Raw genomic sequence first — 144,179 nt, 5'->3', positions numbered from 1 at the left:
CTCCCACCTGCCAGATATGATTTGAACGAGTTGCTATAGAGTGGCTGCTTTAATTCTCACTCTTCCCATTTTGCAGACTAAACAAGTCACACAAAGCACTGGCAATATATCCATGCTTGTAAAGCTTCTTGCTGCCTTCTTCACCAAGAGAAAGCCCCACATGGAGTTAGGTACACTGGCCAGCACTCTGCCAAGAGAAGTCTGAGGGTGACCATGCCCAGGCAGAAAAGCCTCGGGCCCAGGGTGCTGAGGCCTGGGAAAAGGAAGAGCAGCTACAGAAGGAATAACGTGGCTCCTCTGGATGGTGACAAGGGCTGCTCTCCCAACCAAGCTTCAGAGCATCTGCCTCACAGTGTCAGTAGCCAAGAGTCCCCAGCTCTCTCGACTGCACAGGGCAGGACAGATTGAATTCTTGGGCTCTGCTGAAGCCCCTGGCAACATGGTGATGTTTCCCCCTGGGAACCACCCAGATGCTGGGTGATGAGGGAAGAAAGAGGAGTGTCCTCTCATAGGCTACTCCTGCCTGGGTAGGAGGGAGACTCGGGTCAGAAGGGTGACCTGATGGTGAGGGGATGGAAAGATAAGGGAATCTGTGGCCACAGCCTCCAGGCTCCAGGGATCCTGAGTCCTGACCCTTTCATCTGTTCAAGAACAAAAGCTCTCCAACAAGCAGCATGGTACCAGGCTTCATCCTGGTAGGATGCCAGCAAAGCCCGGATGGAGAGTGGAAACCAGTGGGAAGACAGGAAGAGCTGGGAAACTGTCCCCTCCAGGAACACAGGCAGAGCAGAACACTGCCGGGGGCTGAGAGCAGAGACAGAGGGACAATGCCTGTCACCATCATTGAAACTTCCAGGATAACAGACAGCTATCTCAGGGACACGTAACCATAAACCTCACCCTGTCCAGCCTTCTTATACATGAGGACACACCACCTACCCTGGCCTTATCTCTCTCTTTCACACACACACACACACACACTCACTTACGTTGGCACACTCTAAGCCCCGATGAGTGCATAGCCATATTCAGACAACTGCTCCCCCCAACATATGCTAGTGGGCAGACGTGACGATATAATGGTGAAAGCCACCTGGTGAGACATACATTTATCCCTCAAAGTCATCAGACGGATGCATCCTCAGGCCATGGATTTGGAATCTGTCTGCAGCAGCACTGTGCCGCCCGGTGCTCCTGGGAGGTCCTTGTCCTGTTTAGTATCGGCTGTCAATCCCGCACAACCCAAAAATCATCTGGAAAAAAATAAAACAATAACAAAAAAAAAAAAAAGAAAAAACCCTTACTTGAATAATTGTCTTTATCAGGTTGGTCTGCATAGATGTTTGTGGGGGGATTTTCTTGATTGTCTTAATTATGTCGGAGGGCCCTGCCCACTGTGGATGGAACCATTTCCTGGGCTTGAGCCTGTGAGTGAGTCAGCTAGCTAGCAGCACCCTCCATGGTTCCTGCTGTCCATCCTTGGCCATGAGGGAGTTTCCTGGCTAGAGGTAATGCTGTGTGAATAGCAAGCATGTCTGCCTTCAGGTTCCTGTCCTGGCTTCCCTCAGAGACGGAGAGTGACCTGGCAGTGTAAGCTGAATAAGCCCTTTCCTCCCCTTAGTTGCTTTTAGTCAGTGTTTTATCAAAGCACCAGAATAAGCACTAGAATATGGTCTCTGTGGCCAGCGGCCACGCTCAGGGAGCTGCCCGGAGCCTGCATGCAGCAGCTGGCACTCCCAGCTCAGTCACTGTCCACAAGGCTGCTTCTGGGGGGCCCTGGCAACGCTGGGAACTTCTCAGGACTTCGTATTTATTTTGTGAATTAAGTTCATGGACAAGAAAGCGAAACAAATGCAAAGTCTATCCGAAGACGCAAAAACCTATAGGTTAAAGTCAGGAGAAGTTTAGACACATTGTGCCAGTCAAGTCATGCATGAGATTTTGCTTCAGCCAGAATAGACATAACAATGGACTCAGAAGTGCCCCGCCCACACAGAACAGCTACAGTCTGTACCGGCAATCCAAAGAAAACGTCAGCTGTCTCCCTTTTCTGTGTGTGTGGAAACTTTCTTTTTATTTAAACTGTTGTTCGGAATGGCATTCATACAAAGCCATACCATGGGGCAAAATTCAACAACCTAAATAGTAATTTGTTCAGAGCCTTAAAAATAAGGTATCTGCTAATTCAATCACACACACACACACACACACACACACACACACACACCTTCCCCCTCCCCCCCACTTTTCTCAATGGCTATCACTTTTTTCAGCTCTAGGAACTCAAGCTTAAAGTTCGGACATTCTCAAAGTTGTTCTAAAGTAGTATTGGAGGGGAGGGGGCATTCCCTTCCCAGTAGGTCTGTTAATGGATGCATGCGAAGAGCTAATGAAGTTTCCCAGTGTCAGGATGTTGTTAACTGTATGTGGAAAGGGCTTCCTTGGGACCACACGGGACAGAAGCAGGCAGGTACAAAATGAGATGACCGAGACCCGAGAAGCTCTGTCTACTCTGTGGGACCCAGAGCTTGCCTGGGGACTCTCCCTCCTACATAGCTGGGGTGCTTATCGGGAGTGCTTCTTGGCGCCACAGCACCCCATGCTCAGGATGCCAAGCGCCAGTGATGCCCACAGTTTGTTCTGCATCTAGACCCGCACAGAGGAAGCCCCAGACTCTGGGGCTGTGAAGCATGGGGTGAGAACCCTCCCGAGCCCTGCTGTGCCACTGGCCAAGTGACTTTAACCACTCCAGGCCCAGCTTTCCTTGTGTGTAAAATTAAAGCAAACTTGGCCTAACCCCTGATTCTGTCATACCAACTGAATGAGGAAATTTGAGCTAAGTGTTTGCACAGTTGCTGGACAGCCCGAACTCTTGCGAGTGGAGGGAAGACAAGTGGGAAGGCACCTGGCCTGAGGAGCCAACAGCCGAGGCCAGAGGAGGTTGAGGCAGGACCAGATAGGTGACCTGGAAATGACCAGAGGCCTGAGTCTGGGCTGTCAACTTTGATATCCTGGAGGGAAGATACAGAAGAGCATAATTCCTGTAACTACGCTTCCTCGCAGAGTACACTGTGCTCTGCCAGAAAGCGTTGCCACAGGAACATTTTCTCATTACTATATAATAACATCAGTGCTAATGTCCTCCTTCTCAAAGGAGTCCAGAGCACTTAGAGATTGCATACTCAGTGCCCAACTCGCAGGCCTTGGGCTGGTGGCTGAAGCTGCCAGAACCCCCACCAGGCTTCCACTGCAGTAGAGAAAGCAGAAGCCAAGGCTGTCAGTGAGTCATGGCACCCAGCATCTTTAGTGCTCTGGGACCCACTCAGAAAGGTCACTTGCCTTGGAGACACCACTGAAGCCATTTTGAGGGGACTCCAAGAAGGAGTGGGCCTTGCCTGCCCATTGCACTCAATAGGAAAACTGAGGAGGGGGCGGCAGCAGGGCAGGGATGGGAGGACTTTGCAAGCCTGCCTGCTACGAATGGGTGCTTGCTCCCAGCTTCCTTTTCAGGCTGAGTCAGAGGAGGTCATGGGCACTTGCGTAGATCTGCTAGAAGGTGAGAGCGCAGAAAAGGTGTGTGAGCCTTCACCGAATGGTGGATTCGGTTTTCGGAGGGGCTTCTTCTCTGAGCTTGGAACTCACATGCTGGGAGTGACAGATTTCCCCAGACCAAGTGAGACTCCCACGAGAACACCCATTGCTTTGTTCTCCTGTGGGGCCCTGCTATGTATTTTACTTTCAGACAAAAAGGAAAGCGTCCCTAACGGTGTCTTCCAGAGCTCCTGACTTGCTGGCTCTTGGGTCAGATGCCTGCACTAAAGGCCTGAGGGATGAACACCTTCACTGTCCCTGGGCCCCACAGCTCTAGCATGTGGGAAGCCCATGGTCACACTTTTATGTGTGTTTCCACAGGGTGTAGGTCCTACTCAGATGTCACAGGGCAAGGAAGACCACAGTGCCCAAGGTGCTTCTTGTGTATAGCGGTGGGTAGAGGGTACTCAGACTTCCATGACTTCCTGTTGCTGATGACATGGGGTGGGGTGGGGCAGGACAAAGGCAGGACACGGACAGACAGGTATAGGGGGTAATGCAGGAGGCGGGCGGGGTGTTGGACGGGCTAAGGTGGGGATGGGGATAGATGTGGGGCGGGAGAGGGGCTGGACCAGACACGGACAGACACTCTTTGGGTAGACACGGGGCTGGGAGGAGGAAGGCTGATGGGGGGTTGAGGGGCACAGGTGGACAGGACACTAACGGAAGTAGCAACAGACTCCTGGGCTGAGGTGAACTGCAAGGCCTCAACAGTCCCCACACTTCACCTACAGAGAGCCTGGGAGGCAGGGCGTCCTAACCAAATGCTGTGATGAAGAAGGTAATAAGGAAGCTGGGGCCCAGAAGGGGCTAGTCGCACTCCTGAAGCCACACAGCTGAGCTAAGGCCAAGAATCTGCTGTGAGAAGCCTCTGACTCTAACCTTGGCTCCTGGCACCTGCTACCCCACTAACAGTCTTCACAAACCAATCTCTCCCTCTTCCCCCCCTTATCCGGCCCTTCCCCTCCCCTAGCTTCACAGTATCCCTTTCCTAGATAATACCTCCTTCTCTCTCCAGAATCGCTCTCCTATCACCTCCACCAGAGGGATGCCTTGACCTCCCTGCGCCACTGTCATCAGTTTAACAAACAAACAAAACCTTGTGAGCACCAACAAAAGAATTCTGATGCAACTAATTTATTGCATGGGTGTAGGGGGCGGGAGGGGGGTGCTTTATATCCGGAAACTTTTTAAATGAGGGGACAGCCATAGATACGAGTTTTCTGATCATCACAGTGAGAGCCCGGGTTGGAGGGGAGGACCTACCACTTACAATCCAGGGACACTGAACAGTCAACAATGCTCACAGTAGACAGGAGGGAGAGAGAGAGAGAGAGAGAGAGAGAGAGAGAGAGAGGGAATGCATTCATGCTCTGCTCACTTTCTTATACAGTCCGGGCCCCAGCCCTTATCACATCAAAATGCACATAGTCCACACAATCCCCTCCAGATGAGCTCACAGGCGAGGCTATTTAATCGACCCCTCTTAAAGACTCTTTCCTCCAGTGATTCTAGATTATGTTAGGCTGACCATTAAAACCAATAACTACCATGTGTATTAACATGACATTTCACATGCTCTTGACTGCGGACACAGCCAACTTCTTCAACTCCATTTGCCATGACTTCTCACAGTGATGAGCTGTAACCTGGAATCGTGAACCAAATAAACCTATTCTCCCCTGACTGAGTCTGTCAGAGTGTTAGATCACAGCTGCAGGAAATGAAACTAACACACACACACACACACACACACACACACACACACACACACAGCACACGCACATGAATGTACCCAGGCCATGCCACTGCCATAAGAGCGTCTCATTAACTGGCCCTGGCTCTTTGCTTCCCAGCAAGGTTGTGATGGAAGCTGAGATCCTCTGTCAACCAGACGGAGAGTGAACAATTGTGTCCAAGGGAAAACTTGATGGCAAACAGGTATGGCACAAAAAGGCCATGGTGCAAGTAACACAGGAGCTTCCAGGGCCCACCTGCAGCCTACAGGGTTTTATTTGTTTACCTGTTTAGTTCTGTCGCCTAGCAACAGCAAGCTCCGCAAGGGCAGTCAGGACTCATTGCTCTCATTTGCCATTGAATTCCTGGTGCCTGGAAGAGAATGTGGAGTGACATCCACGTGCAATGCCTATTTTTGGCCAAATAAACAAACGAGAATAGGATCCTTAATAGGTACCTCCTGGAAAGTTTGTTTTGTTGGTCTCAGATAGTGAACCTAGGACCCTGCTTGGGGGAAAGGGAGCTTTAGAGCTAGGCCTTCAGGAGAAGGCTGGAGATTTTACGGGCTGACAGGAAGGCCATGCATGTTCCAGAGTGACCATGGAGGAGACGGCAGGAAAGCAGGGCTGTGGGTGAGCATCATGGAGTCTGGCTGCAGTGTGAGAGTGTGCCATTCCATGGAGGACCCCAACGGGTGATTCTTGTTCAGTTGGCAACAGGAAACATTCTAGTTCCTGCCACAGAGAAGAGGCTGGTCAGACCTATGGGTCGGTGGATGGCTCTGGGTGGATTTGGGGAGGGGGGGATGGTAGCAGGAGCCCAGGTAACAGGTGATGTGCAGGAGGAGGAGCTGGTACTATTAATAGGAAGGCACAGGCACAGATCATTTGTTTGGTGTCGGGAACATGGGAGCTGAAAGATGTTGAGACATTGAAGTTCTGAGGCCAAGTGCTGGAAAGAGAAAACAGGAGTGGGAAGAGTCTGGTGGCCAAAGCAATGCTATGTGTTTGCACTGTGCATTGCAGGTTTAAGTGTTTCATGGGAACTGCCTAGTGAAGATCTCCAGCTCAGTGCCAGAATAGCACATATGGGTGTGGTCTTGCCTATCCTTCTCGACCCCTGAGCCCTAAGTAGTCAGGGAGACACAACTGAGCAATGAGGAGGGCGTTGGGTTTGGTTTGGTTGTAAATGGGTCTCTCACTATGTAGACCAGGCTGGCCTTGAATGTACAGAGATCCACCACCTCTGCCTCCTGGGTGCTGAGATTAATGGTGTGCACTTCTGTTCCCAGCTAGGGAGCTTTTTGAGACAGGCTGCAGGATTCTCTGCTGTAGCGTGATGGCCTGGCAGGGGACTGTGAGGCCCATTTTTTCATGTACATACCACACAAGGGGCTCTGAGATTTCTAAACACCTTTGGCTTCTAAAGTCCTGTGGCTTGCTGCATCAGGTAGACATTTTGTACCCTGTGGTTCTTACAAGAGGCCAATGAACATGGAGTGATTTGAAATTCGTCAGGCCTCCTGTTTTAGCAGGAAGATCCTAAGACATGCCTCTCCCCACGTGCACAGCCAGTTAATATGTTATGCCTGCAAATAAATACAAATACAGATCCTCCTCTTCAGTGCACAATACAATAGGTTGGGTTTTACTGTTGCCATTCTTGGATATTTTTGTCTGCTAGGATCTCCACGAGACACAGCCCTAGAAGATCAATTCCTGTCCTCTACTCCGAGTCTTAATGTCATGCACAGTTAGTTACTGAGGAAATATGGCCCTAGAAGCAGAGGGTTGGAAGAAAACCAAGCCTTTTACTGGACCCTCACATTCCTTACTTCCTGGCCTAAGGGTCACTGTTCCGATCATAAACTACAGGACTTTTAAGAAAAGCAAACAAACGCCAAGTGCATTGCAAAGGTCACCAGGCCTGTGGAGAGGGTGAGTGAATGATTAGCTTCTGCAGCAGTAGGCTTTGAGGAGATTTACAGGGTTCAAAGGTGCGACCTGAAAATTTCAGTCCAGGCCAAATCCCAGAAGTCTTCCTCCCCCAGCTGTCACCTCAAGAGCTCCACCCACCTGCCTTCTGGGAGGACGCCCTGCCACTGACAGGGCGTGTGGAGGGCAGGGACCTGCCCTCTGCCCCCCTCAGGCCAGGTACAGTGGAGGCTTCCACTTGGGAAGACATTCTGGTTAGCTTCTCCACGTGACTCTCTTGTCACCTGTGCTGCAGATGACCAGTCATGACATATACCCATGTGCAGGCGGTGACCTTGGATTCCTTTTTGTCTGCGATTCTCAAATGTTCATGGGTAAATTGATAATGCCTACCCTAGTTCACAGGATGGTTGAAGGGATCAAAGCAGAGAAAGCACAAGGAAGCTGGGAGTGTACGGGACACATGTAGGTGCCTGTCCTGTCCTTTTCTGGAATATTCTCAGCCTCCACCCCCCTGTTCTCTGAGTGCGGGTTGCACTTTCCACTGTGCGTCCAGAGTGGGCTGTGCTGTAACTGTCCCCGTGTGATCAACGCTCCCCTTTGCCGGCAGCATCCGGAGCCTGGAAAGCCTGTACATCAGGAGAGCCTGTCTGAGTGGGTGAGGGCCACGGTGTGGCTGGCAGCTCTCTGCCACCGCCACCAACCGCCGTCAGAGGCCAGACAGACAGGAGTCCCGAGCACCCCGCACTCAATGCCTTCACAGGGCAGCAGGGGCCAGGCGGGTTGCCACAGCCAAACAGCGGGTCTCTATCAGCCAGCGGTGACTACCACGGCCGCCCTGAGCATCACCCACCCACTCTGCTGTCCGTCCTTACTCCATTTGAGACAATGTCCTGGTCACAAAAGACAAGCTCCTCACACATGGATCCTACAGGGAGAGAATCAAGGGCAGAGAGCACTTTGTTGTTGTTTTATGATCCTCACCCCGGGTACAAAAAAAAGACTATTCTAGAAGGAGGCAGAAGAGGAAAGAGCAACATAAGAGAAGATTATGGGCTTGGGTGAAGGAGAAAGGAGCCCAGAGCCCGCTGGGCCCCATAGCTCACCAAGTGAGTTCCCCTTCCGAGGCTGTCTCTAGGGCCTGAAACCACAGGCAAGGTTTTGTTGAGAGAGCTAATGATGGCTGCCTCATGGAATATTCCCATCCCCCTTCAGACGGCCGGGCAAAGGCCTCACTCTACACTCTGAGCAAGCTTGGGCTATCACTGGAGAGACGATTTGCTCAGTTACAGCACAGTTCCCTTACACTCAGCACCAGTCCCTTGTTCCTTCGTACCCAAGCACCCGTGAGTTGGGTCTTGACAGGCCAGTCTGTGAGCTACTATCTGAGAACTTAAAATACCAAGCCGGCAAAGGAAAGTGACTCTCTCCGGGAGAAAAGCTGTTGAATGAGAGGAAATGATTGGTCTAGACTCAGAAACAAAGCGATGGGAGGGAGACTTCTGCCTAGACCACTGCTATTTGTTCCCAGGCTCGGCAGGAAGGGAGACAGCCTCTGACACGCATTGTGTACATACAGAGAGTGTGTGTGTTGTCCACACAGCCCTCAGAGTGTTACCCTAAATCCCGGTTAGGGTAACTGAGGGAGCAGACACCGGCTGTAGGGCACTGGCAGGCAGTGCCGGGGTGTGCCTTCTGAGGTCTGCACTGGGCTGGGCTCTGCACAGAGAGAGGAGCCAGGCTGGTCCTGAGAACAAGTCCAGCCCCCCCCCCCCCAACTCCCCTAGCAAAGCAGATGTACGTCATGGAGCAAAATCCGTCTTCCTTCCGTCCATCCTTCCATCCGAGGGCGCGTTCCATCCGTGAAGCATCTGCTCCGTACAAGGCACAGTTCTGGGTGCAGAATACACTAGTGAGTGACACAAAATGAGCCCCATCTGTGTGGAGTCCCTGTCCAACAGGAAAACGAGCCAGCCAGATGGGGACGGTGACAGGGTAGTGGGGAGCTTGCCGAAGTCAGCTGGTCTGGGGAGAGGGAGCCGTAGCAACAGATGGGATAGAAGGCTTGTGAGCCAAGGGACAAATAGGTACAAGGCGTGAGGGAAGGCACTTGCTACATTCAAGGAAGAGCAAGGCAGCCAGTGCTGGGGACTAGCCTACAGGAGCCTGGTGGCAGGAGCCAGACCGTGTGGGCCTTGCAGGCCGTGGAAGGGACTTTTAAATGAAGCGATGAAAGGCTACTGGGAGGATTGGAACAATGAGAGAACGTGATTCAGTGTGCAAGTATTTAAAAGCATCCTAGCTCCTGGGAGCAAGGGGGTGGGGGCTGGAGTGGGAGAGGATGTTGGGCTGGGACTAAGGCAAGACTGGATCTGTAGCAGCCTAACGGGGCAAGGTGATGACTTGGCTCAGCTATGTAAGGAATCACAACATAGGGCCATAGTTAAAAAGCTGGGGCAAGTGTAGGGGTCCAGTTGCCTTGGATCAGGCTGCCGTAGAGCGTGGTTCATTGCCCTCAGCTGCAGTATCACCTTCTCACCTGGCAAGGCTACAATGCGGGGTTGAACATACGGGTTCTGAAACCTTTCTAGATGCATTCTTGATGTAGAAATAGGACTCCACTGGCTCTCGAGATGAAGCAAATCCAAGGACCCTGCAGACGGCTAGGCCGCAGAGCTAGGTCCTAGGGGCCAGGTGTGGCATTCTAGAGGTCTGGAGGCTGTAGTCCTCCAAGGGATGGGGAAGGATGCCTGTGGCTTGCCTGAGAGGGAAATCTAGCAGGTTCTGGATTCTCCTGATTAAGTTTGGGTTGAGAGCTGGAGAGATGGCTCAGCCATTAAAGGCTAGGCTCACAACCATAAATTTAAGTTTGGGTTGAAAGGCGACATTTCCAGAGAATGAGCCTGCTGCCAGGGAGACCTGTACAGCTCGACATTAGCACAGAGCAGGGGGAAAGCATGTAGCTGCCCCCAAGGATCTGTGACCACAAGGTGGCCCTGGATGCGTTCTCTCTGGACTCGTCTATTTGTTGGTTTGAAAACTCGCAAACATCAAATGTAATTTAAATGACCTTGGCTGTGTTTTTCGGATAACTGGCAGATTTAGAAGTAGATCTTTTTATGTAGCTCTGCTTCAATCCAGACCTCAAACAATCCCCACAGATGAAGTTTAAAGGGAAAATAAACAATTCGCATTAAAAATTAACAAAGCACACAAAGAAACGAACACTATCATTGATTGGAAAAAAAAACAACAAGAATGACTCTGGTGATTTCAGATATTAGAATGTTCTTACATCAGATAAAATCATTTAACATATTTAAAGACGTAAAAGAGGAACTTAGAACGTGGGCATGAGCAGGAGACCCTAACGGCAGCGGTTCTTAACTTGTGGGTCACGTAGCTCCCACAGGGATCACATATCAGATATCCTGTATATCAGGTATTTATGTTGTCATTCATAAGAATAGCAAAATTACAGTTATGAAGTAGCAAAGAAATAATTTTACCGTTGGGGGTCACCATAACATGAGGAGCTGCATTAAAGTGTCACAGCTTAGGATGGTTGAGAACCACTGTTCTAAAGTTTAACCAAACAAATTTGAGAAATAACCAAACACATACTTCAAATAACAACCAAAACAGTAGATTCATATTCAGCAGGTACCACCAACACCAAATTAGATGCAGCTTAAGAAGTAATTAGTCGACTGGAAAAACAGTACACATATATATGAAAGCCAGAAGGTAGCAGAAAATGTGTCACACACACACACACACACACACACACATACATATACCCAGAATGTAGTTCTGAGAGATAAAATGGTGTGAATTATTAAAGTTGAAAGTCACAGAGGGTGGAATGTTGAGTTTACTTCACACCCATATTGGATTTTCTATAGGAAAAACGTGTAAAGACAGCTTTAGAGTTAAACGCTAATGATTCCTTAGACTTGTTAGAAATTTAGGAAATCTAATAATCTGAGAAAAGAGGAGAAAGACACACACATGGTGGGGGAGAGAATATTTAAAACAGAAAGAAAAGGCAAATACCCTATAGACAAGTGGTCAAATGGATGACTTATTAATAGTCATAATGGAAGCCAGAAGATGGCAGAAGATGTATTTTTAATGTGCTAAGAACAACTGCGTGACCCAAGAGGAGAAACTTTCTCTGAAGAATGAAAATGAAATTTCCAGCTTGCTTCTCCTGCCGGGTGAGAGCTCTCAACACAGAAAATGCTAGCATGTGCATTTGGGGAGAAAAGGAATGATGCAAAGTTTGAAATTCCAGAGAGTTAAAATAGTGTTAAACATGTGGAACAAATAAAATAGAACTTTATGAAGCAGCAGATAAGAAAAATAGTCATCATTGTTTATGAGCTCGTGTGTTTGGGGTGTCAGATGGGCTAAACCAATAGCTTGATAGACAGAAGCAGACAGAAGTGATGGGAACCCAAGCCTGCTAAGATCCTCCTCAGAGGAGAATGAAGATATTAGCCAATTCTGGATTTCAGTCCACAGCCCAGGTAACTGTTAAGAGAAGCTAGACAGAGGAAGAAACTCCCAAGTAAGCAATGCAGGAAAAGAAAAAAGAAGGGAAGGAAGGAAGGAAGGAAGGAAGGAAAGAAGGAAGGAAGGGAGGGAGGGAGGAAGGAAGGGAGGGAGGGAGAGAGGGACGGAGGGAGGGAGGGAAGGAAGGAAGGAAGGGAGGGAGAGAGAGACAGAGGGAGGGAGGGAAGGAGGAAGGAAGAAGGACAATTATCTTAATTTCACCAGAGACAGGTGGGTCAAGAGGCACAGGGAGAATGAGGTGGGTCAGCTGAAATCCAGGTGACAAGAGAGAAGCAATAAAGCCACATGTGCGTTAATCACGATTCATAAACATATGGCCCCCAAACCACAGGCTAGCGATCCCAGCTTCTACCATTAAAACAAAAGGTTCAGAAACAAAACAATGCTGACCAGAAGGTAGAGCTACATTGAGAGGCACTAACCAGAATAAGATTGAGCCTCTCCAATAAAATCATAGGCAGGCAAAGGGTTTTCAAGGTTAGAAGGACCACTATATAATATTAAATGCCTGTTGTCTAGACAAATAGTAACACTACTGTGCCTACAGGTCCTTAACAGCATAGCTAAAACATCAAGTAAAAGTCAATAAAAATTATAAGAAACTGAAAACTTGTGACATCATAGGAGATTTAAAAACAACGTGTTCAGTTAATGTTGGAAAAATGCAGGGAAAAATTCAGAGATACAGAAAAGTTAAGCAACAGGCGACCAGGTGACCTGACATTTATTGAACTTCAAATTTATATTTGCCTATCTTTTTTGGCATGCACATAAAATAATGAGGAAATGCTGATTTAAAAGCTGGCCTTTTGATGTGAAGGGATTGAGGTTTTTCAGACCACCTCTGTAGTTAAGAATGCGAATATAACCAAGAGCCTGCCTTAGTTACTTTCCAATTGCACGACAAGGCACCATGACCAAGGCAACTTAGAAAATAAAATGTTTAATCTGTGGCTCAGGATTGTAGAAGGCTAGAATCCAGGACCTGATATCATGGTGGGGAACATGGCAGCAGGCAGGCAGACACAGTGCTGGAGCGGTGCTGAGAGTTTACATCCTTATCTGCAAATGGGAGGGAAAGAACTAATTGGGAATGGGTGAGTTTTTGGAACCTTAAAGCTGTCCCCAGTGGCATACCTCCTCCAGCTAAGCCACACCCCCTAATGCTTCCCAAACAGTTCTACCAAATAGGGATCAGCATTCAGACATTTGAGTCTGTTTTTGAGGACACAAGCCAGATTTGATTAAGGACCTGCCAACAGGCAACAGTATTTTAAAGTAATTCTCTCGTTAACAGCTGTCCTGGGAGATACTGGCCATTAGGGTTTCGGTCAGTGAAGTGGGGAGGATGTGATTGAGGCACCAGCAGCTGTTTTGGGAGACAGGGAAGTTGGAGACTCAGAGAAGGCAAGCAAATGGTGGAGACCATGTGCTCAATCAGTACCACAGGCAAGGAGCACACAGCCAGGTTCATCTGAATGCTCAAACTCCTTATACTTCCTGACTGCGCACAGCCCCACACCTGTAGGTGGGTGGGACATGGAAAAGGAAAAGGTCATCAGGAGAATTAAAAAAGAAAGAGAGGAGAGAGAGAAGAGAAGAGAAGAGAAGAGAAGAGAAGAGAAGAGAAGAGAAGAGAAGAGAAGAGAAGAGAAGAGAAGAGAAGAGAAGAGAAGAGAAGAGAAGAGAAGAGAAGAGAAGAGAGGGAGAGATGGGCCAGCATCTAAGAGCCCTTGCTGTTCTCCCCGGAGACCCCAGTTCAGTTCCCAGCACACATGTCAAGTGGCTCATAACCTCCTGTGGCTCCAACTCTAGGAATCCAATGGCCTCCTCTGGAATCCTCAAGCACCTGCAGACACATGGCATGTACACACAGAGACACACAAACTTGTCTTTATGTTTATAGAAATGAAAACAGAAACTGACCAAATCCAAGGAGCGCCGTGTGGTCAGTCCCTCCCTCCTTAGAAACACGGGCTGAACATCCGCAGCATACGGGCGGGGCTGTCCTGCAGGCTCCCCTTTCAGAGCTCACTAGAGCAAAGACTGAAGCTTTAGCTGAGGCACTCTAAGAGGCCAGCAATTCAGCATCAGCAGAAAACCACTGCTTGGGGGAGCCGGGTGTGGCTTTTAGACCAAGACAGTAACATTCACTGAGCTCTGAAAATGAAGGACTTGGCTTTTTTTTTTTATTCATTTGTAAGTGACTTCTGCCCTCTGCTGGCCACATGTGGAAATAGCCAGAACAAACGACTTCCTCCATAGGGCACAGTTCTAACCTAACTAGAAAACACTTGGAATGACAGGCCTGTGGGTCCACCCTCTCTAACCGCCACAGTTTTCAAGTAACAGCACAGCCAGCCTCAGTTTTCGCATAGTGTGACTGCATATCTGTTGTAGTACTCTCAGTGTGATGACCAGAAGGCAAATCGTGGTGATTTAACAAAGTTTTATCACTCCATGCTTCCAAAAACAAACAAACAAACATACAGTTAGTTTAATAAGACAGGTTTTCAAGCTTTTGCAACTATGATTTACTGTGTGATAACCTGGAGCTCCCACCATTTGGTTGAAGTACTTTAAAAAAAAAAAAAATATATATATATATATATATATATATATATATATATATATATATATACTGGTTTTCACCAAAATAGTATCAGAAGTGGTGGACCAGGACTATAATTCTGGCTGCTTGGGACGCTGAGTCAGGAGTGTTACAAGCTCAAAGCCTGCCTGAGTCAGGGTGAGTTCAGAGCCAGCCTAGGCTATAGACATTGCTGTTTGGTTGCCCACTGGAACTGGACAGAAAGATGCGGTTGCGGGACAGAGATAGCAGGCTGGGACTTAGCGGGAGTTCCTTCCCTGACGGCTGATTTACACAATGCCAGACAGCTGCTGGGGACAGTTGCTGTCAAAGGCATTACTCAACTGTCGACCTTGTGTGCTACCTTCCAGGCAGAACATAACCACTGGCGAAACAGTGGCATGACTGATATGGGGGATAATCAATGGCTTTCTGGGTGTGATGCTCCCGTCCTAGGAGGGAATCCATGTCTGGTACTGTAGTCAAGAGCCTGTGGCTAGAGAGATAACAGCTCCGAGTGGGGAAGCTTCTGCTGGGTTTTGTGAAATGTACGTTAGATGTTCATCAAAAATGCCTTCAAAACATTCGTGTTGGGGTCTGTAGATTTGTTCTGGTGTGAGTGGTAGCTGCAGTAGTCAGCAGTGACTGCCTAGACCAGTAACTGGTCCAAGTGCTGAGAATCAGTGACTGCTTAATGTCCAGCCTTAGAGGGGATGTCATTGTCACCCACTGCAAGGCTTGGAAAACGTCATGGAGTTGGAGGGGGGCAGGTGTAAGAGCTGATGGAAGGGGTGGGGTGTTGTGGAGTGCTGTTTTCAGCTCTAACATAGTCATTGTATTCTTGAACTCTCAGAGGCTGCGGTCACTTTTACAAGCCTGGGCTCATCACCATCCCCTCACAGGCAGGGGGCGCCCCAAGTCCCTTCCCTCCCTGACAGTTTATAAGCAGCTGATGGCCACTTCTTCAGTGGTGTGACCACCAGAAGGTGCCCATTCTCCTGTAACATGTTCCCAGGTGGAACCCACATTAAAGCCATTGGTTTGCACACACGCACGTACACTCAGACACACAATGTCACATATGCATGAAAAACGTCACAACGAAACCAATAGTTGTGTATAATTAATATATTCTAATAAAAAACTAATTAAAAAAATAGAGCCATCCTGGGCAACTTAGTGAGATCCAGCCTCAAGATAAAAGGGTGAGTGTGGCTCATTGGCAGGGCACACGCCCAGCATGTCAAAAGGCCTCGGGCTCAGTCCCCGGCACACAGGTTTCTTCAAAGCCCCCCAGTCAGTGGTTTGTGCTTTTAGGAATGTTACTTTGTGAAGAGTATTTGGGGAGAATGCTCAAAATTCACAAAGGATCCCCTGGAGTTGAGAAGCATTAAGAAAATGCCCAAAGAAGCCATGTTCTCTAAGAGCACCTGAAATCCCCAGGCAGCGTGAGGATGTGTGAGGCTGTGGGCCTCAGTGCTCTCGGAATGGAGAAAAGCGGGGGCCTCAGTGCCCCTCCTGGTGCTGTCACCACAGCCGTCATCTGAAATGTGCTTCAGACCACAAAATGTCTTTCTTCTTGTTGGAGGTATATGCTGCACCTTTGATCCCAGAACACAGTGAGACCAGCTCCTCCACAGCTTCACACAGCCAGTCCCATACCCACCCCTCCCAGCCTTCTGAGGCCACCATTCTGGCCTCTTTTAGCTGTCCACTCCTTCGCCCTCAGGATCTTCCTGTGACGCCTTCAAGCATACTTCCTTCTATATGTGAAGACAAGTTTACCCATCTGCTGTTCACTTCCTGTCTTCTCCACGAGAGTCTGTCTTGTTCTCGACTGTGTTCTCAGTCTAGCGAGAACTTATGGGTCAGTGAGTGAGTGACTGAGCGGATCGAGCTAAGGAAGGCATCCAGATGGGAAGGACACGCAGGTGGGTCTGTGCAGGGCCTCAGCACAGAGCTCATTCCAGAAATGGAAGCCTTGACCTTGGCAGAGGGGGCTGTGGTTGGAGTCAGGTGACGGGTGGAATTCCAGCTGCACCCTTCTCTCGTGTTCACACTAACCCTCAGGATGACTCCCTACACTTGAGAGGGGAACACCTGAACAGCTCAGGAGCCTGAACCACTGGCCTCTGCTTGGAGGTGGAGGACAGAGTTGTGAAGGGCACCAGCCACCAGGTGGGGCTGTCTGTCAGTGTGTGGTTCCTGGTTCAGCCGACTGGAGAACTCTCCAGCAGCAGGCTAGCACACATGGCATGCCCTGAGCCCATCTCCATTCTCCTTGGCAGACAAGAAGAGGCTGAGCAAGGAGAATCAGTCACTTGGGGAGCTGGATGAGCGCTGTACCCAGGAGAGGTAGGAAAGGTATTGAAATGCTTTTGTGGCCTGGCCCCTCTCTGGCATAGAAAGGATCCTGGCAGCCCACAGAGGAACCACCCTGAGAATGAGGTCAAGCAGGAAGGAATGAAGCAAGGATTCCTTTGGACCACCTCAGGGCAGGGTGACCTGTGGGTTCTTCAGGAAGAAGGCCACCTTCTGGGCCACAGCATCTAGCTCGCTTGGGTTGGCCGACTGAAGGAGGTTGCTCTTTGGGACGAAATAGTGCTTCAGGAAGTGCTGGCTCACACACCTGTGCAACTTCCGGACCAGGCGCAGGAGCGCTTGGTGGAAGACCTGCCAGTCCTTGAGGTGGGGGTATTTCTCACAAGTCCAAAAGAGCACGGTCTGCGGAAGAGAGATGGTGGGAAGAAGTTGAGTTTTCGCCGCTCTGGGAGGAGGAACAAGGTATCTTAGGAAAACTGGATTCACCAGGAACTCATGACCCATCGCCTCATGGGCCTGAGGCTTACCTGTCTGGCTCCCGCCTCCCAGTTATTCTCTCTCCCTTTCCTCTGACACCCTGATCATCAACACCCTCCCAGGGAATCAAACCTTGCTCCAAGCAGAGACCCTCTGCCTCCTGCAAGCGCTCACCTCCCAAGAACCCTACAGGATCGACTCCCCTCTTAGAAGATGGCTCTTGGCTTGCTCTCCCAGGACAGTCTTCCCCTCTGCAAGTCCAGGCACCTGGCTTAGTTCCGGTCTTAGAACTTCCCTTTATCTACTCCTGCGGGGAGTCTTCTGCCATTGATCCTGAATGCTGCTCTCTCAGCCCAAGCTCTCCAAGCATCAAGCCGAAGGCCTTTTCAGCCTCACCCCTTCTCACCTTTCCGTGGGTCTGACAGTTGGCCCACACCCTCCCTCTCTAACCAGCTGTCCTCCTGGCCTCCAAGACAATGCTCTTCCAGGCTTTCTCCTCACACCGCAGCTACTCCTCTTCACTCCACCCGCCCTTGCCTGCTCTGCCTGGAGGTTCCTGGGGTCCCTCCCTAGCCTCTTCTGCTCTTGTCCCACCCCCACCCCCCACCCCCCACCCCAGCCTGGTGCTCAGTACAGAGCCTCCTTCCCAGTAAGATGGGGGAGTCACATAGGGCAGGTACCTTCTCCAGGCCAGATTCTGCATCTGGCCTCCTTAGGCTTGGGTGTCGGAAAGTTGCCTCCGTTTCAACATGCCCAGACTCAACTCATGGCCTTGGCCACAAACCTGCTCTGCTTCTCAACCTGCTTATCCAGCCAGCTGCGCCAGGCACAACCTGGGGCAGCATCCTCCCTGTCACTCACAGCACAAGTTGCCCATCTTCCTGCTCACTGGTCTCTCAGACCTGCCACTCAGCTTCATCTCCCTCCCCCTGCCCTCCCCACCACCTCTTTGGTAGCCACTTAATCTGTATGTGCCTATTCCAATAATCAGCCAATCTGTCTTTTTTTTTTCAAGTCTAAATCTTCATTGATTTTTGTCCTTTCACAGATCTTCTCGCTGCTGGTTGACTAAGAACACAAGACAGGGTCTCACTATGTAGGCCTGGCTGGCCTGGAGCCGTATAGACCAGTCTGGCCTCATAATCACAGATATTCTTCTGCTTCTGTTTCCTGAGTGCTGGGCTTACAGGTGAGTACCACCACAGCTGGCTAAGGATATGATTGTTAACATGCTCTGTGAGGCCTGGTCCCTGCCTTGCTCGCCAGCCTTACAATCACTACTCATGTCAAGAACAATATGGAATCAGGCTAGCCTAGGTGCCACCATCAGTGAACAGACAGGGAAAACGGCACAAGACACAATGAAGCGCTGTTCATTGAGGAAGAATGAAGCCCTGTCCTCTACAGCAAATGGCTGGAAGCAAAATGGAAGGACATGTGTTGAGTAAAATGAGCCAGAGACAAACACCACGTGTTCCTTTCCACACATGGAACTAAAAGACAAAGCTGATCTGAGTGTGGTACGATAAGGACTAGGGATTGGGGAAGGGGTAGGGTGAAGGGGGCACAAAGCAAAGAGAGGTTGGATATGAGTACTGTACCTTGTACACATGAGTAAAAAATGTCACACCAAACCCAATTATATATGCAATTAAGCATGGCAATCAAAAATAATCAATTTTAAAAGGGCGTGTAGTTGAGTCCCAGATGAATGAAGAACACTTGCTGATCATCCAGGACCTGAGTTCAGTCCCCACTGCCCTGGTCAGTCAGCTCACAAGGCCCGTAACTCCAGCTCCAGGGAATCTGACTCCTTCTGGCTGCCTCAGGCACTTTCACATTCGTGGCACATACTCACACAGACACACGTTGGCAATTAAAAATGATAACATGTTTTTGATATTTGAAAGAGTGGATAATGCCTTCAATTAAAGTGGGAGAGGAGGAGGGAGGGAAGGAGGGGGAGAAGGAGGAAGGGGGGAAAGAGAAAGAAATACCAAAGAATAAAACTGACCACAATCTCACCAGATATAAAACCAGCTCAAAATGGATTGTAGTGCTAAAATATAAGGCCTGAAACTATGGAACTAGAGAGAGCAAGGGTGTTATCATAGGCAAAGATTTTTCTCTGAAAATGTTGAGTGAGACAAGAGAGGAACTGGCAGACACATGCTGCATACTCCCAGTCACAAGAGCCCCAGCACAGTGGGCTCCACAGAAGAGAAAGAAACAGTGATTATGAGGAGTTAGGGAGGGAGGGGAGAAGGGGCAAATGAAGGTTGGATGGAAATACTAAATTCCACAGGAATCTGCTTAAGTGCCTGCCGTCTACAGCAATTCATCCTGCCCGGAATAACTAGAGGAGTTCAAAGGCTTGCAACAGGAGGATTGGATGCACATTCTAAGAGAAGGGAATGCTGATCACCCTGGCTTTACATGTGTCTCAAATCCCTACCTACACCTCAAAACATTATGTGATGCAATGTGTTAAATTTGTACAATGAATCATCCTTAATGTCACATCAAAAAAAAAAAAAAAAAAAAAAAAAAAAAAAAGCAGGGAGTAGGGGAAGGAGAGGGCGGAAATAGGTAGAAAAGGGAGGTCGGGGAGGGAGGGAAGGAAGCAGAGTTGCTATCACCACCGGCACTGAATGACACACAGCTGGGGTTTTATATGCCCCCACGAGCAGAGCTCACCTGCAAGTGTTGGGTAGTGATGACCGGCCTCCTCCCTGGACACCACACGTCCTCCTTCAGCTGCCTCATGACCCGAAAGCACTGCTTGCGGCAGCCCCCGTCCTCATCCAACTGCTCAAACAGCACCTGTTCAGCCTGGGAGAAACTCAGCTGCCAGTGGTAGCTGGACCGGGCCACCAGGCTGAACCCAAATGACTGAAAAGGAGAAAATGGTTGGGAGAATGAGAAGCACGAGGCCGGCTGATGTAGAGAGCAGTTCACATAGCCAGGGGGACCCACAGGCCACAGCATGGGGCATGTCTACACGATGGAATATTACTCAGCCAATAAAAGAGAATGGAATCCAGTCGTTCATAGGAACGTGGGTGGAATTTTAGAATATAATATATAAAGCGCAATAAGCCAGGAAAAGACAACGGGCATACTGAATACTCTCGCTCCTGTGGGGATGTCAAAATATGGAGGCTTCGAGGGCAGCATGGGAAACCTCCTGAGCATCTTGAGTAGGCTCAGGGAGCAGCCAGCAGCGGCTGAGACCCCTCTACAGCATCTGCTTTTACCCATGCCAGAGCTCTTAAGGACTTAACTAGCCTTCACCTAGGCCATGAGCTTCTCCCCCCGCCCATCACCAGCAGAGTAGGGGACACACACACACAAGGAACAGCAGCTCTACGGCAGCCCCCTGCCTCTCGGAAAATGTATGGTTGACAATGCAACTGGCAAAGCTGTGGGCCCTCTCTGGAATGAACCCCCGCCTGGTCCCCCGTACCTTGACGCACTCCACCCTCTCTGCGGAAGGCCATCGCTTCAGACACCGAGGCCACTGGGCTTTCTCAGACCAGGCGGTGGGGATCTCCACCGTGGGGGCCAGCTCCAGCTCCACCTGGCCTGCGGACGTCTCCATGGCAACCCAGACAGCCGTGCGGTTTGCTAGCACACTGACCTTGCCTGGTGGGGAAGAACCAGAGGGACACTTGAGAAGAGAGAGCCTTGCTCTACACAAGCAGCGGGACGCGAATTGGTGAGCGGCCACTCCGGCCAGCAGTTCCACAGGCACCACGCGTTCAGCCACCGTCACGGCGTTACCAGAAAAACTCATGGTCTTCCCTTTTCTCCTCCCTCCTACAGAGCTTTAGGGTTCGAATGCCTGTGTACGTGTGTGCGTTCGTACCTGTGTTGTGGGCCTCACACAAACTGATCACAATACCGCTGAGCTATATAACCCCAGCCCAGCTGCTTCCCATTCAAATTGTAGGTTCTTTTTAGGAGGTTCAACGGAAGTCATAGAATAAGATGGGAGAGGGTCATACTGCTTCCTGTGAGGAGGAATCTAGCACTTCTGCAGCCTGCTTCATTCCACCTGGTTCGGCAGGGAAGGCAGGCGAGGGTAAGGACAGAGCTCTTCACTGTGGCGTCAGAATCTTGCTGACGGGTGGCCCTGACCCGGCCTTTCCTGGGGTGCCTTCCAGGGGAGTCCTACTAACCTGCTTTTCATTGGAATCAGTCTCACAGATGGTGTTTGCCTCTACCATCCGTCCTGAGAGCCGGCTTCACCCAGATGTATTTATTCTCCTAAACCCGCCTGATCATAAACCCCCACAGAGCAAGTCACAGCTGAGCTGGAAGGGGTCAGGTGGATAGGAGGGATTTTCCAAGCAGGCAGAGAGGAGGAAGTGAGTGTGTGTGGCCTTGCCAGCTCTTGAGCCGGCCTGCCCTCATTGCCAAGGCTCTCCTTTTCAAAACAGTGGATTTCTATTTTATTGGATTATTTTATTTACGTGTGCGCCTGCACGAGTTTAGGTGCTCCCTGTGCGTGCAGCAGCCTGCAGAGGCCCGAAGAGAACGCCAGATCCCCTGGAACTGGAATGACCGACCGGATCCTGGGAACTGAACCCGAGTCCTCTGCAAGAGCAGCAGGTGCTCCTAACCACAGAGCCATCTCTTCAGCCCCAAATGGGTGGTATTTGTTTGGGGGTTTGTTTGTTTGTGTTTTGGCTTTGTGACGGAAAAGGATGAGTGTTTTGACCTAGGCTCTGTCATTCCACTCCTTCCTTCTTAGGGAAAGATGGAAGCTTTTAACTGTGTTTGGCTGTCCGGAGCTATATAACAGTAGACAGCCCCCTGGCCTACATCCTACCAGAGAGGCCAGGGTAAGGAAAAATGCTTCAGCTTTGTTCACTGAGAGCTCCTCGCTGGACTGGCCCAGCCTGCCTCTCCCATGCTCTCCTTTCACGACTAGACCGTCTCCAGGAGCCACTGAACTTGGAGCCAGCCTGCCCGGCCCCATAGCCTGCTTCTGCAGATGTGGGTGGCCCTAGAGTGTGACCTCAGCCAGTGACTTAGTCTGCCTCAGACTTTTCATTTGTAAATAGGTACAGAAAAGAATTCTTTCTATTTTGTTTTTTCCCCAGGCTGGCCTTGAAGGATGACCTTGAATTTCTGATTCTCTTCTCTCCACCTCGCAGAGAGCAGCGATCAGAGGTGTGCAGTAGAGCATCTGATGTACGCAGCACTGGGGAACCGGATCCCGGGTGTTCTGCACGCCAGGCAAATATTCTACCAACTAAGCTGCGCGTGACCCGAGTCTCAGAATTAAATAGTCCACACAAGCATCTTCTATAATATCCAGGAACTACGACCAGGGCGGAGACTCTCAGGGCTGTTCCGTTCAGACAAGCAAACGTTTGCACTGTAATTTTCCCAAGATCAGTTTGCCTGCGTATGTCTCTCTGAGCAGAGGCTGCACATGGCCTGCCAGACAATGATGCTATCATTTACTGGACCAATTTTCTTGAATAGTCAATTAGATTTTTTTGTTGTTGTTGTTCTAGTTGGTTAGTATTTCAAACCTAGGGCAGAGGAAACTCTTGGCCATATTTCTTTGTGTGTTTGCAAAAGCTTATTTGTTGAATTGCCAAGTGAGCACATAATAAAAATAAATAACGGCTAAATTGCCCTTTAAAAATGAAACCCTGATTTTTGCTCCCAAGAACAACATGAAAATGCCTGCTTCGCCCAGCCCACCCCACACCCAGCAGGAGCATAATCCTCACGCTTCTCATAGCTCTTAATCTTCCAGGCATTTCAATATGTTTTTATCGTTGTTGGGATCCTTGTGTTTTGTTTCAGATTTGTTACCTTTGTAATCATTGCTGTGCCTGGCTATGTGTATGCATGCACATGCAGGTATCCATGGGGGCCAGCAGAGGGCATCAGAGCCCCGACGCTACAGTTGCTAGTATGAGTCACCTGAGGTGGGTGCTAGGGACGGAACTCAGGTCTTTTGCAAGTGCATCCATTCCTTTTAACCACTGTACATCCCTCTGGCCCCAACAGTTTAATTTTGCAAGACAGGATCTCATTGTGTAACCCAGGCTGGCCTCAAACTTGTAGTAATCCTCCTGTCCCAGCCTTCCCAGCGCTGGGATTATAGGCGTTCACCCCATCACTCCAGATAATCTGCTAGAATTTTAAACTGTTTGTTTGTTTGTTTTGTTTTTCAAGACAGGGTTTCTCTGTGTAGCCTTGGCTTTCCTGGACTCGCTTTGTAGACCAGGCTGGCCTTGAACTCACAGAGATCTGTCTGGTTCTGCTTCCCAATTTTTAACATTTAAAAAAAAAATCTACATTTTTTTCTTTTCCTTTCTTTTCTTTTTAACCATTTCTATTTCCCCCAGGATTCCTGTTTTTGCGTCGTTGGTTTATCTTTTCTTTTTGTTTTGTGCTGCCATTCTGCCATTGTTTCTGTTGATCAGCTCGTCTTCTTCCTTGCTGGTTTATAACTAGTTTTGTAATTAAGGAAATGAGGCAGTTTTTCCACATGCGCATGTGTGTTTATGTGTGTACATACGTCGGTCACCCTGTACTGTGTACTTCAGTGTTTGCAGTCGTCAAGGTCAGTGGGTCCTATGGCTACACAGCCTCTGCTGTGGCCGCTTGGTGCTTTCCGAGCCTGTGGTCTCCCCAACCTGTGTGCAGTCAGATGCTTGCTGCTGCACAGAAATGTGCTGATAACCGAAGTCCGGGTGTGAGTAACTTGCTGCTTTGAATAAGCACGTTGAGGTTTGGGAAGGGCACAAAACCCACAGCCTGAAGTGTGTTTGTCAGGTGGTTAAGTGATTGTGGAGAATGAATCCCTGCCCCGGGGATTTCACTAACATCCCCCCCTCCCAGAAAAGGTGACTGGCTCCCCTCCAACCTCCCTTCATCGGCTCACCTGAGAGGTGGCAGGTTTTCACGGCATTTTCCACCAGCGTCCGGAACACCTGGAGAACTTTGGCTGGCACGATGTCCCCCTCAATGTTCACATCTGCCTGGTGCCACGGCCACAGGGCCTTTGCGAACTGCTCAGTCTCTAGCCACTGTTGCAGGCCTTCAGGGTCCCGCAAAGGGCAGGTGAGCTTGGTGCCCTGCAAGTTGTAGTACCGCCAGCGCTGTGCCCGGGCCCCCCTGTACCCCGCGAGGCCTTTCAGGGGGACTGTGACGTGGAACAGGCTAGGGGCCAAAACCTGAGGTCAGAAAAAGAGAGAGAGGGGAGCTGAGTTCACACCCTGGGGGAGGTGATAGGCAGAGGGGTGCCGACCTGTCCAGCCAGGCAGCTCATGTGAGCACTCCAACCCTCAGCAATGTGGTGAGGTACGCAGAAAAGAGACCCAGGGTGACTGAGAATTACGTGTCTGTTTTGCCACGAACCCATCTGTGGCCGACGGAGTGACTCAAGGAGCTCAGGGGTTTGTGAGGCCACAAGTTAAACACGAAGAAAACCCAGAACTCTGGAGGGACCTGAAGTTTAGCAGAGAAGAAATGGAAGGGAAATAAATCCACTGAGCCCACCACGCAACCCAACTGGCTGTGCCTGTTCCTTCTCTGAAGCTACACCAAGAGGTCGCTTTGATACCGCTTCCCCAGTGAGTGACCTAAGGCTCAGAGGGGCTCGCAGACCACCCCAGGGACACTGACAGTAAGCAGAAGAGCAGAAACTGGGTTCTTGTGCTAGTTTGTTCAGGGGTTCTACTCTTGCCTGGTTCAGGAATGGATGTCTTGGGGTAGCTGAACGTTCTGGTACAAAAGAGAATGAGACAGAACTTGAAAGTGCCACCCTTTCTTTTCACCTGTCACAGTGACCCAGGTCAGTGTGAATGACTAACCCTTTCAGAAGCGCAATGAAAGCCTGTCTGCGGATAATGTGAGCCATTGAGATGATGAGGGAAAATGGAGGTGAAGCCACCCACTCCCACCCTGCAGGAACCAGCTAAGCAGTGGCCGGGAAGAAGCTGGTGGCCACGCAATGCAAACGACACTGTAAGCCGGTTGGCAGTGCGGATCTGTCAGATGGACCCTGAGCTCTGGCTGTGCCCAGACAGCTAACTGGCAGCCTCTTTGTTCATTTTGCTACATCTTCTTTGAAGAGAGTTATTTAAAGTTCAACGGCAGGGAATTTTTGTCCCTGGTCTGGGCAGCGACCAATTCAGCTGCAGCTGATTCCCCCCTTCACTCTCAGAGTACAGGTGATGGTTTAGATAAGGGTACCATGTGACTTCTGCTGTCCAGAGGCTGGGAGCACAAAGGCCTAAACTACAAGTTTCACATGATTCGGACCCACTTGCACATGAGTTCAAGACTACAGCTGTGGCCCTGTCCATACAGTGCTTGCCACACAGGCACGGAAGCTGAGTCCCAATCGTCAGCGCCCACCAAAAAGTGAGGCGTGTAGTTGCATGCCAGGAATCACAGCGCTGGGGAGGCAGAAACAGGCGGATCCCCACAGCTTGTGAACGTCCACCATAAATGAATCACTGAGCTCCAGGCTCAGCGAGAGACCCTGTCTCAACAGGCGAGGTTGACTCTGGCTTCCACAAGGACACTCACACCCACGGAACACATGAACAGGTACACACACATCCACCCCCACCCACGTTTCCCCAACAACGACATCAAGCAAAGACCAAAGCCCCTACACTGCCAGTCACACAAATCGTGTGCAATAAATACGCACCGAATTTAGTCCAGGGTATGGATTAAAGCCACTTTACGTGTTTTGTGTTGTGTTGTGTTGTTTTTTGTTTTTTTTGTTTTGTTTTGTTTTGTTTTGTTTTGTTTTGTTTTTAAACAGGGTCCCGTATCCCCAGCTGGTGTCAGATTTGACAAAGGTATGTGGTGGTTTGGATGAGAATTTCTCCCAGAGGCTCGGGTATTTCACTCTTGGTCCCCAGCTGATGCCTCCGTTCCGGGAGGTAGCGTGGTCTTGCTGGAGGAAGTGTGCCCCTGGGGGCGGGCTCTGAGAGTTCAGACCCTGGCTGCATTTCCAGTTCACCGTTTCGTGTTTGTGGTTGAAGATGCTTTCGGCTCCGGCTGCCACACCTACCGCCTGCTGCCAGGTCTTACCACCACGACAAGCTCAAAGGGACCATCTCCTCCAGAGGCTGCTCTGGTCGCAGTATCCCAACACGGCAACAGGAAAGTAAAACAGCACGCTAACACATGTCAAAGGGGACCGTGCAGGTGTCATGCTCCAGCCTCATCCTCCAGCGACCCTTCCCGAGATCCCGTGTGCTGGGCCTCGTGCGTGCTGGGCAAGCATTTTACCCACTAAGCTGCATCGCTGACCCCACTTCAAAGCCTAATAAGCAGGGCATGATGTTAGTCAGCACAGGATAAGTTTTGAGCTGTCGGTCTGGGGAGAGCGATGCAGTGTTGGTATCTCTAGTCCCGGGGCTGTATTTGCCTGATTGAGACTGGCCTGGGGAGGAAGGGGTGGGCAAGTGTTCTAAAGTGATGGGCTCAGAGCTAGTTTTACAAGCTTCCAGCCTTGAATAAGTTTCCTGAAACTGGACTCTTCCTCAAAATCCACAAGTCTCAGAACCTTGTGAGTGGACCTTGTACCCAGCAGCCCGAGACGTAGCGGGCCAGCCTTGGTTCTTGGTACCATGCTCATACTTCATAGGCTGAAAGTGCGCATATTGGATGCTGGAAGAGAAGCGAGCAGGAAGCACGCTCCTTAGAATCAAGCTCCTGGTGGGAGAACAGGCCACGGAAAACTAAGGCAAGGTGAGAGAGGTTTGTGTACAGAAAGATTGAGACCAAGAATGGCGAAGATCCAGAGCGACACAGAACCCGCCTTCCTGATTCTTGGTGGAGATGAGCCTGCAGCCCTGCCCACGGGCTGGCAGGGCATCTGTGTGAGATTGCTGCTGACTGTCACACACTGGCCCTGGCAGTTAGACTCAGTGGGATCCCTCAGCAGGCAGGGGATACATTCAAAGCACTTCTATAGTCCCTCGGGGCCTCTTGTACTTTCTTCCTTCCCCTCACCTGTACCCCAGAGACTATGGCCTTCAACTGCTTTTCCATCAGTCCCTCCACGACCTCTGCCTAGTTCCTTATCTGGTTATGTTTATCAGTTGTGTTTAATAAATGAGCAGGCTCTTAACTGAGCTTTGACTACGAGGAAGCATGCTTCAGAATCAAAGTCTGTGGAATGAGATCGGGCTTTAGAGCCAAATAGGACTCAACCAAGAGCTTTGGTTTCCTCAGCCCTACCTAGCCTCTGTGGTCTAGGGGTGTGGGAGCTCCCATGAGGAAAAGCTTCCTGTAAATGGTGTCTGGAAGAGCAGCTGTGGAAACCTGGGGCAGCACAATGTCCTCAGAGAGCTAAGATCCTCTCACACCCAGAGGCCCTCCCATCCAAGGGTTTGGGTGCTTCCTGAAGCTCCTCAGACATCCAGAGCCCTGCTTACCTTAATGCCGTCATTGTATGTGTCAGAGGTGGCCACCGCTTGGAACCGACTGTCCTGGTGGCTGACTTCTGCCGTCAGGCGGTGGATGACTTTCTGCACCTCCTCCACAGTCTGAGAAATCTGCTGGTGCCTCAGGTCCACCTGGGTGCAAGGAGATCGAAGAACAGTAATAGGGCCTGAGGCACTGGTACAGGCGATAAGACAAAGGCACAGTTTCAGGGCGAAGATGGTGTCTCCCAGGGCTCCAAAGTTGTTCACCTGCTTTGCTCTGACACTGACCAACGTGACATTTGTTTTCTTCTGAAACAGGTGCAATCCCTCAGTATTTATCCAGGGCTTACTCCTGGGCAGAGGCTGTCCAACAGCAATTAAAGCAACAGTAAATATGGAAGGGTGGGGTTTGGGGGAGGGGGGTATGTCCCATTGTAGCACACACCTGTAATCACAGCACATGGGAGGTCGAGGCAGGAGGATCAGAAATTCAGGACCAGCCTTGGCTCTGTGGTGAGTTCAAGGCCAGCCTGGGTCACATGAGACTCTGTAACAACAGCTCTGTCCCTCTGGTTGGAAACACGTGGTCGTGCATGGGTATGTAACTGTGCATAGAACTGTAGGGTCATATCAGTTTTTAAAAGTGCCAAAAGGAATAAAGACCAGTGGGTAAGGAGTGTGGCCATTTCGGAGAAAGAGGTCAGCGAAGGTGACATTTGAGTGAGTCACGAAAATAGCTCTGGAAAGCAGATTCCTAAAACTACTCAAAACAGCCAGATAAGAAAATCCCAAGTGAAAGACTTTCCATCTAAGCTAAGTCGTCCACCACTCCAGCCACCCGAGAGCTCCTGCAGAGACAGCCCACAGAGAGACAGAACGCGATGCGAGAACACACTTATCTGCACAGGTTTCATGGCCCACACAGAGTCCATCCACTGATAAATATTTAGTTAGCACCAGCGGTATGCGGGGTACAGACTCGACTATGCGCTTACGGCCCTGGAGAAGCCGCCTGAAAGAGAACGCAAGTGTGGGGGCTCCATCATGGGGCATTGTGGGGTGCCGCCTCTGGATAGAAGAGAAGGAACGCCTAATCTGCATGCTGAGATCTCTTTGATAGGTACAACTCCACCTACAAAGCACTGTCTTTGGAAAGCAAACTTGTACTGTTCAATGCTAAACACTCCACTGGACAGCAATTGCCCATTGCAATGTATTCACCAAGAGTCACGGCGCTTTGAATGGCTGTGCCCCGGGGAGGCTCTGCACCTTCCAGACTGCTACTGGAAGAAAGAATGTGATCACAGGAGGTCGGGGAGTTCAGATGTCAAAAATAAAGGAGGGTGCTTTTGGAGACCTTTGGTTAAAGGTCCTCACAGATAAGGCTTCTCCTACATGGCTGATTCAATTCCATCTGGCCAGTTTTCACTGAACTCGCACTTTTTGCCAGACAGATCGTCAAAGTAAGATAGAGTGAGATGGATTAAAATAGTCACAGTCAAGTGCTGGGAAAGACAGCCAAAGCCTGCTGAGGGACAGCAAAGGGACATTTGTCTAATCTGGAGGCCAACAGTCCTTCCTGGAGGCAGAAGGTAAGGTTAGAGGGAGTCAGTCAGGGGCCAGGGATCTGGCTGGTTGGCAGAATGAGTGCTTGCACGATGCCCTGGATGCCACCACCAGAACTCCAGAAACTGGCCATGGTGTGCTTGCGTATAGTCCTGGTGCTTTGGAAGAGGGAGCAGGAAGAGCAGTCTTGGCTTCTCAGAAAGTCCTGGGCTACACGGGACCCTGTCTCAATGTGTGTGTGTGTGTGTGTGTGTGTGTGTGTGTGTGTGTGTGTAAGGCGGCAGGTGCTGAGAGGCCCACAAGTGTCCTTAGAGGTTCCCAAACAGAATAAGATGAGGATCAAATGACCAACTCTTGAAGACAAAGGATCACCACTCCTCAAGAAGCTTGACCACGGAAGCAAACAGATTAGACAAACCAGCAGGACCAGCGGCAGGCTTTCTCAAACTGACACAGAGACTTAGGCATGTTTAAACACGGAGAGAAGTATCACTTCTGGAGGAAGAGACTGCACACTGAGAAGGGATTTCCCAGAAGGAAGGCTCATGCAAATCCCCAGGAACTAACCACTACCTTGCTTCAGAAGGAACTAAGATGGGGAGACAGGGGAAAGAGAAGAGATGCTGGGAACTGGAAAGATTTCCTACTTGGATTCTACTTTCTCCACAGGGTACGAGACAATATGGAAGTGGGAAGCTGGAGGGGGGTGAGGGATGGCTTAGGTACATGTATGTGTACATAGCGAGGGAATAGGGAGTTGCAGCCACGGTGAGGCTCGCTATGAGGTTGTGGGGTATGGGTGGGCTCAGTTGTAAGACAGTCTGAAGTGGAGGTGCTGGGTCTGGGGTGTGTGAGGCCGGAGTTGGAGGGCTGGGAGCGAGGTGGGGTTTCAGTCACCGGCTTTCCAGCCTGAGGAGAAAATGCTGCCAGTCAGGCTGGCAGATTATGGGGCATTGAGCAGGGACTAGTCTGCTAAATGAGTGTGGTGGGGGACATTACACAGGATCGCTACAAGCAGCACAATACAAAGGCCACACAAGATGTTCTGATTAAGTGGAATGCTGCGGTTAGAGCGGCTAAGCTCTCCGAAGGCATGGAGGGCCAAGGCTACTAATAGTAATGACTGATAGCCCCAAACTGCACAAATCTTTAAGTTCATGGTACGGTTCCACAGAACTTGAATGTGAAAAAAAAAACAATAAACACACATACAGTACACACATACACATATGTGTATGCACACACACATGCATGCACACACACATGCATGCACAAAAATGCATGCACACACACACTTATACATACATTCATATGTGCAAACACACACTCTTGCATTCCAAAGCTAAGTGTCCTAGGTAGCTTTCTATTGCTATGGACAAAAGCGTATATTTGGCTTATACATTCATATTCCAACATCAGGGAAGGCAAGGCAGGAACTCGAGCAGGAGACAGAAACTCAAGTGAGACCATACAGGACTGCTGCTTACTGCCTTACTCTCTGTGGCTTGCTCAGCTGTCTTTCTTATGCAACCCTGGACCCCCTGCCCTGGAGTGGTGCGGCCCATGGTGGGTTGGACCCTCCCACGCCAATCATTGATCAAGAAAATACCGCCACAGGCTTGCCTACAAGCCAAACTGATGGAGGCATTTCCTCAGTCAATGTTCTCTCTCCAAAATGACTCTAAGCGAGGCTGGGCATGGTGGTGGCTTCCTCCCGCCATGGGAGGCAGAAGCAGGTAGATCTCAGAATCTGAGGCCAGCCTGGTCTACAGAGTGAGTTCCAGAACTGTCAGGATCACACAGAGCGTCAAAAACCAAACCACATCAAATCAAGCCAAACCAAAACAACCACAACAAAGGCTGGAGCATCTGTCAAGTTGACAAAAAGACGAACCAGCACACTAAGAAAAGGTCCACTGCAGTATTGATATGACCAAGAAGAGGGCAGAGGGCAAAGCGCCCTGGAAAACAGCCCTCCTTGGAGAAAATTCTCCACTGTGAACTTGACCGCTGGGCAGAGCAAGCTTGAACGCATCCTGGAAGGTGCCTATAATCACTCTCATTATCCAGGTGCTTAGCTCATCATCCTGATGTGTTCTGATCTGCAGCTGTGAAAGTCAGACCAGAGGACTCAGCCATCCGGAAGCTAAGACGACAGATTCTTCTCCGCCACTTCTGATGCCTCGAACTTAGCATCTTAGAATCATGTCACCTTCAGAAATCACCTTACCTGGTGTCTCTGAATAGAGGACCAGAGCAGTGGGTGGCTCTCCCATGTCACACTGGCAGTTAGAAGGAGAACTAGCCCGCGTGCACAGGGTTTCCAACGCCATTTTCCAGCACTCTTTACCACACCCTCCAGGACAGGAGTGCTGTGAGTAGAAATCCCCCTCCCCACTCCTCACCACCCCCTTAGCTTCTTCCTGGACCTAGAAAAGGAGTCAGGGCTCATAGAGCATGGAGTCTAGGGCTTCTGTCCTGCGCATGCTACTGACTGTCCTTGCATGCCACAAAAACTCTAGGGTAACACAGCAGGTGCCAGACAGTGGTGTGGGCATAGATCAGAGCCTTAGACAGGTCTGTCCCCACAATGCCTAGGCTGCTGAAGCTGGGTGAAGTTTTCATTAGGTGACGCTCTGCCCGCTCCCCCCACCAGCAGGTTGTATCCTGAGCCTAGACCCTGGCAATCCCCTGAACTATTGCCCTCACTAATCTTGACTGAGCCCAGAGAGACAGAACAAGAGGATCAGACCTCTGGGTAAGAAAATGCACAGATGAGGCGGACGGCAGGGAGTGATTTGGGGAAAAGATGGATGCTTTGCCACAGTGCAAGCCTTTCCAAGCCCCATCCAGAATCCTTTTCCTTTATAGTCTCTCAATTATCAATGAGCCAGCAAAACAGACTCATTGCCAATTGTATTTCAGACAAAGAAAAACTTGAAAATAAATATGGGGGGGGGAATAGGATAATTGAAGAAAATGGACTGGAGACATAATTCAATCCAAGTTTGATCTTGGGGGCCTCTCCAGGTGTGACCTACCTCTTCTGCTGATAAAGTCAACCAAGGAACCAGAAAAGGCCCAGCCTCTCTTTTCAAAGGCTGCATTGTGGGTGTGGCAGAGCCTAGGCAGTCCCAAGCCACACTTAATTACCCAGGCATGGAGGCTGGATGCTCCAAGGTCACCCAGGGCAGCGGATGGGCACGCCACAGCTTTGCCCGGGGCCTCCCGCTCCCCAGGTGCGTCTACGTGCCTGCACAGACGTCCCTGTCTCATCCCAGGCTCCCTCCCCTCCTTCCCGGGCTCTGGCTTATTGTTGACACACAAGTCACTTGCTGCTATTAATAGCTTAGGTTTGTGAATAATTTACTGTTTCAAACATAAATTATTGGGAATTCTAGACTGGTCCTTGGAACAACAGCATGCTGACTCATGAGTGTTGTAACCCTCTTCCTTGAATTCCATGAGAGGGCACGAAAGCAGCATTTGGAAAAAGCTGTTTGGGGCGTGGCTGCACCCAGAACAGGTGGTCTACACGGATCAGCTGGAGGACAGGGAGGGAAAATGGCTGAGCACTTCCTCCCAGACAACAGAAAGTTAGGCTTTTGAATCGTGGAATTGCTCTGAGGCCAGTGATCGTTTAAACAGAATAAACAGGCACTTTCCTTGTACTCTGGAGGCTCCCGGCTTAGAGAGAGACAGACAGACATTTCGTGACAGGAGCAGAGGAGACAATGGGCTAACTCTTAGGCTGGCTCTGGGAGGAATGTCGGGACCACCTGGTTTTCGTAGCTCGGGGCTCAGCAGCGGCACAGCAGAGCTGGGGTTACTCAGTCCTTCCAGGGTACCAGGTACTTTGCAAGAACAGGAGCACCGGAGCCTCCTATACTGTAGCATTCATGATGTTTCCGTACTATAGATGGGGAAATTGAGACTCAAGAGGCCATTTGCACCAGAGTTATAGGCAGGCCGTATTTACTAGCTCAGATTCTGCTTCCCTAAAAGGAAGGGCAGCTGAATACAAAACCCCTGTCAAACAGGGGTGGGGGGTAAACCAGGTTTCCTCCTGGTTTAGGTCTATCAAAACCTAATACATCCTCCAAGCCCCCGTATCCGTTCCTTTCTGTGGACCACTTCTCCCATCAGAGCCAAGGCCCTGCCTTTTGCTCTGCAGGTCTCTCCATCACAGCCTGGGGTCTGCCGCAAGCTGCAGTTGGCCCTCTGACTGTACCCAGAATGCCCCCCTTCCTCCTGGGCATTAAGAACAGACTCTGTGGGTGCACCTGGTCATCCCTCAGGCATGCACAGTTTCTTTCCCATTTAGCAGACCACACCTCAGCTTTTGGGTTTCCACAAACCGCGGAGCAGGATCTGACATGAAGTAGAGGTTCTGTGTGTGTCTGTGCGACAAAGAGCTTGAACAGAGGAGATACGGCCTCTGGGCCCCAGCAGTTGCGCTGACACCTCGGCACCTTTGCCATACAGCCATGCCACTTCAGCCAAGTCCGTTCATCTCGACAAACCTCTTTCTTCCTCTATAGCAATGGAGGGCGGTTAATGGCCACATTGAATCTTAGGGTGCACCTCAACCTGTCAGCACCTCACAGCATCTTCCCTTATCTTCAGTGGACTCTGATGGTATTTCAGACCATATCTGTGCAAGACACTCTGGAAATATGCAACCAAAAGAATGTGTCAGGGATATCGTTGGTCCCTCTGAGAAGGTGGAAGGAACCGCCAAAGTGTAAGTCAGCGGCCACGGAAGTGTTATGAGTCAGTGTACAACCAATCACCAGTGTCGGCTCCACAGTTCCCAACGTGACCCAAGTGTTCTATGCCCCAGCGTTAGAGAACCTTTAAGCCAACTCTGAGCCAACAACCAACCAACCAACCAAACAAACAAACAAACAAAAGATAAGCCTGAGGTTTGTTCCTAGGGGGCAGAATTAAAGGCAAACCCACCTTCAAGAAAAAGAGATGAGCGAGGAGGGTGCTCTCAGACTGGGGGCAAGGGCCTGGGGCCTGCTGAACCCTAGCTGAGATACATTCTAGCAAGCACTCAGCCATGATTTCCAGGCCAGACAACGGACTCAAAGGATCTGATTCGTTTTATCCCCACAGGAGACAGAAATCCAGGTTCCTATGTTTCAAAATGCCTGTAGAAGAAAACTTTAGAATATGCTCTAGAGATCAAACAGACCACGAACCCAGGCTGTATCCCACATGAGGAATACCATGTATGATTTCTGCTACTGGGAATGGCCAGAGACTAGAGGGTCGAAGGACTGGACAGATGAAATCACTTGAATGCCAGGCTAAGAAAACTGGAATGTTCTTGTTTTTCTAGAGAACATAGGACCCCAGGAAGATGCCAGGCAACAGCACTTCTGTAGAGGAGGGATGGGAAATCACCTTGTCCACGATTGTTTTCATACACATAGATTTTCCTTATTCTCCCTTGATGGCTTGGTCTAAAAAGTGTGCTCTTGTCTCATTGTGATAAAATCTTTGCTCTGTTTACATAAAAGGCATGAAAGCCAGAGCCCAGTCCCCGCCTCTCAGCTTAAACCGTTTTGTCTAAACATTAACAACATGCCTTAGAAGTTTCGGGTGTAAGTGGAACAATGGAACAGCTTAAATTTAATAATATTTTAGGTCCCTACAAAGTCTAACATGCAAAGAGCTTAAAATTGAAATTAGCCCTTCTCTTTCTCCTCGTCCCCATCTTTCCTTCCTTCCCTCCTCTCTCTCTGTCTCTCTGTTTCTGTCTCTCTATGTCTCTGTCTCTCTCTTTTTTCTTTTCTTGAGGCAAGATCTCATTATGTAGTCCAGGCTAGTCAGAAACCCACTCTGTAGACCAGGCTGGCCTTGAACTCACAGGTATCTGCATGTCTCTGCCTTCTGAGTGCCAAGGCTAAAGGTGGGTACCACCATGCTCAGCTTATCAAATAATATTTTTTAAAGATTCATCTTTTTATTTTACGTGCATAGGTGCTTTGCCTGCATGCATATGTAAGTACCACAGTGTGCCTGGTGCCCATGGAGGACAGAAGAGGGTGTCAGATACCCTAAACTGTAATTACAGGTGATTGTGAACCACCATGTGGATGCTGGGAAATCTGGCTCCTCTGGAACAGCAGGTAAGGCTCTTAAACGCTGAGACATCTCTCCAGCCCCCAAACAACATTTTAAAACTATCAGTTTTAGAGTTACAAAAAAACAAACAAAAAAACCTTTGTCTTAAGTTCATTTGCTTTCTTTTTTTCTCATGAGGCAATGTCCCATGTAGCCCAGGATACCCTCAACTTCTGATCCTCCTGCCTCCACTTCTCACATGCTGCTGATATCACACGTGTGTGTCATTGTGCCTGTGCCTGGCTACCCATTTCATTTAGACCCACATTTTATGGAAAAGAAGTACGAGGCTCTGGTAATTAACTGGCCACACGAGATTCTGTCCCTAGAACCTCAGAGACAAGATCCGACTGTCTAAACCTCCTCAGCAAGCCGAGGGTAGTGGTGCTGTGTTCCTGAGAACCATCTAAGATCTCCAGAAGTGGGGACTTCTTCTGACCAGTGTCCGTGGGGTGGAGAAGTAGAGGGTGTGCCCAGGAGAGGCCAGCCCTGGCTCACCTTACTCAGCAGGCAATCGTCTGAGCCTCCCTCCGGAGGAGACTTCATGGCTTCTTGGCCGATCCCCAGGATAGCAGCAACCTTCTGTTTCCTGTCCCGGTGGAGGACAAAGCTGGTGGGCAGCTTTCCCAGCAACGTTACTCTCTGGATGAAACTTCTCTGCAGTTGTGAGCAAGGACCAGGCACTTGGCCTCTTCTCGCGTGCTCACTGAAGTTTTCCTTTCCAACCTGGGAGACTCCATCTGCCATCTTTCAGGGAATTACAGAAAGATTAAAAAGGAGACTTGGTGAAAATGAATGGGAGCCTGTCTGTGTTACCTGATGTTGGCTTATCCTGTTTTTTTATACTCCTGTCCTGACACCAGGTGCACCTTGGTGCCTACTATCTTTACATCTCCTTGTCTACATCCTGTTGACAGTAAACATCCCTTGCCCTCCACTCCTAAAAAGTCTGCAATTGATTTACTTCCTTACCGTAAACAAATAAGAAATTGCAAACAAGCCAGCTGTTTCTCACAAGCCTTGTCAATCACGTGAAGGCCAGGACTGGCATTAGAAAAGCATGAACTCACAGAGGCACTCCTGTATACAGAGGAATATACAGGCATGTGCAGTCTTCCCTCTCTCCCTCTCTCCCTCTCTCTCTCTCATATACACACACACAGAGTAGAGACATACACACAGAGAAAGAGAAACAAGCACGCGAGTGCGCGCACATGCGCGCGCACACACACAGAGGCAGGCTTACAAACAGGCAGATACATGCAGAGAAAAGTAGGGCAGAGTCCTACCTCTCACCTGCTGACCTTAGAATGTGATTTCCTTCTCCCACTTCTCCCACTTTGAAGGCTGGCGTTCAAAATAAACTCAGTATGAACAGGCCCCTTAAGAGTCTAGGACACATCTAGTTTTACCAGTAAAACTCATCTTAGAAAACAGCTCAGACAGTAAGTTCCCAGTCTGACTGGCTGGAGCTAGTTTTAGTACAGGGGAGGAATATCCCAGAAGCCTGATATTCCTGAAGCTCTTAAATATCACAGCCTGTGTCAAAGTGAGCCATAGGACTGACAGCAAAGCTGGCTCACCTCTGAGCAAGGCTCACCTCTGAGCAAGGCTTCCAGGCAGGCAGCTCCCCAAACCAACCTCCTTGGTGCTCAACCACAGCCAATCCAGCCTTTCCACTCTCTCCTGTGGCCCCACATTTGCATATCCTCCCAGACAGCTCCCGGGGAGAGCCACCTCAGACCCCACCCACCTCAGACCCCGCCCACCTCCTGCCTTATATGGACTGCCTTCACAGGACTCCGTCTGCCAGTTCAAGGTCTTACACGGGTCTGGAAAAGTTGAGGATCCACAACTGCCTTGATTTTCCATGTTACGCCCTTTTTATGGCACATGATCTCGTATGGTCCAGAATCTTCTTCCTTTGGTTCCCTTTTGTTACCCTGGTCATCATCCCAATCTACCACATCAATTCTTCCCAAATGAAACAAGAAGCAATTCCCCTTAACCTGCCTCTTGGAATTTTCTTTTCGCGTCACTTTCAATGGCACCGACGTCCCCATTTCCCCCACCTGCTTCTGTTTTTGCCCTTGCTTCTGCTTTTGCTGGAATCATTACCTCAGGGTTTCTGTCCTCTGACAGACCCTTTCCTGGTAACAGTAAATGGTCCCGGGTTTCTGGAATCAACTGTCCCAAACCTTCCTATTCTCAGATGACTGAGCTACGGGAGGAAGGCAGAGAAGGAAAGGCATCATGAGCTCAGGGCAGCTGCCTGCAGTTGCATTCCCTGTCATCAGATCTCGGTGTGTTGTGTGAACACAGCTCAGACTCACTGGAGGGCCCGGTTCCTAGTAGGAACCATAGCACAGCACTATGGCACAGACACGGGCTCTGGCAGCTCCTATCAGACAGGCTGAGAAAAACAAGCTTTCCTGGCAGATACCGATCTCTAGATAATTGGACAACAGGGCAGCAAAACTGTTGAGAAAGAGTGTGCCTGGAGCACTGTGCTAGCATCAACAGGGACCCAGTTAATTCAGGCTTTCCTCCTTCCTCTGGAAACAAAGTTTTCATTCTTCATGACTCATAGCAAGGCAGGTTTGAAAATGGAAGCCAGCTTGAGCTCAATCCAGACTGCGAGGAACAGGGCAGGTGAGATGGCTCAGCAGATAGAAGAGTCGGCCACCAAGCCTGAGGAGCTGGGTTAGATCTCTCCTCGCCTCTCAGGTAGAAGGAAAGAGCCAGCTTCCTCAAGCGCACCTCCACACACACACACACCAGTAACAGGTAAATAAATGTAATAGATTGTGAGGACCAACGACACATTCAGTGTCTGCTTAAGAAAGTTTTCGAAATATTGTACTTATTTATAGTTTTGTGTTGGGGTCAGGTGGCGCACAAGTTTAGGTGTCCATCCTCAGGTACCTTCTATCTTTTCCTTGAGATGGAGTCTTTCACTGTCCGGGAACTGCTGTGTTGGTCAGGAGCTGGCTGGCCCAAGGTCGTAGACCCTCTGGCCCTACCTCCCAATCGCTGGATCTCAGGGACATGCCATTGTGCCCAGCTCTTTACATGGATTCTGGGCATCTGAATTCATGTCTTCGTGAGTTCAAGACAAGAACCTTACTCACTGAGCCAGCTCAAGGTTTTCAAAACCTTAAATCAAACCTAAGATTCACTCACTCTCAGATGGCAAGAGAGGCATAGTAATTCCTACCTTACAGCTTAGCACTAGGGAGGCTGAGGCAGAAGGATTGTTGTGAGCTCAAAGCCAGCTTGGGCTGAATGTGAGACCCTGAATGTGAGACCCCCAAAAAACATACAAACAAATAAACAACAACAAAAATGATCCCAGTTTGGGAAGGAGGGAGGGAAAACCTGTGATTCTATAGATGTCCATGCATTCCATCTATTGACAGCTAACAAAATACTTTAAGGTGCAAAACATTCACTTCGTGCATTATAAATTCAATTACATGTATGATCCTGTGATCACTTCAATTATCGTCTCCTTTCATGAAAAGCCGGACATAAGGGAACTTGGGACTGGATGTGGCACAAGGCGGGATCTTACTAAACATTTATTTTCACGATCCACTTTATTCTCTGAGGGCAAAGGGCCTTCTTGTCACGTGTATGGATCATTCTCCCATCTTTCTGTCGGGTCACCTCATGCAATGCGTCCTCATCACAGTTGCAGCAAAACAAAAACAAAAACAAAAACAAAAACAAAAAAACAACAAACAAACAAAAAAAAAACAACAAAAAAAAAAAACTGTCTCTTTTCCTCTTGTACTGAGGCCGTTTGACCTTTGGCTGGGTTCGGAAGCAAGGGTTCCCAAATTTACACACTTATGTGGGCAAGCAGAAGCTAAAATAAATCTAGACGGTGTGGAAATGGAAGAAGATGGGACCTAGGGTGATTTCAGGAGCATTTACTCAGGAAAGGCGAGATGGCTCACTCAGTACAGTATTTGTTGTTCAAGCATGATTCTCCAGCAACCATGCAAAACACCAGGAACAAGTATCCCATGCTAGTGCTGGGGAGAAGGAGCAAGGAGGAGCCTGGGGTTTGCTGGCCAGCCACACTAGCCTACTCAGAGAGCTCTAGAAAAACAAAGTGGACAAAAATCTAAGGGACTATACCTGAGCTGACCTCTGACCTCCACACTCACATGGATACACACACACACACACACACACACACACACACACACACACAGAGCTGACTTCAACCCAGAAAAAGCAAAGCAACAGGAGAAGATGTTTCTGCACCTGAAGGAAGTCATTTTCACAGCCTAATGCTGGCAGGAATGCTGAAAAATAGCCCAATAAGGAGAACAGCCTAGAAGCCCAGAGAAATCACCTTTTTGTGAAAACCACCACTGTTTCTGGCTGTTTGAGGAATGTTATACTGTTTCCTAGCTACTGGGATTATCCCAGCACCCCTCAGAAAAAACAGAAAACAGAGGATAACTTCACAGCAATGGCTCTGCCGGGCACACAGCCTGAGCTCAGTGAGTGTGGGAAAAGCCAGGCTGTGAACTCCAGCCTACGGAAGCAGGGCAAAGACAGTCTGGCTTAGATGCAATAACTCTTAAGAAATATGGCTGGAGAGATTGCCCAGCAGTGGAGAGTACATACTGCTTATGGAGGATCTAGATTTGGTCCTGAGCACCTGTATTCAACAGCTCACAACTGTCTCTAATTGCAGCTCCAGAAGATCTAACGCCCTCTTCTGGCCTCCTCAGGTACCTACATAAACACGGATACATGCCTACAAGCATGAAGAACACACATATTCACATAATTAAAAAAAAATAAAATGTTTAAGAAGAGAGGAAGTATGAGAAATTATTCAGTGTGGGCTGGAGCAGGGACATTTATTTCCCAGGTCTGTGTCCACCCAAGTGCACAAGATCACACTTTTCTGAATCTTCCTCATTCAGTGAACTGAGCCCGGAAATCAGCCCAGAGACCTTGTAGTTGTTGTTTGTTTTGTTTGCTTTAACAGAGGACAATCATCAAGTTCATGAAGCTCTTGATATGGCTTGGATAACATTTTATTTTCAAATCAAATCTCCTTGCTTACTTAGGAAAAAAAAAAAGATTGTATTTTCGTTCAAAACTCTTCCTGAATCCAGGACACCACCCCAGTCATGGGAGGCCAGGCTGTTTATAAGTTGATGTCACTAGAGAAAGTGATGAGGGAAGCAGTACAGGAAGAGGGCAGCGTCTCACTCTTTTTTTTTTTTTTTTAATGTCGTCTGGTAACTGCTGAACCGCTGCTCACCTCAGTTTCTGGGACGTCTGAGTCAGGAGGAAACACCTGGTTGATGGAATTCGTGGTTTTAGCACTTGGTCATACAGAGGAAGGCCCCTTCCACCCCACCCTTTGTGGCTTACGAACCATGACAAATCTGCCTGACTGCTTACTCAAAAGAGACCGACGTGAAGATATAGGTGCCGATAAAGGCTTCCCATCATAGATTTCTGCCTGTGTGGCCATCTGAGCTTTGACGAGGAGTAAGCATGACTGAGGAGGTTTATTCAACAGGTGGTGTGCTCAACGGACCATGAGTGTGATGGGTCTGAGCAGCAGGTCCACCGTAGGAGAGGAAGTCCAAACTTTTTAAAAAGACCAATTGGACATGGCTCACAGACCTCGGTGGAATATGCAAAGCCTAGAGCTAGTAGAAGAACTCTTTGTTTAACCCCTGCCTGTCCTTGTGACTTTGGGTTAAACAAAGAGTTCTTAGACGTGAGAATTACTTCTTCTGTTGCTCTGGCCCAGAGGTGGCATTCTACAGCAGCCCAGGAGGAGCAGCTTTCCTCTGTGAAGAACCCACTTCCGTTTACCAGAGCCAAACAAAGGCGTCTTAGTGGCTCCACTCTTTACTTCATCCTGGACACCAGCCAATTGATCATCTGTTGCCCCTTACACAGACTTCAACCTTTCAGGCAGCATCTTTGGAGACTTGGTGTTTCGCTTTTCTCACCTTGACTCCTAGGTTGGCCCCATCCGTGCTAGGAAAAGCGCTCTTCCACTGAGCTATATGCCCAGCCCACCTCCGCTACCTTGCCTTTTGGAAACATGTTTCTATTTGCCTCATCCCCATAAACATCTGAGGGAAGCTTTATCCTCTCTCTTTGACCACAGGAAAGTGGCTATTACCACCTTCCCCCAGAAGACCCCCTTCCCTCCACCATCGCTCTTCAGAAGACTTAGTCCCACGGTGCTCAGAGTTCCTGTCAGAGACATCAGCTATGGCATTGGAAGGGCAGGTGTGTCTGCTAGGACTTGCCTATTGAAGACCATTCGCAGCATGGTCTCCAGTATGCCAAGGCTGAAAGGAAGTGTGGAGCCCTGAAGAGGTGACACAACCGGGAGGTCATTCAGTCTTGGGCACCGCTGCCCTTGGATGGAATTATGACACTCTCATGGCATCCTGAGTTGGTTCTTATGAATGGATTTTTACAAAAGAGCAAGCCTGGCTCCTCTCCACACTCTGGCTTTGTGTCCCACCTGCGACTGTCAAGATGCCATCTGCCACAGAGTACTCAACCAAAGAATCAGGTCAAATACAATGGAATATTACATTCTGGCACCTCCAGAATCAGAATTTAACAAAGCCTACTTTCTTAAAAAAAAATAAAATAAAAGTCACCCAGTTTCAAGTATTGTGTCATGTTAAGTATCTTAATTAAAATTAAGAATGTAATAAGACAAAAACTTTCCCCCACACTTTCTCTTGGGACTTCAGGAAACCAAGAAGGCCCCAAGGGCTGCCCTGGAATATACTGTGTTCTTCCTGGGAGAGATAACCATCTCTCAAGGCAGTTCTGGGGGGGCCTCACCAGAAGGACAGACGCTCAGCTCTCACCTCTACCACTTCCGAACTTCCGAACTGTGTTTGCTGTTGACACACAAATGAGAAAAATCAAGCACCGAGGAAAGCATGGCTTTTCCCACACAGGCTTATTGGAGCATATACTCTACAACTGATGCAAGAAAACAGAACCTGGCCTTCGGGCAAGTACTTCTTCAATAGATGGGAACAAGTCACCTCATCCACACAAGGACAGTGGCAGGAAGAACGGAGGCAAAAGTGAATGATGCTACCCAGCCTCAGTCAGTCTTCATTATTAAACTACTTGTAAACTATAACCAGGATGGTATCTATGACAGGCGCCAACTGGGATGGCTGTTTCCCAAGATGCTTTAGTTCCTAAACGTGCGGTAAAATAACCTAAAAGTTTTCTTGGACCAGGTCTCTGTTCAAAGCTTCTTGGGGACCGTAGGAGAATGCAGAAGAGAAAGGGACAAGCCTTGCACTGTCTTTATAGAATGTGTCTTCATATACGTCTCACGTCAGAAAGACAACATGACACTTCATGCCCTAGTCAACAAAGTCCTATTAACAAATGATGCGTAGGTGGTTTCCATCTTCCCTAATGCTGCATCCATCACAGTCACTTCTCAGTGCATTTCCCCTATCACTAAGGCAACCCCCATCAATCATAAGCAGCAGTACAACAGAATCCATCAGAAGGAAAAAGGAGGCCCTTATCTCTAGCTCATGTGGTTTCATTTCAAATAATGACCTTGTTTCTTAGTTTGTTCTGGTCATATTATAACCCCTGATAGCCAGTAGCTGACATTGGAAGGCTTTAAGGACTTTGGGCCCTTGGCATGAAAGACTGCTCACATTTCAGTTTTCTCTTCAATGTCCAATTAAGAGCAAGATTACATAAAGCCTTGACTTCCCAGCCCAGGCTCTGCCTTAGTATTAAATGGGAATAAAATAGTGAAAGACAGAAGACATTGCTGACTGACACAGGGCAGCCAAAGGCCCTTCAAAAAAGAAAGCATAGGGGCTGGAGAGCAGGCTCAGTGGTTAAGAGCACTGGTTGCTCTTCCAGAGGAGCCGTGTCCAATTCCCAGCACCCACATGGCAGCTGTCTATAAGTCCTGTTCCAGGGGATGAGACACTGTCACACAGACATGTATGCAGGCAAAACACCAATGCACATATAATAAAAGTAAATAATTAAGAAACAAACAAACAAACAAAACCCAAAAGCATGGGAACAGCATACCGCTCAGCCACATATACAGCTCTGTGCCCAGGCTGGCTCATATAACACCTTTTGATTAACTACTTCTAGAAGCTTCCACAAACAAAATATCTATTAGAACTTCTTCAGATTAATGGAGACAACCAGTTAAAGATACACTGAGGCATGGCTGAAACTACTAAGGAGTTATAATAGCTTTCCACCAGGAGCTGGAAACAGGAATTCTTCATAGAGTTCATAATAACTCAAAGTTAGGGAAGAGCCCAGACCTCCCAGAAAGACCATAGCTAAGGCAGACAGAAGACATAAATAACTCTGCTCGCTGTCTGTACTTATAGGTCTATGATAAATTGGTAAGTGGGTTTCAGCTTTCCCGCTCTAAAGCCTTAATTTCAAGTCTCTCAGGGCAGCAGAGGGCATCTGTGTTCAGCTGTGAGACATCACTGACACTCGGCACTGACCTTGGTGTCACACAGCAGAGTTGTCCTGTAGGACACAGAAAGGATCTGGTCAAGGCTGAGACACTCAACTGCAAGGCAGGATGACAGTTAAACACAAGTGAAATACCCACGTGCTGGGATATGAGCTAGGAAGTCATAGACGGAGAGTTTCCATTGAATCATGAAAGGCAGAAAGATTGGCGAGGTGGTTTAGAAAGAACAAACGTTCCAGATGAAAGCAGGCCGGAAAACAAAAGACAGTGATAGCATGGGAAGGACACTTCACTTCCCAGGCTCAGACAAGTATTGACTGTTTTCCCTCATTGGTGCTTCCTGGATTTCATTGAGCTACATCAAATTGTACACAAACAGATGTGTGACGGTAGAAGAAAAGCTGTCTAGGGGAACAAAAAGGACTGATGAGGGAGTAGGATGAATGGGGGGGGTGTGCTCAAAGCACAGCATGTATCTGTATAGCCATGTCCTTATCCAGTCTGCTACCATGTGCGGTGAGCGCACATCAATGGAAATACATGACAAAGATAAAGAGGAAAAGCACGCTATAAAAACATAGTGAGAAAACTGGCAAAGTGGGACAGAATGCATTCTTTTCTTTTTAAATAGGAAATCAAAGACTTGACAGTCTGGGGGATTACTCAAGAAAAATAGCCAACTCTGGGCAAGGAGGATGAGTTTTGTGTGTCTTGCTGTTTCTTATTTATTCATTAATCTCAATCATATTCCATTACTTAGCTCTGCTGTAGCATTGCAATTTAGTCACATAGATTGATCATAAAAACAAACAAACAAAAACCAAAATCCAGCATCTTGGCAGACCCCAGAGGGGAAAAAAAAGGGACTTGAATTCTTTCAAAGTGTCACCTGTAAGAATCTTACCTGCTGTACCATTCCTACACTTCTGGGACTAGAACATGACCTGCTTCACCATTTCCACACTCCCAGGCCTGGTTCCTGCCACTCAGCACTCCAGAACCAAGCCTAGCCACGCCATCTCCCATTCCTGGGTCTAGGCCTAGATATGCAGTTCATACACTGGCCTTGCTCAACCCTCATTAAAGATTTTTTTTTTCCAGTATATGGAGACCATCACAGAAATCCACAGCTGATCAAAAACGCAGAGAACAATTGTTTGTAGGATGAACAGGAATCTACAATTGAATTCGTATACGTAAGGCTCAGGGAACATTGCAGAAGAGGGTGTTGAAAAATTGTAAGAGCCAGAAGGCCTGGATGATTGCTGTGAGACAAGTATCCTCTGGACAGAGGAGCTGCACCCATGAAATTTCAACAATATGTCACCTAAAAAAGACCTGCACAGCAACACCAACTGGAACGCCAATGCGGATGGGGAAATTGCACAAGGGCCTTCCCCTAGATGAAGAGCTGCAGGCAACAGATGCTGTCGAAAGAGGGCAAATCAGTCTTCCCTATGGTCAAGCCCTCTGACTGACTGCGTTACCCCCACTGGTTAGCCCTAAGCACATACATATGAACAACACTAAATGGACTCAGCAGGTTGTATGTACACACACACACACACACACACACACACACACAATTAAAGATGAGGTCATGAGTTGGAGATGGAGTAGGGGCACATGGAGGAGTTGGAGAGGGGAAAGGGAGGAAGGGTAGACGAAGTCAAAAGCATGAAATTAAAAAACAAACAAAACAAAACAAAAGCACTACAGCCAAACAAAAAACTGTTATAGACTTGACACTAGTTGATGTCCCCCCAAAAGCTTTTCCTTGAGGGGAGTTTTCTAAACAATTACAAGCAATTGTTTAATTTCATATCTGCCCCAACAAATGGAAAGTAAGACAAATGACACATTACCAAAGAACTTAAAAACAAAGGTTAGAGAATGGGATGTCCACAGACACTTCAGCAGCTAAAGTCTGCTTGCTATACAGTTGGGCTGTATAAACCAAACCTATGTTCAAGGCTGAAGAGATCCAAGGAGGCTCCAAGATCTCAATTCTGCTGACCAAAGGCGCTGCACAAACAGGAAAAGATGGAGCCAGAATGGTCAACATCCTCAATGCTCTTAAAGACATGGGCCAAACCACAGCAGAGTTTCTTGGCAACAGCTGGGAACTTACTGGTTCCTGCTGGTATAGAAAATCTGTCCAATTATTAGTTTTGTCAATTAAGCTGCACAAACAGAGACTCCAGTAGTCATACACAGTAAAGAATGATTTTACAGAACTAGTTCAGAAAAGTCATCAAGCAAGCAAGAAATAGCTCTCCTGGCAAACAGTAACAGAAACAAACGTTTCCATAACAGGGGCTACAGAGCACAATAGTGATGTCATAAGTGGGGCAGAACCAACAAGGAAAAGGCCTGACTCCACTCAAGAAGGAAGTATGTGCCATACCACATCAGCACGGAGGTGTGGGATGTCCAGGAAAGCCTCCACCTGACAGAGAATCTACAAGGAGATAAAAATAAAACAAAACAAATGAATACAATGGGTCAAGAATTGGGCAGGCTCCACGGCAACCCACGTGAGCAACCGAGAATGTGGATGAAGGGTGGGAGGGAAGAGCTGTCACCTAACAGGAAGGTGGCAGAAACACTCCCAAGTGTGTCCGACCTGAGGAGGTTTACAAGTGCACAATGTCCTGAAACTGTGCTCCAGTTCCTGCCGCGGAAGCTGAGACGCCTATTTGCAGATGAATGTTGTCTCCCTACCTCACACCACATGGCTTCAAGTGGATGAAAGACCCCGATGTAAACACTGAGACCACAGGACTCAGAGCAGAAAAGAGGAGGAGAGGCTCCTGGCTTTGGATTTGGCAGTGAAAGTGATACTGAAAACCCCTTGGGGGGGAAGGGGGAAGAGGAGAGGGAAAGGCCCAGACAGATAAATGAAATTATATTAAAATCTAAATTCCTCACATCAAAGGTGATGTCAAGAAAGCGAGCGAGATGGCAACAGAAAGAGAGACAGTACCTGCAAATCATGTATTCTGATATGAAGTCGAATGATGGGGTAAATACAGAAACCTGCAGCTCGGCAAGGACAGGAAATGCCAATGTAAAACGGGCAAAGGGCCTCGAGAGCTGTTTCTCATGGAAGACATAAAAATGGCCAGGAAGCACATGGAAAGATGAGGATCATCAGTGCTCACAGGGAAATGTGAATCAAAGCCACAGTAAGACGTCACATCCATCAGGCTGGCTGGAATTCGAGTTATCAGCTGTTGGCAAGGGCATGGACAGATTAGAACACTTGTGTGTTACTGGTAGTAATGTGAAATGGTCTAACACTCTTAGAAACTCATAGAGTGACTCTTCCTCCAAATTAAACACAACTGTGGGCTAATCTAGCCTTTGACTCCTGGGGACATAGTTGAGATCAAAGTAGAGGCTCAAAGACTCATTCCTATGACCACATGCATTCATGGCAGCGTTGTTTACAACAGCTAAAAGGTGGAAGCAATCAACAGCTGAATGAGTAAACAAACATGATGTGCACCTGAGATGGTCTTCCATGGAGCCTGGAAAGGAAAGGGGATTTTGACATACAGAGCATTATGCTAAGTGGAATTAACCAATCAGCAAAGGTCAAACACTATATGGTTTCTCTTATATGAGAGCCACAGGCTAGATCTGCAGCTGCCGAGGGCCACAGAAAGTGAGGACAAGAATTCCGTATCAATGAGTATATATACATGCCCAGTTCTGCAGTGTGCAGTTTCTGGAGATGGAGAGCAATGAGAGTTTCACAGAGACAGGAATGCATTTAACGCCACAGAACTGTTCGCTTAAAATGGCTGAGATGGTAAATGCTATCTCCATCTTTAAAAACCACAATACAAAAAAAAAACAAACAAAAAAACAAAACAAAACAAAAAAAAAAACAGGTGCAGAGCAAGGGAAAACACAAGTTAAGAGACAGAAGAGGACACAGGCCTGGCCACTTGTACCTCTCCACTCAGCTCTTAAAAGGCTTATGCAAGAAGACTGCTGGGAATGTTCAGCCAGCCTGGCTTCAGGTTGAGTCCCAAGCTAGCCCAGATTACAAAGTGAGACCCTGTCTCAGAAAACCAGACCTAGTTCCCCAACAAAACCCAACGACATCGAGACAGCACAAAGGGGCCAGAGCCCCAGACACTGATCGAGACAGTAAATCTCGGTGGGTTGAAGTTCTTTGTGACTTCTAAGGTTTCCCAAATCTTCTGCTGTCTGCTTGGACTGTAAAGATGTACGACTTAAACGAGAATGTTTAGGAGCCATTACTGACATGGTGTGTAATCACACGGGGATCAGACTGTTAGAGCCTCAAAGGGTGACTGCCCAAATTCACTGCCCAAACGCCCATGAGGTTCACATGACACCTTTCAGCCCTCAACAGGTGACAGAAACATCATCAAAATAAAGACATAAACAGTCTAATCAAGTGCTCATAAGCAGCGGAGGTGTGGCTTAGGGGAGTGGCAACCGTAACAAAGATCACCTTAAAATGCCTGAAAAAAAAATTTACACTCGTGTGTCAGTAAAATACAGTAACAAGTAATCATGTACTAAAGAATACTAATAACTAGAAAATTAAAGAAAATAACAAAAATTCCACAGCAGGGCATCCACAGGCACGTTCACTGATCTAAATGAGTAGAAAGGAGAAAACAATATGCACACAGGGTCAGAAAGAGAGAGAGTTAAGGAGGGTTACTCTGTAAAACCTTCCAGCAATCAGCTTAGAACTGGAGTTAAACAGGTGCTGTCCCAGGGGATGATTAAGGAAACTAGCTGGAGAGCAGCAAAAGCTTCCATAAAGGAAACCAGTATAAACTGCACTGCTGTTAGTTCTGTCTCTCCCGACAATGCTCGGCTGGCTATTTTATTCACAGTTCTCTTAAACTTTCAGGAAGTGTGTAATTCACACATGTGTATAATTCATGTGTACATGTATGCATTCTATAACAAAACACTAGGGAAACATGGAAAATATGCAGAAGCTATGTCCAGACTCTATACAGGGAAGTATCTGTAATTTTTGCTGATTTTTTTTTTCTAGAAAGTATGACTGACAAAATAGTTCTAATAGGGTCGAAGTCTCCGGTCTCCTTTTTCTTCCATTTCCTTTGGCCCTTACTCTTCTGCCCAAGCTGCTACAGGCATCCAAGACTTTTGGATCAATAAGGCCTGAGGTTAGGACTCTGAGGTTAGGAGAACTCTGTTCTCCTGGGCTCTATGCTTATTTTATTGGTGGAAACAAAATGAATGATAAGCAACTGGGGGAAAGAAAAATGTTCACACAATTCAGAAAAGTGTAATGCCAGGTAGTCTCATCGCTTTGTTCTATATATCAAAATAAATTCCAGTAAACAAAGAAGTTAAACATAATAATAGAAGCAGGAAAAAAATGAACTGGTATGTATGAAGAACTTTGGTGGACAGTATGGTAAGCTTGTAATAAAAACTTAAAACTTCAAAAGAAAAGATAGAAATACTTAATAAACATTTAAAGGACCATCTCTAGCTAAGGATAATATGCAAAGTAAGTCCTAATCACCATACAGCCCCTTACCTATCACTAGACAGTACTACCACAATTAGTAATTTGAAAAAGTCTAGGTAAAGGTCGCAGTGTTTAAGAGATTGTGAGAGTTTGGCCTTCACATATTACAAATAGCAGTATACTCTTACATAAACGTTTTCATTAACACCTACTAAGTTGGGCATATCATCCCAATAAGCCATCGGAAGGAAAAAATGATTGGATGCTCTCTGCATGCCTCATTTACATGAAGGAAAATCTGACAAGAGCCGAATCAGTAACAGTTGGAAACTGGCTAAATAAACTGCAAGACAGCCAGGTACTAAAACCCTGTAGCCTTTTAAAAGTAACTTAGAGAAAGACAATTTAATTCCAGAAAGCGTTCATGAGAAACAGCACAGACATGCACAAAAGGGTAGGAGTGGCTAGCCTGCTGGTAAGGTTGCACTCAATTTTTTTGTTTTGTTTTGTTGGGACAGGGTCTCCCTTTCAGCTGAGTGAATGGCCTCAAACCAGAGGCTCTCAATGGGTGGGTCGTGACCCCCCAGGGGTTACCTATCAGATATTTACATTATGATTCCTAACAGTAGCAAAATTACAGTTATGAAGTAGCACACAGTTATGAGATATGGTTGGGGGTCAGCACAACATAAGAGACTGTATTAAAGGGTCTTGGCAGTAGGAAGGTTGAGAACCGCTGCTTTAAATTCTTTAAGTATCCCAGGCTGGGCTTGAACTTGTCACCTGCCTGCCGTAGCCTCTCCAGAGGTAGGGCTAGCAGTTTATACCCCCAAGCCTCACTAGTGTTTTCAGTGTTAGCTTTTCTTGTATTACTGAACCAAATATATATATATATATATATATATATATATATATATATATCTTCAACAATTATCATTTTAAGAAACAACAAAAGAAAAGAATATTACTAATCAGAAAACTCAACATTCCAAGATGGTGGTATCAAGCTTGCTTGAAGACATTATATAAAGTAGAAAGGAAAGGGCACATAGGAGAAATATAACTAGAGAGCATATGGAACTAGCTGTGGCAGCCCGCCAATAAATGCTGATGCCCCCTGCCCATCAACTCGCAAGGTGATATTATTCATAGCACGCCAGAGAATTTGTCTCCAGCTCATCACCCAAGACTCCTGTGGACTCCCATAATTTGAACTAGGACAACACTCCTCCTGGGCACACGTGGAAGCAGAGAGAACCTTCGCCTTCTTTTCCTCTGCAGAGACGGTCCCAGCCAGCATGTGGATGCCCAGGTAGATGGGCAGGTGTACACACACACACACACACACACACACACACACACACACACACACCCTCAGTTCCCTCTCATACTCACCCCTTCAACCGGCTTCCGAAGACAAGAGCTCTGTGGTCCTTTGCTGGAGGAAGTGTTTTTGAGCGTGTGTAACCCTCCTACCCCTCCCACCAGAAGGCTGCAGCCAGGCCCGGGATTCCTCAGAGAAGTGGGAGGGGAAGTCAGCTTGTCCCAGAGGGGAGGTGGTTTTACAGACATTGCTTCCCAGAAAATGACTGGTCTTCTAGGACCTTAAAGAAAAGGAAACCAGCTTCATAAATGTCACATTTTTTCAGTTACATTATTAGTTGGCAAAGTATCTTTTTTAATTTTTTTTAATTTCGAGACAGTGTTTCTCTATGTAGCCTTGGCTGTCCTGAACTCACTTTGTAGACCAGGCTGGCCTTGAACTCACAGAGATCTACCTGCCTCTGCCTCCCTGAGTGCTGGGATTACATGTGGCCGTAGAAAGAAAACTTTATAAAAACCACCAAGGCTTTCTCTTAGGATTGCTGGGGATTGATCCCAGGACCTCTTATTCTAAGCACAGAATCTGTCACCCAGCCACACCCTAAGCTTTTATTTTTTTTAATTGTATTTTATTTTATTGAGGTTGGCTTGCAGCTACTAGATTGAACTGAATCTCTTGTCTCAGCTTCCTCCATTAACTGCTGTTGCAGGTGTGACCTGCTGGTCAAAATGAAGAAAAAAAAAACATTAAAAAAACATCACTTTTAAAAAATGTGTGTCTTGGCTGGGCAGTGGTGGCGCATGCTTTAGTCTCAGCACTTGGGAAGCAGAGGCAGGTGGGTCTCTGAGTTCAAACCCTTTAAAAAAAGCTCTTTGGCTTTTTTAAGATACTTTCGTGATTCTAAAGCCAGTATTTATAACAGACCAGCTACGAAGACCTCAGGAGACACTAAGGTGTCTTTAGAGAATAGTTTGAACTATTCCAAGGCTAAAGGATATTGACCACAAAATAAATGGATTTCCTGTGCAATGTGAAAGAAAAAATTGATGGCATTTGGCAGGCCTGTTGTCTGCCCTGGGTTACTAAATGTGCTGATGAGAGGAGAGACATTTCTAAGAGGAACTGTTCTCACATTTCTTCTCTGTAGCAGGGGTTTAGTTATGATTAAAGTACTGGGGAAGGGGTGGTTAGAAAGTACAGATTTCTTCAAAATTCTAGTCACATTTTCTAAGATCTCATTTCTCAAGATATTCTCCTTAGAAAGCAAATGTTGCTGTTGTTAGCCCATTGCCTAGACTCAGATATCTGAGGTCTCCCTGTGATTTCACTTCAGCCTTTCCTTCCTGAAAAACTTCAGATCCACCAGGCACAGTGGCTCATGCCTGTAATCCCAGCACTCGGGGAGAAAGAGGGAGGTGAATCCCTGTGCTTTGGAGGCCAGCCTGGTCTACAAAGTGAGTCCAGGGCAGTCAAGGCTATACAGAGAAACCCTGTCTTGAAAAACCAAAAAGAAAGAGTTTAGCTCATTCTGCAGTTTTCCCCACTCCTTAAACAAATATGTCCCAGGCAAAGACTGGGAAGGCTCACAGCTTGAGACACCTCTCTCACTGATGTTTGACTGTCCCAAAGCCACTATAATGCCCTAGGCCTTAGATTTCTTGAATAGATTCAAATGCAATGCAGGGTCACAGTGTCTCCAAAGCGATTAATGAGAGCAACCCCACAAGATACCCCAAAATTCTGCCATTGCCATTACAATGCAGTACTTGCCATGGCCTAGCTGTGACCCTGGGAGGGTGACTGTCCCTGGCCTCCCTGTTTTCATTCACCTGACAGTTGTCAGAACAACTGTTAAGCCCCTGAATGGTCTTAACACGGTGGCATGGAGTTGGGACCATCTGACCAGCAGTGACAGTATGTCAGATCTCTTCACCAAACAAGCCCAAGGAAAGACGTGCTCAAGGGGAAAATAAGAACATATTATCTAATGAGACCCGGGTTACAGCAGGTAAGCGAGAAGTCACCGAGCCAGCGCCATTCTTCCTGAAAGCGCTTGGCTTCTCAAGCTGCTTGGATCCTCTGATCATTTCTATACATGCATACAGGACTAAGCTTCCAGCTCTGTTGGGGCTGGCAGGAATGCTCTGAAAGGAGACAGAGCTCACAGGACAGCATCACCACATGCCTTTGCTGACTGAGCATTCCCTTCTCCTGGTAACCTCTCTGCTTATTGCACGTGACTCAGTGACCCTTGCCCCTCCTCCCCCCAGCACTCCCCTCCAGCACTCCCTAGGGCAGCTGCTGCCTCAGGCCCCACCTCAGCTTCCAACGTCAGCTGACTCTGGGTGCAGCCCTGCCCTGCCCTGTAAAATGGACTGGGATCATAAATTCCCTCCCCTCGAAAGGGAGTCTGTGACACTGAGTCTCTGCTAGGATCCTGCCGAGTCAACAGCGCAGAATTCCACAGCACAGTGGAACCTGGATGCAATCTTTTTTCTTTTCTTTTCTTTTTTTGGTCTCAGACATGTTTGGAGGCCCATTACTAAGGAATCAATACCTTTTTTCTTGGGGTGTGCCTAGATGGAGAAATAAATACAGGGAGCTTGTCAACTGTCCTCTTAGGTCTCATTTCCAGCTGATTTCATTCCCCTGTCTATTCTACAGTGATGGGTATCTACATGAACCTGTGAGAGCCAGCTTTTGAGTCCTAACAAAGAAATATAACCACCGATTTAGCACAGGTGACTAAAAAGAGTTTTGTTTTTAATGCATTGATCTTGAAATGCCTGGAACCAAACTGACAGCATTCCCGAACTTCCTGATGTGCTGGTTCTATTAAATGAGTTATTTAAGAGACATGAGCATTACAATGATGATTAGACCCAAAATTCCTCCAAAGGTACCTTCACAGTGCAGTGATGGCCTGTGAGGACAGAAGGATAATCAGTTACACACACACTCGTGCACACACACATACATGCACACATCACATGCACCATCCACACAACCACACATACTACATTCCCACTTCCAAACATCACACACAACACATAGACCAATACACATATACATATATTCACACACATACTACACCACCCACACTACACACCCCCATACACATATAACCATACACACACATATACCATGCTCTCACACAGCCCACACACACCATACATAGACAGATGTAGGCAAACACACATTCATCACACATCCCCGTCGGCACATTACATACAACATACTCCCATACTCAGACATGTACCACACTCTCCCACGTCACAACATACTAAGACCAAACACACATACATGTAACATACACGCCACATATAGAGATACACATATACCACACAGATCACATATTGACACATATATACCCCTCCACACCCCACAAATTCATTCATTCTGCACTCAGGAGGCTATATTTCTTCCTTTCTTTTTTGGGTAATAAGTCTGGGCCTACATGGACAAAATAATTAAGTGACTGATCTTTTACTCACTTCTGATTTCAAGGACCTACTAGCTTGCACGAAATGCCGGGGTTGTGTGGTAGGGTCAAGGCGGAATGGGAGTCTCTGTAGTTGCCGATGAATAGCGTTTCTAGAGCTAAATTATCACAGGCATTTTCTCAAACTGATTTGGGAGAAGAGTGGCCCTCTTGAGCAGTGACTAGATAAACCAGTTAGCCAGCTGATGTCTCTACATCCAGTCGCTCAAAAGCCAAATAGAGGTGTAAAGAAGCGAATAAGATAGTTCACTCTCGCCTTTGAGTTCAGTGTGACAATAGAGCTTTATGAAAGAGTGGTGAGAGAGTCACGCATTCCTTCAGAAATCCTCACATGTCTGTCCAGCACTGGATCGGGTTCTCTGGACTAGGCTTTGGTGGGAAAAACTTACGTACTCCGTCTCCACAGAGCCTATGTCTTAGGAATGGAGACAGCACCCTTTATTGACTTACAAAGTCTGCACTAGCACAGAAACATACATGCTGCTTTAAGAGAACCTAAGAAAACACAGCGAACAATAATACTGACCTTGCTGAGGTGACTGCTGAGTATTAAGCGACAAGCAGAGCAGCCCAGGGTTAGACTGGGGCCTAGTTCAGTGGTAGAATGTGTGCATGGCAAGCCAGAGGCCCTGAGTTCAAGCCCCAGCACCCACACAACAAAAAGGACAGCAAAAGAAACTCAGAAATCAAGACTTATGAGCTACAAAGGTGTTTGTAAGCAACTCAACTGATTCTCTCAAACAGCAGCCACCGTAATTTTCGGTGGGGACCCTGGCTTAGCCCCACGGGTAGAGAAGATCAACACACAGACTTCTAGCTGTCATCCATGGTCTTTCTCTGCCTTCTCCGGACAATTAATCATCCATTGAATTTGTAATATATCGAGCTACCGGATCAATAATAGTTGATCCACAGATTCTGTCTGCTTGATGTCTTAATGACATATACTTCAAGAGGCTGAATGAAAGGCTCAAAGTCATTCGCATTCCACTTCCCCAGAAACTACGTTATCTGTTAGTGCAAGAGATACTTCTGAGATGTGATTAAGGTTACGACCTTTAGATGGGCAGATTAGATCGAATTCTCTGGGTGGAATGATGATTACACAGGAGCCCGTCTTCGAGGGAGGCAGGAGATGAGAGGGAGAAAAGGCTCCATCAGTGAACAGGAGTGATGAACTCAGGGCCAAGGAATACTGCCGCCTCGGGAGCTACCAAAAGGAATGAATTCTTCTCTGGTGAATCTGGAAAATAGTCCTGCAGACAGATGTCTTCATTTTAAAGGAGTTTTAGGACTTGTTTTGTATTTTGGCCTCCAAAACCACCACGTCCAAACACAGTGTGCTAACTAGTTCCGGTAGCAATGTGGAAAGGATGCCACCCCCAACCTCCGGGCATGCATACCTCCTCATCGCTCCTGAAAACTAGTTAGTAAGGCCCTTGGAAGTAATCTGTCTGGAGAAGCCAGCTTGATGGCTACTTCCTAACCACTGGGTCTCTTCTGAACCACCCTCTAGGAAAGCAAATATCTTGCTTCCTCTCCTGGACTACAGTATCTACCCCAGGTAAACTATAATGGCAGCACTGGTTTCTGCAATACTGAGAGCACCATTTGAAGAGAAACTGTTGCTGCTCTGCCCGTTTTCTTCCCTGGGGCCTTCAGAATTAAATTTTCTGTTCTAACTGCTGGGTCAGGTCAAGCATATTCTAGACATACCGATCTACTTTAGGTCACTGTTTTGATATTTTGTGTTCTCAAGAAAGATGGAGACCTTGAGGACAGCCTCAGGGGATTAGGATTTTGTGGAAGGGGTTGTCTGGCAGATGGCCAGTAGGAGGCAGTGCCGACCGCCTCTTCTTTTACATTGAGGGGCATGGGCCCCGGTGCCTGCTGCACAGTGGAGGCAAGCTAGCATCCACGTGTGCTGAAGTGTGTCTGTGATACAAGTGGCTCTAGGAAGCAACAGAATCTCAGAAGGATGGAACCCGCCAGGACCATCGCAGCTTCAGCCATTCTGAAGGCTCCCCCTCTGAAGGGACAGCTACTCACCAACTTGTGCGTGTCTGTAGAGGTACCTTTGCACTCATCAGTCTGGACACTGGCCCCTGAGGTGAGCCTCACAGGTCCTGCAGTGTATCCTCTCTGCCCTGCCCACTCCCCTGCCCTCAACTGGGAACTCTTTAAAGTTCTTCTCTGAGTGTATGTGTGTGTGCTTGCACATCCCACACAGTCCTTTAATTCCATTTCTTCATCTTATGCTCTGAAGCAGAGATTCTGAAGAGCCCATTTTATTCAAGACCAATTATTCAACACAGTCTAGACAGAGGCCCTTTTAATGAGTCTCCCTTTACTGTTTCTAATACATAAGCTGTTCTAAGCTTTGTAAGCACTACGAGTGTCCAGATTTTTCTACAGATGCAAGGCTCCCTTACAGGAGAAATTTAGGTTACCATGTGGCCACATGGGCAGACTTCTCTATGGAAAAGAGGGCTGTCTCTTCATCTGGCGGAAATGAGCACAAGACTTTTGTAATTGTGTGACAGAAGAGTAATTATCTGAGTCACTCGCTCTGGAGATCTTCCCACCTCAGTATTTAAACCTCTGTTTTTAATCCATCATGTGCATATGGAATTGAGTGTATGCATTCTCTGAATGGTCCACACACATATTTGTGTAAATATATCAATTCACAGTTTCACAACAACTAGTAATGGCACAATGGGCGCCTTTGCGCATGTATCCTCGCACATATATGCACTAGACGGGAACTCTGGCAGATGAGGACGGCACATCGCTCTACAGCTGCGTGCTCTGACCCCAGAATCACCGCCAGCATGCTTTTCTCTTCAGTGAAACAGAAAGTACGGTGTAGATATGAGGGTATTTTATAAAATTGTTATATACGTGTTCAATATACATGTATTATGTTTATTATTGTTCGAGATTGTTTCTTAAAATGAGTTATGCTAAGAAATTGAAGGAAATTGTATTCCATAATTACAGAATATGCATATTTTCAACCTGATTTGCTAAAAAGCCAATTGAACAATTTTATGCTTCTATCACGATGTCATTAATTTTTTTTTCTTCAGTTTCAGCATTTGATAGTCTGATTCTCTTTTTCTGGAATATTTTTTGGTACTACTTGTCTTTTTTGATCAAGATTACAAATTTCATAATTTTGAAATCTGGGAAGTCTGGTTATTTACTATCTTTTTGGTTGTTTGTTCTTTTTTTTTTTTTTTTTTTTTTGTTCTCAACACAGTGTTTCTCTGTGTAGCCTTGGCTGTCTAGGATTTACTTTGTAAACCAGGCTGGCTTCAAACTCACAGCAATTCACCTGCCTCTGCCTCCTGGAGAGCTGGGAACATAGGCACTACTGAGCTCTCCTCTCTTTGTTTTTTTTTTTTTTTTTTTAATAAGGATCTCTTAACCTTTTGTTATCTTTACTTTCCCATGCAAATTCTGACATTATTTCAGGTCTATGTAAAAACTTATTTTAATTAACATTGCCACTGACTATAAACATCTCTGATAATATTGCCTGAAAAACAAATGGCTTCACCACTATGAAGCACAGTTGTAAAAAGCAGATCTCTGCCTCACTTCCATATTTTAAATTCTGTGATTGATTGGCTGAATCTAAACTGCATCAAGAAGCATAGCTGCAAGAGAGCCCGGGCAGTGTTCATTTCTAGCCTTAAAGCTTCTGCAATGCAAGGAGAAGGGTGTATTTCAAATCAGGTTACAACTTATTACTGTATCATGAGATTGACCTATGTCATAAATGACAATTAAAAATAAAACAAAACTTTAAAATTATATTTTATGAAAGGTACACACATTTATTCCATATTTTATGTACATTCATATTCCTTTAAGGAAACTATATAAAAGTATTTCTTGGGCTAGGGAAACGGCTCTGTATAAAGTGCCTGCTATCAAGTATGGAGGACCTGAATTAGGATCCCAAGCATCCATGTAGCATCTGTAGCCCCAGTGCTCAGGGATGGAAACAGTTGGGTCCTGGAGCCTCACTGGCCGGCCAGTCTGGCCAGAATGGTGAGCTCCAGATTTGGTGGGACTCTGTCTCAAAACATTATGTGAAGAATGACAGAAGATTCTCGGCATCAACCTCTGGTCTTCACACACAGCACCCAAGTGTGTATGTACATGGACACATATACCGTGGTGTGTGATGTGTGTGGAAGTGTGCCCACCACAATGCATGTGTGGAGATCAGGACAACTTTGTGGCGTCAGCTCTTTTTCCCTTTTGTGTGGATTCTGGGGCTCAAACTAAGACGGCACCAGGCTTGTACAGCAAGTGCCTTTACCCACTGAGCCATCCTTTTGTCCCCATAGCAGTTTTGTTGTTAGGTTTGGTTTTGTTTGGTTTGTTGTTTGAAACAGCGTTTCTCTGTGTAAACAGCCTTGCTGTCCTGGACTCGCTTTGTAGACCAGATCCCATAGCAGTTTTTATTGTGGATCAGGAAACCTGAAGAATGAGGTACCAGGAGAGGCAGATGCTATGTGCTACTCACCGTATCAAGTACAATTTCCCTCATTTTGCTAAGGAAGCTTTTGTGCGGGTCCTAGGACAACCTGTAGGAACCAGTTCTCTGCTTCCATTATGTGGGTCCCAGGCACTGATAAGGTTCAGGCTGAGCCGTCTTGCTAGTGCTTCCTGCATTCTTAGTCTGTTGAGAGCTTTAATTTGGAACGTGTATGGAATGCTGTGCCCACTGAAGTGGCCACGAGGAGTCTTTGTCCTCTGATGTACCGCTTCATGCATTTTCCACAATGTGTCATCTTTGTATTCTCCTTTTACGCTGTTCTCCTGGGGGGTCTCTTTTAAGGCCCTGACTTGTTTGTTATCCATCTAATACAGCAGTCATGACTTCTAGCAGGTCCTGTATTTGTCAAAGTACTTACACTGTACTTACAGTGCACTCTGTATGAACAAAAGGCCCGTGTTCTGTGGCACTTTATTAAACTCACAAAAGGTGGCCACTAATACCCAGTTTTATTTCGTTAAGAAAATCCTCACATTTCTGATACCGTTGCAACTCAAGGACCAATGATAAAATATCTGTAGGCAGAAGTCTTTCTGAACAGTGGGATTTCAGTTCCAATGTGTTAATTCCAGTTACCTGAGCTTGTATGTGCTAAGAGTATAAACGATACACTAAACTGAAGTGTGCATGCTCAGGCCTCAGCCACTCGGGCAGTGCTCCGAAAACCTTAGTCTTCTTCTATCTGGCTAATGTGCTCCTTTGAGAACTGAAGAACATCTCCCTTGCTTCAGAGCAGCTAGAAGAAAAGCACCCACCCTCCCGGGGCTGTGGTTTAAATGCAGCACCCAAACTGAAGCATAGTGTCTCTGAACGCATCATGCAGTGTGAAGACTGCACAAGCCACTAGACCTCTGGGCCTGAAATCTGGAGTTTTTCTACTTGGCCTACATTTTCTTTTCGTCACCTTTCAGGAAAAACAAAATCTTCATTTTGATGTTCCCCCCCCCCAAAATTTATAGCGTCATTGTATTGTTACATGTGTGTATCTTATACACACACACACACACACACACACACACACACACACACAATATATAGAGGCCTGTGTTCTTCAGCACACGATGTCTTCAGCAACATGAACTTACCTTTCACTTCTGGGCGGCAGCCAGTAGCAATAGCGATAGCCTATAATGTTTCGGGAATCTCTTGGGCAATCCTGACCAACTCAAAAGAGGGATTCTCAGCCTGGCGTTTGGCTTCAAGTTATAGTCTATGGCTCTTGGTGGAAGCATTGTCAACTCAGATAGGAAATTTTTATTGAAACTCTGTATGTATATTTATACGCTGACTTATATGTATTATAGGTATTTTTGAGTAGATAGCTAATAGTATAATTCCTTATGACTTTTCAGATGTCCTTACTGTTATTTTAAAGATGCTTTTAATGGACTATCAATACAAGCAAAATATGCTACCTACCAAGTAAGATTTCTGTGGCCCTAATATTCACTAACAGCTACCATGGGGAATAAAATCCATCTTTACAAAGGCAGTGGATATAAGTAATAAACTATGCTAGAGGACTACACAGGGATAAGAAAAATTTAATAATATATCCAACAAGAGCAGCCAACAGTCAAGCCAACCTTATTACACAACACATAATTCAATCTAGGGTTTCTCCTTCTCTTAGCTGGGGAAAAACCAAACCCATGCCAGAATTGCCTGGATCTTCACTTCCTTAGCTAGAGACAGCAGGAATCTCAACAGCGCCAGGTAACGGAAAAGGCCACGGCACTGCTTCCTCTGGTGGCTAGGCTGATGGATATGTTTCTAACTTCTAATATCCAATTTTCTATAATGGGTTATATTAGGAGGGATCAAACTGATCAAAATTATATGTATTAATTTACTGCTTTATTTTAAACACTTTATTTGACAAGAATCAGTAGTTTCTGGGAACCCTGTCTTCCTTTCCCAAGTAGAGCTGACCTCTACCAGAGGAGAGAGCAGCAGGCAGGACTTCATAGTTTTTGGGGTGTGGGCACTCTTTGCTGGGATTTGCAGATATGATGCTCCAAGGAGTTCCATAATCTTTCTGACAGCTACACACAGGATCTCCTTTGGGTCTTCACTGCATCTTGGCCAGTGCTTTCTACAGTGGTAGATTATGGCTCCCCCATAATCAAGGACAGGAAGGAAAAAAATGATTTTATAAAGAAACAGATGGGCACAGTGTAAGCCAAGACAGCATGGAGGAGACCAGGAACCATGTGGAAGCAACAGGACAAAGGCCTCCACAAGTTCCAGGAGTATCTACAGAGCACCCTTCCTTCACATCCATGAGCTTTCTCTTCCAGAGCGATTAGCATGAACAGAACTCCTAAACACAGTAATTTCCCTGGCTGGGACAGTGATTAATTGCCACACGTGGACTCCTGGCTCATATGCTTAGTTCAGGGTGTTCAAGTTTTGTGAGAAATGAGAATTAAGCGTGATTCTGATTCATTTGGAAATCCATGGAAGCACTTAATGAAAACTCAACATTTTCTTTAAAAATCACCATGCCTTTTGAATAAACATGTAGAGACTGGTGCAGGGCAGAGTTCAAACCTTGATGTGCTGCCCAAATCCCTCTGTGCACGTTGAAGAGAACAAACACTGTGAAAGACAATCTTCACTCTTATTTAAGTCGTTTAAAGAGTGCTCAGCTCATCGCTTGCAGACTACTTCCAACTTGTAAAGTTTCATTGTAGACTGGGCATGATTTTGAAGTTATTGCCAATACTAGAATCTCACAACAACAGTGACAAAATTCCCAAATGTTTCCAAGTGGGATCTAGAAAAATTGCACAACATACGTGTCAAAGGTAGTTGCCGTGGCATGACCAGTCCTCTAACCTCAGCAAACTGCTTGGTTGGTTCTGGCTTTTGCTAGTGAATGACCTCAGACCAAAAGGCACAAGCTGCACTGCCAACCAATGAGCTGGGAGCCAGCGGAAGACTCATTTCACCAGCCAAGGGAAAGCTGGGGATCTTGCACACACTAGCCTGCATCAGAAGATTCCTGGTGGGGAGTCCCAGGTGACAGGGGCAGACGCCAAGTTTACTAGGAAGACAAAATCTCACGGAAGGCCTAGCTAATCCTAGTAGAAGTTTGAGCAGTTTCACACCCCGGCTTTTGGGTTATGAGGAAGGGAAGCAGCATGAGGTTCAGGTCAGGCACCTAGAAGGTGAACCTGAGCTGTGTGGCTAGAGGCATGGTGCTGATTAGCTCATCCTGAACAAATCAGCAATGCTTCTCTCATGGTGCCAAGGTTCTCTCTTTGGGAATCTCTCCTCCAACCTCACGTGTGGAAGCATCGGTGTGGGCTGAGTGGTCCTGATGCTGAATGGAGCACTAATGATGATGGTGCTTTGCTTCTGGGCAGGATGTAGGGTCTTCACTTGATCATCTGTGTCTCCTCATCTGCATCATAGAACTCTTCCTCCTCGTCATCGCTCTCACTCCCCAAGGCGCTGGCCTTGTCTAGGAGCTGAAATGGCAAAAGAGATCTTGTAGAGGCCATTGCATGATGTCATGAAGGCCTGAATGAGACACCCAGACACTCATAAGACAATTTTGCTGTTGTTTTGAGACAGGGTCTCAAACAGACCAAGTTAGCCTCCAATTTGCTATGCCGCTGAAATTAACTTCTGATTTTCCTGCCTCCACCTCCCAAGTGCTAGGTTTACAGGGGTGCACCGCCACTCCCAGTTTTAGGTGGTTCTGGGGCTCAAATCTCAGGGTACCTGGATGGCTACAGCAAGTGACTCTATACCTGTGGAGGATCCAAGGTCTGTAGAGACAAGGCTTCCTCCCCTAGCATCTTATATGAGTACATTTGAAGGTCAGAAAATGTCTCCAACAAAGGGCTGTTCAGAGTCTCTGGCAATAGCAGGCTTAGGAGGCCTGAGGTCAGGCCGGTGGCTCCAAACACGATGAAGGGCAGAGACCACTGCACGTCCTTCTGTGGAGACAGGAAGTGGAATGAAAACAAACAAACCTATCAGTTTCTTAGCAGGAGACATCAGCAGTCTTGTGACCAAGAACTGCTGGGTTTACTGTCTAATCAGCACCTTCCCACAAGAACACCACATGCTTTGTTTTCTTTGCTCTGAGGCAATTATCAGGGAAGTCACAGAATGTTTCCTCAGGTACACAGGGATGGGTCTAAGTGAGCCAAAGGGCTGTGTTAGACTGTGGACTAGAAGCCTTGGACCAACTATGTCAAGCAAGGCACAGCCATGGCTATCTGTGAGCACAGCAGGCCCACATAGGCACAGTTCACAGGGAACTCTGGAGTCCAGCTTCCACCCAAAAGAAAAGTCTGCTCCACACTGATCTCTACATTCTCTTCATACGGAGGAGACCCTGGACTATTTGCTGATAATAAACTTTGTAGTTGTCAAATGTGTTATACCATCATTGCTGAGAGATCCAAGATTAAAGAAATAGAAACTGAAAGAAAAAAGTCCCACAGAACACAGAACTGTAAACTATTTGAGCCGACTATGGCATTACCAGCAATTGCTCCAGCGATTCAAAAGGTATTCTTAGAGAAATACCTTTCTTTTAGTGTTTTCTTTTAGTGTATGGACTCCCAGCCACAGTAGGCTGATTCTACCTTTTAGGGTATTTTTCTCAAGATCCTCTAAGAAAATCCCCCAAAGGCAGTGTCAAAACCACAGTATAAGTAATATCTTAAAGGTATTTCCTTATGTAATAACACATTGTGATATAATACTTAAAAACAGTTCAGGATCTTTAATTATATGTGTATATGTGCACAGGTGTGCTGGTGCGCGTGTCAGTGCTGGATCCCCTGAATGTATAGGTCACGAGCTGCCTGCTGGGGGTACAGGAATCAAACCAGGGTCCTCTGCAACAACAGATGTGCTCCAAACCATTGAGCCATTTCTCCAGTCTTTTTTATAAACATTTTAGGGGTCAGGGTCCTTATTAGTGGACATGGGGAAACGCCCTGGATGCTTTGATCTTGAGACAGCAGGAAAAGCTATCTGCAGCGCCGAGGGCATTGAATAACAAGGGGCCTTCCGACCCTCAGAAGACACATGCTGCACGGTGCAGCCGCGGTGCTCCTGGTTACCACATGTCTGACTCTAAAGTCAGCGAAAGGCTCCATGACTGATCTCAGGACTATCTAGCAGTGAAGACATTTATTGTCCCAGGGTGAAGACAGTCTGTTTTTTTTTTAAAGTCTTTATCGTGAAAGTTGGGCTCTGTAGTCTCTGGTCAGTTTCACAAACAGCGTCTGGCTATCTGTAGGATTGCTTATATCTGGTAAAATCAAGGAGATCTGTGGGGTCCCCAGGGCTTTCACAGGACTTGAGCATTTTAAGGCCTGGAGGATTTTAAAATGGTCACCTGTTTCTCCTGATCCCCACCCTTGTTTTAGATAATGGAACTTAAAAAAATGTCAGAGAAGACAGGGCATGTAGGGTCTAGGTGTGTTTCTCCTTCAGTTTCTTTCCCAGGGACGAGCAAATAGTCAACCTGCTTCTAAAGCACTTCCTGTCTTTAGAACTGGTGACAATGCCTACCTCTTACAGCTACTGTGAGGGTCACATAACGTATTGACAACCCTTAGCATAGAACCCAGCACACCACAGAAGCCCATACATATTCACTGGCTTCGGGATGTTGATGGGAAGAGGTGTGTTGGTACCACCAGACCCTCCAATGAGTCCAGATGAACAAAAGGTCAGACCCACCAAAGGCAAATGTCCCAGTCCATCCACCCTGACATCGTACTGGACTTCTTATCAGAAAGGCACAAGATTCACATTTGTGCAGCTCCTCCTGGTTGAACCTGTTCATTATTTCTTTCCACACAAAAGCACAAGTGAGTTGCAAAGCAGAGAACCCAGAGGAACAGAACCAGGAGGTACAAACCAACCAGTGAGGGGATGAAGGGAGCAATGATCCCACCAACTCGGGAGAACATGGAACACGTTCCAAGGCCAACATTTCTGGAAGGCGTAAGAAAACAACAAATTAATTAATTAGTTAATTAATCAATTAAAACCACTACATTTCAGGGGGACAATTTAAAGAGTTGGAAGAATACAATGAGCCCAAAATAGCATAATCCTAAGGAGAAGGCACCGCGCTGCCTACTAGAGCTCTCTGTGAGGCTGAAGAGTTCTGCCCACCTCATAGACACATGAGGCTTCCAGTGCTTGAAATGTGACTCTTGAAGAGAAGGAAATGAATTTTTGTTTTAAAAGCAAGTCTTGCTATGGTGACCCTGGCTGGTTTTGAACTGTTGCAAACTGTTTACCTCTGCCCCTAAGCTCTTGGAACTGAAGATATGAGCCACCACACTTAGCAGAAACTAATTTAAAAAAAGCTTTAGTTATGTTCACGTGTATGAATGTTTTGACAGTACATATGTATCCATGCCTAATCCTTTGGCAGCTAGAAGAAGATGTTGGAACCCCTGGGACAGGATTTACAGTTGTGGGCTGCCATGTGGGTGATGGGGATTGGACCTGGGTCAGCTGTAAGAGCAGACAGTGCTCTTTAACCACAGACCTAGCTCTGTAATTTAAATTAAGTTAAATAATCACATGAGGCTAATAGCAGCCATATTAGACAGAAGATGACACAGAACGAGCATCTGAGTATTTCTCGTGGCAAATAATGAACGTTAGCTCATCTATTAGTTAAGATATCCAGCGAACCAGAGCTTTGTGATCCAAAAACTTTGCCCATTTCTTTAAAAAAACAAAACAAAACAACTCAGCTAACTATTGAAAGCCAAGTATATAAATGGGAAATAATGTGTTCACATTGCCTGATAACCCAGAACAGCATGAATAGTTTAGGCAGAAAAGGCAAAGAGGAGTAGAGAGAATGGCACTGTTTCCAGACAGGATGGCCATCCAGTTCTATCGGCAGTATTGTTAGCATGAAAATGTCCGTGTGGTTGGCATCGCACCCAAGTTATAGAAACAATCAAGTTGCAGAAACAATCAAGGAGGAGCAGGCAACTGCAGACCGAGCTGTTTCTGGGAAGAGACTTTAAATCATCAGGTGGAAAGCACCCCTAGGCCTCTTGCTTGAGGAAAGGGAGGGGCTCTTTCAAACAATCCTTAAGGAGACTTGTCAAAGGGCTGGCACAGGGAGGACCAGCCCAGGGCCCAGGGAGCAGAGCTGAGGCTGCAGCCCTACCTTAAATGTGGGTTTGCTCTTATCTTTATGAAGGGATGTTAGGATGAAAGATGCTCTTTCTTATGTAAGCATGCACTCACTGCCCATCTAAAACAATGGACCCTCTGGAACTGCAAGCAAGCCCCAAGTAAATGTTTTCTTTTTAAAGAGTTGCCTTAGTCACGGTATCTCCCACAGCAATAGAACAGTGAGACAATGGGTGATTAAATGGTTTTAGGATTGACATACGCCCGAATAAAGATAGGGAAGGCGGTCTCTGCCCACAAAAGCACAGTCGACAAAGCCTGGGCAGCATGGATGGGGCGCAGCAGCATGAGAGCCGTACCCCACTGAGAGCCGTACCTGATGACAGTGGGGTACAGCTCAGAGGTATAGGTGTAGACGATGTTGAAGGCAGCACTGATCGTCAGCTTCCCCAGCAGGGACAAGGAGTGGCTGTTGACCACTGCAAACACGCCTGTGTCTGAGGAGAGACAACACTTGTGAAGTCCACAGCTGAGCACTGTCAGCACGTGGGGTTTTGTGGGACATCCAAAACCTCAAATACTGAAACAGTCCATTCAACTGCAGGATACTCTTATGAAATTTCAGAAAGAAGATATGACACTGTTCTGTAGAGAACAAAAGCTGAAAAAATTTGGAAAAAAACTTCTAATTTGTTTTTTCTTCTCAGTTTCTTGCTTGGATTATTAATTGGTAATTAGATTTGAACTTCTTAAATCTATTTACATAAAATGCGAAGCTATTTCAATTTTACATCCTTACTAAAATACTATCGATTATCCTGTGATTCTTTTCTTTATTAACTGGGATTCTATAGTAGTTGCCTGTCAAACACACTGAATGTCTCCCCTTCAAAAACTCACACACCCCCACCTTCAAAATAGCAATTTTCTCCTCATGAGAAGAAAACAATTCTCCCATGCTCTGCGTCCTTCTGTCACCATTAAACTTGCCACTGCACTTCCTCCCTAACTCCCAGCATTCCAGTCTGCTGCTTTCTTCTCCCAAAGTCATACTCGTGAAAGCCAGCACCACTGACCTAATCACCAATGTAACTGCCTCTCTCTTCTTGACATTTCTTCTAAATACAAGACCGTGTCCTTTCCTAGGGACTCTCTGGCTCACGGGAGCCTTTCTTCCCATCGTATCTCCTGTGCCTGCCTGCTTCTACTTTCCAGTCCCTAGACAGGCATGCCTCAGGCCCTCTCCTGTCACTACTCACTCTTCATCTTGTTTGCCAAAAGTGTGTTTCAAGGAATTTCATGCTAAGTTTGGTGTCTTATTTAGACCAGCCTGACTCACAGAATTCCCTGTAGGACAGTTTTTCACTAAGTATTTGCTGAGCTAAGAGGCCCTGGGACTGCAACTGGCATGAATGTGGCAGGAAGAATCTGCGTTCATGCTGCCTCAGCTGCCAACAAAGAGGGCATATCACATGCCTTATCCAAAATCATGACCCCCTCCTCCTTGACTGTGGGACTCGGCTTCATCTACTTTAACATGGTGTTGCGAGACCCTGAGTGGGCATCTTAAACATGTCACGTCAGGCTACAGTCAATGCTGCCAAGACATTTTGGGATGACCTTGGCTAGCATAAGCAGTATATATTGAAGCTGCAAGGACTCTCTCTAGAAAGACAACCCATGCCTCTCAGCATTTGCTCCAAGGTATATTTCTAGGACTCTGATCTCACTTCCTCTGGTAACAATTTTATTAGATTATTTACTTCCCCATTTAAGCCAATAAAGAGACTACATTCCCACTATTTTCTAGAAAACTAAATCAGGAAAAGGTATTGGGTAGCATTGACAGAAACAAAAATACGTAACTGTTTGTGTAAACTGAACTCTCTCACGAACGAGCAAACAGAAACCACATGCTGAAGACGCTCCTCATAGGGACCAGCTGATTGCAACTTTGTAATTGTGGCGAGTTATGACGGTACAGCTCGCAGTCCAAATGTCAGGCTCTCTCTAGCGCCCTCACTCCCCACCCCTGTGTTTCAGCTAATATCTTTGACTCTAAAGGAAAGCCTTTGAGATGTACTCTAGTGTACCCTGTCTTCCACCAACTCTAAGGATAAGAATGTCACCAGAGAGTACCGGAAATCCGTAAGAATTGTTATTGATTGGATCACTTTGCTGTAATCATCTGCCTGGGGTTTCCACAAACATAACTGGTAGGCACATTTATTACTTCTTTTCCCAATGACTCCTACAAGTCCATGACTGCTTCCTTAGTATTGTCCTGGGCACCTTGAATATAAACAGGTTCCTGGACCATGGTCCTTCATATTTGATTCAAGAATAAAATATCTCTTATTTCTCTTGAGGTGTGTTGACTTTTTACTTCTCTCCTCTGCTCCTGCCAACACACCTGCAGTCAACTATTCAGGGGAACCCACCTCTCCCCCAAGATGGCTTATGTCAACAGCAGACAGCTTTCTTTGTTAGGGTTCCTGCTATTGCGGCTGCCGGGCTCTGCAGCCACTGACCTACATTCGCAGTCATTCCCAGTGAGTGGTCAAAATGTTGATTGGAAAGGAAAAAAAAAAGTTATCTAAAGAGGAAGTTAAAATGGAATTGTGGTTTTTAAAAAGTGGATTTGCATAATACTTGTGTCTTCCCACACATGGAACACCTCGAGGTCATACTTTAGCTCCAACAATGCAACTTTGAAGGACTGTTTTCAGGCCCTTTGGAGCCATCAGAATAAACGTCTCTTTTGTCCATTTATTATTGAGTTGGGGGATCCCATTCTCTATTTTTTATTCACTCTTTCTTCATGTATATATTCTATGAATAGATTCATGTTCCCCCTGTTACTCAGGTTGGCCCTGAACTCCTGCCTCAAGAATAGTCAGTTGCTTCCAAATAGCAAAACTTCATCTCAGTCATTCTCTGCTTTCACTGGGTGAGGATAAGCAAATTTGTTTTAGTTTGCAGTGTTCTGAGACAGACAGGGTTACAGGTATCCCAGACTGTCCCTGAACTCGCCTGTAGCCAAGGGTGACCTTGAACTCTCCCCCTCCTCCCAAGCTCTGGGATTCCAAGTGAACCAATGCAACCCAGCTCTCCACAGGCAGATTTTCTGTTGTTCATGTTTACAAACAGTGAGATAGCTACATGCCTTGTAGTGTAATAGAACCTTTTACCTTTGCCTTTTCTTTTCTGGTATTGAACACTGAACCCAGGGTCTTAGGCATGCACTCTGTCAAAGTCACACACCAACCCCATTTGTTTTTAGTTGCATTTGTGTGGGGGGGGGGGCATGTATGGAGGTCGGAGGATAACTTTTGGGAGCCTGTTTTCTCCTTCTACAATGTGGGTCTTGGGGACTGAACTTGGCTTATTAGGCTCTGTAGTAAGCACTTTCACCTGCTAAGCCATCTTGCTAGCCCCATCTTCTTTCTTTAAAGGCAAGCAAGCAAGCAAGCAAGCAAGCAAGCAAGCAAGCAAGCAAGCAAGCATAATTCCGTCACCACAGCCTCATTTTCTGTAGAATTCCACCTGAATGAGTTAATAGTTTGTGGCCTCCCATGCTTCACTTGAAGCAAGCGTGTGAGGCACCGTCCACGGTGCCCGGAACTCCGGGCTGGCAGCGCCCCTGTGAGTGAGTTTTCTCTTTTTGGCCGCTCTGTTGTGCAATGTTTACGTCTCAGCACAGAGTCAGCACTTCCCTGGTGTCTGCCGGGTTTCAATATCTTCGTGTGTACTCACTCGCCTTTCTGACAACTTCGTGGAGAATTATCCTCTTAAATATTTTATCGTTCTTTAAACTGAGTTTTAAGATTCCCTTCTCTATTTTGGATTCAATACTCGGTCATGCATTATTTTATAAACACTTCCTCTTGGCCTGTACATGCCGTTCTATCTTTTTAAAGATGCGTCTGCTTTGTTTGAAGAGGCCCTTGTCTCCCTATGCTGCCTTAGTTGGCCCAGAACTCCTAACAGGCACACACCTTACCCCCTGGCAATGGAGATTTTTTTGTTATTGGATCATTTTGTTTGTTTGTGACTTTTCATGTACTCCCTGGCTAACCTTGAATTCTCTGTGTAGTTGAGGATGACCTTGAATTTGTGTTCCTTCTGCCTCCACCTCCCTAGTGCTGGGATTACAGGTATGAGCCATCACACTTATTTTTATGTGGTGCGGGGATTAAACCCAGGGTTTTAGATGTGTCAGGCAAGTGCTCTATCAACTGAGCTATACCCCTAGCCCAATAATCTTTTCCTTTTTTGTTTTGAGAGGGAATCTCAAGATTATGGAGCCCTAGAACTCACTCTGTAGACAAGGCTGGCCTCGTATTCAGAGCTGCCTGCCTCTGCTTCTTGAGTGCTGGGATTAAAGGCGTGCAGCATTATCACTGGTCAGAATCTTTTATAAAGAAATACCCTGTGTTTTGATCAAGTCTAGATTATGCTTCTTTTTTCTTTCAGTGCTTCTTACGCACTAGTTAATCAATCTTTGCCTGGCTGGAGAAGTGGCTCAGTGGTTAAGAGCACTGGTTGCTGTTCCAGAGGGCCCAAGCTCTATTCCCAGCACTACATTTTAGCTCACAACAGTCTGTAGTTCTCCAAAACACACTCCTTGTCTCCTTGGGCACTCGGCATACACAAGCTGCACAGACATACATGCAGACAAAACAGCCATACACATATGTAAGTAAATCCATTCACTTTTTTTAAAAGACTAAAAAAAAAAAAAAATCTTGTTTAAAAAGGGAAAAGAGCTGGGTGTAGTGCACACACCTGTAATCCCAGCACTTGGGAGGCAGAGGCTGGTGGATATCTGTGAGTTCAAGGCCAGCCTAGCCTCCAAAGAGAATCCAGGACAGCCAGGCCTACTCAGAGAAGCCCCATCTCAAAAAGCCAAAACCAACAAACAAACAATAATAAAAATTTAAAAAAGAAATGTTTGACTAACGCAGTCACTACTCTGCTGTCTTGTCTGTTTACTCTTCTAGAAGCTGCACAGTTTCAGCACTGAGGCCTGGCAAACATTTCAAGTTCACGACTGCATATGCTCTGACTTCTGTTGTTCACACATGTGGTTCTTTTTAATATTCAGTTCTTTCCCCTGGTCCGTCCTATCAAATACCACACTGTCTTGATTACTATAACTGCAGAATAGGTTAAACATAGATAAATTCTACAACTTTGTTTTCCTTGATAAAAATTATGTTAGTTAGTCTAGGATCCCTTTAAAAGTCATAATATTTTGTTTGTTTGTTGTACAAATTAGTCCTATCAATAAAAGAATCCTCATGGACATTTGATATTGTACTAAAGATAAATCAGTTTGGTAAGAAGTGATGGCTTAAATAAGTTCTTTCTTTGAACATGGTCATCTTATTTATGATTATTACTATTGCCAGTTCAGTTATTTAGCCCTCTTTAGTTCCTCCTATCAACCTTTTATGGTTTTTATGTTATATATGCTACAGAAAAATTTTTAAAATTTCTAAAATTTAAAAATTGTTTATTACCAGGGCCACTGTTTAATTACATAGTAGACTATTTTGCTAAAAATATATAGAAATAAAACTGTGAATCACGTGTTTCTGACAAGCTCATTTATTAACTATTTTAAAATGTGTGTGTGTGTGTGTGTATGTGTGTGTGTGTGTGAAGCATGGCATGTGTGTGGTAGTCAGAGGATATCTCGTGGGATTGGTTCTCTCCTTTCACCATGTGGGTTCCAGGGACTGAACTCAAGTCGCCAGGCTTGACAGCAAGCGCTTTTACCTGCTGAGTCATTTTGCCAGCCCTCATCTATTAATTCTAGTATATATTTTATTGTTCAGAATTCTCTGTTGTTTCACTCTGGCTCAGCTTGGATCCCTTTCCCTTCTGCCATATTGCAATAACTGGTATGTTTTGACAATATTCCATAGAGAATGAGCAACCTGATGACAGCGAGTATTATTCACTCTTTCAGTGGTAAATGCAGCGTTTGCTAGAGATTTTCCTTCACTTGTGTTTGTCGAGTTAAGGAAATTCCCTTCTGCTTCCAGCTGCTAATATTTCTTATATGTGCTGAACTCCGAAACATGCCTTTTCTACCTGTCCTGAATTATCATGTAACTTCCTTCTTTCTTTCTGGATTTTAAATATGGTGACTGACACTGGTGGGTGCCTGTATTTGAGGGGTAAAGTTTGCTTCTGTCTGACTGAGTCCTCAAGGTAACTGCTGGCCTTAAGTGAACTGCTGGAAAATCAAGTGAATTGGAAATTTCTTCCTATTTACCTGTTTTTTAGAACCGAGGAGCAAAGCCCCGCAATTCTGTGTGGGAATATTTCTACCTGCACATTCAGTTTCTCCGGCAGAGGGCTACAAAGGTCATCTACTGGCTTTCACATAAGTTTTTTAAGTTTGTTTCTCTAAAGACTGTACCTAAATTGGATTTACTATATAAGAATATTCACGTTTTCTCATTAATGCCTAAAGCTTCTTTAGCGATGGTCCCATTTTCATTTCTGATATTTGTGATCTGTGTCTCATTTTCTTTATTAGGCTTATTAATTTTAGTTGGTCTTAAACAACAGGATTTTAGGTTCCTTGCTTTTCTCTGTCATTTTTCTGTTTTCATTCCTTGATATTTTTTCCCCCTCTTATTTTAATTCTTCTGCTTGCCTTCTGTTTAGCTTGGCTTTCCTTTTTAAAGTTCATCTTTTAGAGACAGAAGTTGAGATTACTAATCTGTTCTCTTAATTACTGATAATTATATAAATGTTCATACCTAAGCCTCACTTTTTTTTACATGTCATGAGTTTTGATATTATATATTTGATTTATGGTTTAACTAAAATACCTTCCAACTTCCTTTGTTATTTTACTTGATCTGTGTGTTTTTAAAAGAGTATTGTTTAGTATTCAAATGTTTGAGGCTTTTCCAGATATCTTTTTGCTATTGGTTTCTAGTTTAATTTCCTTCTGGTCAAGTAATACTTTTATAAGTCTTCAATCATTTTAATTCTTTGTGTTTATACTTTGTGGCCCCACTTATGACATCTCTCCAGATGTTCTGTGGCTCTTCAAATGAAAGCCATGTGCCCTTGCACTTGGTAAGGTGTGTACAAATCAGCTGGCTATGCTGATTGTGTCTTGCTTTTCTACTTTTCAATCGATCTCTGAATCAGCTATTGAAGGATCAAGTTTAAGTTTGCACAGTTCCGTTTGGGGAGTCTGAATGTTTTAAGAGGCACACACATTTAGGATCCTTACCTGGCCATTAACTGGCTACTTTTTAACCATGCATTTGAATTTTTATCTATTAATGAAGCCTTTGGTCATCATTTCTGCAAATAATGTTTTTCCCTGAGACCAAAGTTACATGGCAGGCCATTTGATATTTTCCCACAACTCATTGGTGCTCTGTTAGATTTTGCTCAATTTTTAAAATAGTTTTTGCTATGATTATAATTCATGGATCTCTTCTGCTGTGGTGTCCAGTTGGACCCATCACTGTGTTGCTTTTGCACACTGTATTTTTCCTTTCTAGATATTCAGTGCACATCTTCTTTATGGCCTCATTTTCTGCTTATTCCAAGTATGCTTTTGTCTGCTTCAGCACATGAAACATCATTATAACAGCTTCTTGGATTTGTGTGCTTAAACACACAGAATATAGTCACAGTAGCTGCTTGGACATTCTTAGGCACAAGGGAAACAGCTACAGCCACGGCTGTATGTTCTGGCCTCCTCACCAGAAGAGGCCAGAACCTGTACACCTCTGGGTTGTTGCTGCTGATTTCTCCCCTTGTGTGGAGGTTTTCTCCTGCTTATACATACCTGACTGACTGAAAGCCATGTGAGACTGTTCCGTTCCCTGGTTAGATTGCTGGGCGCCCTTAGCATCTTTTAAATGCTGCTTTGACTTTGCTCTGTGAAGCAGCTCAGTTACTTAGAATCAATCGATCCTGCAGTGTTTGTGTTGAATACTTTCAGGACCAACAGCCTTCACTTAGGCCTTTCACTTTTGGTCCAGGCTGTCTCCTCTAATGGGTAATGTCTAGTTAAAGGATGCACAAAGCAGTCATGGCCCCGGGTTCCAGCGATGGCTCTGCCTGCTACTGTTTGATGATCTCTGCCACTCCTATCTCTCCATTCCAAGCTCATAGCCCTCCCTGCTCTTGTCTACTGGTCTTCCCCAGGTCATGATCTTCCCCACTCATGTCTGGGGATTCGTCCTCCCCATCCTGGCCTGGCAGTCCTCCCCACTGCTGTCTGGCAGTCTTCCCCATTTGTGTCACATCTTCTTCCCCCTCTTGTCTAGTTTCCTCCACTGCATACACAGAGCACGGAGGATTTTTCTGAAGATCTCTGGAGGTCTTCCTCTGTGTGTTTTACTCCTCTCAATACTTTTGCCCAGCAACATCTAGCCACCTTAATATCTGTTTCTTCTAGGCACCTTAATATCTATTTCTCAGTATTTTTGCCTAGCAACTTCTAGCCATGCTTAGCATCTATTTTGCTGATTCAGTAAGTTGCCAAGTTTTGCTGCACTTCCCTCTCTGCCCTGTGGCCTGGAGACTCTCTTGGAGCCCACCTTTGCTAGTCTCCTTCTCTCTGGTATCATTGTTATATGCAGGCTGTTATCCAATGGCTGAATATGAACATTTTAATGTACACTTTATAGCTTTTTTAAAAAATGTTTTATAGCTTAAAGCAGGAAGGGAGATGCTCTCTTACTATCATGGCTGAAAGTTCAAGTACTTATCAGTTCTCCTGTGGCACTGCTATTCATTCCTTTTGGATCACTACGTTCCTTCATTAGAGTTCAAGCTGTCTGAGGCCAGGAAGTGGGCTTTGGTCACAGAGAGGACCTTGCGTGCACAGATGTTGGAGAAGCTGGGTCAGAGATGGGAGAGCAGGCCAAGGAAGGGGATGAGACATGCTGGCCGCTGTGGGGAGTTGAAGCACAGACTCCCCATGGTGCTGATCTGGCACGGGCTCTCACCTTCCAGAGGCTGCAGCGGCATGAGCCGTACCCACCGGCGCTCAGAGCTATCCTAACATCCTCTGTTCAGCCCTGGCTAATCCTGCCAGGCCCTAATCACACAGTGCCAGCGCTCAGACACCGCAGCGTCACCGTTTGTAATTACAACGGTCAACGCAATTCAGTGAGAACACTCGCTGCTCTGTGAGTCAAGGGCACCTGAAACTCCAACCCCTCGTCAGAAAGCTGGGCACACTTACCTGACCAGTCTGAACTTTAGTTTCCTTATGTGGTAAGTGACACATAATGACCTTCTGAGTCTGTGGAGAATCCGGTGCTTTGTCAACACGCCAATTGGCAGTCGATACTGTAACATTAATTAGGACCCTCCTCTGAGTAAGAATGCAAACCAAGTAAAATGCCCGCTGGCGATGTGTGTAAAAAGTGAGTAAGTGGCCCCGACACCATTCCTAGAAGAGAACACTCACCCGGAGGCTGACTAGGAAGGAACCACACGGCTATGAAGGGGCTCTTTAACATAGGCCGAGGAGCCTTTTTCTCAAGTGCTTGAGAAAGATGTGTTTCTGATTTGGGGAGATTTGGGAGTGTTGGCGCATACACACGGAGGCGTCTTGGGGAGAGGACCCAGGCCTAAGCAGCAGATTTATTTGTGCTTTATAAACACTGCATAGCCAGGAGGCAATGCCATACAAGACTTTCTGGGCATTTGTGCTGTGGCTCATCACACGAGGTCAAGTGTGGAATCTTCTACATGGGGCGTCAGGTTTGTAAGCGCTCAGGGTTTTCAGTGCAGAAAGTTTTGGTATTTTGGAACATTTTAGGTGTCAGCTTTTTGGAATAGGGGTATTCAACTTATAATTATAAATCCTAGGCTGCAAGATACTCAACATCTGGTTTTTAGCTTATTTTCTGTGTCTCCTAGAGAAATCGTGTCACAGTATCCACAAATGCCCCAGAAACGAAAAACCACAATCATACGCAGATGCTCAAAAGAAGCCAGTGGGTAAAGGGCACCTGAGTGGCAGAAAGGGGAGAGCACAGGTGTGGAATTCTTAATGGAAAAACTTAGGGAAATGAGCAGGAACAGGGTGGAGAAATGAGTGGTCTTCGAGCTAATGTGATGCGAACAGAAACTGCTCGGTCTCTTTCTTAATATATACTTTTCAGAGTGTTTATAACCTATAGTTTAAAACTCTGAAAAAAAAAACAGATTTAAAAGAAACCAAACAAAACATTTTAAGGGGTAAATATGAATAGTTTAAAGAATTTTTTAAAGCTCAGAGAGGATTCTAGAAAGAATAGCAAAGGTTGTGTGCAAAAAAAAGTTGGCCATCTGTTCTCTCTCTTTAGTGATGAGTCAAATGAAGGGAAATGAGCTCAGCCATTGTGGGTGAGGAGCATTCTAGCAGTCACTAATCATTTACTAAGGGGCGTTACAGAATTTCTCTCCTAGGAAATCTTTAGAAAGGCTGTCCACTTTTTCTAAGCACAACAGCCGTGTTATATTCCCCAATCCCATGGAAAATATTGCTTCATTGTGTCTCAAGCTGTGTCCATCAAGGGGCAAAATCTGCAGGGAGTTCCAGCAGCTCTCAGGACAGATGAGGATGAAGAGGGATGGCTGGTTGGATAGGAGATTGCTCTTGGGTGTTCACCTTGGATTTTTGTTTTGCTATTCAGAATAGAGTTACTGTTACAGAAGGGTCACGTGTAGACTCCTAGAGGTGGGCCACCTGAATGTGCATAGGAGCAGGAGGGGAAAAGAGACATCCTTTGGCTTGCCTTCCAGGGGTGCAATGCAGCCAGAAAATGCTTATGGTAATAGGCCAAAGGTTTGCTCTCTGAGATGAGGCCTAAATATCACTGCTGTGGTAGAGAACTACATTCCCAAGTTGCCTACATAAGACAAGCTCTGCTGAGCATGAAGCCACCAAAACTAGAAGTCCATTATTTCCTGCCTTAGACAAACAAAATGAGGATAATGACACCGGCAGAGGAGGAAAAAATGGGCAAACATCCTGAATTCTCTCTATTCCGTGAGTTGATAAAAATCCCTAACCAGCTGTGGAACAATCCCAACCCGAATCACTACTAAAGCTGAGGAACAGTCTGTGTTCTGGTTCACAGTACAGAACTTCGGGTTGTGGCTGACAGTGGAGCAGGTACGCAGCGGGGTCAGGAAATAAATATGGGCATCCTGGAAGGTTCTGCATAAGAACCTAGAACAACTGAACCTTGAGGAGAAGCACCTTAGCTGAGGGACACTTAACATGCAGGCTGCTCTGACACGTAATGAACACGTTATGCTGCCCAGAAGTTATCAAATTTCAGCCCGACCATCTCCATGAGCACTTCCAGAGCACAAGAGCCATATGACAGAGATCAGAATCCCAAAACTCATCGCAGGCTGTTCTTAGCCCACGTGCCCTCATAGCAAGGCTTTTCGGACCTTCCTCACTGGAAACCACATCACCTTGTGGAGGAATGTTAACTCACAACATGGCTGCTCTGGCAAGAGGTCACATCCAGAGACCTTCGAGGTCCGTGTGATCTGGTGGGAATACAAACACACCTTTTATCCAGGAAACAGAGGCGAGAAGACCTGAGTTTAAGGCCAGCCTGGTATAGAGTAAGTTTCAGGTAAAGGAAAGCTTAGGTCCAGGTATGGTGGTACACACCTTTAATCTAGAACAATGAAGGTAAAGTTAGTTTGTAGAAAAAGTGCCCATGTTTGAAAATGATGTTTAATTGAGTAGCAGAAAAAGTGAAGATCTGACAGAATATTATACACTCAGCTTTCATGAAAAGAGAGAGGAAAGGGAAGCTACTTAAGGGGCAATGCAGAGAGAGAGGAGGCAGTTTTACCAGAAGTGTTTTACAGAAAGAGGGTGAATGAGAGAGCAAGGTAGACACAGGTGAAGTTGAGGCCAAGCAGAGCATTTCAGGGGCTGAGAGAGAAGCCAAATTGAATAAGTTAGCTGGGAGAGGAGTTTGAGCCAGAACAGCTGAGCTGAACCAGCCAGCCCAGAGCTCAGTAAGAACAAGTAAGGGTGAGCTTATTCAGCAGTAAGTGTCAGAGTCTGAAAACATTTTAGGCCCAAGTTAGATTGTACAGAGGCCAGAAGGTTCCAGGACTAGGCCTGGGTTAGCAGGAGGCAGCAGTAAGTTGAGCTAGGCAAATGAAAGTTCCTTTCACATCTCCCTCTGCAGGATCTGTCACACCTCTAATGTGCAAGTACCAAAAAAGGAACACAAAACAAAAAATCTTGGGAACTGGCAAGTACCTCTGTATCTACAGAATCTCTTCCTTCTTTATTGTCTTGCTATGTAGTCCAGGCCTGCCTCCAATTTGCTACATAGCCCAGGTTGGCCTCAAACGTGGGATCCTACTGCTTCAGTCTCCTGGGCGCTAGAATTGCAAGCACACACTGCCACATCCGGCTCACAGAATTTTTATGTAGGGTAACAATGTTACACGGGGTGTTGAGGAGACATTTATTTTTAGATAGGGTCTCGTGTATCTTACCTCAAGCCTGTTATGTAGCCAAGAATGACCATGAACTTCTGATACTCCTGCCTTCATCTCTAGAATGCTTGGTTACAGATTTGCAAACATGACCAGATGTCACGTAGTCCTAGGGACCGAACCTAGGGTTTCAGGCAATACAAGCACTCTACCAGCTGAGCTACATCCCCACTCCAAAGGGAGAGCTTAGTAAAGCTGAAGAATTATAAAAACACCAAAGCCTCCTACAAATGTACTTTATTTGCGTTTGTTTGTTTTGGTTTTTCGAGACAGGGTTTCTCTGTGTATCCCTGGCTGTCCTGGACTTCAATCTATAGACGAGTCTGGCCTTGAACTCAGAGATATGCCTGCCTCTACCTCCCAAGTGCTGCTGAGATTAAAGGTATGTGCTCACAGCCAAACTTTGGGCAGAGCACAGGGAGTCTTATGGAAGAGGTGGGGGAAGGGAAGAAAGAAGAACCCAGAGGGGACAGGAGCTCCACAAGAAGACCAACAAAGCCAAAAAATCTGGACCCCAGATGGGCCAGATGTACCAACCAAGGACCAGGTATGGAGAGGACCTAGACCCCCTGCTCAGATGTAGACCATAGGCAGCTCAGTCTCCATGTGGGTTGCTTACAAAAGGGAGCAGGGGCTGTCTCTGATATGGACTCAGTTGCTTGCTCTTTGATCACTTCCCCCTGGTGGGGCAACTTTGCCAGGCCACAGAGGAAGAGGATCCAGGCAATCCTAATGAGACTTGATAAGCTAGGATCAGATAGTAGGGGAGGAGGACTTCGCCTTTCAGTGGACTAGGGGAGGGGGATAGGGTGAGCAGGAGAGAGGGTAGGACTGGGAGGAGATGAGGGAGGGGGCTACAATCAGGATCTTGAGTGAATAAATTGTAAAAGATAAAAAAAAATCAAGTAAAAAAAAAAGGTGTGTACCACCACCTTTATTTTAAATTTTATTTTTTAAAATTATGTTTATCCATTTGTGTGTGCGTGTGTGTGTAAGTGTGTGTGTCCATGTGATACCACAGCATGTGTGTGGAAGTCAGAGAGCAACCTGTGGGAGTTGTTCACCTCCATCCTGTAACTGTGATCAAACTCACGTCATGAGGCTTTGTGCAAAGGCCCTTACCAGCCGAGTCATCTCAGCAGTCCTTAGTCACACTATAAAATGACCCAGAGCATAAGCATTGTGACGGACATTGAGTGTTACTCTTACGGTGTTGCTGTTATTGTTATTAACCTTGGGGTACCAGCTGCAGACATTTGGGGGGTCCTAAGCTGCCTTTAAGAACTAGTTTCCAATCTCCAGTCTTGAGATTGGCCAGAGTGTACAGCTTCATTTGCAGCCTGGAAGGAGTTTCTTTCACTGCGGAACGGACCTTGGCCTCCCACATCATCAAGTAAACAACCCTGACATCCTGAGTGCTGCATCCCAGACACCCCAGATGGTAGCTTAATAGCCTGAAAGAATTAATAGCACACCTCTGAGCACAGTGTTCACCCAAAGAATAGTTCAGGCAATGCAAAGAATCTGGCCCATTATAGCCCGCACAATCACTAAAGAACATGCAATCACAGAAATGAATATGGCATATGGTGATCTCTTTACTATATTGAGATTCATTGTAATAAAAGTGCTGTTCAGAATCCTCACAGAGATTTGAAAGGCATACCTTTTTTTTCTGGAAGAAACATCACAATGAGACAGGCTAGTCCTCCAAGGCACAGAAACGCTGCTAGCGTCCGCTTCCGACCAAACCTAAACAATAGGAGGAAATCACATGTCTCTCTAAAAGATCTTACAAAGTTGTTTTCCCTTTCCTGCAACTTTCCTACTTAACTGTCCTCAATTTAATTTTGGTGTGTGGCAAGTGTATCTGGTCAGGAGACAGATCAGGATATAAGCAAGCATGAACACGGGAACCCGCTGGTGGGAAGATCGTGAACACAGGACCTCCCTCAGTCCTCATGACAAACACGCAGGCATGTGCTGTAACCCTCTCCATCTTTTCCAGTCTGAAGCTGATAGAGAGAATGGAGTCCTCTAGTTCGTTTTACTCTCTGGTTACCCTCCTCTTAGGGTGTTGACATGTTTAAATACAAGGGATGGTGGCGCTTTTTTATTTGTTTATCTTTGTCTCCATCTTTTAGAAATATAAACAAGAAATATTCTTGTTAGTGGTTTCAATACCAGTAAAATGTATTACACAGTTTAATTTCAAAGTAAGAAGTCTATTCTTGGAAAAAAGAAGCCCCATTAATCTCCATTCTCCAGGAGCCAGCAATAGGCTGTGAACTTCAGTATTTTTATTATGTATATAATGTTCTTTGTGTGTGTGTGTGTGTGTGTGTGCCTTTTTCTTTTTTTTTTTTTTAACATTCTACCATTTTGGTTATTTTATTTAAAAATTTTTTTAATTTATTACAATTTATTCATTTTGTATCCTAGCTGTAGTCCCCTCCCTAGACCCCTCCCTACCCTCCTCCCTCCCTCCCTCTTCCAATGTTCTGTCTGCATGTACACCTGCACGCAGGACACCAGATCTCATTATAGATGGTAGTGAGCCACCATATGGTTGCTGGGAATTGAACTCATGACCTCTGGAAGAGCAGCCAGTGCTCTTAACCTCTGAGCCATCCCTCCAACACCATGAACTTCAGTGTTTACTTGTAATTCTGATAACTAATTTGCCAGGGTAATTTTAAGATTGTTGGTTTTAGACTAAGTACAAACGGAAGCTTAGCGGGGGAAGTTACTGAAGTCAGGAAGCTAACACACAGGTCAGACTAGAAGGAAACCCAGGTCTGCTTGATCCCAAAGCCCCTGTTCTTCTCCCCTTTAGATCTCAGTCCCCCCTTAAGCCAGTAGCTTCTGAAAAGCAGGAAGGGTCTGATGTCTTTTTGACAGCTATTTTCCAGGTTATTTTTAACAGCTAGCATGGAATGGCTTTTGAATGACATTGACCTAGGCAAGCCCTAAGCATAGGCTACCTTCATGAATAGCCTCCTGGTGATGCTAGAAATGGCCATCAGAGGCTTAACTGTAAAAGAGGAGGATGTGTCCTTACAGCGATGCTGCGTGTGATGGCTGGGACCACGGTGAGAGGAAGTGATGGTCACTAGTAGAGGGCTCAGGCAAGGCACCTGCAACACTCTCTAGGAGAAAAACCTCCAACTGAGCAGAGTCCTGCATTTGGGCTGCTGGGCTCTCAGCTGAAGCATGCTGGCAGGTATGGCAGGCGAGTCAGGGCTGGAGCTACAAAGGGCATTGGAGCTCATGGCCCCAATGCTTTCCTGGCTTTCTCCTTCAGCTCACTAGCCCACTCCTATTCTCAGCAATGTTTTACTCTTTGCTTTAAAAATAAAAATAAACAAGAACCTGGAACAGGCTGGTCTGGCATTTACCATTTGTTTCCTGATCTTTCTCATCTCTCCTTCAGATACTGGCCAAAGGCTAAGCATATTTTCCTTGGCACTGGGATGGCACTGTTTCTCTGACCTCCATGTATAACTTAAAGGTATGGCATTCTCGCCATCTCTCTTCTCTCTGGGTTTCCATCCTGCCCCATCCTTTTTCTTTGAAACTCTAATAAAACTGTCCTCAAGCTTCCTTCCAAGTCTGTTCCTAAATTCTTTTATTAATGAGGCTAATTAACCCCAAAGGAATCTTGGTTTCCTGAGTAACAGTAGCATGCGATGCAATATTATAGTTTAGGTTGAAATGATAACGTCAACAAGAAATGGAACAATGGAACTAGTCTCTTGCTCACTAAATAACAGAGGGGGGAAAAAAAACCAGACAGACCAGGATGCTGAGTTCTATAAAATAGCATTTGGAATTTCACTCCTTTGCTCATGAAAGAAAAAGCAGGGCAGACTCTGCCCTTCAAAGGAGTTCTTAGGAGGTAGGGAGACTTCCAAGGTTCTGTCAGGTTTTATCTTCTGCTTAAAAGAGCTTCTGAATTCTGAGGTGATGGGAGTCTGTGTACATGGAGCTAACCAGCGCATTGCTCAGGCCTATGTATGGGTCTGCATTGACTACTCAACACCCCTCCAGTGGAGTACCTTTCACACTGCGTTAGAGCCTGCATAAGAATCCACCTACACAGAACTCAAGAACCACTACAATAAGAAGTGAACTTATCTGGGCTGTTTCCAGGTTCCGGCTATTACAAATAAAGCTGCTACAAACCTGGTTGAGCAAATGTCCTTACTGTGTACTTGAACAGGGGTCTTTTCTGAAACTGATACTCCAACCAAGGACCACTGATGGAGATAACCTAGAACCCCTGCACAGACGTAGCCCATGACAGTTAGTTCAAGTTAGTTAGTTAGGACAATTCAGTCCAAATGGGTTCCATAGTAATGGGAACAGGGACTGTCTCTGGCATGAACTGATTGGCCTGCTCTTTGATCACCGCACCCTGAGGGGGGAGCAGCTTTACCAGGCCACAGAGGAAGACAGTGCAGCCATCCTGATGAGACCTGATAGAATAGGATCACAGGGAAGGGGAGGAGGACCTCCCCTATCAGTGGACTTGGGGAGGGGCATGCGTGGAGAAGGGGGAGGGAGGGTGGGCCTGGGAGGGGAGGAGGGAGGGGTTTATGGGGGGGATACAAAGTGAATAAACTATAATTAATAAAAATTAAAAAAACATCAAGAAAAGTGAGCTTATGTACATTTAGCCTGAGAGAAACTCCGATGGGCAGGGCTGGGCATGCACTGTCTATGGCCGAAGAGCACAACAGCTGGGTATGCACACATGGGAGAATGTGTGTACACTGCAGTCATAGCCTCCACGGTATGCTTCCTTGTCACCCATACTCACCATCTTTGGTTAATCAGGTAGATGCAGAGAGGGTAGGACGGAATCTCTATGAGGCCAGATAAAGCCAGGTTGGCATAAATACTCCCCCCTAGGTCACCTGCGCTCAGGGTGAGGCCATAGTACACCAAGCTGCAGACAAACCTGCATTGGGGATTAAAGGACTGAGAGGTGAGACAGAGTTCATAGGACAGAAACAAGACTCTCAATATAATTGAATATAACACCAGTTCAATATAATAGCCTCTGCTGTAAGCAATGAGTCTTACTCTCCCACTGAGCTTTCTATCTTAATCTAAACTTTTATCCTATTAAGAAACAAAAGCATAATGGGGCTTTGGGAATGATTTATGTCTATGTATTATAAAAAGCAAATGGCTGGACAGTTCCTGCTTGAGGAAAGACATTGTTCCTGCCTCCTCAAGCATTTTCGTACTGAAGTGAAAACAATGGCCCTATTCTTTATTGAGCTCAACAATCTAGGGAACACTGGCTTGTGGCCTTGTGATATTATCAGAAGGATTGGACAGAGCCTCCTATGGAGAAAGCCAACAGGGCATGGCTAGAGAATAGGCTGGATCTTCAGGTGGGTCATCTGTAGGCCACAAATGCCTGGCTCTCCGTCCCCTAGAACCCTAGTCACTTCCCATCCAAGGACTTCAGCAGGGACACACACTATAGAGACCAGGGTAGAAAAGAAAAGGCCACGGTTCACAGCAGAGCAGGGCCTTCTGGGAAGATCAACAGGGAGGGAGGTTCTCAAGAGACGTTAACTCATTTCTGCACACCAGCATTGAAATTCACATTTAGGGAGCACCTCTTCGCCCTGGTATTGTGACAGGCACAAGCCTGCCTCCTGCAGCGCTGGGCCAAGGAGCGCAGCTCAACTGAGTGCCTGCCTGATGCTCCAAATCAGAGTGAAGTGGCCGGAGGAACATCAGTGTCTAGCAAGCTGCTATGTTAAAAGCACAGCACGGAACAGCTGGTTCTAAGAATGCCGAGGCTGGCCTTCACTGGCATGTGAGAACCAGTGGTAAACCACAAGTTCCCACCCAAGTGATGGATTGCTTGGGCTTTCCAACTCCCCTAGTTCATCCATTGCAGTCCACAGTGGACAAGTTGCTCATCTGCTTCTGTTTTGTTTTCCCGGGAAAAAGCCTGTATGCTGTGGTTGCAATGGAGTGCGCGGCAAAGGGAACACTTTATTTCTCCCTCTGCCAAAAAACACAGTAGTGGGCCAGGTATCCTCGGCTGTGAAGGACCAGCCATGGAGAGCTGCAGTACAGCTCGAAGACAAAGCAGTAGAACATCTGACCTAACGGGTATAATGCCGTAGATGGACTTTTTTATGACACACACACACACACACACACACACACACAGACACAGAAGCATCGCAAGTAGGTGCTTCCTCCCAAGCAGCTGATGGGCCGCGTGACGAGCAAACTCAGAGCTGGGTTGAGCTCTGGGTTCCTGTGCACTTGGCCTCTGCTTCTAACTTGTAGGAACCTCCAATCAGCGGTGTCTGCACTATATTGCAGGTTTGGTTTTTATTGCAGGGGCTCTCTTAACCTCCATGCCTCTAACCCTGGGTCTTTGTTTGACATTCACTATGTATTTATCATTCCCTGGACTATGAGTCCACATAAACTGTCTCCCTGAAACTGCATTCTTCCAAAGGGGCCACCTAGAATCTGGGATGCAGCTTATAGTAACTCAGAAGCATTCTGAGAGGCAGGCTGGAATATCCCAAGCAAGTGGGTATCAGGCTCAGAGTGTTGACCCTTCCTCTACTGACTCGGCATGTGACTTTGTCCAGCCCTTCAACCTCCCGGGGACCTGTCAGTGCCAGAGATAACATTTCCAAGAGAGTAGAGGGGTTCACAAGCAAGCATTGAGGGAAAGGGACCTTGTTTTTGTTTCTGTTTTGATTTTCTTTAACAGAACAACCTCAGGCTGACAAGAGGTCAACCTTTCACCATCCCTGCGGAAGGACCGGGTTATCAAGAGACCTTTTAGCACTCAAACTGAAGATTCTGTAACATCTCTCAGATTACCAGATGAACATCAGGATCAGAGTATGTCCTAGGAGGATCCGGTAACGGAACAGATCCAGGAAGCTCCCAGTTTCCCTGTAGGTCCTGTTGGCCGGATGTGTTAGTGAGAAAGTGCACTTGAGCTTGCGGTTCCTCTTGGCAATGAGGTACAGAGCCTCCTCCGCCTCACTCAGCCGACCCTGGGAGTATAACCAACGAGGTGATTCAGGAATGAATCTGAAAGACACGTCATTAAAGGCTGGATATTCATACAGGTGCACGTGCAGAGGAGGGAGGCAAACACCCGCTTGGTAGGTGGCTTCCCTCACCATGGCTCAGTTCCACCGCAAGCCTAAAATACGACTTCCTGAGTGGCACATGGGAGAGAACACAGAGGCTGCTCTGAACACTGTGACGGAAAACGGTGGCTCATTTTATTAGTTGGAACTGAGCCCATGATTTTCAAACATTGGTTTCAATAAAGGTAAACAGCTTCCGCTTCCTTTTTAAATCAACTTCGGTAAGTGAATGGCCAGTCTCCAGTACCGAATGGTGCATGCCCTCACAAAGCATAGGTCAGGCACAGCTCTGAGCCCCCACTAGGTGCTGTTGATAGATGACGTAGTAGTGGGCATAACGGAGCTTTATCTTTTCTGAGACGGAGTCTCGCTCTGTAGAACAGGTTGGCCTCATAGCCCAGAATAGCCCTGATCTCAAGACCCTCGGGAGTGCTGGGATTACAGGCATGCACCACCTTGCCTAAACAACTGGATTCTTAAGTTCTGGAAAGTCTTAACATTGAGATAGAAATCTTTATTGAACAAAACATTTTAAAGGTGTTTGTAACATCGACTTGTTATTTAGGAGGAAGTGTTACTTTGAGATTACATGGAAGCATGAGACAATGTAACAGATCTTTGTCACTCAGAATGTTCAAACCATCCAATACACCAGCTTTAAAGTGTCTTGATGGCCTTTCTTGTTTCCCTGGGGCTGTAAAGAATAAAAGTTGTTGATTAACTTCTAGTTACAGAATAACAGGCATTTCCTGATACAGCCACAATGTGTTGAACCACTCTGCACTAGGCCACGTGTATCTTCACAGTTTCAAAACTTATACTATATAGATTTTGCTTCATCATTCTGCCTGTGTTTTAAGAGGGCTTTCCAAAGACAGAATGGCAGAATGGAAGGCTTTTTAAAAATTATAGTGTGTGTGTGTGTGTGTGTGTGTGTGTGTATACGCACCCCTGTGTGTAGGTTTATATGCTGTGTTCTTAGAGGCCAGAGGAGGGTGTCAGATCTTCTAATCTAGTTATTCTTTGCCTTATGCCTTTGAGCCAGGGTCTCTCACTGAACCTGGAGCGAGGCTGATGGCCAGCAATTCTCTTTTCTCTGTCTTCCACAGTGCCAGGTTACTGGGGCATATGGCCACACTTAGCTTTGTACATGGATTTCAACTCAATTCTCCACATGTGCAAAGCAGGCACTCTGACTACTGAGCCATCTTTCCAGCCTGGGAGTCTTCTTTACTAAGCACAACACCAAAGTACTGTATTTGTTAAAAGTCCAATCTGATGCTTTCTGCCTTAAGCCAAATTCTGATGAATAAAATAGGTATTTCTTTTTTCAGATTCTTTATACTTCTCAATAAGGATGGCGAGAGCAACAAACACTACAGGACCTGGAGATTTAGTAGACAGGCATTCTGTCAAACAACCATTTAGTGAGCATTTCCATTTTATACAGGGCAGTATAATGGGTGCTGAGAGGAGAGATGCTGGAACAAAAGGAGTTTGTACAGAACTTACCCACTGGGGAAAAAGACACTCATGTACAACACTGGACTTTTAATCAAAGCCATTTAAAATGTCTTGTAAAATTGTTTAGCCACTTCCTTACTGCCATTTAATTATTGATATTGACTAATAAGTAAATAACCAAGTCAACACTGTTCTGTTGGAAGCTGCATCTGCCAATGATCAGTTGTACCCACTGGCCCAAGTGCGTGTAAGAGCTACCGTGTACAATGGTCTGATTGAGTCTTCATATAAACAAATTTAACTGGAAGACAGCTGACCTGCCTATACAGTGAAAAACATATGAAAATCAAATTTAAACTGGGCAAAGTTGGAAGGAGTAAAAAAGAACCAACAGGAAGCATGTCAAAATCCTGGTACGATTATCTGGGGTTAACAGAGCCATGTACTCCCCAGCCTTTTTGTGTTTCATCAGCAAAACAACTCCTTCTGAGACTTCATCAATCATGTTGAAGATGATATCTGAGAGCGAGGATGCTTTCAGAACCCGTGTGTCCTTTTCCCCCTTGCTCTCTATTGTTCATGTCCTGAAGTCAGTTCCCAGTGAGGGCATTTCCTCATCTAGCAATAAGCAGTAACTAATTCATACTTAGACCAAAAAAAAAAAAAAAAAAAAAAAAAAGGCACAATGGCTCACATCATTCACTGAATTGAATTTGAATTTGCACTGCTATTGAAGGAGAGATGAATAAGAGCCCGGCTAGGTGCAGGGATATAGGCTTTGTTAAATATTTGAAAAGAAAATTCATTTATTCACCAATACTTCAATACTTACCTGAGTCCTTATTAACTCAATGCGCTGTATGAAGCACGTCTTCGTTACTTTCAAAAAGTGCACACAATGTGCCAGCTAATCAAGTACTGATATTTCCCTTTATAATAAAATCCCCTTACCTCAGTTCACATAACTCAATCCTTTAATGCTTTTGTTCCTCTTAATACAAGTTAAATATTCTGCGACAATCATTTCTGCATTTAACCATTCTTTTATTTTCAATGACACTATGGAAGCAAGTTTCAGTTCAGATCCCACCAAATCTCAACCAAGAAACTGAATAAAGAGCTACTAAGTTGCGGAGACTGAAAGATCTGTCTCACTTTATGTCACAGGAGAAACCCGGGATACCATCGGATGAAACCTTCGTTTACACAAAAGATTTAAGTCTGACACTTGAGGGAAGAAACAGCTTTCACTGGCCACATTAGAGCTTGGTTATTTGGGCTGACATTGGTGGCTTGCCACCATGATATGACACTTGGGTGATTGTTTATGGAGCCCATCCTGGCCTGGGAACTGTTTGTGCACTGCTCTGAGCACTCCTGTAGACAGGTGTCTCTTGTAGACTCTGAACTTGGAGGCCCTGAAATGGGACTCCTGTGCAAGGTGGACAGCTGTCATCACATGGTCAGCTTTTAGGCTTGGCTCCACGGTATCAGACCGCACTCACACATTTAGCCCATGGCAGCAAGCTTGAAGGTCTTTAAGCCTAAGACATTGGGTTTAAAAAAAGAAAGGAAGGAAGGAAGGTAGGTAGGAAGGAAGAGAGAGGGAGAGAGAGAGAGAGGGAGAGAGAGAGAGAGAGAGAGAAAGGAAGAAAGAAAGAAAGAAAGAAAGAAAGAAAGAAAGAAAGAAAGAAAGAAAGAAAGAGAGAGAGAATTTTCCAATACTCTGAAGGCCAAATGCAGTCTACTGAGAGGTTAAACATGGGATACCTGCATTCTGAACTAAGTAACAGGCATCTCTCTTTTCAAGGAGCTGACCAGAACTGAATGTTTGTGGTTTAGCTCTTCCCAGAATTCACTGCAGGCAAGCTCCTGAAAGAAGTAATGCTGCTCGCTTACTTGCTCACATCTTTCCAAGATATCCCTATTTATGGAGCAAAAATTTCAAGGAGAAAAGACTACTTACAAAGATAAGAGAAAGACTACTGTTCCCTGAAGGTTGACCAGGACAGCTAGGGTCCTCCAGGAGCGGATGAAGTATCCTAGCAGGGCATACTGTGCGATGCCAACAGCAAAGAAGAGACCGCCAATCGATCCTAATGCAGGGAAAGGAGAATTGTCACTGGAGAAGATCACCCACAGTGCCCTTTCCAGCCCTGGTCAGTGTGCACGTCCTTCTTGTGAGACATCAGCCCTGCCCTACTCGGTGTGAAAGGCAGAAGATGGAGAACGACTACACAAGCACCCAAGAGGGGCCAGAAGTCTGTGGAAATGGAGGAAGGGCAGCGAAAACATGTACCATGCGTGGACAAGATGGAAGTCAAATGTTTTCACTGCCTTCTGCCTGCACCTGGTGCTGGAGATATTTTTTTAATGGGGGTGATGTGGCTCTCAGGTCATGCAGTTCCTTCAATGCTGGTCTTAATCTTTTTGAGAGGTTTTATTCTGTTATATGTGTCTACGTGTGTGTGCTTGCGTGTGCCACAGTGAGCTTCAGGAAGTCAGAAGGTGACTTGTGGTAGCTGGTTCCTTCCTTCCACTGTGGGGGTTCCACAGATCAGACTCGGATAGGCTTGTCAGAGAGCGCATTAACCCACCATGCCATCTTGCCAGCCCCCTGGGTATTAATCGTTATCACAGAGATAATTCATGAAAATATTATCTTAGACCACTCCCATCCCCCATCACACTTCTCTACTTAACTTATCACCATCAGATGTATGGCACTTTGCATTTTCTTGTTTCTCACCTGCATCTCCCAAGTAGAATATAAGCTGTTTGAAGCATGGATTTTTGTCAAAACACTAACGGAAAAATATCAACCACAGAATTGTAAGGAAGCTATTTTAAAACAAAACAAAACAAAAAGTGTTGGGATGAGGATTAAATGTACCAGCTTGCCTGATGTCCCTGCAAACTCTGTACCTCTGGCACACTTTCTGTTACTGCTATTATCACTATGGGCAGGACATTGAGCTATTTGTTGAGAATAATGTGTTCCATTATTAACCACGCACTGAAGCAATAAAATAGCTTGAGGGTTAGGGGAAGCTGTCTATAACACCACGTGCTGTATTTGGCAAAGCCAGGCCCCGTACAAGGTCCGCCAGCATTCTGGGCCATTTGCATCTTCTTTCTATGGAAAGGCAGTGTGAGGGTTTTTTTGTTTTTGTTTTTGTTTTTTTTTTTTTTTTTTTTGGTTGTTTGTTTCGGTTTTGTTTTTCTAAGAGAAGGTTTTGCTGTGTAGCCCTGGCTGTCCTGGAACTCGCTCTGTAGACCAGGCTGGCCTCGACCTCAGAGACTCGCCTGCCTCGACCTCTGGAGCTGGAACTGCCTGGCTGGAATGGCAGTTTTTAGATGAGATTTGCTGGTCTCAGTCTTAGTTTTTTTCTATGATAATCTTATAAACAAATGGTTTCTTTGATCACTGTTCATAATGTATCGCTGTATGACAAAACATGATGACTTGTATACTGTGTGTGTGTGTGTGTGTGTGTGTGTGTGTTCAGCATTATGAAAGCACAATTCAGCAAGTGAGGGAACAGAGACAATATGGAGTCCCCTGGAAATCTGAGACAATCAATATCTATTTGCAGGTTCATTATAGTGCATCAAATAACACCTGGCTGGGCTCCAAGGGTAAGGCTCCCCTGTCACTCAGTATTCACCTCTGCCAACACAGACAAGCCGTCAGGGGGGGAAATAGGCTGGTTTCAGAGGAGTCAAATTTAAACCCCAGTTCTACCAAATACTACAGCAGTGGCTCATCAGGGTTGCGTATCAGGTGTCTTGCATATTAGATAATTACATTATCACTCATAACAGTAGCAAATACAGTTACGAAGTAGCAACAAAAATAATTTTCTGGTTGGGGTCACCACAACAGGAGCAACTGTATTAAAGGGTCGCAGCGTTGGGAAGGCTGAGAGCCACAGTGCCACAGTGTGATTATGGGCAAGCCACTAAATCTTCCTGAACTTCTGTCTTCTCACCATTGAAATCAGATCAGTACTGGTCTCAAAGGATAGTTTTCATTGTTAGTAGTTTCCAGAACAGGATGCTTGTTATACATGTGCTATGTCTGTATGCTCTCTACTTTTCTCCTTGCTGGGATGACGCGTCTGACAGAAAGCAGTTTCAGGGTGGAGGGTTTGTTCTGGCTTACACTCTAAGAGGGCTTCTCTCATGGTGGAGAAGCATGGCAGTGAGAGTGTGGGGCTGCCTGTTCATGTCTGGGCAGTCAGGAAGCAGAGAGGTGAACGCTGGCACGCAGGTATCTTTTGTTCTCCTCTTTGTTCAGTCTGCACCCTCAGCCATAGGATGGTGCCACCTTCTTCACGGTGGGTCTTTCCTCCTCAGTTAACCATCTCTGAAATCTCTATCATAGTCATGCCCCCGAGTGTTCTCTGGCTGTGAGTACCACTTCAGAATACTTTCTCCCTCATTTTCCTTTCTAATTTCAAGAACCCCTCAACCACAGCGTCCTGAAGAACCGACTCTACCTTATCACTCCCATGCCATTCAAGTGGGTACTGCCAATCATGGTTCCCTTGGCTGTAAGATAACCCTGGCTGGACTAACCAGGATTTGTCATTTCAAATACTGTGCTTAGAGCTGCTGGGTCTCAACTGGCTGAGAATGTTTCCAGAGAGGATGGACAGCACAGATGAGAAGCACCGACTTCCAGGTTTCAGACATCCCCTAGGCTAGCTGCACTATCAGGAGAGGCTGAGCAAATGCTTTCCCTCTCTATTTGTACTGTCTAGAGTTGAGCATCTGCAACAGGTATTTGGTTCTGACCTCACTATGAAAAAGGTGCCGATGACTGGCCCAGTTTCCAGACCGAAACCCTGAAGCCTCCCTTAGGCCTCTCTTCCCCATCTCTGCTGATGCCCCTCTAGATCATGGCCACCCAAATATAACTCCTTTTTCCCTTCTCCTTCTCTGCTGCAGCTCCCACCTTGTCTGAACCATCACTGGGTTCACACAGCCAACCTCACAACTTCTTGAAAAGCCCCTCAGTTTTTCATTTTCTCTTCTCTGGTATCATATACCCACAAGAACAATCTTTCTGTGTGAGGTCCCATAACTCCTTTATGTACCATAAGCCCCATGACCTTCCTCTACATTTTGAATAAAAATCCAGATTGTTCATGCAACTCACCTTGGGATCGGCACCACCTGGCTCATCCCCTACCCATTCCTCTCTCTATCACCCATCCTTTGTCTTTTTTCAGCTTTTTTCAGTCATCTTTCAGCTTTGAAGAAGCTTCCCCCTGCCTCAGGCCTTGGTCCTTGCCATTCCAACTGCTGGAATTTCTTCTCCTGAATTGCATATGCTCAGGCCCTTCCTCCTCATTCAAATCTTAAATCGAACACGTACACTGAGGTTTTTCTAGAACCATCCTATTTAACATAGCTACTCTGGAAATAACTATCTGGCCCATTACATTGCTTAATTTTTCTCATTGTCCTTAGAATTCTCTGAAACTGCTTACTTTCTCAGTTTCCCCTAATTAAAACAATCTCCATGACTGCAAGCTTCTAAAGCAGGGAAGGCAACCAACATTCCTACCCAGCTATGACCCTAATGAACCACATCAACAACCAGCTTGGCACAATAACCCTAGTAATTCAGTAGTGGCACACATACCTTGGATATAACCAACTTCTAATTAAACTTACAATCTGCTGAACAGGAAGAAAACCATGCCTGGCACTAGAAACCTATACTAGTGAAGACAGCTATCAGAGGAAACTCCACAACCACTAATTCACTGAGCCAACATAATCCATAACAATAATCTATAAATATTTGCCCTTATATGGACCTATAAGTATAGTCTTCACCCCTCATTAAGGAAACTTCTCTTTGTGACCCACACAGACAACTACTGAAAAAACACCAACAACCAAAATGCAGAACTGTGAAGCCTAGTCCAGTGGATACATCTACAAAACACTTTCATAACTAAGACTCAGGGGACACTGCAGAAGAGGGGGGTGAAGAGATTCTAAGAGCTAGAAGATCAGGGGGTTTTCTGTGAGGGTGTGTCTTCTAGAAATGTTAGAAGTTACAGCCATGAAGCCTCACCAACATTCCTGCTGCCTAAAGGTGAGCTGAACAAGGACAATAGCAGTGGACGTGCCAAAATGGACAGGGAGGAGCCCACGAGGCCTCAACCTTTCAGAAAGAACTGCAGGTCACTGGCCAAGGCTGAGATGGAGGAAGGAGGTCTTCTTTAGGGAAGAACATGCCAACCTGTTGTTTAGTGCCAAATGGTCGGCCCTGAAAACATACCTATAACTAACATTATATGGACTGATCAGGTTACATTTAGGAATATATATACATATATGCATGCATATGTATAAACATTCACATATATGCACACAATAATAATTAATAAAAAAGAGGGCAATTGAAGAGAGATGGGGGAGAGACATTTGGGATGGTTTGGAGGGAGGGAAGGGAAGGGAGAGATGCTGTAATTATAATATCAAAAAAGTTTTTAAAAATTTGTAAACTAGTTCTAAAGAGTAGAAATGGAATTATCTCATAATATTGACATTTAGATACATCTCCATCAATCAAAAGGCCAATTTTATTCCCATGTTTGTTCAAAAATATTGTTTGTACCAATGACTGTCAAGTTAATGAAAGCCTTTTTAATCTCAAAAGATTATCAGTGCAAATCTATAATCTAAAAGGTAGAGATTTAGACAAAGGCACTCTCCTAAGATAATATTTGAAGTCACATAGTGCGTGTGTGTGTCATGTAGGGATGTGTTTGCAGGCGCCTATGCCTGGGCATGTGGAGGCCAGAGGCTGCTATGTGTCTTCCTCTATTACAGTTTAAAACAGGGTCTCTCACTGAACCAGAACCATGCATTTCAGTTAGTCTAACTGGTCAGTAGGCCCCAGGGCTCTACTTGTTCCCACTTCCCCAGAAAAAGTGACAGACAGACACCATTGTGCCTGGCTTCCCATATGTGTGCTGGGGAATCTGAAATCAGCAAACATTTTACTCACTGAACCACATCCTTAGCCCTCAGGCATTATGATGGCTAGTTGTACGTCAATATGACACAAGTGAGAGTCATTTTGAAAGAGGGAACCTCAACTAAGAAAATGCTCCCAACAAGACTGGTCTATGGGCTACCCTGTGGTGCATTTTCTTGATTGATGACTGATGAGCAGTGACACCCCTGAGGTGGTGGTCTTGGGCGCCATAAGCAAATTGCTTGAGGAAGCCATAAAGAGCAAGTCAATAAACAGCACTCCTCCATAGTCTCTGCATCAGTTCCTGAATCCAGGTTCCTGCCTTGAGTGCCCTTTCTTATTTCCCTGGATGATAGACTACAGAAGTAAAGAGAAATAAACCCTTTCCTACCAACGTTGATTTGTGTTTTATCATAGAGACCTCACCTAAGGCAACCTTTAAAGATAATTCCTGCGATAGTGAGATGTCTCAGTGGGTAAAGGGGCTTGCTGTCAAGCCTGATGATGTGAGTTCAATCCCCAGGTGCCACACGATGGAAGGAGAGAACTGACTCCTGCAAGTTGTCCTCTGACCATGAGCATATGGGCACATGTGCATGTGAACACACATACACATAAACTACATAAATGTAAAAAAGTTTAAATATTTTTCCTGTGTGTGTGGTCTTGTGAGGAGGCTGGAATTATTAAAACTAATACAACATATGGCCTCGATTTAGAATTTTAGCATCAGTGAGAAATGCTACAACAGTGCCCTCTATTGATTAGAGAGAACAGCAAAACTGAGGAAAGCCATGAAACAATTCAATAGTAAGGGGCCTCGGGTGAAAGAGTTCCTACTTTCCTGTCCTTGCACTATTTCCCAGTGTAAGGGAGAAAGTGATGAATGGTGTTCCGAGCACATGGGATGCTGGCCACAGCCATCTGCAGACAGGTCATGAGGCGGGTGGCCACCTCGCTGTCTGTGAGGCAGAGGAGACTTCTTCCAAGGCCTATGAACAGCACGATCTCGGATGCCTTGAAGAGCACACTGAAGAAAGCAAGTCTGATGCAGGTTGAGCATCCCGAATAGGAAAACCCCAAATCCCAAACGTTCCAAAATCTTAAACACTTTGCGAGTTAACACAATTCCTCAAGAGGAAAAATCCATACCTTACCTTAGACACGATGGTTTGAACCCAAAATAGAGATGCTAAAAATGCTGCATAACATCACCTCCAGGCTATGCGCATAAAGCAGCTATGAAATGTAAGTGTGTTTTGTGTTTAGAATTGGACCTCCTCTCCAAGGTATGTCATTATACATAAAATTCTGGAATCTGGAACGCTTCTGGTCCCCAGCATTAGGGTAAGGAATACTCAATCTGCAGAGATAAAATGCCTCATCTCCAAGTGTGTTTTCAGACTGGCTAAGCCGCGCACATCCAGAGCTGCACAAAGTGAAGCAGTACCTGCGAGTGCCCAGTAGGCGGTGCCCACGCATTCATTTAGCAAGACAAAGGCCACCAGGGACATCCCTCCATTCATCACGCCCACCAAGAAACGAGTTACTGCAAAGAATTCATATGAGGGGGAAAATCCATTTGCGATAGCAAATAAGATGTCAAGAGCAAAACCTGGGAAGAGAGGAACAATATTCAATGACCCAGAAGCAAAACAGCATTGGAAGAAAATAATAAATTGTATTCATCAGTTTGTGAAATAAACCTTTGTAAACTTAAATGTTCTGAGCTATTTTTTTATTTTATTTTTTAACAATTTGCCTTGAAAACCATGAAGAAAAACCAAAGCTTGCTTTCTTTGTTTTACAATTTCTGTCAATCACACACCATTTTCAGTTATTCATAATCGTGCTCGAAATTGAAAATCCTCACTCATACCCGTCCTGTCAAGACAGCTATGCCAAGTCTTATAGAGCTCATTTGAAATAAATCAACACAGAAGAATACAGGGAAATGGATGGGGAGGCTGTGGCAATCCTTCACTGCTCTCTTTAGAAGCAGGGCAGAGATTACAATTTGGGGGTTGCAGAAAGCACTGTCAACAAAAATGTTTTAAACAAAAGTATCTGGCCTTGTCCAGGTGAGCTTGTTCCGGAAACCCACCTGGCCAGAGTCATCGCTGGCTGCAGTGTGGCCTCTCGCCAATGTCACAAACAGGAGCTCTCTGTCCACCAGCGGACTCACAGAGAACTTTAAGGAAATAACACCCTTATTATTTCCTTACGAGTCTCAGGGAGGTAAAGTGGCTGATTCTGCGCACCCACGTGGTGACAGTTACCTGTGAGATAAACTTTTTTCCTTCCGAAGCGATCTGAAAGCTGACCAAAGGAGATAACGCCAACAAACACGCCACTGAAGAAAAAGGAGCTGGCAGCACTGACTTTGTAAGATCGGTTGGCGATTAGAAACCACTAGGAGAAAAAGCACAAGGAGGACTAGTTAGGCCACAGAGTGCAATCTATGCGCTGAACTAAGTAAGTCTACTGTACAACGCAGACTCACGCGGGCACCTCACTATGGTAGAACATTCATCTAAGGCAGCATCCACGGAGACAGTTAACTTCAGAAACACTGGACACCATTGCTGCTATAGCGTATTTCCAGAGTATTCTTCATATACTTCTAACAGAACTGAACACAGCATGTAAGTGCTAACTACATGTGTGTTTCTTGACGACGGCTTTATCCTGAGTCCTTGGCAGTTTTTGGAGAGTTTCTCTCTTGTTTTATTTCCATTTTTCTGTTGCCTACATATCACATGGCACATATGAAATAATCACCGAATAATGCTTTCATTTAACAGATTAATATGTTTAAAATTCCTTGAATATGTTCCTCAAAAATTTTAACTTGGGGGCTGGAGGGATGGCTCAGCAGTTAAGAGCACTGTCTGCTCTTCCAAAGGACCCGGGTTCAATCCCAGCACCCACATGGCAGCTCACAACTGTCTGTAACTTCTGTTCCAGGTGACCTGACCCCCTCACACATGTAGACAAAACACCAATGTACATTAAAAAAAATTAAAATTGGGGGGTGGGGCTGGAGAAATGGCTCAGAGGTTAAGAGCACTTGGCTGCTCTTCCAGAGGACCCAGGTTTGATTCCCAGCAGCTACGTGGTAGTCCCAGTTTTAGGGATCCAGTCTTCTGATGTCTGAGAGCACTGCCTAGACATACATGTACATACATACACTCAGACATATAAAATAATACAATAAAAAATAAAATAGGACACTATATGATCCTGTATGTTCTCTTCTGGGTATATTCAAAAGAATTAGAGCATGAACAGATTCCAAATCCCAAATTCAGGTCCTCCATCAACACCCACGTTAGTACACCATCATCCCCAACAATCAAAGCAACCTTTGTCAACCAATAGATCAGCAGAGAAGTAAAGTGCCATAGCCATACACAATAATATGGAATATTATTCAACCTTTAAAACTAATGCAGTCTGATTCATGCTACAACCCAGATGAACTTTAAAGTGAAACAAGCAAGGCCTGCAGGAATAAATACTGCATGACTCTAGCCACGTGAGGTACTTGCAAGAGTTAGCGTCACACACACAGAAAGGATAGTGGTTACAGGGATTAGCAACAAAGGTGTCAGTGTTTAATAGGAACAGAATTTCTATGTAGAATAATGAAAACCTTCTGGAGATGGGGCGTGGTGGATGGTGGCAGAATAATGTGAACATACTTAAGGCCATATATACACTTACTTAAACATTAAAAAGGTGGGCTTTGTGTCATGCATATTTACCACAATGAAGAAGTCCTAGAGTAAGATTATCTACTTTAGGACAACTGTGAACTTAAACAAAGGGCAAGCTCATTCTGATAGGCATCATTTTCTGACATCCTATCTAGTGATGGTTAGCAGTAGAGATCAGTCAATTATGTCACAGAGGTAGTAACCTCAGGGGACACAAAGATACCCATATCTCATCTTCATAGTCTCTTTGCAGGACCACCAAGAGCCCTTTTCATTGAGCACTCTCCAAGTGGCACTTTCTGGGTTGCCTGTCTCTGTTTTGCTTTGATTTTTTTTTTTTAATGTTACCCCTTCCCCATGCTTTGATGACTACTCATTAGGCCCCAAGCACATCTAATTTTTCTCCTTGCTCTGTAAGCTTGGACTGCTGAAGGTCTTGACAAGACAGTTCTAAGGATTGTGGCAAACAGGGTATAATAAGTATTAGAATTTCATATAAGAGAGATAAAGAGGGCTCTGGCATTTGGAGAGGAATTTTGTTCTGTGGAAAGCTAATTTTGGATACACTGGTAGTTGTGTAGAAGAATGTTCGACTCAGAGGAATGACCACAGTGACATATCCTGAAGTAGAAAAATGAGACATTAGATGCCAAGTTGTCTGAGAGAAGACAGCTCAGCATTCATCACAGGGACAAGCCCTGCTCCTGTGATAGACAAAACAGGAACAAATCGAACTGTTCTTAAGTACAATTAACGTCTTAATTCAGACACTTGTTATAGTCATCATGTTCTTAATGTTCGTGTTCACATGCCTTCAAAAGCTGGTTTGCGACTTCAGCCTTCATCTTTCTGTGCTTAGGAACTGCCAGTCTGTTTGCATGGTGAAGATACTTAGACCCTGAGCTGGGTCTGTCAGTCAGGAAGAAATGACTATTGTGTTGACTGTATTTACCAAATTCCTCATATCCACTAAAAAGGCTGCAGTGCCATCCCTCTGCAACTGAATAGCTGTCAACTTAGACAATGATTTTAGGAAAAAACGGCCCCAGGGATGGTTAACCAGCAAATTCCAAATCCTGATTCTCAGGCTGCCAGTTCCAAGTGTCAAGGTAATTTCTGCTAATTTTTCTTCAAGTCAATGCTGGTTAGGCTAATGCACCTCCCCTTCTCCTGGAACACACTCAAGAACAAACAGAAAAACTGAATAGCAGGTTTTTTTCAAAGTGAACTAGAGAATAACAAACCTAGAATCTGGGATCTGTCCCTGGCAGAGCTCCATGAATTCAGAGTTGCTGAGGCAGGCCATCAGCTGACAAACAGATTTCCACAATCCTGTTCTGTCTCTGTTTTACATGTTTTGTTTTCAGTTTTTCTAGATTATCATTTCTGTTCTTATTGCTTGGTTTCCATGTGATCAAAGTGTTACTTTGTCCAAACTTGACTAAGATGCAGTAAGACAGGGTCCCTGTATCTTAAAGACAATGTGTAGGTATAACTGTCTAGAGTTACTTGGAAGACTAGATCAGTTACTAGCTCCTTTTCTCATCCTGTGGTTGCTAGTTATTGCCATGATAAAATCCAAACCAGGAAGTCACCAGGATACAAGAAATTAAACAATAACAAAACAAAATATAATGATGACTCTGATTTTCTCAAGAAACATCTTCGTTTATTTGTTTGTTTGTTATGACAAGATTTCTTTGTGTAGCCTTGACTGTCCTGGACCTGCTTTGTAGGCCAGGCTGGCCTTGAACTCATAGAAATCTGCCTCTGCCTCCCCAAGTGCTGGGATAAGAGGCATGTGACACCGCTCCCAGCTTCTCAAGAAACATCATAATGAACCATTACATTTTAAAAATCAAAACGTGAAAGTCACTCAAGTCCTTGCTGGCTAGAGATTACTAAAGTGGTGACTTTCTCATTTTTTGTTAATGGCAGGTCAAATTCTAAAGCAATTAGAATGAATGTTCTTTTTACACTAATTCATTTCAAATTGAAAAAAATCATTTACAAACCCAAAATGTAAAAAAAGAAATCTCACTTTCTCTCCATGTGTACTAATAGGCAAGAAAGACTTACAAAGACAAATGCATTTATCCCCTCCTGTTGCCCTGACTGAACAACCTACATCTATTTTTATACATATGTTTTCTCTAATCACTAAAAAGAATCCATGAGTATTTATTGCATTGATTTCAAAACGGACTGCAAATACCTAGTGGCACAACCACAGATACTCTCATTCAGTTAACTGCGGAAAATAGGCCTGAGAGGAAATCGGGCACGATGCAGGGCAGAACCTAGAGCAGGTGCCTCTGCCATAAAAGATGAAAGGAGATAAATTCGGCCAGCACAGGTGTGAGCCAGGACCAGGTGCTCAGCAGAGCCTTCCAGCTCTTAAAGAGGAGAAAAGGTAGGCGAGCAGAGGTGATGAGAATGAAGGTGGACTTACTCTTGGCTGGGTATCAGTGACACATTTGGGAGAGGTTTTTGTTCAGTCTTCAGTTTTGCTTGTTTAGAGGCTGAGAATAAATGGTATGTCCCAGTAAGGGACTGAAGTATGGGTGCGTGGAGAGCAAATCTATCATGGCTGCAATACAAGTGTGGGGTGGAGATGGCAAGCTGACAATGGTAAGACCCAAAATGTAAAACTCCCGCATATATTAGTAGGAAAAAAAACCTATAAAGACACATATTTTTAGCCCCAAACATTTAGTGAGCCAGGCTGGCCTGGACAGAATGGGGGCTTCTAGAAAAGAACAGATTCAAGTTAGATATGGAGACCTGGTGTTCAGAGAGCGAGGTAATCTGGGACTAGGAATTACTACCAGAAAGAATTACATGAACCAAACAGAGAAAAGCTTGAAGATGAGTTTTAAGAGATCTTTAGCATGCCTTGAATTCATCAAACCTTAAGCTTTATGATGGTGTCAGGTCAAATCAATCATTTCTCTGACATGTCAGAAATATGAGCATCTGAAAAAAAAATAATGTAGTTCCGTAAAATGGACTCCATGCTAAGACACAACTCTAAAAGCAAAGTTAGCAGCCAAGTAATGAAAAATGCAAACATCAAAGAGCTGTCAAGCAGTCAGGCTGCACACTTTAGAGCTAGATAATTAACCAACCAACTTTTACACATTATTCTCCTCCTGTCCCCACAGCCACCCTTTGCACAGAAATGACAACGTACTGGGGAAAGGCTTTCTATTTTTAGTCCTCAGCGTGTGTTCCATTCAGGAAACATGCAGGAAAACCAGCAATCAGAAAGAAATTAGGAATAAGTAGATCTTGTAACTTAGAGCAATGGTTTTCAATCTTCCTAATGCTGCGACCCTTTAATATGGTTCCTCGTGTTGTGGTGACCCCAGCTATGAACTTATTTTTTGTTGCTACTTCATAACTGTAATTTTGCTACTGTTATGAATCATAATGTAAATATCTATGTTTTCTGATGGTCTTAGGTGACCCCTATGAAAGAATCATTCAACCCCACAGGGGTCATAACCCACAGGTTGAGAATCACTGACTTGGAGAGAGAGAGAGAGAGAGAGAGAGAGAGAGAGAGAGAGAGAGAGAGAGAGAAGTGATCTATGGCCTCTGTGCTTAGAAAAAGAAGACTGACAGCAAGACAAAGAGGACAGCGTTTTAAAGACACCTCCCAGGGTATGTCTCATTCCGTGGTGTGTGTGCGTGTGTCTTAAATACAAATGCCCAATAAAATTTCTGGTTTTAAACTGGGTTAGCATCACTGACTCGCGGTCTGTGTGCCATACGCAGGCCCCAACATGACACCAGCCCCGGGTGCATTGTCTTCCGTCCACGCTGGCGGGCCACCCCTCTTCCCTGACTGCCCCTGACTGCACACCCACTGCTGCATATGCTCCTTGGGCAAGCATAACCACCGGAGGAGCAGAAAGGACCTCTCTGCTAGCTTTGAGAACTGAAGCGTGTGCGGCCTGACTCTAAGTGGCTCAGGAACAGGACAGGCCTGTCTGCTTCACGTTCCCTTTGTGGTCTAAATGTCCCACTCTCTTGTCCCTACTTTTGCTTAAACTCCTAGTTTATGGTGAATCTCATGGAACAGTAATTGAGAGGTGGGGGCTCAACACAGGCCCCTCTTTTCAAAAGGGGCTGTAACTGGTTAAGTAAAGAGCCATGCACATAGGCTTTGATAAGCATTAGGTCATTTCCCTCCTCCAGGGAGGCCTGGCCCTCTCTTGCTCTCCTTGTTTCAGCCCAAGCCTGTGATAACTCCATCACCCACACGAGTGATACATGGCCTGCCTTGCAGGAGCCCAGATGAGGGCATGGCCATCCAAAGGGAAGCAAAAATTTCCATTTTTGCCAGGAAGCCTGATTCCTGCAGGGAACTGACCTTTCTTCGTACATGGCTAGGCCCCTGCCTTCCTCTCCTCACTCAGCCTCCCATCTACTAAGCTGTTTCGTTCTGTGTAACACAGTCCGTACCCTAGCCTGGTCTACTCTCCTCAGCAGAGCTGGCCCTCTCTTCTCTCTGCCATATCTCTTCCCACATTTTCTTCTGCATAGTGAGCCATGTGTTCCCCAAATGATGCCCTGAGCTTCCTGAGGGCACATTTGTAACCCATGTGCTAATCTTACAGTGCCTGCCAACACTAATTAAAGACTTGCTGAATTATGTATGTACTGAGTGAAGGCTATAGTCTTACAGGCATCTTCACAAACAGGGGATTTCGTTTCTGTTTCTGTTTCTGGCTCACCTTGAACTGGCACTGTTCCTCCTTCCTCTGCCCTCTGCCTGCTGGGATTCCAACATGTACTACCAACATGCATCTTGGTGTCATTACTTCAAGCCTTACATTCTGAGGTTACTAGAATGCAGAAACTACATAACTGGCCATCTTTCCTTCAGAGCCACTGAGTGGCATTCTCATCCAAGGGGATATAAGGGACATTTGGAACTTGCAGGGCTGTTCTTCCTATAGCCAATCTTACATCTAGGATACTTTGTTTTAAGTTTAGCTCATGAAAGCGTGTTCATTAATGCACAAGTATTTCTACTAGAAACAATACCCATAATCATCCAAAGGAGTAGTGTCATGGGTTGTACACAGGAGATCAGTGAGTCTGTGAGACAGGCTGTGACTGCAGCCATGTCGCCCATCACCTGCTGCTGAGTCTCCTATAAAGGTGGGCTTGTACTGGGGCTCAGTGTATCTCACAAGTACTGCCTGATCCTTCCAAGACATGGGAGCAGACCAATGGCTGTTCAGTCCACCTGTCAAGATGCCAACAAAGACAAAGGCATCTCCCTGGTTGCTCTGGCAGGCCACCTAACCATGGGCTAATAAGACTGGCCTATTCCCACTGATCCAGTTCCCTGCAGCTTGAAGTGACACTTTGGGGAAACCAAGTTATAACAACCACTTCCACATCCAGACTCCTAGCCTGTGGGTATTCTAAGACTACAGTGCCAAAACAGCAGTTTCCCAACACCCCATAGAATGACCTTGAGGGCCTATAGGATCTTGAGTGGTTACTCATAGCAACTCCACACAAACAGCATCACCAACCCCTTTGCCCTTGTCTTCACCATAAAAATTACAAATGGCTTTGTGCAGGAAATCCTCACACCGGGAGCAAATCAGGTAATGAGAGCTCCCATGAGTGGGGAGTACTTGGACAGGGCATTTCCAGAGCTGTTTCATGGTGATTAACTAACTTGCTTCATTTCCATGTAGTTGTCACTCTGAATTACCACTTAATGGGTGAAGTGTGCAGGCAATAACAATCAGTAGCACAGGCGTAAGGAAGCAAGACATTAAAAAAAAAATTAGCCCCTACAGCAATTAATTGCAGTGAATTTTTCAAATAGTTTTAATACTCTGTCTTTTGACCCCAGGGTCTGGCTTGTGGAAAAATATATTAATCTCAAGATAATAGTCAGTCAACTTTAGCTCTTCAATATCCACAATGATATTAAAGATTCCAACCTTGTGCTTTTTGGTTGCAAACATTAATTAAGCATGATAATTGTGTGTCTCCATGATATTTGGTATTTTCTGTAGGAGTCAGAGCTCAGGGAATAATTTGAATACAGCAGACAGCAATTTGCTACATAAATCCACCCCAATGGCTATTAGCTCATTTGAGGATAGTCAAGACTCCTAGATTAGAGGACTTTTAAAAACTTAAATACCATGTTAATCACATAACCTTTTATTCACCCTTCCCAAACCCTCCATAAAACTGTTCTTCAAGATCAAGTGCAGTGAGATGTTGGCAGAAGCTGTAAGCTGTGGATTTTAACACCATATCCTTGACTGTGGAACTCTGCAAACACTATCATGGTATCTCTCTACACAGGTTAAAAAAGAAAAATTTCTCATTTTATTTTATTTGGATTTGTTTAATGAGGTGAGAGGCATATGTGCCACAGTGCATCTGTCAAAGGCAGAGGAAAATGTGCAGGAATTGGTTTTCTCGTTCTACCATGTGGGTCCAGGTGTCAAACTCAGGTCATCAGCTTAGCAACAAGCACCCTTACTCTCTGAGCTAGCATCATGCTGGCCCAAGAACTTTCCTTCAAACTTCAATGTCTAGACTACGTCATTTCAATAAGAACCATGTCTTGGACTATGCATATACCACAGACTGTTTCAATACTGCCAAAGTGAAGACCATGAGAACAACTGAAAACTATAAGAGGGACTGAAATCGGACCAGTGCTAACTAGCGTGGAGGTCCATTTAGGGATGCACTTCAACTGCTATTAATATGAACCTGACTTGGTGCACAGACCAGTGAGCAACCGGCACCCCAGCCATGGCTGCTTCTTGCTCACCAGCTATTAATCTGCTCTGTTGCTAGTCTTTGGCTGAATGGTGGTTTGGGGAACAACAGGGAGGCTGGAAGCCACCTGCACCAACCACTTCAAACCACCCCAAGAGACCTGTAGGTGCCAAGCAGGAGCAGCCTGAGAGCTCACACGTGGCTCACACACTCTGGATGAGGAGACAGTGTGTATAGGGCAGACACTGACGCTGGAATGACCCTTCCGATAAAATAAGACTTTGAGAAAATCAATAATTCTATGTTTAAAATGTAAGGCAGAGTCCTGTTAAGTCTTCCCGAATCTCGGCAGGAAGAGAGGAGTGGGTGATGGCTCTGCCTGCCGAGAACAAAGGACTTGCTCATTTCCCTTCTCCCCCTTCCTCCCTTTGGCTATCCTCTCCTTCTCTCACACTCACCCCCCCCTTTTCATGTGGCAGCATCTCCTCATCTTCAGTCCAGGGCAGATTCAAACTCCTAATTCTCAACTCCTTAAATTCTGGGGTTACAGGCATGTTCTACCATGCCCAGCTTTTCACTTAAAGTCTCTTTGCTATTTTCTGTAGTATTAGGAAGCATGTCGCTTTGTGTGGCTCGACAATAAAGCAGAGCAGAAGCCTGGTCTCTTCACTGTCTTGTGTAGATCTGTGTGTGCTCCCATACCCAGACCCCCCCCACACACACACACATGTGACTAGAACAAATACCCAGAAAGGGCAAGTGTGGGACACCATTCATAGACAGTTGCTTTCTTGCAAGCCTGCTCCATGCCACAACAGGACCACGGGAGTCAGTGAACGGGCCCCTCCATTTACTAGCAAGGCTCACCAAGCAAGTTCGCTGCCCACTCGAAGAAGATATTTATCCTGTTTCTCTATTTTTCCAAGAGGCACTCTCAAGCAGGAGAGTGGCAGCTGGGAAGGTATTTCTTTTATTCAGCCTTCTGCCTGATGTAGGTACTACAATCTCCTCATAGTCACCTTGTTTGAGTGTGCCATCACCAAAGTGCCCAACCATAGTTCGATTCCTTACTTTTTGCCGCTTCAGTGAAGTTAAGACACAGCTCAGGAGAGTGAATGTTTGGTCATGTTTTCCAAACAAGGGCTTCTGGGGCTGGTAGAGGCAGGGCTAGGCTGAGACCTCTCAGTAATAGCAGTCCCTACTCATACATAAGATAGGCCTGGATTAATGGTTCAGTTAAGAATGCATACTGCTTTTGTGGGGGATCAGAATTTGATTCCCAACATGCACACTGGGCAGCTCAGAGCTACTCTAACTCCAGTTTTAGGGGATCCAGTGTCTCTGGCTTCCAAAGGCACCTGCATTCATGTCCACATACACATGCACCTATGTAACGAAATCAAACACCTTAAACATGACACGCTGCCTAGGACGTGATTTAAAACTAAGGTTTATGTGGAGAAGTGTTTGGAAGTCACTTTTGTAGTGGAAAGAATATGGACTGACTTCTCTTATACCTTCTGTAAGTCCTTCTGGAGGTTCATCTTCTCACCTACAAGCTTGGATCAAAGAATGAAAAGTCTTGCGATGGCTGAGGGGGCCTGTGGGAGCAATGGAGTTCAGTCCCAGCAGTGGGCCACCCGCACTACTTTATGAACAGTGCAGACAGACCATGGCCATCCTTGCACAGCATCATGGACCTACCTAATCTGAAGCAACTGGTTAAGAGTTGAGATGCTTCATAGATAATCATGGCTCTAGCAGTCTTATAGAGGGCCAGCAAATCTACATTACCCAGCTGTGCAGCAGGACAGCCCTTAACCCACCTCAGATACACTGAGGAATTGCTGGAGGTGCAGGCTCACCATACACAGGGTAATTTATGCACTGCAATATGACTCTGGTAGGAAAGGGGCGGACCATGTGCCTTTATGCCTCAGAAAGAAATCACACACCTATAGTCAAGATGAAGACATAGCATATGTACCCAGATGTGGGCATCTTAGAAGGTATGGGTGAAAATGGAAAAGAGACAGACAAGTATTACAGGAAAAGAAGGGGACAAAGGGGAAGAGAGGATGAAAGGTGGAAACAGAGAAGCACATGGAGAAAACAGCAAATATGTTCTCATTATGTAATTCTGGCTGGCCTGGAACTCACTATGTAGACCAGGCTAATCTTGAGCTCATAGCCACACACCTTAAGCCTGCAGGAAGGTTTACTGTGATTTTCTTCAGTGGTGATAATTAGGTTAAGAAGTGTTTACATCTGTGGTGGACTTTTGTCTGAGACTCACTTCATTATAATGTGATAATGGACTTGTTAAAGAATATAGCTACAGCTCTCACCCACTTCACAATCCTAGGGAAAACCAAATGGAACCAGGGTTTCCTAGAAAGATGACTGATATCACAGCTTGGACATGGGAGCTGATAGGTAACTTGGGATATATTAGGCTAAAGACACAGACACACACCCAGAGACATGCACACATACCTTCCCCCTCCCATTCTCGTGTGTGTGTGTGTGTGTGTGTGTGTGTGTGTGTGTGTGTGTAGGGGTTTAAACCCAGGCCCTTGTGCATGTAAGACAAAGTTCTACTATTGGGCCACACATTTCGACCCCTCAACAATGGCCTCTCAAGTACTTTTAAAAATCAAAATGAACAAGGAGGCTGTCTACTTTGTGAAGGGTAAAGGCACAAGGCAAGCGCAAGGTAGGCATACTTTTCCTATTCTCCCCCTAAACTCTGCTGAACATTACACAGGAAACAAAAACAAGATGACTCTGAAAAGTAGGGAAAGATCCATCTGGGGACTCTAGGATGCAAGCACTGGCACCGTGATGTGCTCTCCAGCTTCTCCAGCCTCATATATAAGAGTAGATGTTGGAGAAATCAGCGGGTCAAAAGTGAGACAGACACAGACCCCAAAGCTCCATAAAGGTATTGGCTGAGTGCTAAGTAAGCACTGCCATGTATGTACCGTTAAGAATGCTGGCGTCATGAAAGAGCTCCCTGTGAGTACCACGTAGTGCTTGCTTTTCTTCCAAATAAACCCTGGTTAGGGCTGTGCTGTCAGAGCTTCCCTGGAGCCTGAGACTTCCAGCGAAGCAGTCACTTACTGCCACTTAGCCAGACCAGCATCACGGCAACGCTGCTGCTTGGACCACTCCAGGTAGAAAGAGACCTGCAAACACAATGAGTGCTGACGCTATGACCCTTCAAGAGGCCTTGTTCAAGTTCTGACGAATCAAAATTACGCCTGCTTGCAAAGACTGCTTCAGCCACGACGAGCCTCGGTGAACTTTGGGTGGGCTTACCCGAGCTGCAGCTGTTCTCACTTGGGATCTGAGGGGACCAAGCCAACGGCTTGTGATTGGTGAAGCTAGAAACCATCCTGCAAAAAGTTGTACCTGGTAGCAATGCCAGTAGACTCAAATGCAGGCTAAAGGCAACTCCTGACAAAAAATTCCTCAGATATTTCATACAGACAAAATTATTCTAAAACTTCCGTATAAATGGAAAAGAATCAAAATAATACAATTTGGAAAAGAATCAAGCAAGAAGAATCAATCCAAACCATCCCAATTTCATTAGAAGCTGTAATACTACACTCCTAGGCCAGCCGGCAGAGAATTGAGTTGAGTGAAAAAAAAATCACAAAAGTCTCCAGATTCTGGTTTTTATACTATTCTTCAAGTGACAACATCATAGTTTAGGAGAAAGTATCTGTAGTGAGAAGGAACTAGGAAAGGGTGAGCCATGGGAGGGAAGCAAAACCGCTCTAACAGGCCAGCACGAGAATCCCGGGCTGAGAGGCAGCCACGGCAATGTCAGCATCTTACCTGAGGTACCATATGATGGTTGGGGAGATGATGATGTTGGAGAGACTGGGTAAAGGGTAATATGGGTCTTTTTCCTGTATTATTTCATGTGACTGCATGTAAATTTAGTCATTTTAAATTAAATATAGAACAGACACCCCACAAGTAAACAGGGGGATAACTTGGGTAGTAAAATAATTAAGGGCTGTAATAATCTATAAATCACTGAAGAGAGGTCTACACAGACACACTTTTGATAGATATAGAGACCAAATATACAGACACGGGGACAAAGGAAAAGATTCCAGTGTATAGAAGGAAGCAAGCCCCAGGCCTCTTGTGTGGAGGGTGTGCTGGATTAAGGAGTATTAACATCATCTTCAGTGGGCCACACAAGAATCGTGGGTGGCCACGAAGCTGCGGTGGAGATGTGGGAAACAGCAGTGACTGTAATCTGAGAGTCAGCCCCATAGACTTCTGATATCTTAAAAATGAAACAACAGTCACTGTATATGGAGTGGGAGGACTCAGATGATTCCCAGAAAACATGAAGTCATCACCAGTAAGACCCAACAAGACCAATATTCCAGCTTTTTCAAAGGGAGGAATACAGATTGTCCAAAAATAATGTCACAAAGAAAAGGAAGGTGAAAGGTCATAAGACACTGAACAGCTAAGGACAATAATTGTAATGGAGGATCCTGAATCCAATTTGATTTATTTAGAAGCGACAACAATCCTGTCATGAGCTCTATTAATCAAGTGACACAGCTGGATGTGGATGGAGCATGAATTCCACCTAGGTGTCAATCTGTTAAGTTGGTAACTGAGGGGTAGCTGATAATTCTAGATCTTATACTGATAGTCATAATTTTCCTTTTTGTGAGAGAATGTCTTTTTTTTTTTTTTCAAAAAATACTGAAGTACTTAGTGCGAAAACACTGGTGTGTACAATTTTAAAATGGCTGAAGAGCACAGACAGCGACGGTGCAGCAGAAGCAAGTATCAATAGACGAAACTGTAGGCTTTCACGGTTGGGCTCTTTTCTATCCCCATTCTTTAAATTAGTTAGTTTCATCACTCCCTCCTCTCCCCCAACTAAGAATTGAGCCAAGGGCCTCACAGATGATAGGCAAACATATTACTACTGAGCTAGATTCTTAGCTCTGTTAGCTTGAAGTTATGCACAAATAAGAGCCAGTCAAAAAGAACCTAAGAGATGAGAATCAGAGTCTGGATGCTGACTTTACGTTCTTTCCTGGAATCAGAATGAAGAGCACGGGCTTCCCGGGCAAATCTAGGTTCAAATACCAGCACTGTCTCACTCTCCCCATTTGTCAAATAAGGAGGACAGCCTACCTCCACCCCCACAGAACTACCCCGAATAAATAAGGGAACCTATAGAACATCACACATCTGGCCTATAGAAAACAATGATGCTACTTGTCTCTTCAGTAGGCAGTGGTGAACAGTTACCAATGTCGCTGCTGAGCCTCGGAGTACAAAGATGATCAAAGCATGATTTCTTAATGCTGCCCTCAGCAGACTGCCCTCAGCTGCTTCATCTCTGGCTGGCTCTGCAGCACCAGAGTCTCTTGGTCAGCAACTGCCCTCCAAAGGAGGGTTTCCCGCATACACTCAGGGTACCATCTGTACTTATCCTGCACAAGTTATCCTGTGTCTGCACTCAGCAGGGGGCGGAAACATGGCTCTGGGGGTTACACATTGGCCACTTTGCACTTTTTCACTTTACTCTGATAACGCGGATTTAATCCATGTTAAAAAGGACTCTGCATTAATGAAAGCCTCTGCCCTACAGACTATTAATGCAGATGCTGAGCCTGATGGGCAACTGTTGGGCAGAGTGAAGGGAATTTTATGTAAGAACTGGGAAACAGTAAGAGCTGGAGAGGACAGGGTCTCCACAAGGAGAGCAACAGAACCAGAAAATTTGAACACAGGGAACTTCCCAGAGACTCATACTCCAACCAAGGACTATTCATAGAGATAACCCAGAACCCCTGCACAGATGTAGCCCAGGGCAGTTCAGAGTCCAATTGGGTTACATAGTAATGTGAAGAGGGACTGCCTCTGACATAATCTGATTGGCCTGCTCTTTGATCACCTCCCCCTGGGGGGGAGCAGCCTTACCAGGCCATAGTAGAGGACAATGCAGCCACTTTTGATGTGAACTGATAGACTAAGATCAGAAAGGAGAGAAGAACCTCCCCTATCAGTGGACTTGGGGAGTGGCATGCATGCAGAGGGAGGAGGGAGGGTGGGATTGGGAGGGGAGGAGGGAGGGGCTTATGGGGGGATGCAGAATGAATAAAGTATAATTGATGAAAAATTTAAAAAAAAAGGACTCTGCAGTCAAAATAGCTGCTTTTGGAATTTATACTTATGTCACCTGGCTACTTTGGTGACCTACTTACCTCAGAGGCAATAGAGGTGAAGCTGCTGCTGAAATGCACATGCTTATGGATCTCACTGCCATTGGCAGTCAGAAGCCAGTCCCCAAACGCCTGGTCTTTGCCATCTGACTGGTTGCTGTGGCTCTGGTTAGGCAGAAGCTCGGCCATGTCCCAGTAGTACGATGGTGTAGCTCCAATGAGTGCAATGAGGATGGCTTCTGTGGCCACATAAAGCTGAAAGGAAATGCACAGAATCAAATGCTGCAGGCACGGGCGGCGCATGCACGGAAAACTTGGGGAGCCTGAAAACCTTGAACGGTATAGTGGCTGGGCTAGGGATGTGGCTCAGTTGGTAGCACTGTGTAAACCATGCATGGTGCAACACTTCCATAACCCCAGCACTCAGAAGGGCCCAAAGTCTAAGGTCATCCTCGCTTACACCCTGAGTTCAAGAGAGCTTGAAATAGATGATACCCTAACTCAAGAAGACAAAGAAGGAAAGGAAGAAGACGGGGGAAGGGGGCTAGTGGAAAGGGCAGGAGAGATGGCTCAGCAGCCAAGAGCACTGGTTCCTCTTCCAGAGGACCCAGGCTTCATTCTCAGAACCCATATGGTAAGTCATAACCATCCATAATTCCAGTTCCAGGGAGTCCTACGCCGTTTTGTGACATCCACGGGCACCAGGCATACATGCAGTACACATACATACATGCAGGCAAAATATGCACACACCACAAAGTAAAAATAAATAACTGAAGAAGAGGAGAAGGAGAAAGAAGACAGGGAGAGGGAGAGGAGAAGGAGGAGAGTTCTTGCTTTTGTGTTTTGTTTTGTTTTGTTTTAGCTACAAAAATGGACCACATCAAAAGCCAGGAAAAGAAAGAAAGAAAGAAAGAAAGAAAGAAAGAAAGAAAGAAAGGAAGGAAGGAAGGAAGGAAGGAAGGAAGGAAGGAAGGAAGGAAGGAAGGAAGGAAGGAAGGAAGGGAGAGAGAGAGAGAGAGAGAGCATCCCACAGTGGGAGAGGGTCATCAGCGGTCCAAGTGCAGGGCACTTTATGCTTCTTTGGACAGTTTTCCTTCCGCATGTGGGATGTGGCTCTGTGTGAGACTATGCAACAGTGGCAGCAAAGCCTATATCTCTGTATCTGGTTTTAAAAGACTAATATTCCAGTTATCTCCTTCTCAGCACAGTGTTTTCAGCTCAAATAATCTGTTACCGGGAGCCAGGAGGCCCTTGGCTTTGGACTCATGATCTAAACAAGACATTGTTTTAAAATGTGACACGCAACTCATAGGACATAACTGTCCACTAACGAAGAAAAATAAAGCACCAATTCATTCAAGAACTACTTATGCCATCTGCTGATTTCTCTAGGTCTGTGGCTTCTCACAGTTTGCGGGGTGCGGAGCCCTATCACACTTTATTGATGTGGACATCTGTTTGTGTTAGTTCTCATTGCTGGATGATTATTTCAGGGTTAGAGTTCACTAAGAAAATACATATATTCTCCTCTGGTTAAGAAAACCTTATTCTAAGGAAATAAGATGCTTATTAACTTTGAACTTGACCTTAAGACACAATGAAAGAGAGTCCAATTGTCTAAAAGATACAAAGCATGTGATTTTTATCAATGTGTGGCCATGAGCCCTGAAAGAGCTGTCAGGGCTGACTGAGGCACATGAAGACAGCAAGTCTGTCAGAAGATTCCCCTTCACTCCACCAAGAACTAAAGCTGGGGGTCTTTCCATACTGCTCTGTAGAGGAATGTTCAGCTAGGTAGACAAAAAGAAGAGCCAACAGCAGTCATTTTCAGTAGTAGACAACGGAATTAGTTATGGAAAGCGAAAAGGAGTCATGACATCTTGTGTATTGTATCAAAAGCTAATCCAAACTTGGGCTGTGATTTCTCCCCTCTTGGCAAGGCTGAGGGAGCAGAAGGCAGTCCCAATCTATTTTGAGTCAATGGGCTGTGGACCTTTTGGGAGAAAGGTGAAGCTACCATGGGTCTGTATGCTGTGAGAGTTATTATATGGTGCAAAGGAAAATACATTTCTAGGCTTGCATACTTCCTTGACTGTATTTGCATACTATTAAGTGCATTTTAGAAGAGGAGGCAATCAGCTTATAAAAATAAGAACCTTAATAATCACAAGAACAAATAGATTACACAGCTAGCAGTAACTATAATTACAAAGTCACTTTCATCCATTTAGTAGCTGCCCCTCTGATTACAATCTGCTGAAATTTAATTGATGGGTATAAAGAAATGAAAAACATGGACCAAGGGAATGCAGGAGATGACTCAAAGCACAGCCTTTCGCCAGGCGAAACAAACCAGCCATGCTCCCCCTCTAACTGTGGCCCCCCTACTCTGTGCATCCTGCTCCTTTCCCTGGAGGCATCGTCTCCTGTCAGCAATGCTGGCATGCTCTCGTTCTCCAAAAGTCAGCTTCATTTACCTGTTTCCTGCTTCCTCTCCAATGGCCTAGAAGTTCTGCTCATGCGTATTTGTTATGTCTGATTCATCTTTGGGGCTTCCAAAGTAAATAACCCAGGGTCTCCGCCCTCAAGGGGGTGAATAATGACCAGGAAGAACACTAGTGAAAATAGCACATATTTTTATAATGCTAGTCATGTGCTATTCTTAGTCTAGGTTTCTGCTGACTATATGTTAACACTTTTTTTTTTAATCAGGATTGTTCTAGGATAAGAATATTCCACATAAAAGAAGAAATGCTCAAAAGGGTCCTCTCATCTGAGGTGTACCTCATTACGAAGGACACAGTTCTTGGTAAATACTACAATTTGGGAAAAACAGTTCAAATTCTATTATCCTGCTTTATTCATAAAGAACGATGGAAAGCAGTTAATCAGCATTTATGTCTTAAGCAGCGTGAACTTGCTTCATTCCTAGCCCTCTGTAAGAAGAATAATCACTTTCCACCCTTCTCATCTCTGTCCGCCTCCTACCTCTCACAACATCTTCTCGGCCCCCTTCATGGACAAGCATGAAAGTGCATGCACACATACACACATACACATTCAAGGTCCTTAATACATGGGTTCCTCATTTCATGATACCCGAAAGGCTAAAAATATGCAGCTTCTCTATACAGTGCCAGCCCACGGTAGCTCCGTTTTGCTACTCATCAGGGAGACAGTCGGCAGGTAGCAACCATGCTGTGTAACAAACATTTACAAGTGGCCATGAGATTAAGTCAGAGATGTGAGGTTCAAAGTCCGAAGTTATATTCATGTCAGTCTTCCATAGCAGAGCCACATGCTGGGGTTACGTGGTCATAGAAAGTCAGAGAGGACAGAACCACCCACACAGAGCACAGGGGTGATTTTTCTTGGTTTGCCATTTTTGACTGTGATGCTTTCTCACAGTTCATATCCTACTCTGTCCCCCAGAAAACAAAGCACTCTCTCACTTTTAACTACCACTCTGACATTACCACATGTACCTTCATCCACACTTTTGTCTAATGAAATCACACCTATCAGCAAATGGTCTTTAAAGCCACAAAAAGAAACCACCGTCTATTCTCCTTCCGGGGGGGACTAACAACATCTCAGATAAATCATTCTCTCCTCTGGCTCTGGCTCCAGGGAAGAACAAGTGCCACAGATGGCTGGATTTCCCTTACAGCCCCCCCCCCCCATCACCACCCTAGTGTAATTACAATTACAAAATGACTCAAGGGTATTGAAAATTTAAGTTTCCGAAAGGGAAGGTTTCTAAAGTAATTTTGTAGCAACACCATTATGGGCTTTCATCGTAGGTCTCAGGGAACCATCACAACCCTGCACTGTGAAGTCATGGTTATGCCTGCTGTTTACTTTGTGAGCTGAAACAAGATACAGGGCAATTAAATACCATTCATGGTTTCCTGTAACAGCGAAGCCAAGATGAGAGTGGGGTCATTTCACTTTATGGACAAATCTTTTTCAGGGGAACATAAAGAACAAAAATCAAAGCTGATTTCATTGCTGTCATTACTATCAGTCTTTTGTGCACTTAGGACTCAGTTGTTTAACTGGTCAACTAGAAACACAGAAACAGTGTGAATGAGTCCCTAGTCATGAAAGCAAGACCACATGCCCAGTGTCTGAGGCAGAGAGCATTATTAGATATTGACTGAGTGACTTACTGATAAGGATGCATTTGAGGGGGTTAAAATGTGGAACTCACACATTCTAAATAACTGGTGTCTTTCTTCTCCACTCTAATCCAGCTCAGTCTCCTGAAACTCCTCAGCAAACTCTTCCAAAACATATTAACGGATGCAGGTTTTATATTTCTAAAACCCAGTTGCTAACTAGTCCACACACAAACTTCGTGCACTGGCCTGCTCACGCCCCAGGTATGACTTACTGTGTGCTGGGAGCACATATGGATCTTGAACCCGAGTCTGAAGCTCAGCTACAGCCACACCTCTCTAAACCTCACGTCTTCTTGCGGTACAACTGGATGTAATGGTATGTCTTTGCCTAATCCACACCCATCTAACTAGCCTCTCCCAGAGGGTTCGATGGGATACTTCCCTACTGAACAGCGAATTTGCACAGTACTATGAAAATAGTATACACGAGGGTTTCCCAAACTTTAATAGGCAGAGACTTCCTGGATCAGGGGTGCAAGACTGAGACTTTTTCTCACCAGTGCCAAAATATATTCTGTGTCACTTGTTTGCTCATTTGTTTGTTGTAATGTAGTGCATATATGTATCCATCTTTGTGAATGTATGTCACATGGTGTGTGTGTGTGTGCCTGTGTGTGTGTGTGTGAGTGGAGACCAGAAGAGGATGTGGGAACCCTCAAGCTGGTTATGGGTAGTTGTAAGCTGCCTGATATCAATGCTAGGAACCAAACTCATGTCCAGCATTTTTAGGAACATCACATGACTGAGTTTGGAAGAAATAGCTCTAGATTATTTTCAAGGAACCCTAAGAAGTGTGCTTTTAGGTCATGTTTTCTCCTTGTGCTTGAGAAAGGGAGTGTCAATCAACAGGCAAGAGGTGAAGCTCAGGAACAATGAAGTACCAAGCACCACAGTATGTGGTTCTAAACTGAAAACGAGAATCTGATAAGCAAGCTAAGGTATGGTCATATATAAAAGTCTTATGCTACAATTGTTAAAAAATAAAATTTTAACAACTGTGACTATTTTAACAGGCCCCTGACCTTAGCACAACTGGTGCCATGGTGAAGGCACCATTCTGACCTTAGAATCCAGCACATGGAACAAACAGGAACAAAGACCTAATCAATCAGAGACCTCGTCCATAGTTCCAAGATCCAGTGAAGTCCCTAAATGTACTAACCCTTGCTTTTCGGTTTCTGTAGTTTGGCTTCTTGTTAACTGTTCTTGCTAACCAAAGTGTGTCAACTAGGATACAATATTTATAAGTTATAAGACAAAGGACAGCGAGGCTTGGGGCTGCATAATTTGGGCAAGTTCCCTGTGCTGCTGATGGCCAGCAATTCAGACTTTCTATTGGGCTTTAAGAGTGGTGGACTTAACCCCTCCACACTAGCAAGGCATCAAATCATTGCCCAGAGATAAAAATCTAGTGAGAACATACATTTCTGAAAAAAAAAAAAATCTCTGTGCATATTTTAAAATTCTGGGAAGATTCACATCATGACATGACCATGTTAGACACTCCAAAGAACTGTTTATTTTGTTTGTTTTTTTCTACAATCTCTTTTTTCCTTTCCCTACAATCATCAAATACTATCTGTGGCATGCACACAGCTCTCAGTTTGTTTGAGCTTTGGTCAAAAAAAAAAAAAAAAAAAAAAGACAGAAGGTTACCAGTATATGTGCCTTTTACTTTGATTACCGATTGGTCATAAAAATAGATTTCAACTGTAGTGAGGACATAATTTAATGTTTTAAAAATCTCTATTGTCTATGAATTATGCCTATTATTACTGCTAAGAGTTGAGCAGTTTTAAGAAAACCTTCAAACTGAAATCCAAAAGGATAGTTATAAATACTTCTTAAATTAATTTGTTCAGTCTAGGATAGACTCATATTCATATGGGCCAGATAAAGTATTGAATGATAAAGACTAAAAACCCCTGTAAATTTGCAAAACAAACTTTCCTGCCCAGCCACCTCCAACGGCGTGGTGATGACTGAGGAGTCATTTGCGTAAGCTTACACAGCCATTTTTCAGCAGTGATAAGGACCAGAGTTCTTTCTGCTCTATTCAGATCATCTGCTTTCATATTTGTAATGACTTCTTTAGTGATTCTTTGGAAGGTGACAGCTGCTCTGTCAGGACACTGTCAAAGAGCTGTGGGGGGGGGCCTTGCCAGGCATGCTGTTGGGATCTAACTGCTGTGGAAACATCAGACTAGATGCTCTCCAAACCACACTCCACTTCTTGAGGTATTACAGACCCAAAGGAGCCCTTTATAGTGCCTGCAGCTTACAGTGCTTGTGTCTTTATAGCCACCCCAAGAAGAAAGTATCTAAAGGACTTGCAATTTTATCTGTGCTACACACATGGACAGTTCAAGGTGTTGGGTGATCTTTTTGTGCACTATGTAAAGATTGTCTTTGTATAATTCAAATGCTGATTTCTTCTTACAAGTTGGACTTTGGTGTTGCTAGTCTTTGGCTGTGTCATAATTTTCTAAACCCTCCCTCCAACATCTTCTGATTGGTTTTAATAAAGAGCTGAACATCCTAAAATGAAGGCAAGAGAGGAAAGCAGGACTTGTGGCAGAAATAGGAACTCTGGGAAAGAAAGAGGCAGGAGGATTCACCAGCCAGAGGTCGAGAAAGAAACAGGGCACCAGGAGTGAGAGACTGAGGAAAGGAAACAAGCCACATGGCAGAACATAGATTAATATAAAGGGGTTAATTTAAAATAAGAGCTAGTTGGGAACAAGCGGAAGCTATGGCCAAGCTTGAATAATAAATATAAAAGTCTCTGTGTCATTACTTGGGAGCTGGAGGTCCAAAGAAAGTCCCATTTTAATTGGTGCCCAACACAGGGCTAGAAATCCAAGCTCAGAGATTGAAACAAGGCCCTTGAAAACACTTCCCTAGCAGCTGCACACCTCAGAGCAGAGCGGCGGAGGTCAGCCATGTAACTCAGAAGGAGTACTGGCCCTTTAGAAGAAGGATTGGTCCTTTAAGAAGAATGGGAACCAGAGCCCAGAGTGTGACCCCTTTAAAAACCACCCCCCCCCAGGTGCAGCAAGGCTGGCTGCCAGAGCCTTGAGCGGCAGTTTGTGAGCAGCGTCATGCAAGGCAGGAAAGGGCTCATGCTGCAGCTCATGGGAACACACACCAGCCTGAGGAGCCTGCCGCCACACTGAGAGAGCACTTTCCCTGGAGCTTTGGTATGACTGAGAAATTCAAGTCCCCAAGACCTAGAGCCAAAATGTGTGCCTACAGCCAACACCCAGAGACAGAGTTTAGAGGACTGAGACACGGAGATAGGTATTGAGTTTGTAAGCAGTGAAAGAAAAACAAACAAAATTGTTTTAAAATGCACTTAGATGTTAAAGACAGTAAAGAAACTGAACATTGACAGCCATAGAAAGAAATACTGAGTTTCAATATAGAAGTAAAGTATACAAAGGAAGGCGAGAAAGAGAAACAATAAAGTCTCCAAAAGTGTGTGTGTGGGGGGAATAAAACGCTTTGTAAATGTGCAGATGTGGCATAATCTTCAAAGGAAGGGGAGAGCTAGAGAGGGTAAAAAGAAGAGAATATTTTCTATTTTTAAAAACACGGAAAAGACCACAGAGGCCGTTTTAACCCTGTATAATTTTCTTTTGATTATCAGCATATATTTTTGGTAATGATTTCAATTTTATATAGCCTCTTTAAGAAAGATCAGATTAAAGCAGACTTAGAGAAGGAGAACATTGAAAAATTAAGGGCTAGAGTGTAGGAGGCAAAAAAAAAAAAAAAAAAAAAAAAAAAAAAGACTGGAAAATCCTTGAATCAGAATAAAGAATCTTCAGAAGAATCCAATCTGGAACCTACAGCAATAGCAAGAAAGGTTGTTCCAAATGAGAGAAATCCACAAAGGCTTAAGGAAATTGCAAAATGGCAGCCTATAGAGATGCTAGATAAAAAAAGCTTCAGCTGTGAACCAACATAATCAGATTAGATATTATATTTATACTGTCAAGGATAAACTTACTAGATGAAGATCCATATGCTGAGTTAAAAATACAGATTCTGTCTAATGATGCCACCTTAGAGAACTGTGTTTTATTTTGTAGAGTTTGCAATTTTTAAATGTGAACCAGGTGTGGTGGCACATGCCTTTAATCCCAGCACTCAAAGAGGCAGAGACAGGTGGATTTCTGTGGGTTTGAGGCCAGCCTGGTCTACAAAGCGTGCCTAGGGCAGCCAAGGTTACACAGAGGAACCCTGTCTTGGAAAAAAGAATAAAAGAAAAATTTAAATATGTACATCTGTTAATACATCACACAATTAATACATATTAAAAATTTCAGTGGGCTTTTACCTTGAATTCTAAAAAGGATGATTCTGATATTGCACATTTATTAGAGGTGATGGCTAGAGATGTTTTTGCAGACTGAAGTTGATGATGCTCCAGACTATGTACACAGTAACAGACAACAATTTTTCAGACATTGTAGCATAGAAAATGTTACAGATATATCTTATAGCCCTACAGGACAAACAACTGTGAAGGGATATAACAGGACTCTAAAGAGAATGCTCATAGAGCAGAAGGGAGATATGAAATCTCCCAGAGATAGATTAAATATTGCTGTATTGACTTTAAAGTATTTTAATGTTAATGAGGCACGTAGCACAGCTGCTGAAAAAAATGTTGGAGTTTAAAAAGAACTGCTGAATTAGATCAGACTATAGATGTACTAACTTCAGAATGGAAGTCAAGAAATGTATTGCATTGGAGAAGAGGTTATGTCTGTGTTTCCACAAGAGAAGCAAAGCTATGGATTCCATCAAAGTTAATTAAGATTAGATTTGACCAGGAGAGACCTCCTAAAAAATCTTGGCTACAGACATGAAGGAAGAGGCCAGAAAGAACAACAGAACAGGTGACATATATGGGAACAGCTCTGAGACATGTCTGTGCATGGCCAATAAGTTGTGTTGGCTACAGAGTCCTCATGACTTATTTTTAGATACCATGCTTTCATACGACATGGATAGATGTTTATATTACATTGTGATTATGCAGTCCAAATGGAATTATAAACTTTGATGCCTTTAACCTTCTCAAACAAAGAATCATCTTTAGCTGATTTGTGCACACTGTACTTTCCACACGTGTTAATGCAGAAATGTATATGACCTTTAAAAGTTCGTGTGTTTTCAGAGCCGAAACATCAGACACCAATGAAGACAAGTAGCCCAGATGATCCAGCCTCACAGACAGCCTCAATAGCTATTTTCTCAAAACTCTACATCTACAACAACTTCAAAACAGCTAGCTAAGGTGGTTCAGCCTCATAGACTTTTCCAGCCAGGACTTCAGTTAAGTCCTACACTTTCCCATCACGCAGAGACTGGACAACAAATGATACAGCTAGTTTTCCCAGGACTTGGCCAATATCCCAGTTTTCTTAGGGCCTCCAAAAGGGGCTGTTACCCCCAGACAGACCCCATTCCCAAGAGGTGGGGTGGGTGTTTTTTGGTCATTTTGGGGGTGATAGATGTTTGCCATTGTTTAACGGGTATTGGTTGCTAACTTGTAAATGGTCTTGGTTAAGGAGAAAAAAAAGTAAAAGAGGTTAGATTCAGAGATTTCTTCTTTTTTTTTTCTTTCCTCTATCCTTCTTTCTCTTCTCCCTAGTGCTAGGAGAAAGGGGGAGAAGGGGTGAAAAGAAAAAAAGGGGGGATATAAGAATGATAGAATAAAGGGTAGATTAATGAATATACTTTTAGACTAGAAACCAACAAGCAGCTCAAATAGTTTACATTGGTACAAATTATTGTGTAGTGATACAAATTTAAGGTTTATTTTGTTACAACATACTATGTATATGTTTCAATTCTTATTTAAGGTCTTGTACTTATGCAACTCATTTAAAAATACAATGTGAGGCTCTAGTCCTTTTGAAAGCTACTATTACAAACTGTTTAGTATAATTAAGAAATGCAAGTTAGTAGTTGGTCAGTCAAACCTGAAGTCATGTTGGTTACTAGTTTAGCTAATTACAGAAATAAGCTTTAGCCTACTATAGGTATTTTCAAAGTTAAACAGAGAGTAAATAGCTGGAAACAAGCAATGTTTGGCTATTCAAATATACTGAGAGATATAGATGGTCTTCAAAACTTGAGAGATACGGCATTTAAAGATGTTTTAATAATAAAAGGCTTTTTGACAGTGAGACATGTCTGCTCCTACCAGCACTTCAATACTACTTCAAAGAACATCATGTACATTGAAGAATCTCCATATGGAGTTTGCTTCAAATGTGGCAAAGTTAGCCACTAGGCAAAAAACAAAACAAAACAAAAAACAAAACAAACAAAAAAACCTGTCCTTGCCTCTACTGCTGATAGCATGCTGTCCAAGCTGTGGACAAGCAGTCCACAAAGAAAGTCGACTGCCAAACTTTGTCAAGACAAGGTAGATAAGTCCTTCATAATTCCTGCTTCACAGAAAAAAAATCTGTCAGATATTCTGGGTGAGTAGGCTGAAGAGATGGATGCTCCAACATTGCAGAGGTATCATGGGTGTCTGTCCAGGAAGCTATCAGTCTCTGTCATTTCTACAGTTTTGGAAGATGCTTGCTCTGTACTTCCTTTTTACTTGGTTAATATTTGTCCTTCTCAGGTCTCTATTGGGGTTGAAGACTAGCTAGTTATAGTCTCACAATTAAGCTTAAGTAGTTTAGGATTTAAGAAAATGTTTTAATGTCTTAAAAGATGTTTTTAGGTTGACAAATGCAAATTATGAAAGCTAGAGATATAAAAGCTTAAATAGTGATTAAAAAGTGATTTAGGTACAGAACTTTGCATTCATCAAGATAAGATATATGATAGTATTTTCTCCAAGGTTGGCAAATACAAATGGACTGGACTTAATGAATGTAATTCTTACCTAATAGTTCTCATTGTATTTTATTAATGTTAGAGAAAGAGCCTTTTATTGGACTAAAAAGGGCAGGTGTTGGGCTGATATTTTTGTGCCCTGTGTAAAGAGTGTCCCTGTATTATTAAAACGCTAATTCCCATACTTGCAGAGATCCAATCACAGGCCAGATTTTGTTATTGTTACCCTTTGGCTGCATCATATTTTCTAAACACTCCTTCCAACTCCTTCTGACTGGTTGTTGTAAAGAACTGAACAGCCTACAGCAAAGGCGAGAGTTGGAAAGGCAGGACTTCCAGCAGAGATAGGAACTCTGGGGAAGAAAGAGGTAGGGGGTTATGGAGGTAAGAGGTATGAGGTTACAGAAACCAGCCAGATATGAAGAAAGAAACAGGGTGCCAGGACTGAGACCAAGGAAAGGTAACAAGCCACATGGCAGAACGTTGATTAATATAAAGGGGTTAATTTAAGATAAGAGCTAGTGGGGAACACGCCGAAGCTATGGCCAAGCATTAATAATAAATATAAAAAGTCTGTGTGTCATTCCTTGGGAGCTGGTGGTCCAGAGAAATGCCCTGCTTTAGCAAGGCCACCACTGTTCCTGTGAATATACTGAGGCAAGTACGGCTCAGGGGCCTGCCTGAGTAAGCTGGCATAAGCAATAGCCCAAAGCCCCCAGTTCATCATAACCCTCTGGAGGCCTGTGATGGCTATCCATCACTGTCAACTTGACTACCTCTGGAATGAACTAAAACCCAAATGGCTGGGTACACAGGTGAAAGATTTTTTCCCCTTAATTAAATCATTTGAAGTGGGAAGAGCCTCTTTAAATCCAGATCTTTGAGGTGGGAAGATACATCTTTAATCTGGGCCACACCTTCTATTGGCAGCCTATATAAAGAACATGAAAGAAGGAAGTTTTTTCTTCTTTGTCTGCTTGTTCTCGTTCTTGCTTGGCAAGTCCATTCCTTCAGCGGCACTAGGGCCTATTTCTTTGAGATTCTGATGACCAGCTAAGACATCCAGCTTCATGGGCTGGATAACTACTGATTCTTGGACCTTTTTGTTGGTAGAGAGCCATTGTTGGACTAGGCTGAACCACAGCCTGTAAGTCATAAATCATATATATATTTCTATAAGTTCTGTTTCTCAAGGCTCAATCAAGCTCTAAGTTCAGGAGCAGCATTAAACTTAATCCAACTCACAGAGAACCCTGGTGACTGGTCATTAAGTTTTGGAATCTGAAGTAGTAGGAATCATCAACAGCAAAACTCTTACTATATACACACAGGTTCTCCCGACGGCTGAACCCCCTACGTAGGAAAAGGGTCTCTTCATGGCTGAAGCCTGTATTGCTGTGGGCTGGGCTTAGACTATGATGCAGTGAGGTCTTCAATATGCAGTGAGGTCATCACTTGTTTCTAGCAGAGACCTCAGGAGAACCAGCTCTCATTTCAGATACATATTACATCATAAATCAGTCTTCATGTGGAACTCCCATGGAGGAAGGGACATGGTGACAGACACAGCCCACACCTACAAGATAAACAGTCATTCACTGCCAATAGCACCCTATAACCTGGCAAATGCTGACTATATGTCAACCAAAGGTTTGTGAGCAGAAAAGATCTGAAGAGATTATCCAGAGTGGGGGGTATATACTTTGGTTTCCTGGTTAGACAAAATATTACCAAAGAAACCAATATGCATGAAGATCAGACATTGCAGTTACAACTCTGTTTCTCTGCATTAACTAATTTTTATTCTTCTAAGAGAAGGATTTCCATGTGTCATCACTGGAACCATTTTTCTGGCTAGTGGTAAAATCAACTGAACTTTTGAAGATTTTAATGGGAAAAGAGTGTCCAGCCAGTGTTTCCCTTAGAGTAATACCATCACACTTTAACCACTGGCTGAGCTGTCAGCCCGCTTCATCACACCCCACTTCACCCCAGGAGTGCAACCCTCTGGGCAGGGAGCTAGCTTCACCTTCCGGCCCTGGTGGTAAGGATCAAATCCTGAGCCTTGAACACGCTAGGGCCTTACCACTGACCTGTGTCCAGAGACTCTCTTAAGGGGCTCAGGCTGGCTTTGAAATTTACCTGAAAAGAGGGGCCGTCTGTCTCCTGACTCAGTTTCCAATAGTGCCATGATTACTAGAGCAAACTTCTAAAGCCCCCTAGAATCCAGTTTCGGGTTGAGGTGTGCGAATGGGTTCTGAACCACGCACACTATACAGATGGTATCATTTCCCAATGCCATCAGCCCAACGCCGGCCTCAGAGCTGAACAACCCAACAGAACTTTAAACGGGAGAGAAATAAACCCCATGCGTGGACAGCTCCCTTCCCAGGAAGTCCCCTTGAGCTTAGAGAGAGGGCTGGAAGGAGGCCTCGCCAGATCCAACCTATGGTGGGCGGGTTATCTGCGACGTCTCTTGCACAGCGAGGTGGTGGAGCCACGGGTTGGGGATAGCAGCTCACTTTCATTTTTTTGCAGCGGATCCCAGGTAATGGTCTTCATCCCTTAACCAGCTCCGGTGCTGAAGCGTCAGTGCCCCGCTCCCCGGGGTGACAGCCAGGGTGAGCTCCGCGGCTGGCCCGCCACCGCGCGGCGCCCGACGCTGCCGCTCCACACCTAGGGCCGAGCCGAGCGCGCCCCGCGGGGCGGCGGGGAGCCGGGGGGAGACTCACCTGCAGCAGCACGGCCAGCAGGAAGCACAAGTACATCTGGTAGAGGCCCATCTCGCCGACCGCCTGGAACGCCTCCTCCACCTCCATGGCGGGCTCGCGCCTGAGCGCCGGGGACCCGGCAGGGAGGGGGCCGAGCAGCTGGAGACGGGGACCGAGCGCTGGGCGGGGCCCGAGGGCCGGACGAGGCCCAGGCCCAGGCCCAGGCGGGACCCCGCTGCCCACCGAGTCCCCCGGGCGCGGCGGGGATGCGCGTCCGCTCGCTCGGGCGCGGCCTCCCCGCTTCCTGTCAGAAGTGACAGGGATTTTTTTATTTTTTTATTTTTGGCGAGCGGTTGGCTGGCGCGCGCGGAAGGGAAGGAGGAAGTGGGTGCGGCGCGGGAGGCCACGGAGGCTCGCGGGAGGGGCCGGGAGCTCCACGCCCGGGTCCCTCGGGGTTCGCCCCTTCGCACCAAGCGGTGGGATGCGGAGGACGCTCGGCGCTCCAGAGCCCTCGGAGGACGGGCCCGGAAGCATCGGTCCCCCCTCCCCGGGTTAGGTACACGGCCAGATGCAAGCCCCGCGCCACGGCATACCCGCTTGCAGAGGTGCCCACAAGGCCCACGGACAGGACACGGGGCACATCTTGGCTGCGGGCTGGAGAGGTGTGGCCACTAGTGTTAGTCTCCTCAAGCCCCCCCGCTCCTGATCCTCTTTTGTTTTGAATAGTTGCTCACTCGTCCAAGTATCTAGTTTGGATACTGGATCGTGTCCAAAGTGGGTCGGGACCACTTTTGGGGGGTGAAAGACCCTTTCACACACATCCTGAATATCAGATATTTACATTACATCGTAACAGTAGCAAAGTTACAGCTATGAAGTAGCAATAAAAATAATTTTATGGTTGAGGCTCACCCCAACAAGAGGGACTTGTCTAAAGGGTCACAGCCTTGGGAAGGTTGAGAACCACTCATCGGAACCGTCTCTCAGCTTGCCTTTGTTTTCTGTTGGTGTGATAAAATACCATGGCAGAAGCAGTAAGGTGTGTGTGTGTGGGGGGGGGTATTTGGCTCACATTTCCACTTACAGTCCATCGTTGCTAGGAAGTCAAGGCTCCAGGAACTTGGACAGATAGCAACATGACATTCACAGTCTAGAGCAGAGGGGTGAATATGTGCTCGCCAGTGACCCGCTAGCTCCCTCCTTTTCTTTCATTCAGTCCGGGGTCCAACCCATGAAATGCCCTTATCTGTATTCAAAGGGGGCCTTCCTAACTCAACCCAGTTAAGAAAAAATTCCTTTAGAAGCATGTCCAGGGCCAACCTAATCTAGACTATTCCTCATTGAGACTCCCTTCCCGGTTGAGGCTAGGTTTTGATAATTAAAACTAACCACCTCCCAAATATAATGCAGAGTATAATGGATGACCAGGAGGTCCCTTTTGTCTTGCCAGCATCCTTGATGTGCTTCTACAATTTTTCATTAATTCTGATGTCTACCCTTTGCTGGTCATTTACCTAATTATTTTAGCAAACGGATTCTTAAGGTAGTTGAGTAGGCGAGGGTTGGAGGTGGTGAGTGCAGTAGCCACAGAACAGGAATTGGAAGTGTTTAAGCCAGTGGTGGCACAGGCCCTTCATCCTAGCACTGGGGAGGCAGAGCTAGCCTAGTCTACAAACTGAGATACTGAGATACTGAGATCCAGGGCAACCAGGACTACACAGAATAACCAAAAAAAAAAAAAAAAAAAAAGCTTGGTAAAACTTTCCTTTAACCAGGGTCTAGCAGCTTTTCTTAAGGCACTTTTACTATTTTTTTTTTTTCTAAAAATGTTTCAGTTTTAACTTATGATTGTTTGGGGAATAAAGTTGCTCGTTTTGCTCCCTTAAGTCATGATCTGGCTGTATCTATACCCCACTTTTATTATTTTTATTGTGACTTATTTAGTGTGGGATACATTGTTATTATTTTTTAAATAATTCATTATTTGTTTTGCATTTTCCCAAATTGTTCCTACACAGGAAATATACTATAGCAATGTAGTTCCTGGACTTTCAGTTTTTCTTATATTTAGTTTTGTTACTCTGTAATTCTTTTAAGAGCTAGATACCCTCAGTGTTGGGGTGTTTGCTTTTAAGTCTCTCCCTACTCATCTTTGTTTCATTTGTAGCCCAGGTTGGCTTTGAACTTGTTATATAGCCAGGGGTAGCCTTAAACTACTGATCCTCCTGCCTCTGTCTTCCGGAAAGCTGAGACAACAGGCCTACAGCATTACACCCTGTTACAGTTCTCCTTTGTAAAAAAAAGTAATTATATTAAAGGGTATGCCATTATTTACAAGTTTTCCTAAGCAATATTTTGTTTTAAAATATTTGATAGCATTATAATTTGTTCTTTAACCAATGAGTTACACTTTAGAACATTCTTTTTAACTATTCAGTTAAAATTGTACCATTTTAACATTTTTGTTATTTAGATGAACATTTCTTGGACAGAGAGAATATTATATCCTTGAACTGTCTGACCTACCATGTATTCATTATAAAACAAACAAACAGAAGAAACCAAAAAACCACATCATATGTATTGAAAATAACATATGGTTTCCATTTGTTGGGTTCAAGACATCTGTAAGTTCGTACATCATACTTGTGCTATTACTGAAATCATTAGCATTCATACTAACCGTTTCTCAAGGGCTTGGATCAGTTTTTAATAAACATATCAACATCTTCCAGAATTATTATTTTTATCTTTATTTCATTCTTTTAAACTCTTTATAAGTTCACAAAAGGACAATCTAGCTGCTCATTTGTCTTTATTAACACTTCCCTTGTAGTCTCATATTCTTACATCATTTTATTTTCATCTTTTGGTTTTCTGTTTTTTTCTTCAGGTTGTTTATGGAAGAAAGACTTCCTTTTCCTGTTCATCTTGATAGTCTCTAACTTTCCATTCAACTTCATAGTCTATTGTTTGTTTCTTTGTTTTGTCTGCTTGGTTTGTTTTTGGATGTTGAGTTCTTTTTGAGACAGGGTCTCCTTGTTCAGCCTTTGCTGGCCTGAAACTTGATATGTAGATCAGGCCGGCCTTGAACTTACAGGGGTTCACCTGCCTCTACCTCATGAGTACTGAGATTAAAGATATATACCACTACACCAGGCCTTTTAGTAGAAGAATAAATATCTCTATATTTATCTTGAATTATATAATCAAAATTATTTCCACCATCCTGTTCTGTGTTTCTTCTATTTTCTTGGCCATCTGTTAGATCATTACATTATTTTTAAAGACAAGGTCTTACTATATAGCCCTGGCTGGCCTGGAACTCGCTTTGTAGACCAGGATGGACTTCAGTTCAGAGATGAACCTTCCTCCCAAGTGCTGGGATTAATTGTTTTTGTAATCCATCTTCCTTTTGCTACTCTGGGAACTATGGATTACATTATTATTAGTGTTTTAGAAGTTATACCTAACTTTTTTTTTAACATCTACATAACTGTGCACTTTTCTACAATGTTTATATTTATCAATTTTATATAGATAGACTCTATGTATGCATCTTCTTTCCAAAGTGATTAAGAATCTATACAAGGTTTCAAGAATACTGTGTCTGAGAAAACTCAGGAGGACATAAAGATGTCACACTCTGGAAATATTTGTAAATGATTGTCAGCTTGACAAGTTTTAAATTACCTAGGAGACAACTTTCTGGATATGTCTGTGACGGTGTTTCTTGGGAGGCTTAACAGAGGTGAGTCCTCATGTTTAGAAAGTGTGGGCTGCCATCTCAGGATGAATAAAAAGAAGAGAGCAATTAAGTACCAGCCTCCATTTCTCTGCTTCCTGAGTCTAACCCAGTGATTCAAAGTTCAGGTGAAGCGTTTTGATTAGAAAAATTCAGGAAAAAAATGTATTGCTAGAAATAATTTTCCTTAATATAGAGATAATAAGAAGGCAAAAAGCTGGTTTTTTTTTTTTTCATTGTTGTGATGATGTGTTACTTAACAGGCCTAGAGTAAGCTCCTTTAAGAACAAACTGGGAGGCTATGGGTTAGCTTACAGATGTTGTGTGTGTGGAGAGACATATAATTATACCTAACAGGAAAGATAATCTGTGATTGTTTTACCCTGTGGGGTGTTAGTTCATTTGGCCTAGTCTAGCAGTGTCACTCTGACATTCCTGAAAGAAGATTGTATGCGTCCATCCATTCAAATGCTGTCAGTGCTCTAGATGCATAAAATCTAGACAGGCTTCATTCCATTTTGGACAAAGAAACAGCATTTACTTATTTATTCATTTCTTTTCAAGGTAGGGTTTCTCTGTGTAGCCCTGTCTGTCCTGGAACTCATTCTGTAGACCAGGCTAGCCTCAAACGCAAAGATCCACCTGCCTCTGCCTCTGGAGTGTTGGGGTTAAAGGCGTGTGCCACCACCCCCAGCAATGTGCATTTAACTTTAAATCCTTTTCTTTGACATCATAAGGTGTTTAAGTGAAAAAAGAATTAAAATTAACATTATATATGACATAGAGTTAAATTAAATATATTGTTAAATAGAGGGTCTACTCTTGCATCCAATACCCCAAAAACTGAAATATTTTAAGTTGACCAAAACCTGTGCTGTATAGTCAGTCCCTGCTTCTAATCGTATATATTGGGACACACGTGGTGTTCTGAAAACAGACAATGCAGCCTGAGGACTGTGTGAAGCAAGGCTTCCCGGGCTGCTGGGAGGGCAACAGACAAGAGCTGAGTACTGTCCTACAAGTGAAGGGGGTTGCGGTATTTTCTAAAGTGGAGAGATCTGATTTAGAGAATCTAACTTGGCAGCAGTGAGATGGAAAATGCATATAACAATATTGGAAAAAACAAAAGCAAGATCCACTGAGAGAGCTTAAAGACGGAGAAAACAAAGTCTTATTTAAAGTAAAATCAGAAAATTATTTGAAAATATTAAAAAAATAAAGTAAAATCATCCAAAACTGATAGGTTATATTTTGCAAATAGCATTAGGTGAAACCAGGAAGTACCCCCTACATTCAGTCCTGAAAGCCAGACTGAAAGAGTGGAGGCAGGGGCCCAAACTGTGGAATAGGTTTGGGGTACAAGGTCAATGACAGGAAAGGTGGGGCCAACAGGCACTGCTCTTTTAAATGACTGTTGTCCCTTTAAGATCCTGCCCTCCCCCCTTAACCCAGCCAGGCCCCTGCTGAGTTTCCATGCCCTAATTTACAGAAGCAGAGCTTCTGAGCATGCGGCTCAAGAAAGAGCCAGGCTAATTAAAGCTCTCCCGAGGCTCAAGGTATTGCATCTGTGGCTCTCAGCAATGAGTTCCATTTTGAGCACATATTTTCCCCATTCGTCCTTCCGTCCCACACCCATTTTGTTAACTTTAAACCCTTAAGTCTTTTTCTACCATAATTTTAGAATATGTGTATCTTCTGTTTATAAGTCAAGACCAATATACATTGTCTTTTTAATAATTAAAAAAATAGAATAATGTTTGGAATATAGTGTCTACTAAACATGACAGAAAAGAAAAAGATCAACTTTGAAGCACATGTAATCCATCGTTATCTTCTTCAGTTGTGAACCTGTGCCCCTAAACACTGCCCTGCCTTTTGTTTCATTGGTAATTTGGTGTCCCACGGGGCTACTGAAATTTGGTGTGCGAGATACCAGATTAATGACCAGTAAGTATTCTACACCAGCTACATATACCCAGGGGTACGACTGTCTGTCCGTCTTTCTTTCATCTGAAGAACATTTTCTTCTGCAAAACCTTTCTTCACACTGGGATGACTCTGTATTTTGAGTATGGCACAGCAACTCACCTTGATAAAGACAGCCATTATACACATGTCTGTGTCACCAGGAAATTGACAAAACCAAAATAAAACAAAAACACCATATACCATATGTGATAGAAATGAACAGGTCTCAAGGGAGCCAGTAGTATTTCCAGGGTAGATGCTGGGAGGAAAGGGGAGGAAAACAAAGGAAGAAGAAAACAGGATTCCCAGTGAGACGAAGGCCTCTGTTTTCTAGGCTTTTGAAGCAACAGCTTGCACGCAAAAACTATTGTTAAGTTGGTGAAACACATTAAACAGACCCCCAATTAATGTGGAGAAATTGACCATTTCTGTGTCTCTAGCCTTAACAATAAAGTGTAAACAGAGCTAGGCTGAGATTCAGGAGGTTAAAGGAGATGAAATATGAAGGAAATTAGCCATTAATTATGCCTGAATTTAGGTAGTAGAGTGTTTTGCTTGCTAAGAGTCTAATTTTACGTGTTGTCCAAGAGACACATAGCCTAGATAATAGGGCATTCATTTAATTCAACAGATTTATCCCTGAGTGCCCATCTTTAATGAAAACGGCAGTGGTGCTGCTGTTTCTATTATTGCTGCTGCTGCTGCTGTTTCTTGCACCGAAGAGTTCTATAACTAGGGGAAAGAGACTGAAATGATGAATTTGGTATACTCATGGGCTCAATAAATTGAGGTTATGATTCAATTGGATGGATGAAAATTTGCCCTGTATGGAAACAAACGCCTCACAGTTTCCCAGTATTCCTGTGTGCAGACTTACTAGAATTGCTCCAAAATAGTGCACTTGGTGGACATTTTACAAGGCTGAAAATTAACCACATATCCCTGGGCTGACCTCCAGATCAAGAACAGAAATGTTTATTGCTTTTAGGGAAAGAAGGTTCTGTAGATTTTGGAGGATGAAGTTTGATATGCTTGGGCTAATGAGGCTCAGAAATAAGGGTGTCACGATCCTGAAAATCTCCCGCAATTTTGCACTTCATCGAAGAGTTGCTAGTTGCCCGCTCAGTAACGAGCTGGTCTGCTCTGGTGCTAACAGTGTTCAGCCTGGTCAAGTCCTTTGCTTGGTGAGCTCACTTAGACCTTGGGGACAACCTGTCCTTCCTGGCACTACTGAATTGGATGACCTGGTGAAAGCAAGGAGGAGAAAGAGGAAGTTGTAGCTTAAGAGAACTACAGACTTGTTCTGTTATCTGATCATGAAGTCAGCCCCAAATCAAAACAGTGACCCAAGCAGATTGTAGAGGAGGATGGTACCCATTAAATCTTCTTCGCTGTAATGGCTCTTTTCCCTAGGGTTATCTGCCACAGGAAGAATGCAGCAGGATCTTCTCTCCCTGCGGCGAAAGTCATGCTACAAAGTCACATTAATGCACAAATTCACAAAGAGAATTTACATGATTTTCAGAGCCAAATTAATCCTTAATTTACTGCCATACAGCTACTTGAGCCAAAAGATCCTATTGCATTTTAAACAAAATAAACTCATCTTCTTTCTAGTCTTCATTTACATAAGAAGGGCGGCCCACTCTTAGCCAAATGGAGCAAATCAAATCCTCCTGTAACTTCTCCCTTCCAACCAAAGACTTTGAATATTCTCAAGGTCATTTTCCAGACCCACAGATAATCTGCCATGGCCAAGAAGGGAATCTCTCCAGAGCCCCCATGACCTCATGGCAAAGAGTGAAGCCAGAGCTCCCACCCTCTGGCTGGCTTTCCCATGTCCCCACCCTGTGCTTCCTGGTCAAGGCCCATTAAGGGGTGGGGCCAGCTTTCCCAAGAGCCAGAGCCAGTGAGGGGCCTGGCCAGCTTTGTATAGTGCTTAGGTAGAGACATGGTCCCAGGTGGAAGCTCAGATCAGCGATGTCTGTCTGGACCACAGACATCAACTTCAACACGGACCCCTGATGCCGCATGGTCGCAGAACCAGACGTGGCCCTCAGCGACAGCGTAGGCTGGGACTTCACCATGGTCTCAGGTGACAGGGCAGGCGACTCACATCAGGCTGTTCCTCTCCACCCAACTGCCTTTGAGTCTCCAGTTCTACCTCATTTCATAGCACACAAATCACTGAGCTTCTCTGTCTTCCATTTCTTCATATTTGCTCGTTTCTTTCTCTCCCATCCCTCCACCACCTTCTTACTCCCACCTATTTACTTGGAGGCTGTATACTGACCCCAGAAAAATGGGAATCAAACAAGCAACATATCAATAAGACAGAAAAGAAAATGTCCAAACAAAGCAAAATGAGAGGCCAAGTCTACCAAAATACCATTGAGTTTGTTATGTGTTGATCAGCTACTCCTGGACGAAGTCTGATTAATATACCCAGAGAGACTCCATTGGAGAAAAGTGATTTTCCCTTTGCCAGCAAGAATCATCCACTTCCCTCTCGCAGGCCTTGTAGGTGCTGCCACAGCCTCTAGGAACTCCTACGTGCATCAGTCTTGTGTTTCCTTGGAGTTAACTATCACCTCTGGGTCTTAAGATCTCTCTGTCTTCTCTTCTCCATCGATTCCTGAGACTTAAAGGGAGGGCTTTGATGAGAACATCACATCCTTTAGGACTGAGTGCTCCAAAGTCTCTTACTCTCTGCACATGGCCTAGTTGTGGGGAAATGTGTTAACTCCCACGTACTGCAAGGAGAAGGTTCTGAGCAAGACACTACTCGATGGACATGACTATGAGCCATTTCATTATTATGTTCCTATAACAGAATAATAGTATTAGCCTTCCTCCCTAGGCCCACCACCTACCTAGTCTCAGATTTTTGACCACTTTATCAGGGTCAGATACGGGTCCCATGTCGTGGAGTGGGCCTTATTCCAAGCAGAAAGTGGTTGGTTATTCCCATAACATTTGTGCCACTATTACACTGGTATATCTTTACAAGCACGTCTCTGTTGTAGGTTAAAGGGTTTATAGATGGGGATACTGCTTATTGCCTTTCTCCTCTGATAGTGTACAAAGTACCTTACAGTACCATGAGTGCTAGTCAGTAGGGGCAAAGCTTCTAGTTAGGCAGCAGTCGGACTTAACTCTTCGTATTTGATGACATATGTATTACTCCTCTGCAGTAGATGGCTAAGAGTTTTCACCTTTTTCTTAATGCTTGGGACTTTTTGAAAAATCTACGAAAATAGTAGGCTTTTTCAAAAAAAGTAAGGACACAGGGCAGAGTGCTCTCAGACATATCAACATAGATGGATATCATATTTCTAAATTTTCTTGATATTGTTATATTATACATGCACAGCACACGTATAATGTTTGGCAGGTAACTTGCCTGTATCATTTATCGTCCTTCCCCACATGGATTCCTGAGACCAAACTCAGCTGGTCAGGCTTGGAGGCAAAGCACCTTTACCTGCTGAGCCTTGTTGGCCTGAAAGAATACCGTATTTTTAAGCAACCACTGAATCTAACTCCACATTACATACACATGTAAGTCTGGGGTCTGGGAGATGGCTTGTTCACTAAAGACCCTGCCCTGCAAGTGTAAAGGACCTGAGTTTGGATCCCCAGAACCCACATAAAAGCCATATAAAACAGTTTGATGCCAGCAGGGAAGAGAGGTATACACACCCATGAGCTCCCTTACACATATATCACATACACAGGGGTGAGGCTAATCGTGGTTAAATATGATGGGTGGTGAGCCTGCAGCTGGGCTGTTAATGATGATGCAGTCTTAGCTTCTCCTTTCAGTGACATGGCCTAATAAGGTGGTGTTTACCACTGTCCCTGTCCTGGTGACCATCTTTCTCTTCCTCTCTGTTATCCTTCCATAGTGGATATATTGTCTGTGGACAATGAAATGAAAACTAAATTGGGGAGGGAATAAGGAAAGTGGTATTTTAACAACAAAATGACTGTGGCATAAACCAAATTTGTAACAATGATAATTAGAGATAGTTGAAGTAAGCCATTTGTTTTTATGTTTTATTTCTCTCTTGGCTCTTTCTCAGTTGTATTTCTGAGGCAAAAAAAAATGTCTGTTGCAAGGACATGGTTGTCTCTTAACAACATATAACAGAAAGATATTGGCTCCATGTTAATTTTGTTTTTAATTTGTTAGATATTAAGATGCAAGCTGATAACTAAACATCACTTAAGCAGAGAGCTTTTTCACATAATGAAGTAGCTTGCACTAGGGAAGGACGGTCTGAGAGAGACAGTCTGTTTGTTGTCAAGTATAGAAGGGCAAGATAAATTTATCCCCAGAGTTCTTTGCTGGGCCTGCCAACAGGTGCCCAGCTGGCACTGGATGTAAGCATGACAGCTTGACGCATTCAACTGAGACCCGTGTTTCCATTTTCCTTCAACCAGGGAGTAGCTAAAAACATGACCTCTAATTCTCTCACTGCATGGAGGACATACAGTAGAGTAAATGAGTTTCCAGTTAAAGGCTCTAAACAGAAGTATCTCAAGTACTTTTGAATTTTAAAGTTTAACTATAGAATAGGTTGAGAGTCCTTTATCTTACTTGGGACTAGAAGTGTTTCAGGATTTCTGATTATTTATTTATCTATTTTTTTATATACAAAAATATATGCATATATGATGAGATGTTTTGGGAGGGGACCCAAACTGAACATGAAGTCTATTTGTATTTCATATACACGTCACACACAATCTGGAGGTTATTTTATTGTCTTTTGACCAGCCAGCCTCATATGGTCAGGTCTAGGATTACATATTTGTGAGTTTATGCCCACTATTTTTTTTTATGATGAAAAAGTTCTGGATTTTGGAGCAGCTGAAGATGGTCAGCCTGTAGAGAAACCTGGTGAACTAAAATGACTTGTAGATTCTGAATCCTCGACCACATGAACAAATTCAGTAAGCCTCACAGTCTTGGAGATTTCAAATTTGCAAATTTAATTTTAGGGTCAAGGTCAGTGTTTACATATCTTTAAACAAGGCCTGTGTTCCTCGAAGCAATTTGTACACAGCTGACAGAAATTTCAACCTTTCCCTGTGAACTCTAACTTGTTTGCCTAAACCCAACATTGCTGCCATAGGCTCACAAGTAATAGAAATTAGCCTTTGTACATGAATATTTCCTTTCTAATTGACGTTTCTCTTTTTATTTTAAACATTTCTTATATCCCACTAAAGCTGAATTGTGAAACAGCTGGTGAGATAGCTCAGAGGGTAGAGATGCTTCCAGAACAGGCATGGCAGGCTGAGTCTGATCCCCGGAACCCACATAGCGGCGAAAACTTCCCTCTGACCTCCACACATGGGCCATGGCACATGCACACACACACAATGAAAAAGTAAAAATAAAAATTAGGGCTGGCTGTGGTGGTGCACACCTCTAATCCCAGCCCTCAGGAGGCGGGGGCATATCTCAGAGACTTCCAGGCCGGCCAGGGTTACAAAACGAGATCTTGTCCCAAGCGAATAAAAACAACTTAAATGAGGCGGAAAAATAAGACGCCATGTCTTAGTCAGGGTTCTATTGCAGAGAAGAGACAGTTCTTAAGGAAAACATTTCCCTGGGGCTGGCTTACAGTGTCAGAGGTTTATCCCGTTATCACCATGGGGAGAAGCATGGCGGCGTGCAGGTAGGGCTGGTGATGGAGAAGGAGCTGGGAGTTCTACATGCTGATCTGCAGGCAGCAGAAGAGCATGTGCGTCACCCTGGGCATAGTTTGGGCATAGGAGACCCTCAAAACTTGCCCCCACAGTGACACGCTTCCTCCAACAAGGCCACACCTACTCCAATAGGGTCACACCTCCTAATAGTGCCACTCCCTATGGGCCAAGCGTTCAAACACATGAGTCTATGGGGGCCATTCCTACTCAAACCACCACACACCATGATTAGCAGTCAAGAGAACCTGCGCTAGTGCCGGTGGGTCAGGTAAGATGGACCAGTTAGGCAAGCGGACCTTAATTACCTTGCTGTTCTGGAGATCACTGGGCAGAGGCTTCCTGCAGCTCAACCCAAAGCCCTGGGCTGCAGAGCAAAAGTCTTACAAGCTCTGGGTCACAAGTGGAGCAGAAACCTGTGTGTGTGTGACCTAGATTTATGTTTTTCTTTAAACACATGCTTTGTTCATACTGGTTTGAAGTCCTTCCTTGCTCTTGTGCCCCTAGCTCCTGATTCTTCAGGCTGTTCAATAGGGGAAAGGGAACAGAGGTGACTGTCGTTGCCCTTTAATCACAAGTCCCTCTGTCCCCTGTGCACCTCTCACTCCATCTCACTCTATGATCCCCCTTCTCCTATCATGCTCCACCCAGAAGGCCTTTCTGTCCTTGAACACATGCAGTCTACTCTCTATCTGCCCTGTGTGTGAGAAGCTCCCTCCACCTCACCTTCACAGTGCAAACGCCACTTTAAGAAACTAATGTTTACCCACTGGTTTTACTGTGGAATTTTCACATGCATCTGTTGTGTCTAGCTCATCCCCATCCTCCCTTCTTCCATCTCTCATCTCTCTCGTCCTCTTCCTCTAGTCACCTTTCCATTCCCTAATAGCCTGCTTCTATTTTCAGGGCTTTTGTGGGGTTTTGTTTGTTTGTTTGTATGTTTGTTTGTTTGGCTGGCTGGTTGGCTGGTTGGCTGGTTGGTTGGCTGGTTGGTTGGCTGGTTGGCTGGTTGGCTGGTTGGTTGGCTGGTTGGCTGGTTGGCTGGCTGGTTGGCTGGTTGGCTGGTTGGCTGGTTGGCTGGTTGGCTGGCTGGTTGGCTGGTTGGTTGGTTTTTCTGAGACAGGCTCTCACTTTGTAGACCTGGTTACCCTAGAACTCACAGAGATCTGCATAGCCCTGCCTCCCAAATGCTGGGATTAGACGCAGGTAACACCAACAGCAGCCATTTTGTTTACTTTCTTTACACTTCTACCTACTGGAGAAAACATAGGCCATTTTTCTATATCTAGCTCATATCACATAACACAACTTCCTTTGGTTCCGTCCACTTCCCTGGAATTGCATTCTTCAGTATGATAATTAATACAGCATATCTTTATCCACTCATCTATTGATCGACAGTAGGCTGATTGTGAAGAGAGCTTCAGATATGCACATACCTCTTAGTGACTTCCTTTCATAGACTCAGGGATGGGGTGGCTGTGTCATGGGACAGCTTTGTTCTCAGTGTTTTGGAGAACCTCCGCACTGATTCCCATAGTGGCTGGACTAAGTTACATTCCCACCAACAACGTATGTAATTTCTCTTTCATCATATCCTCCCCGGCATTTATTTATTTACTTACTTATTTTGAAAATAGCCATTCTAACTGGTATGAGATTTAATTTCAATGTGTATGTTTGTGTGTTTGAAATGGAGTTTTGCTCTGTAGGCAGGCTGGCCTCAAACTAGCAACCTTCCTAGTTGAGCCTCCTGAACGCTGGGAACAATTCTATGATGGCTAAACATATTGAGCATTTCTTCATATACTGGCTATTTGTATGTCTTCCACTGTGTCTTTTCAAATCACTTGCTCACGTTTTACTGGCCTTGTTAATTTTGTTGTTAAGGCTTTTTATAGTCTGGATATACAGTTACCACTTCCAAGGAGCCTCCTTCTCTGTCCTGGCACCTCCCACAATTGGTCATTTTATACCTATCTCCTTTATTAATCAGTAAATAAGACAAGGACTAAATCTACTGCATTCACTGTTATGGTGCCTAGTATCTAGCATGGTTCCTAAGGCATAGTTGAAACTCTTTATGAATTTGATGAATAAATGAATTAATATTTACAATAAATTAGAACTGATATTTTTACTAATTATCTGTTATGCCAAACATAGCTAGAAAAATAAACTGGAATATTTAGAATGTGAGAGTGGTTTGGCACATGAACTATAGAAGTAAATTTTAAGTTGAACTTGGTTAGATTTCATTACAAAAGGCACAGGCTTTGAGAAAAGAAAAGAAAAGAAAAGAAAGGGAGGGAAAGTTTAGAGAATGGGGTAAAGGATAGAGAACAGGAGGGAGCAAATGCCATACAGGATGTTTAACACTTTCACCTGTGTTCTCAGGAAAACTTAGACATTTCTATATCCTATGTTTTAAGACTGGACATTTTTATACATTTGAGACAAAAAAAAAAAAAACCGGCTATATTTCAAACTGAATTTACCCAACCCACTGGGGCCCCATAATAAATTTTTATTGCTGACACAGTAGGGACCTAGCCTTTCATACATAGTCTTCGGGGATATGGTCCACATACGAATGTTAGCAAGGCCCCAGCTATGTGCAAACCCTGCCTGAAAGAACCTTCCTGTGCCGACCAGGTAATCTGTAGGGGCAGGGCTGCTAGATTATATAGCAAGTGCCACACAAGAGACCTGAATGCTGCCCACTGGGTTTTGATCTTTCTTTGACTCATTCCTCATCATGGTCTTCCTATTTCTCATTTTAAAAATATGGAATGCATACTCTGTGCCCATCCCACCATTGCATCTTAGAAATATGTAACCTGCTTAATTTTGGTGGGAACTCGTGGCTCAGTTTGTCTTGTGAGCAATGCTGGAAACGTTAAGACTGTAGAGACTCCTGGGGACTGGATGCATCTTGCAATGTGAGGTGCTGACATGTGAGCCTTGGAGAACAGGGGCAGAAGGCTACACTTTGTAGACTGTGTCCCACAGGTTCATGTGAAAGACTTGATGCCCTCAGTGGCGCAGTGGGCAGTGGAATGTTCAGGAGGTAGAACTGTGAGGAATGCATTTTTGAAGGGAATTGTGAGACACCTGCCCTTTCCCCTTCCTCTTTTGCTTTCTAGCTATGAGGCAAATAGTTTTACCTCACCACCTGCCCCTGCCATGGGCCTCTGGTACTCCAACTAGAGACCCCCAAACAGTGAATCTGCTTGATCACGGTCCTGAGCTCCTAAAACTGTGGCCAAAAAAAAAAAAACCTTCTTGTAAGGCAGTTGTCTTTAGGATTTTGTTATGGTGCAAGGAAAGTAACTCAGTTTCCTCACATCCTGGGGTCTCTACTGGGCCTTGACTTTATGCCTGTGGTCCCACACATCACTCAGGGCCTGTGGCGGGGACTATGAGCCTGCACTGTACTACGTGGCCTCTCCTCTTTCCTTTGAAATCTGCGTAGAAGCATCTTTTAAGTAATTGTTGCATACTGCATGCCTACAAGACCAACATCAGGTGTGTGAAGCCAAGGCCTTCCGCTTGTGCCACTGTTCCAGGGCCTGCCTGGACCACAGCTGCTGTGGCTTCTGGGAATCAGACTGGATGAATACAAATATCCCAGAGAAACGATTCCTGAGGTGCTCCTAGGTGTGGACAGGGCATCCTGGAGCTTTTTCATGGAAGGGTTCTGCCCAAGCAAGTCTTTGAAACAAGGGCTGGGGATGAATACCAGCACACTGTGAGACACTCTGAGTTCAATCCTCAGTGCTGCTAGAGAAAAGGAAGAAAAAATAAAAGCCTTTGAAACCAATTAACATTGCTGTCCCTTTGGGCCTGCATGAGTGGGATGGCCTTGGAGAGTCTTGTGATGGACTCCTGGCATCTCTCCTACTCTTCCTACCATAGAACACTTGTCTGTTCTTTATCCCTTCTAGAACTTGCATCCTTCTTGGACCCATCTTCACATGAGGATCAATATTTAAAAATCCTTCTGCTCAGCTCCTCTTTGATCCAAATCTTCAAGCGTCCTCCACACTCTCCCAAAAATTTTCCTGAAAGCCAATGTTAAAGATTCCTTTCTGCCATCAAGAATATCTATAATTAATGGCCTCACTTTTGGTACCCAACTTCATACTGGTCACCCTTCTGTCTCTCTAACAAAATATGGGAAGTAACTGATAAATAGAAAAGGATTAATTTGACCCACCGTCTCTAGCTGAGGATGAATGGCCCCAAGCTTTCAACCTGTGTAGAGTGACGAGGTCACAAGGAATGATCCAAGCTGTCCTGCAACCTAACTGTGTAATCCAGCTGGCCTTCAGCTTGCAACTATCCTACTTTGGCCTCCTGAGTGCCTTTCTTTTATTTTCTTTCCTCCTTCTATGTTGAGCTGGGGAGCAGAAAAGAAAGAGAGATGCTGGCTTGAGGACCTGCTATCTGCTCAGCCTACAAAGCTGGATGTCTCAGAAGTCCTAGTCAGGCACTGAAGCCCTGAATGATTCCTGGGCACTACTGGTCTTCAGCTTGTGTTGGAAGGCTGAAGAAGTTGGGTTCTGGTGTCAGCAGAGCAGTAGCAGAATTCTAATTGGATAGATGCAGCTAGATCCTGCCAGCCAGAAGCAAAGACAGATAGCCCCGAGTTTTCCTCAGACTCCTTGTATCTGGGCCACCTGCCAATACACTTCCCTCTCTGGGGAAGAGTTTCCCTCCTCTCAGTTTGCCATTCCTGGAAATGTCTTCAGAGACCTATGCAGAGGCATTCTTTAGTTGATTCCAGTACCATCACAAGGACTTTCCAAAAGGTCCTGCCTTACTCTTAAAGGTTTCATGGTTTTTCCAGAAGTCTCACCCAAAAGACCAATCTTTAACACGTGTCCCTTTGGGAGATCACCTGGACTACAGCAAAGCCTCTTCTGTTTACCAGTGGCTGCTGCTATGCCTTGGCTCTTGTTACTCCTGTTTCTACCTGTGTGGTCACATGGCCTTCTCTTTCTCTATACACCTACAATCACATCCCTCTCTCTTATTTTTTCCTTACATTTAGGATCCACTCAGATAACCCTGGAAACCTTCTCAAGCTGGTGCCAGCTTACCAGGCTCCTTAATTTACCACACCTGCAAAAGCCAGTGGTAATATTATTGGGTTCCAGAGCTTAGAGAAAGGTTACATTTGAGGCCCCTCACCTATCCTACGACAGCGCCATTTCAAACTTGAACTATTAGATTGCCTTCTTAAATGTTTTAAATAAATGTTCTTGTTTGTTTGTTTGTTTGTGCTCTTTATAACTGATCATCTTTGGGGTTCTAGAAACTGTTAATCAGACTGTCTCTCAGTGGGCTGTGCCTCCTTCTCCTGTTTCCCCCACCTGTTTTCATAAGAGAAAGTGTGCTGTGAGCCAACAAAACAATTTCAGCTTTTTTTTTTTCTTTTGAAAGATGTTTTCAGAGAAACCAACTTAAATAAATCTTTGTCTAATTAATGATCTGGCTGAGAGTTCTCACAAAACAAAACTTTTGGAGATTTCTAGTTGGCAAAGCCCGGAGCATCAGCCTTCATTTCTAGCAGACCTGGAATCTACTACAGGGAGTTACTATTTCTCTGCTTACTCTGAAGAAGCAGCACTGGAAAAACAGCCCAGTGTTTTCTCTTGGACTGTTTTATATTAACCCCAGGCCCTGCTACACTATGCATCTCTGGGTTAAAGTCAACTCACTACTTCATTTTCTTGGTGGGTATGGGTGTTTGTACGGATGTCTGTGCACCACGTGTGTGCAGTGCCAGCAAAGGCCAGAAGAGGGTGCCAGATCCCTTGGAGCTTGAGTTAAAGGTGGTTGTGAGCCACTCTGTGGGTGCTGAGACTTGAACCCAGGCCCTCTTGAAGAGCAACAACTGCCCTCAACTGATGCTCTTAACTCTTTCCTGCCCCATAGTCAAATTACTCTTAAGGAAATAAAAGTAATGACCACTTAGAACAGTTATGCAAGCTTCTCACTTGTGCTTCAGAACTGACTTGCTCCCTCCCACGCATAAGTTGAAATGATCCGGCATGGAATTATGAAAGCCTTGCTTTCTTAGTGAGCTGGGAGACTTTGGCCAGTTCATTGAAATTCCTTGAGCCTCCGGGTACTCATTAAGAAAATGATGATGTTGGAATACAGCAGTGTCTTTCTAACAGTAAGCACTGAATGCACGTTCTGAACAAACACAACTTAACAGAGAACCGGAGTGTACCAAACAGACCAGGGTAGAGCTGCTCCCAAGGACAGGGGCTGTGCGGATGGGGAGACAGAGGAACAAAGCGGGGCCAAGGATCCCTGCTTCCACCTTCTCATCTGAGAATAACTTGAAAGCTTAGATGCTCTCTGCCACAGAGAGTGCCTAGGCCAACTCTTTGTCAGTCTCTATTGTCCTCCGTCAGTCACCGCTCACATGGGGATCTTTCCCAGAGAGACTTGAGGCTGGCTCAGGACTCTTAAGGAAGAGAAAGTTTATTTTTGGCCAACAGTTCCAGGTCCAATTTTTTGGACAGCAGGAACTAGAAGCAGCTGCTCACATCACATCCACAAACAGGATGCAGACAGGGATGAACGCGTGTTACAACTCAGTTCTCCCTCACCGTTCACACGCTCTCCTGCTGGGGGAATAGCACCACCCACAGTGGGTAGGACTTCCCAGCTCAAATCGGCCAAGATAGCTCCCTTCAGGCCTGTCCACCAGCTTATCCCCCTTGTGATTCCGGGGTCTGGCAAGCTTACAGTTAACCCCAACCATCCCAGGCTTTAAACACGTCACCTTGACACTCCTCCAAGCTACCCTCCACCAAACGCGTTCTTCACTTCTGTTATTTTAGAAGAACTCTCTTCTCAGATCTCGAATGTTTGCAAAAGTCCTTTTAAAACCTTTTAGGCTACATTCCTGAGGTAAAAAGAGGGATAGCAGGCTGGGAAAGGTGCTTCAACGTCATGTCACCGTGGCTGCAGCTCTACACAGTCCAGAGATGAAACACGACACAGCAAAACGGGAGAGTGTGCAAAGTCTTCATTTCCTTCCTTCAACTTCCCTTCAGTCTCCAATTAGCCCTCATCTACCATCTAGAAGATAGAAAGAGCAGCCAGGTGAAGAGACTATAGCTATGAATAAACAGATTTTACATGAGCCACGTGCCTGGGAGGGCATTTCCAGATAGGTTTAACTGAGGAGAGAAAGAACATCCTGGAGCCATCCCACTGACAAATGCCAGAGTGAATGAAAAGGAAGGAAGAAGGAACCACGCTGAGCACCAGCTTTCATGTCTCCCTGCTTCCTGGACTCCTGTCACATACTTCTGTCCTCATGTCCTCTCTGCCATGATGAACTGTGTCCCCTATAGGCAGCTGTTACATGCTCCTGTCCCTATGACCTCCTTGCCAGGATAAACTCTATCCCCTAAAACCTTGACCCAAAATAAACCCTTCTTCCAATCAGTTGCTCTTGTCAAGTATTTTGTCACAACAATAAGACATTAGCTAATAAGGGCTGGAGAGACGGTTCAGAGGTTAAGAACACTGGCTGTTCTTCCAAAGGTCCTGAGTTCCATTCCCAGCAACCACATGGTGGCTCACAACCATCTATAGTGAGACCTGGTGTCCTCTTCCGGTGTGTATGCAAACACGCAGGCAAAATACTGTATACAAAATTATGTATAAATAATAAATAAATATTTTAAAATAAATTAGCTAATAAAAATTTAAAAATACTAAAATACTTGATGCAGACCTGAGCTTTCCAGGGTAGGTTGCTATTGACAGAGTCATGCCTGACACTGATGCTTTTATCAACTGACTTGCTGAGCCCTTTGCTCTACCCTGATAGGAATGGTAGGAAGGCAAAGGATGCTCTTCAAACCCTGGCATTTGCTGGCAGATCCGTTGGAACTGGATGAGCAGTAGCCTCAGTAGGTGAGATCAACAGCAAGCAGCACTTAGTGTTACGGTTTCACATTGGCCTCAGGTAGATGGACCCTTAGCTCTGTGGTTCTTATAGAGTCAGAGAATCAGGATGCCTTAGCCCTTAGCGGCAACTGGCATTGTGGTGTCTCAGCAAAACCAGGTGTCAGCATTCTCTGCTCTTTTCAGCAGCCAGGGTTACAGCTCCGGTGCCTGGGCTGTCTGAGACCTTTGACTCTAGAATCTTGACAGTTCTGGAACTCTTCCCATTACCAGG

At 45.2% G+C, this 144,179-nt stretch overlaps 2 protein-coding genes across 11 annotated transcripts; both read right to left on the bottom strand.

Moving 5' to 3' along the window:
- Window positions 1-15,543: 15,543 nt before the first annotated feature.
- On the bottom strand, window positions 15,544-37,041 carry Mab21l3 (mab-21 like 3). 6 transcript variants are annotated; one of them, XM_021660221.2, is made up of 7 exons: window positions 36,955-37,041; window positions 35,853-36,101; window positions 27,663-27,803; window positions 24,143-24,434; window positions 20,696-20,874; window positions 19,927-20,121; window positions 15,544-17,154 (listed from the first exon to the last, which is right to left on the bottom strand). In XM_021660221.2, exons 2-7 carry the CDS (start codon window positions 36,099-36,101, stop codon window positions 16,921-16,923), a joined length of 1,290 nt encoding a protein of 429 aa, XP_021515896.1. In that variant the 5' UTR covers window positions 36,955-37,041; the 3' UTR covers window positions 15,544-16,920. The 6 variants fall into 6 exon arrangements, with proteins under 6 accessions (XP_021515896.1, XP_021515898.1, XP_060248955.1 ...); XM_021660223.2 differs by having other exon boundaries at window positions 36,938-36,974; XM_060392972.1 differs by lacking the exon at window positions 36,955-37,041 and adding an exon at window positions 36,644-36,948.
- Window positions 37,042-60,289: 23,248 nt separating this feature from the next.
- Slc22a15 (solute carrier family 22 member 15) lies at window positions 60,290-125,180 on the bottom strand. 5 transcript variants are annotated; one of them, XR_009594792.1, is made up of 12 exons: window positions 124,555-125,174; window positions 110,808-111,020; window positions 96,334-96,466; window positions 95,505-95,669; window positions 89,018-89,147; window positions 85,310-85,525; window positions 83,256-83,396; window positions 80,100-80,185; window positions 66,285-66,405; window positions 64,662-64,738; window positions 62,527-62,715; window positions 60,290-62,241 (listed from the first exon to the last, which is right to left on the bottom strand). XR_009594792.1 is itself a non-coding variant. In XM_060392970.1 (12 exons), the coding sequence occupies exons 1-12, from the start codon at window positions 124,639-124,641 to the stop codon at window positions 62,149-62,151; spliced, it is 1,644 nt and encodes a 547-aa protein (XP_060248953.1). In that variant the 5' UTR covers window positions 124,642-125,171; the 3' UTR covers window positions 60,290-62,148. The 5 variants fall into 5 exon arrangements, 3 of the variants coding, with proteins under 3 accessions (XP_060248953.1, XP_060248952.1, XP_060248954.1); XM_060392970.1 differs by having other exon boundaries at window positions 62,527-62,712; window positions 64,666-64,738; window positions 124,555-125,171; XM_060392969.1 differs by having other exon boundaries at window positions 64,666-64,738; window positions 124,555-125,170.
- Between the last annotated feature and the right edge of the window lie 18,999 nt (window positions 125,181-144,179).

Source organism: Meriones unguiculatus, chromosome 10 (genome assembly GCF_030254825.1).
Source record: "Meriones unguiculatus strain TT.TT164.6M chromosome 10, Bangor_MerUng_6.1, whole genome shotgun sequence".
Lineage (NCBI taxonomy): Eukaryota > Metazoa > Chordata > Mammalia > Rodentia > Muridae > Meriones > Meriones unguiculatus.
This window is presented reverse-complemented; position numbering and strand designations above follow the sequence as displayed.

Excerpts from the sequence above, each read along its gene's own strand:
- Mab21l3 (XM_021660221.2), bottom strand. The coding sequence starts at position 36,101 with ATGGCAGATGGAGTCTCCCAGGTTGGAAAGGAAAACTTCAGTGAGCAC. Across the intron at positions 24,435-27,662 it reads CATACAATGACGGCATTAAG|GTTTTGGCCCCTAGCCTGTT; the intron begins GTAAGCAGGGCT and ends TTCTGACCTCAG. Across the intron at positions 17,155-19,926 it reads TCACTACCCAACACTTGCAG|ACCGTGCTCTTTTGGACTTG; the intron begins GTGAGCTCTGCT and ends TCTCTTCCGCAG.
- Slc22a15 (XM_060392969.1), bottom strand. The coding sequence starts at position 124,641 with ATGGAGGTGGAGGAGGCGTTCCAGGCGGTCGGCGAGATGGGCCTCTAC. Across the intron at positions 83,397-85,309 it reads CTGATCCTGATGTTCATCTG|GTTTGTCTGCAGCTTGGTGT; the intron begins GTAATCTGAGAG and ends TCCCCAATGCAG. Across the intron at positions 80,186-83,255 it reads TACCTGATTAACCAAAGATG|GTTTGGTCGGAAGCGGACGC; the intron begins GTGAGTATGGGT and ends CCTATTGTTTAG.